At 45.8% G+C, this 107875-nt stretch overlaps 1 protein-coding gene across 1 annotated transcript; it reads left to right on the forward strand.

The window, feature by feature from the left end:
- Window positions 1-22477: 22477 nt before the first annotated feature.
- LOC136958537 (adhesion G protein-coupled receptor L2-like) lies at window positions 22478-87602 on the forward strand. The gene is made up of 21 exons (XM_067252518.1): window positions 22478-23016; window positions 35574-35807; window positions 48498-48711; window positions 52109-52218; window positions 54438-55238; window positions 63360-63665; window positions 64395-64495; window positions 64872-65057; window positions 68894-69077; window positions 71673-71795; window positions 71982-72187; window positions 72736-72909; window positions 74198-74407; window positions 74753-74973; window positions 75942-76008; window positions 78296-78387; window positions 79861-80029; window positions 80453-80581; window positions 81015-81111; window positions 82145-82273; window positions 85569-87602. The coding sequence occupies exons 2-21, from the start codon at window positions 35732-35734 to the stop codon at window positions 86438-86440; spliced, it is 4467 nt and encodes a 1488-aa protein (XP_067108619.1). The 5' UTR covers window positions 22478-23016; window positions 35574-35731; the 3' UTR covers window positions 86441-87602.
- The last annotated feature ends 20273 nt before the right edge of the window (window positions 87603-107875 follow it).

The following is a 107875-nucleotide window of genomic DNA, read 5'->3' on the forward strand; positions in this document are numbered from 1 at the left end:
ACAATTGCTACAAAGAAACGTGCTGGTTTTTGCATATTCATGAGACATTGATGGTAATCACGTTATCACAATCAAAACAAACATTGAGGCCATCATTATTGGTTTCTAAATTACATTGCACCAGGAAATGTAACCAAACAGCTTTACAGCAGATGGACTCCCTACAGCCTTTTGCACATTTAAAATGGAAGCCGATTGGTAATTTTTAACTAGGCAATGACACAATGATTTGTTTTCACAAAATGTAATGTGTCAGTTTGCAATTTATTTATTGTGGTGTGTGTTCCTATCTTCTGGGATAATACTGTTTAATGCACCTGTGCAGGGGACAAATATTTTATGTAATTATTATTAATATAATTTATATAATATATAATACAATTATTGCTGGTAAAAACTAAATGGAAGCAAGTTACATTTTGGAGTCAGAGTAAAAACGTTATATGTTTAATACAACTGAATGAAAACTGTTTCATACATATGATGCTTTATACATCTTTCTAGATATATTTGCAATTTAAATTGGCAAAGAGAATTGCACCTACAGTGTGCCGTTTCTAATCAAACTAATCAGTTTTCTTCTAGTGATTTTACCAATCAATACCATCACACATAAATGGGTTCATTTGGATTTCAGCAGTCTTTTTAAAAACAAGGACATGGATCTCCAGTAAATACTAATCAACTCACTCAAGCAAGCTGAAAGGACTGCATTTTGGCCTTAAAAAAAAAAATCCCGATAGAGTTAAATGTACTGGGAGTACTGCTCAATGAAGCCAGAGGTTAAGATGTTCTGGACATTTGCTCCTACTAATATCTCATTATCAAATCATGGAAATGATTGGCTTGGTGGATAAGCTTTTTGGCAAAGCACAGTGAAAATGCTATGACTGTATGCAACACGACCTTATTTGTGCATTCTTAAATGCAGTTAGTGATTTTGATCACGGTCAGACCTACGCTCTCCGGAAGCAGAGAAAGAAATGAATGAATAAATAATTAAAGACATCAAAAATCCATTATTTCTGTGTGGCTAGATTTTACTGAGGGTTTGTGGTGACTGTATCGTTCTAGCATATTGAAAGATTTCCTTCAACATGCCTTTAACAGCTCAAATCATGAGTCCATCAAATCCTGTCAATCAGCACATATAGGTCTTTCTGAGGACTGAGGAAATACTTATAAGCCAGACCACCCTCTCAACTACCTCTCTCAGCTGTGGAGCTGGAGCCCACACTTTAGGCACAAATACACAACACACTGAGAACATTTCCAACAGCTGGATACTGATCCAACTGGGTAGTTAAACATCTATTGAGACCATTTAGTCACTAATATGGATAGACAAACCTATCAGAGCTAGTCATTAGAAAAATGGTGGGTAATCAAACAATGCTGTAAAGTGTCACATCTAACAGCTAACATCTTTAACATTGTGAGACATGCATATTCTTCTTCATATCGATTTGTCCTAATAGAAAATGGGATTTACATACAATGGATTAACCTTATGTCAAACCTATTTGAATATGTGGACGACATTAAAACCCAATAGTCACGGTGACACAGCAATGCCGAAGATACAGGAGAATGTGTTTAGGTTTCCCTGGAATGCAGCGACTCCTCAGTAAGAGGGATTACTGGAGGAAGGAAGAGCGTTTAGTGCCATCCAGTGCATGATTCTTAAATAACGGATGCTGGGTCATTTTTCCAGGGAGACAGTGGGCCTGCAGCGTATCTAATTCTGCTATAATACCTCCAGAAATAGAGAATCTTCTCCTAGGCAGCATCCCAACATGCCTTTGTCTGGATCTCAGTAACAGAAATTGCTGAAAACTTTTGTTCGAAATCCCATTGGCTGTATTTTACAAACAATTGTGCCGAAGCGTTCAAATGGCTGTACTCTTTTACTGACGTCAAGAATAAAAAATTGTTCATCAAAATATTAGTTGTATTATATTTGAAGAGACAAAAAAGCTTTATGTGACATAATAACAATACAATTCTCTGCACTGTCGGAGGATTGAATCCTTGCCTCTGTTCAATTGACATTACAAATATTAATTTTCTTCTAGTAAAACAAAGAAACAAGCGAATCAATGATAACTTTCCAGGATTTCTCTGTTTTTATTCAATATTATGATATAGTTTTTTTTTTTTTTTGAAATTAGATTTAAATAAAAGATGTAACATGATTATTGATTACTTTAAAAGTTATGTAATGTGATCCGTTTCTATTCTTTTTTATCTAATGGTTGGAGTCACAAAACAGATAATTAAAAACAGATAGATCTGTCATAGCAAGCAACATACAGAATCTGTAAATTACTGAAAGATTTATTTCAACCATCAAACATAAAGCGCAAAATCCATCTTCTCAACATAAAATATAATGTAAGCGTTGGTGTATATCGACAGTAAGATGAGAAGATGTAATTTGTTTTCAATGTTATCATTGCAAACCTTTTCAGCTCAGTGCAACATCGAATGCCCAATGTGTTCATATAACTTGGTTCATACAGGGAAAGTGAGGTCATGTCTTTTAACAAGACAGTGACTTTGTCTAGAGGGAATTTTTAAATCTCTATGGGAAGGCTGTCTGGAAAAACATTCTCTCAGGTGTTATGTCAATCATGCCAAGGCTGCAACATCAACATTTCTTCTGTGCTTTTAACTTATTTTCCTCTGATTCTGAAAGGAGGACAATGTCAATCTCATTTTCCACCTTTGCCATCCTTGGGCGTTTTGCAAAATTTTTTTAGGAGCAGAATATTCTCTATTTTTCTCCAACGTGTAGCAAGACTTGATATTCGTTTTGATTTGTTTAGTTAGAGATGTTTGAAGGTCTAAAGTGCAACTACATCCTGTAACCATAGATACTATATATGAGGATGGCTCGGTGTGCTGGTTCAGTAAACACTGCAGTTCTCTCTTATCTGGACTACATTTACATTTAGTCATTTAGCAGACGCTCTTATCCAGAGCGACTTACAGTAAGTACAGGGACATTCCCCCGAGGCAAGTAGGGTGAAGTGCCTTGCCCAAGGACACAACGTCAGTTGGCATGACCGGGAATCGAACTGGCAACCTTCGGATTACTAGCCCGACTCCCTCACCGCTCAGCCAACTGACTCCACTAACATACAACACTAACATACAACACTAACATACAACACTGCACCATGTTCCTTTGATAACCAGTGGGAGACGACAACAAGGTGATTGTATTCTTACGGAGCAGAGACTATACCATAGCTCAATATGATCTTCAAGCAAATACTGAAGACAGTGGTAAAGGTTCCAATAAGCCCTTCACTGTGTTACAAAGGTTAGAGATTGAGCTCGGTAAGAAAAACTCAAGGTGCACAGTCTTTTTTTAATACTTTGCTGTCTTTGACATGATATCATTCATTGCTACACCTGCTATTTCTTTATTTCAAACTTCCCATCTCAAAGATAGAAAAAACAATCTTGCGTTTATTGCCAGCTAAAACACTCTGCAGGGCTAATCAAGCTGGCCTACTTTTCAAGCTCTCCTGACGGTTTCTTTTTCTGTCTAATCCGCTGAATTAGCATGAAGACCATATTCAACTGACACTTGGAGACATGCCTTAAATGTAGAAGATTTTTTGCAACATTCTGTAAATTTACCCTGAGTTTTACTTGTGATGATATGAAGACATTCAATCTGGGAAAGACATATTAGTACTACCACAATATTAACAGTTAAAGGAAGGATTCACATGTGGGGTTTTTTTGTAGTGAGGAGCAGACCAAAATGTATCAGTTGCCCTTTCTTCAGAATCTTGTTTTCTCTGTCTAGTATAGTCAAGCTTAACTTTGGCCAAACCTAAAGACTTCTGCCAACCATTTACATACCCAGTTAGGTAATAAGACACTTGGGTGCCAGTGCAGGGATGCCAAAAACAAAATAATTGTGAGTGAAATTCCTTTTGACACTCATCTTGTGCTTTGGGCACTCCAGAAGTATGGGGTATGTTCCTAAGGTGGCTTTCGTCCTTAAACGACTCGGTGCTGAATAATTTCCTCGCACCCTATGCCAGAGCAGTGTTCTATGACATGCTCATCATGACACCACACATTTGTCAGTTTTCACCGCCTGTCTCGTCTCTCCCATCACCCTGTGTTTGGATAAACATTCTGAGTTCCTGGGCACATGGAAATACAGCTGTCAATGTTGCAATTATGTTGTTGCTTACACAGCAGCAATGTACACAACGTGGCTCCAAACACATGTTTGTCATGCGAGGAGATAAACTGTTGCCACAGGGAGGCTGAACAGCAACACGATAGGACGAAGGAACAACAAAATACCCAATTGACTTTTATTAGTGTCAGGTCCTGTGTCAACACAAGGCTGTAGGCTATCTGTAAAACAGGCCATATGAGGAGATGGGCAGCAGTATTTGGATAATAGTTGCAAATGCTAGGTCATTGTTGAGGAGGTCATTAAATGAAGCGGTTGTTTTACCAAATAGTAGGATGGACCTGGATTCTTGGTTTTCTCTCAAATGGCTGTTGATGGGTCCATTATAAAATCGACTTTTTGGAAAGTCCGCCTGTAAAACGAGGAATTTTGACTTGGTACATTCAAGTTGCTCTCCACCATCATCTCCACGATCATTATCTTCACTGTCTATGCTTCACTTGAGACAGCGTGATGGAAATGAGCAAACATAACCTGTTTTTTGCTCTGAATAAAATGATCGGTTCTGAAGGTAGTGAGTCCAGCTCTGGATAATCCTTAGCATATGAACTCCAAATAACAAGAACATATCAGCCTGTGAAAAAAAAGTTGACTGTGAGAGAAAATAACGTAATAACAAATGCTGGGGGGGCCTCGGTCTGCACTGCAGTGTGCAGTCTGACAAGAAAATGTATAGCCTAATCAGATAATTGAGTCCAGTAATAGAGAATGAATTCTCTGCTTGTTGATGTCACTGCCAATGATAACAGTGTAATTTGGATTTAAAGGCATAAAAACATTTACTGGAGGGTCTACCGGACCAAACTTTTTTTTATCAGATATGAAGAATGTCTATCAAAAGTAACTGTTGGCATGTGGTCCAGAATCCCACCACAACCTACCACAAGAGATAACGAGAGCTATATTTTCAGTAAAGTGGCTACTCTCAGATAACGCCAGGTAATGGATATACAGTATTTGTTGATTTAATACATAATTTGACAACAAAGATCTGTGTCCTTGTGCAATTATTGCAAGTAAAACATCCTTTTAAGTCAAGTTTTTACCAAAAAAAAAAAAATCATTCCAATTAAAAAAATATGTCAGAAATGTTTGTTCTTGTATGAAAGTTTTAATCCTCATAGTACTATCAATAAATTGACCTGCATTTTGTTGTTACTTATAATAATTGAACTATAATAGCAGAACCAATTGTAAATGAATAGATGTCCAGGCATGTTGCAGCCAAAGATGGTAGATTTTTGAACAGAGATGTTGCATCTGTGTTCCAGTGAAGATCTCTGAGACAATGCCATGGGGAACGATGAATCCTCGACGATATGCTGTTTGAAGTGGTGGTTTGAAGTAAAGGGTTGTCAATACACACGCTACTCTCCATACTAATCTAGTATAGGTCTAGGTCTTCTGGAAGAATGCTAGTACGGTCTATAAAGCTAGTGCTTTGGAACTCTCCATCCGAACATTTCTCTAGCCAAAGGTGATGTTACTTCTTGCCCTTTAGAGAAGTAATCTGTCTCATGTTTGCCTGAAGGGCCCTTTAGGAAAGATCAGTCTTTGATAGTAGTCTTTGTAACACCAAATCGAGCCTGCTATAAACATTCGGCTAACACACTTCTCATCATCGTCATTACAACGAGAGAGAGAGACTTGGCCTTTGGGTTATATGTTGTTATCTTGTGGTTAAATGTTCTAAGTTGTTGCAGACGATACTATCAAAAGAGAAGAAATGCCAAGCCATGCAAGAAGTGAAATTATGTAGGTCGAGATGAGATGCTCACACACACACACACACACACACACACACACACACACACACACACACACACACACACACACACACACACACACACACACACACACACACACACAGAGACACACACACACAGACAAACAGACACACAGACACACAGACACACACACAGACACACTCAGACACACACACAGACACACAGTCACACATAGACACACACACAGACACACAGACACACATAGACACACACAGACACAGACACACACACAGACACACACTGCTCGGCGTGCCACTTCCTCCTCTCCTGCTGCTCTGTCCTAAACCCCTTCACCCTCCATGCCGGGAGTAGACACAGATCTCTTTTTCTCTTTGTCATGGTAATAACACTAAGCCAAACTGTCCCCCCATTTTGCCTGTCAACTTGCGTTTATTTTGCTTTTCTTTATTCTTTTCTCCTTGCAGCATGTACCGTCAGGTTTCTTGTGGTATGTATAAGTGTTCACCTCCCCTCCCCCCACACCCCTGGAACCAATTATATTATCCAAGCAATCCTTTCAATTCTGACAAAAAAGGAGCAAAGAAATCTATTCTTTCCCCCAGAAGTTTCACACCTTAACAAACCTTCTCGAAATAACTGCAATTTTTTTTTCTTTCGCTTATTCTTTCTCGCCGTTCCGTCTTCGGTTGTTTCCATGAAGGTCTTGACAGTTTTCGCTGCACATTCCTTGTTTGTGACACTTACCACTGGTGTATTCTGCCGCTGCAGCAGGATGCTTGCCTGAGAGACCATTGTTTCGTGTTGTAGCCAGTAGCCATCACTTCTCCAAAGGCCATCCACATCCTCCCAGCGCAGTCTAGCTGGAGGCTTATCCTCAGGCTGGTCTCGAGCTGCCAGGCAAGCTGCCATCAACAACTTTTATTTCAGCCATTTCACATTCACGGTTGTGAGTATTGTAAGTTGGTGGTAAAATAATAACCGCTTTTATGACATTTACCAAATTAAATGATTAATTTGCTCAAGTATGTTTTGGGAAAATGCATTCATTATTTGGGATTTCAAGAGCCCTGGCCCTGGATAGAAAATATGGACAATCCCAACAGGTAATCATTTTTTTAATTTATTTTATTTTTATAGCTATGTTTTGCATTTCACCTGCCTTGATAATAACATGGCAGCCATTTTATGTGAGAATACTCTTCTCTCAAGTTCACTGCTGAGAGGGAGCAATGAATCCGTTTTTTCAAACCTATCAACATCCAGCCACCTTTTCAAATTGCACAGTATATGATAGACAGCCTTACACATGAAACTCCTTTCATCTTCCCTCAAGCCAACTATCTCCATGAGGCGAGATATCATCTAAATAATCCACTTAAACATGCACCATTCATTTGCTTTGATATACGTAGATTCAATACCGCCGAGATTTGTTCTCATTACCTAATTCCTTTTTTATCCTGTGTTGAGATGCTCCATTCTAGGACATGGGTATATACTGACTCAGTTCCATATTATTCTCTCCTGATATTCTTATTGTCCCTGTCGAGTTCCATACATGGCCTGAGTGTGAGGTTAGGCGGAAGAATCCTGAGTGAGTGTGAACCTTATTGAAATTCAAGTGCTACATTCAAGGCTGTCCTGGGTTTCAGCTGAAAGCAGCCCTATGTAATTACTCCGACCACAGTTTAAAAAGCAATAGCCTTGTCAAATATCCCCAGGAACATGTACAATATTGGTTGACAAGGAGCAATTCTGACTCGCCTACAATTTTGACAGGCACGTCCCACTCTGAGCAAGGTGCCCTTTCCCATTGAAAACAATCATGATGCTCCTCCTATGGTAACGTTTTTGGAAAAATGTTATAATTAAAAACCATAGAAAATGTTTATTGTTGCATGAATTCAAATGTTTGTGTCAAGTGGAAAAATCCAAAGATATATTTTGCTGTCAGAAATGAATTAAAAAAATCTTTGTAAATTAAATTGTTAGGTTTTTCCCAAATACCTGACAAACTGATGCCAGAGATTGAAAGGAATAATGTGTTACTTTATCTCTTCCAATCAACAACTGCAGAAAAAAACATTTGATGGTGAATGTTAGAATACACACAGATTTGAGATGTAAATTGTTCTTGTTAAATATTAATACTACATGTTGTTGATATTTTCAGAAATTGTTTTGCAACAAAAACTTACTTGCACTAAAAAATGAATGTGAAGATTTTACTTCTATGCCTGTCTTTAAAAAAAGCTAAATGAGATTTACCCCAAAATACATAGGTACATTCGACTACCTCTTGTCACAAGCAGCTCATGGAAATTGAGATGAGTGAGGTGGGTTTGTTCCCTTGTAAGGTGTGGCACTGGGAGATGAAACACTGAACCTATACCACACATTAAAGGCACGTCTCATCATATCAAAATACAGGCTTCCTGACAAACGCAGGCTGCCACAAACCATAGAGCATTCACAGCTGCATGTGTTTAAGATGCTATTAATCCAAGAAATGGCTGCCGAAAGATGAAACGTCTGGCAATAAACTGCAGACAAAATTATGCAACATGAAATTAAAAAAGAGCCATCTGTCTTTGTTTCAATGATTTTTATTTTCTGTTACGGTATAATCTCTTGCATTAGATCTCATCATTCTTCTTTCCTCCCCCCCCCCCCCCCCCCTCCTAATTTGTCACAATTTATGACAAGCAGTAGATCATATTTTATCATCTAATGGTTCACTTGACGGTTCATTGTGATTCCTGAAGGATGTTATGCGAAGGTCTGTTTCAGAAAAGGATGTGGTAAACATACAAGATATTTAACATACTCGCTTTTGCAGCACAAGTCACATGTTCTGGTCAGCAAAGGACTGTATTAACCTTGCCAGACATGATTTATTATTAAATAATCTATTTTTAGATTCTGTCATTGCATTTATATATAAAAGTCAAGTCTAGAATTCTATTTAAAAAAAATCCCTTGTAACTGTACACACAATAATCATCAGAACAAGCAGCTTTAAATAATCTTGAATATTAGGTCTAAACGTGGTTTTTGTAGTCTGGCCTTGAATTCTTTTTTTTCTACTTTTCATCCATCCTCTGAACTTACCTCTGGGGGGCAGTAGAGACATCGCTACTTCCTTTCATCCCCTCCTGGCTGCTGGGAAGGGGGCAAGGTCAGAGGGGATTTAAGCTTGGCTTACCACCACATGTTTCTCTGCTAGCCCAGTCTTGCTTTAAGGCATAGATTATCCCCCCACACTGGCTACTGTTACAGCAAACCTTTGTGGCTGTGTGGCACAGCAGCCACTGCTAACATGCACAGATCCTATTGGCTGTCGGGACTATCTCTATCCTACCTTGACATGTTTATGTAACCGTTGTGTCTTCACTGCTCCTCCTCGAAGCACTTTATTAATAGGGGATTAAAAAAGAGCATCTTACTCTCAAGATTGCAACCAGGCATTTGGATGGCCACCTCTTTTAAGGCCTTATGAAAGATTAATGGAATGGCGGGTATGTTCATCGCTTTCTGTTAAAGTAACATCCTTTATGTGCCCTACATTTGGATCATGCTGTTTGAATTGAGCAATCGTATCACAACCATAACACACAGGCTGAGTTCCCAGTGGCCGGTGAGGTAGGAGCATGTAGCTTGACTCTGTTAATAATTTGGCAGTGGAAACACAGACAGGCAGATGGAGGCTAAGAGAGAAATGTTCCATTGAATGAAAAATGAAATCCACTTATGTTTCCTGAGAATAGAGAGAGAGAGAGATTTTTTTGGGGGAATGTCTGCTTTTTTGAAACCGAAGACTCCACAAAAAAGTTAGGCCGAATAGAAACTAATTAGGTTTGACTCCTATCCGTGTGAAAACGACACCACTTACAAATTCATTATTCCTGTTCCTTTGAAAGCAAGACTGAGGTAAAATTTGAACAAAGAACACAAACAAACCGAGTGATAGAAAATGTGTAAATGTCTGAATAAAATTTTTTATATGTATGAGGTGGTTAAATGATCCTAGATATTCCTTGTGTGGATCCTTTTGTTTGAAAAAAGCACAACTTTTCTGTGTTGTAAAGGCAGCATTAGCCATTCAGGTGAACTACTGATGTTAATGCTTTTGTTTCCTCTGTCAAGTGATTTCCTGTCTGAGGGCCAACATAACAAGGAAGCTGATATACAATTGAATATAAACCCGAGTACAAATATTGGCCCCACACTACAGTTAGTTACACAGACAGAAAAAAGGCACCCTTGGACCTAGTAACAATTCTGCCATTGTTCTATAAGTTGGGTTGATGGAGAGCGTAGTCTCTGGAGGCCCAAGGAGGAGCGGGCTCACAGACCCAGTCTAACTGTGTGTAAGTCATCCAGCAGTGGCCTCCGTCTGGCATTCTACCCAAAGCACATCCTGTGGGAGGGGGAGTTTTGGAGCGGGCCGAGCGACCACATCAAACAATGGCTTTTTGTTGTAAACAAAGCCAGGGCAGCTTGCCTGGGGCCTTCTCTCTCTCTCTTTCCTTGCGGCCTGGATCCAGACTGCCCACCGTAATTCTGGACTGTCAGACAAATGTACGTTGGTGCTCCATGAGTCTTTCCATAGTGTTTGTGTTCGTACACAAGGCTGTAAACTTGGCAGTAAAACAAACAAATAAAAGTATGCTTCGGAAACAGTCTGATGAAAAGTCTGCCCAGAGACAGAAAGCATGGGTACAACTCATTTACCTGGGCAGGTGGCACTTTTTTTTCTGTGCAAAATAATACAATGACCATATGTTTGCTTATTAATGAATTTTAAACACTGTAAGAACCAAACACGTAGCCTTGGGGCACATTGCCATCGACGGATGACAGACAGCTTATGGTTACACTATAATGCGAAACTATATTGACTTATGGCAATTAAAAAAGACATGAAACTTGGAGTCATCCAAACACGGAAATATCCGTTTAGAAAAGCTTTGTTCTCTTTCTCACGTATTTGCTCTACTTGTCTGTTCCCGAGTACACAGGTTGGACAGTGTTACAGGCCAGAAAAGAGGAGAAACATTGAGTTCTCTGAGTGTTTTCCAAGACATTCTGATCACTTCCCTTTAAAAGTACCTCACTGAGCTGTTACACCAATTACTTTTGCAAAGAATGTTGTATGACACAGGAAACCCTGAAGGGACTTGATTTCTGGTGGTTAGGGTTAGGGTGACCAGTATGAATAATCAGCAACCCTCACCATGAAATGACACGTACCAGCAAGGAACAGCATGTTCATCTTTGGGTAGCGAAGGTGTTGCACTGCATTGTCATTCGTCTTACTGAAAAACCCCTCCAGATATGGAACGCTTTAAAACACACGCTGCAACACACCGCAATCCCTCGGTTTCATCTCAGCGCCATTAGCATAGCCTCTCCTGTGGCAGAGCGGGAGTAGCAGGACTCAAAGGTGACAATGTGATATGTTTTCTCAGTGTGCGCACTGCTTAGCCTGTGATTAGCGCTGTCGTACCGCAGAGCTCAGCTGGTACAGAAGGGCCGATCGCACTTTAGGTATGATAATGAGAGACTTAAACACTCGTCTGTTTGGGATGCAGTAGCCAGGCAGCAGCTGGGATGTGTGCTCAGTCATTATCACTCTAATGGTTAGAATGGGAAAGGAAAGCAGGAGGAGCGCATTACTCAGTCTTAGGGGCCTCGGAGACTCACCCAGGTTATTAAGTGGCAGTGTTCTTCCATTATGGCACCTATGTATGTTTTACCCCCACATCCTACTCTGTAACCAACACACACTGCATTGGATTTGGAAAGCGGGTGATTTTTTTTTACTTTACTGATAATTGTTTAATTAAGGCAAGCTGGATCTCATTGTTCCTGCCAGGGCCCAAGGGCCCAGGACTGGAGAGGTTCTGGGAGACGCTGTAATGGAAGGGGGAAATGGAACGTCCTGGTTCACTGCCCCACTGATCCCTGGGGCTTCACTTCGTTTTGACTTTCTCTCATACCTAGTGTGTCAAGGGCATTCGCCATTTCCGAGCTTCTGAAATACAACATAGGTCAACCTTCCCAAACTCTGGAGGAGGAACTGTGGGTGCTGGCTTCCTCTCCTCTCCTGCTCTGTTGTGTTAAGAGCCAGACCCAGGGTGTTGACACTGGAGGCTGGGCAAACGTTATATTAGGCCATTTATTTATTTCCGAATTTGTCACAGGGAAAGGAAGAAAAAAATAATACTACTGACTGGCACGTACATCATTTACTGTAAACTCAGATGTTTGCTTGAATGAGCCACAAATGATCGTTGTCTGAATCCTGTCCAAGTAACAGAATACCAACCATTCTAGAAAAACACTGTTTGAGATGCCACATGCTGAGCGCCTGGAGGGACAAGATTCCATTGAATGAATTTGAATCTATTGGTGAGAAAATATTAGAAGCTTTACATAGAGAACAGGCTCTTGTGAAGTGTGGACAGAGGGAAGCAGATTGGAGGGCAGAGGCCAGGCGCTCTGGTGTTATGTGGGCCACTTCTGGAGGTCTTTGCAGGAAGGTTGGAGTCAGATATGCTTCAGTACATCCCAAGATGAGGACTATGCAAATTTGAGGAGTTAAAGTATCTTTATGTGTGCGAGTCCATTCAAGGCTTTTCCTATTGATTCAGTTACCATTGGGGCAGCCTTCTCTTTCACTGATAACTACAGAGGGCGTTATAACCATGGTGCAAGGGCATGACGGGAGTTGGCTTGTTAGCAAGCCTTATCTGTTCAACATCAGAGACAACATTTAGATCCAGAAGATTATTATGGTCAGGTTCTAAACCTTTTGTATTCAACAATCTGCTTTTTCTGCTGGAATTAACTCAGCGTGGAACACCTTTTAAGTTCTCTGAGCTCCCAAAGACAAACAGGAAACCTATTTCTTTTGATTGATCTACATTTACTCCAATTCCCTCGTAGTGTGACTCAGAGCACGTTTCTGTTTAAATGCTGCAGGCTGCCGCTGGGTTCATGGAAGCCTGCATGCTGGCGCTGCCCATACACCCCGAGTAAGTCCCCCTCCCTGGGAAACAGCAATCCTCTCCTGGCTGGTGGCTGTTTCCTTGAACTGCAAAAACATGTTAGTGAACCGAAGCGCCTCTGAGTCAGAGTTAAGAAGAAGGAAAAAAATCTATCATTTATTATTCAAATGAAATGAGGTCCGGCAGATGGTGGGAGAGGGGCCGTGCGCTTGCGGCAGAAAACCTCCTGCTCTCTACCTCTGTGATTTGCTCCGCCTGCGACGGGGAAAAAAAAAGTTCAAAGGGAATCAGCGATCGTGACGGATCCCATTAGCATATTCCCAATGAGGGAGTTTGGAGGCAGAAAGGGGGAATAGAAATATTCCATGCAGGAACTAATCAATGTATGCTGTGTACACACAATGCAGCTGCTGCACCAAGGGCTGTTCGTTTACGCTGCGCCGGAAGAAGGACAGACAGTAGACTCTTCTTTCATCTCCCCATCACTCTGGTTGCCATATACAGCTTGTTCATTCCTCGACTGGTTTCCAGAATCTTCACACTTTACACTGGACAGTAATTACGTTTCCGTGAATCTCCTATCAAAGAACACTATACATGTTGCAAATGAGGTCTCAGACGTGTGCAATGGCTGCATTCATTCCATGACAGAGCATAATGAAGTTAAGGCGCAGAAGAGTGCTTTCCAGAGAATTATAAAATACAGCCATGTGTTGGGTGAATCCGGCATAAAATCGGGGCAGGTCTTGTAAAAGAGCGGAGAGCTCTTAAGCTTCCCTCCAGACACACAAGACCTCAGCACCTGTCCAGGGTTCACTCATGTGTTGCGCTGTAGCCATGGGCACCCAGCAACAAGTAGCCATCCAATCTCTCATTACGTCTTTTTATTTTTTCATACCTCAGTTTCTAATGCTGTTTTAATTCCCTGTAGATGAGCCCTCCTGCTTTAAAGCTGTGGACTGTACCACCCCGTTCTCTGATGTGAAATATTGGACTGGGAAAATGCTCTCATCCCCTGGGCTAAGGCTGTATTTCAAAAACTGAAATCTGAGTGAGTTTTTCTGGAGCTCCCTGCGGTGCTGTTCTTTTGGACCACAACAGGCCACAGATCTGGCAGAAGTAGCCTGCTCTCAGCAGAACTACAGAGGAACACTTACCCATTTAAATAAAAGAGGAATCTGGTTAAAGATGGAATGCAATAAAATATAAAAAAAGTCAAATATGACTTTAAACAAAGGATTTCAGAACGTCAAAAGTCCAAAGACAGATACTATAAAAGAACAGACAGAACCAATTAAGCGATTTATTTATGGAATATAAAGAAATAGAGGCTGTCAGATGATGTTGGTTGCTTTTACACAATCACAAAATCTTGGAAACGTTTTGTTCAAAGCACATAAAAACAAATGAGTAAAGAACCAACAATTTATTGAGAGAACAAAGAACATACAGCCCAGAAGCATATTATTTAATAAGTAACAATATATTTTGCATCTTTAAACATATTGTCATTTCTACATTTGTAGGAATCAAAGCAACACAAATGAAAAATTCCCTTCCCTTTCAGACAATTACAGAGACAATCAGATATACAAATGTCTTTAACCAGGAACAATCTAATCAGATTTGGCAGTCGTCTGTATTTTTGTTCTGCACTGATGAAAAATGGCCCTCAATGCTATGGAACCAAAATCCAATTGCTGGGCAAACTCCCACTCACTTGGCAACAAGCTATTTACTTTTAATATTATTCAAGTGTGTTTAAAAAAAGTGAATGTATTGTATTTTAAAACAAAGACAGAGAGCTTCTACAGAGGATCAGGCCGAGAGGAGGTTTATGCATCTGGAAACCACTTTTGTAAATTTAGAGAATCCTATCTTGGAGAAAAGCAGATAAACGTTCAGTGCATTGGCAAGACCACAGGCCGCTACAGAACTCCAAACTCTGTCTCTGGATGTGACATTGAGTTGGTGCAGATATACATCAAGCTATTCCTGTGGAGTCAATATGTAGCTCTTTAAATCCAAAAGAAACACAGGCACTTTCCAGTGTTGTAAATTCCTGTCTCCTTCCCAGCATACTCAACAATGCGGCGTAAAAGAGGAAATGACGGGACCACCATGTGCTTCAGACATACCTTCACCACACCCACCCACCAATCATCCCACCCACACAACCATCCATCCACCCACTCACTCCTCTTGAATTAAGGGACTGGAATAGAAGTGCCAAACTGACACTAACAAGCCCAGTGGGCCTGTGAGTGCTCAGGGCCCACCCCGGGATGGTAGAGGACCACCCTGGGCTGCTTTGGAGACCTAGGTCCCTGGCCCAGTTTACGGCACCCACACCAGCTGATTGCAGACCTGCTGCTCAGGCCGTATCTGGCAGGGAGACAAACACAGGGTGTGATTCAAAGTCACCCGCTCACCTGCTCTGTGCAACGGTCTGGCAGCACACATGGTTGCAGGGCTGGACTTGTTCAGCCATCCTCGCCTGTGGTTGTCACGGTCATAGCAGGGTTTCAGGGAATTACACATTACTGCAACATAACAATAAAATGTATAATAATAATAATAACAACAATAATAATAAAAAAGACTACTACTGCTACTACAACTACTACTTCTAATTGTGTAACTATAATAATAACAACTAAACAGTAAAGAAATTGACAATGACCAAAAAAGTAAATAATAACATCAATCAACATTATGACTGATTGTTTCATATTCGATTATTATAATTATAATTAGTATTGTCCAATTGATTATCATTAGCTTCGATCAACTATCATCTATCATCCGATCAACATTGTCATTTTCATCATTATTGTGTTTCCAATTTGATGAGAACTAAGTCTGGATTATATTACATTGCTTTGAGCCATTGCCTTCAAAGACGTACAGTATAGGAAGCAGTCATTCCGACTGTATAAAGGCATTAAAATTGAGACCAGACCATCCCAGATATGGGCCATAATCCACAGCAGATTCTCCCTGTGCTTGAATAAGGCATTGTGGAATGGCTTACACAGACTCGCTGCCTGTACTGTTAACAAGCTTCTTCTGTGAGCAGAGGGGAGAGATGGAATTCATAAGCTTCAACAAGGTGGGGGTGACTCCCTCCCTCCTTCCCTCCTTCCCTCCCTCCCTCTCACTATAGAAGACACACTGGCATGCTGAGCTTCACTGGAGGGCTGGAGGAAAAGGCACCGGGGACCAAGCGGGCCCCCCACCCCTGGCTTTTTAACCAGCCCCTGCACGACCCAGTGTGCACGCAAGGCAAGCCAAAATAGATAATGAGGAATGTCAGCCTAGAAAAAGAACATCACCTCTACCAAGACCAAGCAGTTCCAGAGCACTGGCCTGCATTCCTCAGCAACCCTGAGTGATTTATTGCAACCAAAAAAGACAAGTCTTCCAAAAAGACATTTAGCCACACAGCTGGTTAACGACAACTGGTAGTGACTGCTGATGAGTAATGACGTCCCTTTGAATTAGTATCTTTGTTCTACCGTGTCGGAATGATGGATCGTTCGTTTGGATTTGTTTTCAAGATGCGCAGATGATCCGTTTCATAATTTCTTACAACAAAATTGTATATGCTATACTTCTGCTCTCTAGTGGGTTGGTTATGTGATCACATTTCCTGAACCACTGGCAGAACCAGGCTAGTCCACTCTTCAGTGTGCTTCAGTGTGCTTCAGTGTGCTCACCAACAGTACATTCAGGGTCCATACAAACCCAATTAAGAATCAATTTCAGCCAGTGTCAGACAGCCTGGCGCCTGTAGAGGGGTAAATGCTTTTGATATGAACATTTTACCGTTGTCTCACAGTCTTCCATTGTCTAACAGTCTGGCATGTGTAAAGTATCTGTCATGAGGCCTTGCACCTCAGCACTACCGCACCAACACCACGTCAAACTGCTTCCCTCCACACATGGTATGCATAAAGGGAAGATGGAAGTCCTGTTGTAGAAATATTGATATGCTAAGCAATATATACTGTTTATATATGCATAAATATATGTCCCACTGAAAGGCAGAAGTCATACAATAGTCCAGAACAATGACGTTTTGACAGTGCTCGTGAAAGAATTGGCATGTTTATTCAATAGTGTCTCTAACTTTCAGCTTGGCCCGGAGGAAGTTGTCATAGCATGCCCTTTGTTGTTTACAAGTCATATTTGTCTCTTTTTTCTTCTCAACCACTGGAGATGAAAAACTGACACCACTAAACACAGGATTGTAAACATTTCTTACATATGTAAGGCGATACCCGGACAAGCTATTGGTGAATCTTGGGACATGCTTTTGCTGGTACAAAGAGCAGAATTAAAATGCAGATACACTTGACACTCAAATATGCCATCTGGCATATTTGAAGTCATGCAAGGTTTCCCACATAGTGAACAGTGTTTAAACTACTTATCTGACCATTTTGCCTGTCACTTTGATGAGTCCAAACTAGAACGATGCAGCACACAGAAAACAGAGACCAACATCAGCAAAACAAGTCATCACTAAATCCCAGCTCTGCACTTTACACAGTACAAACTCCTGGTCTATCAACACTCATCTCTGACTGTGTGATAGCCTACTGAAATACTTTGTGTCCTTTTCATATCTTCCCTTCAAGTGCCTCTTTATTATTGTCATAATTTTTTATTTTACCTTATTTGGACATTTCTTCAATCGAGTAGTCAACAAAGCAACCCATTAACTTGTTAATTAACTAATTATAGTGATCCTATTTTTTGTCAGGCAATTTGTTGGTTTATTTTACCTCAACAGGTAAATCTAACACAGGTGAATATATATAGTACAGAGACATAGATAATGTTAGATGCTCAGAAATGGAGGAAGTACTTTGGCATTGAGTCACTGACTAAAATATTGATTGAGGCAGTATATTTCATTTACAGAAAAAAAGTATATGTGTTTATATAGATTTGTAACACCTTTAGAAAACCAGCAATGTGGTCTATTAAAAAGGTCCAATGTCTACCGGTGTTTGTTCGGCCAACAGGTAGGGTTATATTTGTTATTGATTCCTTGCATGAGATGACAAGTTGCTGCACTTCCAGTACATGGCTCACTAAGTAATGTCTCTTCTCCAACCTACCCTTCTTCACAAACTCTATTGAGCAGCTCTATTTGCACTCAAATTCTTGTGGTTCAGAAATGCTTCTCTTGTCCTTAGAAGCTGAGTGTAGCACAAAGGCAAGTGCACGGTTCCAGATGGAGTCTGGGAGTCGCAGGCGCTCAAGGCTGCACCCCAAAGAGAGGCTGCAGGGGAGGGAGCCAAACAGGCTTGAAGAAAAGGTACTCTAACTGATGGTTGACATTGAGGTTGAACATAGAGTTATTGAATAAACTAATAGTTTGGCTTTTATGGGCTTAGAAATAAGTCAAAGTGAAAAAGACTGAGAGGGAATGGACTCAATTGTATGCACTCTGACTGCCAGTTTCCTCCAATTCTAGAGGGACGGTACAGTTTTGCAATAATTATAAATAATTATCTGCACAATGTCTGCAAAATTCAGAGTGACGTTATAGTCTCTTTAAGTTGTATCTGTCCATTTGAACGGTGTTTGGTTTCATAGCATTCGTAAATGAAAGTACTTCATTACACCAATGCAATTAATCCAAATGTTTTACAAGACTTGTACATTTCAGTCTGCACTTTCAATACAAAATATGTTTTTGCTGTATTAAAAGCACTTCTTTGGTATGGACAACTCATTTGGGGTCATGGTTAAATGATCTCAAAGTAAGTTTAGTTTGTTTAATGATTTATTGTGTCTGTGTGCGTCATTGTTACACTGAATGGTATGTTATGTTTCGAAGCTCCAGGTGCTAAAATTAGAGACAATCCCAGAACACAGTTGAGTGACAACAGATTCCGATCTGTGGCACGCAAAAAGGACCTTGTTTCCTCGTTCCCAAGAGTTGAACATTACCCCTATTTAAATTGTGGTATTTGTAATGCACTTATAATGGTAAAATGATGTTATCTGAGAATGCCAGGTAGCTAAACATGCATATTTTTAACCCTTTTTGAAGCACATTTTGAGCAGTCAATATTTTGCAACCCCTCGTCTCCATAAGATAATGCACATCTCAATAGAGTGAGGCAAACTGGTGGGTCAGCTACTGTATAATGGAATTATTTGACACTGTAAATCTTTTTTTCTCTTCCACTTTGTACACTGGAGGAAGCTGCATCTGTTTCCATTTGGCAATTTCTACAGAGACTTGAGGGAGAAAAGGGACCGGCATCAACAACAGAACATTAACCTCCACTTTCCAACTTGCATAAATACACACACACACACACACACACACAGTACATTTTGAAACCTTTAAAAATGTGCTTGTTGTTACTATCAAAGGAAATGACAAACAACAAACATCTACATTTACATTTTTATTATTATTGAATAATGTAGATTATTCACATCCAGTGGAGTGAGGATAGCTTAATCTGGCGGTAAATCAAAGGCTTTAAAAATACAGTGAATTCTAAAAATGTTGAACTATTCATTGAGGTTCGAAGAAAAAGAAAAGTCTCCATGAGTCGAAGAGGTCGTGAGAGTGGACAAGTCTATATCCGTGTTGCTTGTCAGATTTCATCTGATGTGGAGGGCTGGATTCTTTTTCTATGCTTGATCTAACTTCTGTCAACTACGTCTGCAGTCGGCAGAGGACCCATGGGAAAAGAGATAGAGGACTACATGGCTCTCAGAGCATGGTGCAGCCATGCTTTTGAAATACCAAAAAAGGGTTAGGAGTAGATCTACTGCTACATCCTGAGGAGGGCAGTTGATTTAATTGAAGTCACATTTTAGAACAGATTTTAGATCACGTTTTCACCAATCTTTACTTAAAATTGGTTACATCAAAACTATATAAATATATATATACTGTATAAATATATATATATTAGGATTGCCTGAATTCTGTAGCATTTTTACTGGCAGATCAGGTGACATGTTTAAAATATGCCCTCAGGTGGAGTTCACCTTGAGCTCTGTTTGACTATGTATGGTGACGTGACAACATAAGTATAAACAGTCTCACACAAAGGACTGAAATAACAAATATGGACGATCCTATGGGCACATTAGGAATGAGTATGACTTCAACACAGCCAAAGCACATTGTGTTTGTCGGTACAAGCATTTATCCAGTGCCAGAGCAAATTTCCCCAGCTTGTTTTTTGACTTTTTTTTCATAATTTTGATGAATGTCTTTTCCCCTTTATCATTTCAGATTGCCTTTGAGTTTAGGGCGTTTGATCATAATGAGTCAAACCACCAAATAATGACTCAAGACATATTTACCACAACACTCTCCAGTACCCTCTTATTAACCGTGTTGAGGTTTGCTGAAATGCTCTGCAATCCACCATGAGGTTTCAGCCATAATGCGAACAACACATTTGGAGGGACAAACATTCATGGGAAGATAAAATCAAAGAAACGATGTAGGGGTGGAGGAGTGGGACTGAGACATGCTCACTTTTGGGGGGTCCTTATAATAGCGGCACAAATACCACAAACAAAAATGTCACATTGAACCCTCTAAAATGTCTCACATAGACTGATCTGTAAGATAGTATTTTTCACAAATGATACAGTTTATTGTTGGCTACTCTATGCTTATGGGGCATGTAGGCCCACTAAAAATGTTGCAGTTAATTTTAATTTATTTTATAATATTATTGCACTGAAATATTTTTACGCAGGGATTTCCTTCAAAATTATGTTTCTTTCATTTCCACACAAGTGACAATGCAGCCATTTTGGTGTACATATGATACGTATACATGATACAATATGATACTTAGTGATGGTTTGACATTGATACCTCTTCAGCACAGAGAAAAGAAAGGAAACTTAACAGTTGTGAGAATGACTGCAGAGGAAGAGGATGCTAATGTATGTGTGGGAGCTACTCTTTAGCTAAGTCTTCACCAAACCCAAATATGAATACAAAATCAGGAGACCCATATTGAATAGGGGCAGCACAACAAACTGCAGGGAAATGGCAGGAATAAGCATTTTCTAAAAGCTTCAGAAGTACTCTAAAAACACAGAAAGGGGCCTTTTGTGTTTCTTTGGTCATATATAGAGTCGACCACAAGCATGAATGAATAAAACATACAAATATTTCAGCCACTCACGGGTCACTTCAAATAAAGTAGAGCGCTTATACTTCCAGTAGTACTTTATACATAAACATTATTTCTCCAAATAAGAATGTCCTACCAGTGGATTACCATCATTACATCTGTTTTCTCTTAGCCCGCTATTCTTTATTATGTAAAATTATGCCTTGGAAAACATGAGAGCTATGCACTAATCCTCTCACTTTCCACCTGGTGAATTTGACCCAAATTCGCATTTCCCCTGTGCAGGCAGGGAACTGGTTTTTATTGGAGCCACGTGTAACCGAGCCCACTGACCTGCCTGTGTACTTTGGCTTCTGAGAAAAAGAGGGGGAATTCATCTTCAGGACAATAACAGTTTCAAACTTAACATTGTATTTTTTTTATTGCTGACCCCTGTTTAAAGGAATATGTATTCTGTGCAAATGTTCGGCAGGAAATAGGCTCTGCTGTTTTAAAATGTTGAGCGCAAAGCTTAGTTCTAAAAATAAAGGGAACTCTGGTCAGAACTGAATACTCTTATTAAAAGTTTAATATCACATTCAAAGGAAAACTGCATGGGGCCTTGCTTTCAGAACCTGAGAGAAAATTACCATAAACTTGTTGAGCATTATTCATCTGGGTAGATCTTTTTCACTTCGGTGCCTCCTTTGTTGAATAATAGTGACACAAAATACAGTTCACATACTATTTGGAGACAAAAAGGGCCATGGAAAAACAGTTACACTTCTTCTGAAATTTAAAACGACATGTTGTCATCAGTGGTCTTAATCTCAGGGTTATGAAGTGACTTTGGTGGCTGTGTTGACATGTAGCCACAGCTGGTGAAACTGAAGCAGGTAAATATTTCCTCTTGGTCCAGGGATAGCAGAAAGGATGGTGTTGGTTTTAGTTTCAAATTTGGTGCTGGATATAATTTTTTTTTCCAACATAGCTGGGACAATGTAATGTAACCATATGTTGATCCAATTGGACACCATGTGGAACAGTGAGGAAAACCAGTACATAATGCTAATGCATTCACATTCAAACCTACTTATAAACCCTAACAATGAAGTCTACTTGATCATTTTATTTACAGTAGTGACATCACCTGAATTGTTTTGTATCCAGTTCTTCAGTCGATGTCATAGCTTTAGGGTAATGAAACATTCCCTTGGAATGATCCGCGCCGGGTTTTGTGGTTGTCCCGTTCAAAACCAGCTGCTGCAGAGCGGGGAGCCGGCTCATCGTTTCTCCCAGTCTCGTTTGCCTCATGAATCCGTCTGACTCGAGCTGGCTCGCTCGGTGTACGAAGGAGCGAAGAAGCAATTGCTTTGCAGTGAAAGACCAACGCATTGAGCCCGGACTCTGAACTCTCATTTGGGCTGTTTCGGTACAGTTTTCGAGACTTCGTCAGATAAAATTGACATTGTGGACAATAATTGTCTATTTCAATTGAGGATGTAAAACGAGTGCTTCTCATTAGTGTCCTATAGTGTACTGAAAGATTGAAGTCGAGTAGCTTAAATTTCGCAGCGTTGCCTTCCTGGGAAAGAAGACGGTGGATGCATGCGTGGGCTATAGTGAAAAACTATTGCGATTGTAGTTTCAAATAGCCCATTGCCATGGAACATTTGGTCCGGTCCTTGGAGATACACGGACTTAAGGAGCGAGTGATAACTGCTTTAAGAAAATTCGTACTTTTCCACCGATAATTAGAGCATGCATCGGAACCACAGACGTCTTTGTGTAGCCCACTGCGCACTGCGAGTTTCGGGGGGCCTCAACTAGAGGGCTGACCGTTCTCTGTGCTCCATCGGTCGAGCAACACTCTACGTCCAAAACCATTTAGGACTATACATCCAAAGGTGGGTTAAAATGTTACCTCGTAAAGTGTCTACACTGCAATTGTCTTGATGCTGAAGTAATCTGAACAATGTTTGAATGAATGGCTTTACTTGGCACTAAGCTTTTACTACCTCAAATGTGGGATTCGTGTAGGATCTCAACATATTGCAATGGTTCTTTTCAACTGAGCAGCTCGAGCCGTGGATAATACAAAAATAAAGTTGCATGGAGCAACTATCCAGATGTGGCTCTCAGCTGGCACTTCAGGGTTGAATGCAACTCGTATCTGAATTCAGCTCATCAATTTGTCTATCTTAAATAGAAAAAATAGATAGTTTTCTGCCCCCCCTCCCAATAATAAAAAATAAATAATAATAAAATACAATATTCTTGGTTTGAATAGGTAATGGATTTTGTTGTTGTTGCATTTAGTGTCTCACACAAGTCGGCGCGCTCCAATTAGTTACATTATCAGAAATTAATGATAGAGCTGACGCTTAATAAAATACTTATTATATAAGGCTACACTGAAAAGCAACAGCCTATTATGCCAATTGTCTAAGAGGAATAGAGTGATAGTGACATTGAAATACAAAAATATCTCCCATTACACAAAATATTGTGGACCATAAACTCAACAACCCAAGTAGCTGCATGTCTTCCTTTTTCTCTCCATGCCTGGCTGTAAAATAAGATCATTTCACTGAACATGTATAATTCACAGACATCCAAGCCAGCCATGTGTGAACAAACACACACACACACACACACACGCACACGAGAGAGAGGTAGAGAGACGGGTGTGTGAGGGGGTCTATTTATGTTATTAATGAGCGCAGAGCTCACCCGTTATCTGGAGTTGGGGCGTCCTATGTACACCCAGTCACCTTACACTTTAGTATAAGATTTGTTCAGCTATTTAATTGTGGTTCTTTGAAAATGTTCACAACTGGAAATCTTAAAGTAGGTCAAATTAAAGTGAGTTTACTCCAGGAGATTAAGTTAGCGAGTGTCCTAAGATAATTGTTGCCCGAACATGATTCGTTAGTGTGTTTTTATTTATTAGAGTTGCTGAAGGAATTATCCAGAACAAATGTTCCGTTGTCCCCCCTGCCCAACCCCCCCCCCCCCCCCCTCTCTACCCGCCGCACTGGGTTGGTCCATTTGTCCGCATCTCAGATGGCTTGAATGCTCGCTAGTGTGATTTCTAGCGGGTTTTTTGTAACCGTCAATTTACATATCAAAGTGTTTGCATTTCAATAGAGAGAACTTGAGCTCCCAGCCCCCTTCCTCCAACTAGTCATGTCCTAAAAAGTAAAGGCTAGGTGCTGGGAGACTGGCTGAAGTGGCAGCAGCAGTCACCTACGTTTACTGGAAACGTTTTTTATTTTTTATGGCTTCTATTGTCCATGCTCATTTGCTTGTGTTGGATCGCACGTTTGAGTATAAAAAATAAAAATAATAACACAAAGTAGAACTGTTGCAGCCCACCATATTTAAGCCCTTGCTGCAGTAACCAAGGCCTACTGTAATAGAATTGTAAGGAGCGTTCACGTTGACAAGAAACGGAGATATTCTTTCCTACATTTTTATATTTCAGTATATCAAATTGTGTAGTTATGGAATGATATGAATGCGTTTGTAACCAAGGTGTTAGCTAATGCAATATGTTATTTTTTTTTTACTAATAATACATTTTCCATTTGGTGCTGTTATAAAGGTGGTCACAGTGTGCGTGAATCAGAGGACCCGAGTTTGGGCAAGAAAGGGAGGAAGATATACTGACTGATATACTGAAGATATAAGCAATAACACGGGTTACAAATTCTTGATTTTCTTGTTTTTCAATCTACTTAAAAAACAAGCCGATTCATAAGTAGTTTCTGTAATTCAGCAAGAACATGCTTGCATAGACGTTAAGGGCTCAGTGGGAAGTACTGGTTTTAAGAACCAATGGTCCTGCTTGTTTTTCTGTCATGGAGATAATGTTTGTTTTCAAAGCAATGCAGCTGTTACTTGGTTGTAAAAGAATACAGTGCTGAGTTTAGTCCCAATGTTTATTTTGATTTCTTTCCTCATTTAGTCCTGTGTTGAAGTGCAATGATAGAAGGAAAAACGGTCTTTCTCCCACACAAGACACACACCTTCACAAAGAATAAAAAGTGCTTTCAAAAACAATAATCCACCCTCAACTAGTCTAGAACAGTCTCCCAGACTTCATTTCTCTACACTGCATTGTTATTGCTTCATGTCCCTTTGAAGTAAGGATGCTGTTGTGCGGGGGCTTAGCCCAGGGACTCAGGAACCACATGTCCTGGATGCAGTGAGGACTAAGGCAGGTTAATGGCTGTAATCTTTTACATTGATTTTTCTATCTCTTTTTTGTTATATATTTCTGGCATTTTCATGCTTTACTTGACAGTTAAAGTATGAGCTTGACAGGAAAGGCTGGAGAGAGAGAGAGAGAGAGAGGAGAGAGAGAGAGATGCAGAGATTGGCCCGGGCCGGATTCAAACCTGGGTCACTGCGGTAAAGGCCTCAGCCCATGTGGTGCGCTCACTCAAGCGGTGAGCCTCCACTGTGACGAGTCTGGGTCGTGTGCAGGGAGGGGAGCCTGGCGGTAGGGCTGAGCCCAGAGGCAGAGAATGTAGATGCCAGGGAGACTTCCATGTCATATTGACGTGGCCACTGGCGTGGTCTGCTCCTGGGTAATATACTGAGCGGTGTGCCCCCTGCCCCACCCTGCCAGGTAATGAATAGAACCCACCGCCTCCTGTGCCGGACGCAAACAAAATCACTTCAGAGGGCCTCAGAGATGAGGTGGAGGGAGGGGGTAGGTACCTCACCTGCCATCTTCAATCACAGCAGGTTGGTTTGACAGCTGTCTTGTTGTGTTTCTCTGACACACTCACTGTCAAAAGTTAGGTACAAACAGATGGAGAGAGAGCGAGAGAGAGAGAGAGAGAGAGAGAGAGGAACAGGACAGAAGCAGCGAGGAGGACGAAGGGGTGGATTTGATTGGCCGAGTTGTAAATGGTGACATCCGTTGTGCTAGCTTCCCTCCGCCCCACTGAGATGAATCATCCTAGAATGGAGCCAATGAGGACAGTCGACCAGTCAGATGAATGTATGCTTTACTGGGCATCTGAAGGGGATAATGTTTCTCCCTACCTCCTCCTGTGCTTTAAATGACAGTTAACTTTCCCCCACTGCTTTCAAAATGGATGTTTAATGATCAACAGAGGCCTGGAGCGTAGAAACGGACTGGATAAGTTCTCACCAACGAGAGACCTTTACCCAGAATGGATTTTCCTCTATAAGAAAGCGACCCCCTCTCTGTTTTTCAAGCTCCCATCGTCGGAGGGGCTGGTTTTGAGTGATGGATAGTCTAAGGTCTTTTGGGTCTGTGTTAACCCTTTGGTGTGTGCAAAGCTCTCCCAGTTGGAGCCCAGTCGTCTGTGTGTGATGGATAGTCCCAGGTCCTTAGGCCCCATATATCAGGAGATTAGCACTGACCTGTGAGTTGTTGGAACCGCCTTCCAAGCTTCTTCACCACCCCTGGCATCCATTAGCATAAGACAGGACACTACTTTGTCTCTGGGGATACTAAGATAATGGGCTTTATTTGGTGGTCCGTCCAGCTTGGGTCACAGGAAGTGTGCAGTCTTGGGCTCCAGGCTTTGTGTTGGTATGTATCTGACAGGTCATCTGTCTTTTAGGCGTGAAACCATTTTTCTTCTCTCCTGAAAACGCATTGTGTCGATGATGACACAGATTGCGGTAATGTATGCCTTTGTGAAGACTATGTTCTCTCCGTCCTTTTTGCGGGGTCTTATATATATGTAAATGATTGCCTTATGCCTGGATATCTCATCACATCATTGTTTGCTGTTTGGATATTTGCATTAATGGGCAGGAAAAGAGACTGGTAATCACAGATAGCCGTGCACTGTCAGTCAAGCCTGAGGTCCTTCATTGTCTTTCCATTGAAAAACTGTCTAGGGTCTGTACAGTACTTGTGATAGGAAGATTGAATTCTGTAAAATGGTTTCAGAGGAATACTCAAGCAATAGCTTTTGGACAAAACATTTGGAACATCTAGAACAGTTAAATGGTCCCATAGGTAATAGATAGGATCAGGATGTTTTCTTGCTTTTTAAAAATAAAGAATGGCAGATCATGAAATAAATAATAAGTCATAAGTAAGTAATATTGTCTCATAACATTGCGTGTTCCTCCTGTAAGGATGGTTGGAGGAAAGTTGCTGTGTTCATATTGGGCATCTTCCGTCCAACTCTTAAATGTCACCTCCCACGATATTGCTGGCATTTGATGTTATTGTTGTTTTTTTCAGTCTTGGGAGGATTGTTGATGGGGATTTTTAAAGCTCTTTCTTGGGGAAGAGAACAATGCCTCAGAAACTCAGTCAGCTCTGTCGGCCTCTCCCTACCGTGTCTAATGACCGTTCGCTGCCTATTTTGTGTCCTGTGTGTGACTTGGGATGGGGCCATTATGTTTTTAAGGTGAGGAGATGTTGTCAAAGCCCTTGAATGGTCCTTGGGCTCTTATAGACAGCCCCTTGTCACTCAAGCAGTGAAGCTATGAGAATCACGCACCACAGAGAATCTATTACCTCGATGGAAAAGCCACACTTTTACACTGCGGTATTCATGCAGTGAGACATCTTACTCCTTTTCTTTGTCTGAATTGTACAGCTTGTTCAATTCACATGGAGACTCACTTTTATAAATAGGGCAAAACTCAAAACAGGTTCTGAAGTTCTGGTTTATCGTCTTATTATGTGAAAGCGAGACTTATTCTTATGCATTTTACAACCTCCGCCCCAAAAAAAGTTTATCCTGTGATCAGACGATACTTAATGGATTGCCTTTGGCCTGGCGGGGCCTAGCAAGAAGAGCTTACTGTCTCTGGTGGAGATCCTCTTCTATCTGCTTGTGGAAAACATTATATACTACCTGAAACAGAATTCTAGCCGAGCAGAGCGTTGCCGAATTGGGAGTCAGAGCAAGGCTTCTTCATTTCCTCTCCTTCAGGAGCCAGGATGATTTGTTCCATTTCAAAGGCCTCCTGAAGACTGGGAAGGCTACAGGCTCTGTGCTCAGAGAGAGAGGGAGCTTGTTGTTGATCAGCCAAGCAAATCAGATCTTGATATTTGGAGAGTGGAGTTGTGATTGCTGATTGCTCTCTGAGTTTTAATTAGGAGAGTCATAAGCAGCCTGTCAGCTCTCAGCAGAGCATGGTTAAGTATCAAACATGCTTAAAGGGAACAAATAATTGCTTTTGTTTGTGTTGTTAGGGCTATAGAAGCACTAACGTGTTGGCCCGATGTTGTATTAAATATCACGTTGAATGTGCTCACAAGTAGGTTTATGCTATGTTTGACTTATTGTTTCAAGGTAGTACATTACTTTACAGCTTAGGTCTCATGTGTCTGGGGAGGTACACCCATCTGGGCTATATCCATCACAAACGGAAAGAACCTGCAATAAAACTACTTGAAATGAATTCTTTGGAGTTCAGTGGAATCTGAACTTAATCATAAGCTGTTTTGCTTTCAGGTTGTAATATATAGATTAGAGAGCCCGGCGTATTTTTCACCATGCAGGTTCGTGTCCCAAGCTGCAGGACCTTTGTTAGGACGTTTTAATTACAGCAGAGCCGAGTGTAATTGATCCCAGCTTAGAAGGATTTTCACTGTCAATGAGAATGGGCCTAGGCACTAATACAGCCCGGTGTGTGTCTTCACCTCCTCACTCCAGCTCCACAGCACCTCCTCAGTGTGGGCGCAGAACAGACCAGACACGGCTCCTTGTCTTTCATTCTCCTCCGCGCCTCGCGAGGCATCTGTCCTTCATGTGTAATGTGTGTAATGGCTAAGTTGCAATCTGAGGACTAGCTGACACATCAGAGCGTGTTGGAAGTGTGACTTCTCCAGCTCCGCCACATCTGTTGCCAACCCTGTTGCCACCTGGAGTGTCTTCTTACTGAGCACTTTCTTCATGGTTCCGTGTTGTCACCCACCATTTTGAAAAATTCAGCAGGCTGTTAGATAATGCTTCCCGATGATGGTGAATTATTGATGGTCTTGTTCGTATGAGTGGGACAGGGCAGGCTTTTAACTCTCTGAGCAGCCGGGACTCTTATCCCGTAACTAAGGGACACAACACAAACACCCACAGGAATGATGTACTGGAGGAGGAAGAAAAAAAAATGGAGGCAGGGGGGCTGAAAATAAAATAAAGAGAAGGCGTCTTCTGCTCTTCTATTGGTCTGAGCCGCAGTATAAAGGAAACTTGGCAGCTATGCAGAGAAAAGCTTGAATCCTGTAGTTGTCCCTCCTCTCTCCCTCTTTTTATTTGAAGTATTAAGAAGTGGTATATGGCTGTTTGTGTGCTTTCTTTTATCTGGGGTGATATATGCAGGGCCGACAACTTTCCGGTTTGAGTATTTTGTGATTTCTTTCATTTTCTTTGTTTAGCATTTGACAGAGTTATCAAATGGGCTTCTTTTGAAAACTGCTTTAACATATCCATTATAAAAGGTACCAGTTTCAGTGTAGCTTGAGAGCTGGTTCTGAGGACTTAAGGTGAAAGCAAGAAGAAAATGATGAACACAGTGAGCACAGGAAAAACTAGTCTAACCGGGTTCCCCAAGGAAGCAGGCTAGTGTTTAATGCAAGGCTCGGCATGGGAAGCAATGGAACACACTGCCCTCCCCCATTCATCTAGTGGAGTACTTCCACTGTAAATTGGTGGCATTTGAATGGATCCTTTTACAGGTACTTACACTAAGTAAGTCCTTTGTTTGATTTACCATATGGTGTTTGTGTGGCTGTATAGCTGGAGGGACTAAGAGTGTGTGTGTGTGTGTTGTCACCTGTGTTTGTGCGTGTTGACTGAGTGTGTGTGTGTGTGTGATTGCTTGTGTTTACTTGAGTGGATGTGGGCAGAGGAGTCCATCCCTACTGCTCTGTGACCTCCCGCCATGTCTGTGAGTGCATGCATTACCACACCTCTCGGACATCCACTTCTGTCTCATTGTAAGAAACCAGGCCAGGTGTGTCTGCGAGCGCGTCCGTCACAGCATGCAAATACGCCTCACCTCGCTGGGTGTGGACCGCTCCTTCCACATCACCTGCCGCCAATCGTGCGGCTTCCGTCCTCGTACCAAGGTCCCCAATGTGTTTCTACATTCACAGAATGAACACAGGCCTTGGCTCTGCTTATTCCATTTGTCGTGAACTCGAGTGCGAGTGAGGTTGCCAAGCCAACCACAATCTCGCGAGTAAACGGTGATTGAGTGTTTGATTGAGGGTGGGTGTGGGACGGTGGGACGGGGGGGGGGGTTAAGGTGGGTGGGCGTGCGTGCGTGCGTGTGTGTGTTGGAGCAAACGAGCGAGCAAGGATAAAGGGCGGGGGGAGTGTGAGAATGGGTGTGTAGCAGGAGCGAGGTGTGTGGCGGTCTCTGAGATGTCATTGGGGGTGGGGGCGCGCGGGGGGGGGGGGGGCGGGGCGCGGGCGCGGGGGAGGACTGGTAGGAGGAGGTTCAGTGTGTTCTGCCTCCGACCCCCCCCAAGCCCTCTCTGCTGACCTACCTGTTAAACAAACCCAGTCAAGGTCAAATGATTCACTCACTCCCCCAGCCAAGGTCGCAGAGCCACTGAGCTATGAGGAAAAAGAGACATTTCAATACTGTCTCTGTACTTGCTATTGCGGAGAATACATTTCAGCTCATTAAAATCAAGTAACCTTTTACAAATTGCTCGAGCTGTGTAACCAAAGATGGGCATAGGGCTGTGTTTTTAGCGGGAGTTTCATGTGGGCTTTTCACATTCAGTTTTCATTAGCGTGTGTTATGTCAAGGCAGACTCCGAGGGCAGTAATCAGGCTCTATTCTTGTTATTCTGGGGGGGTGATTTTAAGTGATCGGTGATAATAGGGTCGGGGATGCTGAGATTGAGATTGACAGGAAGCTCTCGTGGCTTCTTTATCTCGTGGATTTAGTTTTGAACCTTCTCCAAACACACGTTGGCTTGTCTCCTCCGCATTGGTGGTGTGTGTGTGTGTGTGTGTGTGTGTGTATATATATATATATATATATCTGAAATAGCTGTATAGCTATATATATATATTATTTTTGCCACTGTATTTTGTTGCTAAAGGCCTTTGCAGGCTTTAGTATCCTGTCTCTTTAAGCCCCTTCCTCCCCGCCATAGTATATCTGTCCTCCTCTCTGCCACCTATCTGCCCCTTGCCACTCCATCTTCTTTATCTTCACCATCAGTTGGTGAAGAACCTTGAGAAAGACCAACTGTTGTCGGGCTCGGAGCGAGCTACGACGCCTGTTTGCTGCGCCGCCTCCCCCATCCCAAAATATCTCCTCCGCTCCGTGGCGTTCCCTCCTGACTGGCGCGGCGGACGCGGGGGCCGTCTCCGTCACCGGCGGCAGATGACAAGCGCCGTGCGCCCCTGACCGAGTCAAGGAAATGACATCACGTCCCCGAGAGAGGCAAGAGAGGGCACCCCTGCCAGGGACTGTCAGGACAGAACGCTTTCCCCGGGAGCACGAGGGTACACGGAGGACACGGAGCACCAGTCACGCCGCCCGTGTGGTTTCCCTGTCCTTGTGGCTCGGCTCCCCTCGTCCTCACAGACACCCACCGACCTCTGTCCTGGGTTTGAAATTCCCCTCTCACATATTTGCCTTTTTTGTGCTGAATGTAGGGCATGGGGGAGGGTGGGAGGGAGGGAGGGTGGGGTAGGGTAGGGCGGAGGGGCGCAGCTACACAAATTGGCTGGGGGAGCGAAGGACAGGGCATTGTGGGCTGTGAAGGTCCAGCTTTCACCGACCGAGCCACGTCTCTATTTCACTTGTAGGTTTTGAAGCTTACACTACACTCCTACTTCTAGTTTTGTTCCAGGTCTCACTTGATATGTATATATGCACTCTTTATTTCTCCCTTCCCCTGCAATGACAATTGAAAATAAATTAACATTCCAGGCTTTATTTTTTCCTTCTCTAAGCCTGTTGAGAATACTTTGGGGTGAACCCGGGAGGTCAAGCCACACTCACAAGCTGTCAATCCTCCTCTGTGACCCGACCGCCCCCTTCTTTCTACTCCCTTCCATTCTTCTCTCCTTGTCCTCTCCCTCTCCCATCCATTCAGTCATTCCCATCTTAGAAAGCCTTAACCCCCCCCCCCCCTCTCTCTCTCTCTCTCTCTCTCTCTCTCTCTCTCTCTCTCTCTCTCTCTCTACCTCTACCTCTACCTCTCTCTCTCTCTCTCTCTCTCTCTTTCTCTCTACCTCTACCTCTACCTCTCTCTCCCTCTGTCTCTCTCTACCTCTCTCTCTGTCTGTCTGTATTTCTCTACCTCTCTCTACCTCTCTCTCTCTGTACCTCTCTGTTTGTCTCTCTCTTTACCTCTCTCTTTCACTCTCTCTCTCTGTCTCTGTCTCTCTCCCTCTCTCTGTCCCTCTCTCTTTATCTCTCTCTCTCTCTCTCTCTCTCTCTCTCTCTATGTCTCTCTCTCTGTCTCTCTACCTTTCCCTCTCAGGCTATTCTTTCACTGGCCGCCTCGCTAGCTTGAGAGGCAGCTACAAGCTTTGTCAAAGAAGCATCACATTCACTCAGCCTGCTGTCTCCAACCGGCCTCGTATTTCATGCTAGGACGTGTGTGGGACTGTCTCTGCCTTCATTCATTTATTCTAATTACATTTTAATTGCTTGCCTTCCCTTTTAAAAGGCTCGCTGCTTATTTTCTTTTCTACCATGCCACTGATAACATGAAAAATTAGGTTGTCGTTTGTTCTTATCCCCCCAAACTGTAGGCCAATGATGAATTTGTCTCCTCGATTTCTCGCTGTCTATGGGTGGGAAGGTGAAAAGGAAAACAGATGTTGTGGATGTTTGTGTGTCATTTGTCATCCCGTTGACAGTTTTTTTCATGTCAAGGAAGACTGTTCATACAGAGCATGGGGTTCACATGCATACCTTTCTAATCCGATGGGACTGTTGAATGAAGTCACTCCCATGAATAGCTTTTGATGGCTCTCAAGACATCAGGTTTGTGAACGTTCATGCAGTTAGATTTAACGTGCACAATGACAGGAAGGCCACAACTCTGAAGGCCTACAGTATTTCATCTGTCTCTGCTGGTGGATGTTATGTGTATATTATTGGTTGAGCAACAAGTAACCTCGATTCCCACGCTTGAGGGAGTTCTACTGTAGATAATTTCCCCCCACAATCTCTGAGGGGTTAACTACGCCTCACTTACCTCTTTAAATCATTTTCTGCTTGAGAACACCGCTACCCCCCCCCCCCCCACCCCCGGCATCTCCCGTCATTTCCCCCCCGATGTAAAATTATGATACGTCTGTCAGCACTCGTGAAAAGCGTCTTAATGTTAATCGGCTAATCCTTTTATCTGAAGTCGGACCAAATCCAGTCCAGAAATCCCCACCAAACAAAACGGTGTTTAGGGGGGGGGGGGGGGATGAGTGCGGCCTGCTCCTCAGGCAGCTTAAGGGAAAATGGAAACGTGTTACTCAGCGGGGGCGACGTTGCGGGTGGGTCTGATCAGGAGAAAGGCCCCAGGGCAGGCGGGACCCCCAGGCCAGGCTGGCCCTCGCCCCCTGGTGTCTGGAGGGGATAAGCGTCTCCGCCCGCCCAGCATGCCAGGAGGGGGGGGGGGGGGGGGGTGGCGTGGGGCCTGACCCCCTTCCTCCTCAACCCACCACCATGCTCCGGTTTCCACCCGACAAACACCATTATGGTTCCCTGCCTGAGCCCCACCCCCACACCAGACTCATATTTGGGGATGATAAATGGTTGAGCGCTAAGGGAGGGCACCGTCACGTGTGCCTCTGGAGATTTGAAAGGGGAAAAACACTTGTGGTCTCCTGCCCAGCATGGCTGGTGACAGCCCTGCTCAGAGATGGGGGATTATTAGGAGCAGAAACAGCAGCGGCAGCAGCAGGCTTGTCAGGCGGCCGAGAGGCAGAGCTGCACTTTTCACTGCAGGCTTTTCTTATCTGATGTGGTGGTCAGCGATGGTTAGATAAGCAATTTTCGGGACAAATAGAATCACATGACACTCAATAAAATCACCTCAGGTCGACTGAGAAATGATGGCCCGGCTCGCCCAGCGAATGGCACAATTGTTTGGCGACAGTGACCTCAAACGCAGACAAATACCCTCGGTGCTATCAGGTTCACACGGGCCTGCAGTTAGCCTGTTATAAACTGTATTCCCAGCCAGGAATTGGGCAATGAACCCATAATGGTGATTTAGATTATAACTCTGTATGCTAATGTGGTAGTTCCCAATGTTTTGTGGTTCTTTTATGTAGGCAGAAATATCCTGGAGCATTAGAGAGGCCCAGAAAGTGTTCACAGCCCAGCACTGGGCTGTTCAAATTTAGCTTCATTATAAGATAATCACGGTGGCTGACAAGTGACTCTAGAGAGCAGAAGTGCGCATGGAAACCAAAGTTGTTCTATTCCTCGTACAATTAACTTCAAAGTGTGAGATCCAGTGTACGATGCAGATGAATGTGTGTTGGTCTGTGTGTACCGAGAACATACCGGATGTGGTACACGGGGGAATATGACCTTTAGGGAAAAGGAAGTGTGTGTGCGGCTGTGAATGTGTGTGTGTTTGTGTGTGCGTGTAGCCGTGTTTGTGCGTGCGTGCGTTTGTGTGAACAGTATTTGACACATTCTCCCATCCGGTATTTAACTTGTGTTCTGATGAGTGTTAGCTTCTGGTGTGTCATGTCTGGGTTTCTTAACCTTTGCCGAGGCAGACAAAGCCGTCTGGGCTGTTTGTGCCGACCCTCGAGATAAGGAAGGAGACAAAAGTAGCCCACAAAGACGCTGTAGCATTAACGGTGTCCTGTGCGAGCACGTTGCCTGAGCGACAGGCCTTTTCCTGTGGGGATGGGACACGGAGGCAAGTCTGGGGGGAGGTGGAAGAGGTTGGGGGAGGGGGGGGGGATAGGCGAGTACGAAGGTGGGGGAGATGGGGGTGGGGGCTGGTGTGTAAACACTCAGACTGCAACATGGAGAAGATGAGACAGGATGGGGAGACAAGTGCTTTGCACTGTTCTGCCTCGTACGCCTACAAGGCACCGGAGCAGCTTGCACTGCTAGTAATATTGGGTGTCCAGTCAGCCATGAACGGCCATGCTTTCACACACCAGCGAGAGCTAAAATGCAAAGAATTTGCGTGCGTTCGGACAAGATCAGTATGAGCGAGCACGCACGGCCGCTCCAGTGCTCGCTCTCTATTTGATTTATTTATTGATTTATTTATTTATTGAGGAGCACCCATCCAGCAGCATGGAAACATCAAGTCAAATGACGACATGTTGACTGAATGATATGTTCGATGTCTATGGTTATGTCTCTAGCTTATGAAATCTTTCTCTGAACGTTTCCCCAGCAGTAACGGCGATGGCCCGGCCCTATACAAAGATGATGATGGTGATTTTGAATGTCTCGCGCTGCTCATTTCTTCCCATCTTCACCATTTCTCTTCCTATTCTTGCAGATGAGAAGATGACTGGTGAGGCTTCTCCGAGGACCACGGATCGTTGACGTCTCCCAGCTCTCTCGCTCCGTGTTTTTTTTTCACCCCCCCGTCCGCAAAACGTCGAAACGCTGCCATCAGACAGCAGTCATCTGGAGCCCATTTCCCCTGAAAGCACAATGGCCTCAACACAGTGGAGGTGTTCCCTGTTCCACTGGCTGCTACTCACTCTCATTTACCTTCATTGTTCCGAAGGTAAGTTATCACACGAGGGTGTGTTTCCATGAATATATATGAAATATCTCTTCTTACTCAATGTACCAACACTTTTTCCAGAGACCAAAAAAACCCGACAAAAAACGAAAATGATCTTGACTCTTGTTGCACCTCGTTTATTCAGTTTAATATGTTTGAAATTATAGTCAATATAGGTTCTAGCCACCACATGAGATGCAATGGTACAGGTTCATGTGTTTTTTATTCTTTCGCTGTTTTTGTCTCGTATAGATAGCAATACACCATGTACCACTGGACAAAAATACATCCGTTAGAAAGAACTGACATTGGCATTACATGGCAATTCCCATCTCTAAATTGCCTTATTTACTTAAAGTGGACAATTGTCTCCTGTCCAAGTGTTTATTTCCCTCTGACATGCTGCCAGTGTATAGTCTAAATACGCACCTTGATTAGACAATCTGAGCAGACTGTGCACCTGGTTCCATCAAGCTGGCACTCTGCCAAAGCCATGAGTTTTTGGAGAGAATTACTGATGTTTTAGAATGTTGTGGAAAGAGATCCCCAAGGCTCTATTTCATTTCCCTCCATCACTTTTGATTAGTATGTTTGGTTGTAATTACAAGTTTTGTCTTAAAATACTTTTTCTGTTATATACCCATCAGAACCCCTGATGGTGGTATGTCTGCTTAATGACAATCATTACATTTCTGTTCCCTTTCTTTGTCATTGTACTCTGAAACAAAGTAGACTGAAATCACATACTGTGTGCCAAGCATTGATTACAGCAAAATGTCAAAGTGCATCATTCCGGAGGTTTCTTCTGAAATGTTTTCCTGTTTTTATTACAAACTGTCATCAGCATCCCTGTCTCCGAGCTGTATTTGAATCGAGCTGTGGGAAGTGATTCGTTAACAAAGAGAGATGGTGCTGGAACAAACTGTCAGACTCTGCGACAGAGATACACTTTCTTTGTACATTTGAACCATTGTACCACAGTGTGAAAGCGTTCAGAGATTGTGACTCAGAAGAGGAAAATCATCCCAGTGAGTGAAGCATGTGAAGAATAGGACTGTGGCTTGTTGAGCTCCGGAGCTCGCCTGGGCCGAGTGCTTCCCGTTCGTTTTCTCATCTCAGACGGGAGGCTCTGCGTTGGTATGCAGAAAGTCCAAGGTTTTGGGTTTCACTTGACGCGAGGGCTCTCTGCTGTATGAATGCATATTTGCCCATTCATCAATAAAGGAATGTGTGTGCGGGTTCCTCTGAAACCAGTGTGTGAGCCGTCCACATGTCACTCACCTTCACCCTGCCCGGCCCCTGAGGCCCAGCATTTTTGGGAAGTATGGAACATATCCCAGGATGCCTGGGAGAAACAGGCCTCGCTGTAATTAACTACCCTTCTTGCTGGCAGATAGTATCACAATGTGATCATTTACACCCGAAACATTCCTCATGCTCAGACACCATTAATGGCATACTTGAGCGGGAAAGATGTGTTTTTCTCTGCTGATTATTGACCTCTCGTGGTGTTTCCTGAAGCAGAAGGAAGGAAAGACGTGATCAAAAATGTTAAGGACATGATTCAAAATGGGGATCGATTGTGAAGCCAAGACGAATGTGTGGAAAATTACGATTTTTCCTTTAATCAAACCCATTCATAAATATCCGTGGCCTTAATTAGATACACCAACAAATTGCAGTCACAGTTATATTAGCATAACATGCTCTATTTCAATTCAAAGAGACAATCAGCCAAGATATGCGTTCCACGTAAGGTAGGTGGCACATATTTAAGATGACGTTTTAAACGGAATGAGGAATCCTCTTTTTCTGGGTGTACTGTGTTCACATAGGCTATCTTCTTTCATGGTTTCTTCTAGCCGTTATCTAAGTGCTCTATATTGACACTGCTTGAGAAGCTAACTAGATCATGGATGAGCTGGTTTGTTCCGAGGTGTTTTTCAGACCTCCTCTATTAGAGGTATGGAGATGGATGTTCACATGGTTCAGAGTGAAAAACCACAAAGGCTGGGCCAGGACACAGGCTGATACCTGCCAGGTTTTCACAATGGCAGTTATTGTGATCTTCAAAGAAGCGGAGCCCATATTTGGGTGGATTATGTTTTGCGGTTTGTTTGTGTTCGACACTGAGCTGGCTGTTGTGTGTGCGTGTGTGGTAATGCCGATTAATATGAAGCTTCACTGAAACATCCAAACATGAACGCGAGGTAGATGAAATAGATGGTGCCATTTGTCTGTACTATCTGTGTGATCTCTGTGTAGACATGGATTGGATAACTTAAGAAACCATGTTTGTTTTGTTCCTAACAAGTGTTTGCATTTCAGGAACTTTCCTTTAGGTGCGGTTTCAGTCCTCTCTAATTCTGTTTGCCAAGTGCATTACAGAGATGTAGTAGAGGTTTGACACACAAGTTTAAATATTTAAAGTATTCTACCAATTTGAACATTATTGCTCTACCACACAAATGAGAGAATATCAGGATAGTTGCCCGAGAAGTGAAACCCTGTCACCTAATGTTGTACTTAATTTATGAACACGTCTTGACAGACATGGGTAATAAGCCATACACCATTAGTCCTGAGCTGCTGGAGATGGAGAAGCCGTCCCTGTGCACCACACTGGTATTTCCAGTCTGAGTCCAACAAAGGGAATGGCCCTTGTACCTCAGCTCCAGTGTGGCCCCGGGGCCCCAGACATCCTGTCTGTCAACCAGGGCTACACTCGGTTTTTGTTTTTTTAAATTCCTATTTGAATGCTATGAGGCTGTGGCAGGGATATCATGAGTGATCAACAGAGCCGTGGAAGATTCACAGATGACTGGACAAACTGCGTGGCAAAGACAGGCACACACACACACACACACTCAAAAGATCAGATTTATCAGTCTCTTGTGGACTTTCTGCCAGAATGTGAAACCGTCCATGAAACAAGACTGGTTTTATCACCCGGACATTAATCTGGCCATGACGGACGTGTTGGTAGGTGGGGGTGGGGGTGGGGGAGTGTTGAAAGACACATCTCCTCCAGACTCTTCATTCTGTTGTCACGGCGCTCTGTTCCTTTCACTAATGACTCTTATGACACACACTGTCCCATATCATCTGTCACATGGTTTGTGGATTTGTGTTTTACTGTCCAAATCCGTTTCACCGAAAAAGAAAAGAAAGAAAAGTATTTTATTTGTTGTGGCTGTTTTACAAATTTGGCTTTAGGATGACTCAAACTACACTGAAAATAGAGCAGTGTGTTGAAACGACCACAGAATGAGACGAAAATGAAACCGTATTGCGTACAAAGTGTGGATCTGAATTTGGTTCAGGGAAAATAAGAACGAAATGCAATATCACCCTGGATGGGCTCACTCCAGATTTAGAGCCATACTGGTTTCCTGAGTGGGTCTTCGGTAAACCAAAAACAGCAAAAATGTTCTCGTACGCGAAGAGAATTTAGGAGAGCACGCCTTTGGGAGAGGCCTGCTTTATTGTGTATTTACATGTGATAGTAAAACTCCCTGCTATATGGCTTCGATGATGAACAGACCCTCAATCTAATAGGCTGAGAGCTACAGTTTCTGACAGTTTGATTTCATTTGCTAAGCATGCCTTAAATCTGGTGCCCTGGCAGCGACGCAACCCTGCTCAATTCACACCCCTCTAAGTCACAGGAGTATAAACACCAGACCAGATGCCTCCCTCACTTTTTCCACCCAAATGTATGTGCTCTGTACTGACTCTACTCCACGACAGCTCCGTGCAAATAACACAGCAGTCCAGCTTTAGTGTTCCCTGTAGTAACACCCCTTCAGAGTGTAAACTTTAGGATTTGCTTTTCACAAGTGACTTCTTCCCAGGACTTGCAGCTGTCAAGACAATGTAATGTATTTAATCCAGAGAGGAAACAGAAAGCTTTTAAAGTTAAACCCAATGATCAGACTATACCGGTCTGCAACATTGTATTTATTCAATTTATTCCAAAATGTTTGCCAAGATTGTTAATTATAGATGGACTGAAACAAAGACATGCAAATCAAAGAAGACAGGACCTTCCTATTTACCTTCGTGCTGCTTGATACGTTTTGTTCAAAGATTTCTTGTTGGTAGATTTATCATTAGTTAACAATAAGCAGAACAATAAACACATGTGATGCTAGACAACAAACAAGAACAAAGGCACATTATATACTGGGAAAACTAAAAGATAAGAGAAGCCATGATGAAAACAAGGCTAATAAATCATGTCTCAGCTGTTTATACCTGCATGCGAACACAGTTTTAAGACAGCTTCAGTTTCTCTGTCATGTCATATTAAATTTACATTTAGTCGACGCTCTTATCCAGAGCGACTTACAGTAAGTACAGGGACATTCCCCCGAGGCAAGTAGGGTGAAGTGCCTTGCCCAAGTACACAACAAAATGTTTGCATGGCCGGGAATCGAACCAGCAACCTTCAGATTAATAGCCCCCTTCCGTAACAGCTCAGCCATCTGACCCCTTTAAGTAACATCATGTTTGCATAGGAGTATACTTTTCAGACACTAAGAACAAAAGTCTGCATTCAGATATAAATGGGAAGTGGCCTACAATTACATTCTCGGTATGAAGATTGTCCAGACATCATCCCCACTTTGAGACACATTTGTCACTGGCATTTACTTCTCGTCACTTTTGCAGAAAAAAACCCCCAGCAACATTAATTCACTCTTGGCTCTGCGAGATGTGATTTACACAGCAGATGTTTGTTTTCTCAAAGACGTCTACAGATGACGGAGAGTGTTTGAAACAGATCGGAATTGCACAGAAAATGGCAAAAACGTAGCGGGAGAAAGAAAAAAGGTTCTGAGAAATCCCGTTGGTGCCTTTGCAGGCCAGCTTTGTGTCTTGTGCCCGTGTGGCCTGGTGTTTGTGTACGCCTCGGTCAGTCTGCCGGTTCTGTCTGGAGAGAATGAATGCAGCTCTGTCCCGTCCCTTCAGTGGTAATCCCTCCAGGCAGGCCTGGGCCACAGAGCATGACAACACTTTTTTTTCTGTCTTTTTTTGGGGGGGGGGGGTTCCAGGAATTAAATGTCACCCCAGGGTGGGTCACCTGCAAACAAAAGGCAGCTGGGTGATTTTCAGGTATAAACAGTCCGAGATAAGGGAGCCCTTTGCCGCTGTGCAGGAAATTGAATAAGTGAGAGGCAGAGAGGGGGAAAAGTCCGGCGAAACGGTGTGGCACAAAGAGCCGTTTTGTTTGCCGTGCGTTATCAGTATTGACCTCCTCTTGTAGCATATTCCTCGCTTGAGTGCGCGGGGCACAATGGCCTCATCGAAGAGGAGGGCAGGAAGGCGTCCGTCACCAAGGTCCCCCGCCTGTGGCTCTTATCAGGGGACCTGCTTGTTGTTGGTATTGACTGGGCCCCGTGTGTGTGTGTGTGTGTGGGGGGGGGGGCAAGGTCATCACGCTCAAGTCAATCAAACTGGTCAGTGTTCCAGAGATAGCAGGGCCTAATGCTGTGGAATGTGTCTGTTTATCACCGACTTCCTGGACCAGCCTCTAGCAGGGACACCTTATTGGATAGTTGTTAAGGCTATGGCCCTATAAGGACTCACATGCCAAGCCCTGCCAAACACAATTGATTAAATCATTATGAATACGTTTGTTGGTGCGGCGTGTTTGTGTAGCATTGTACGCTGGCACGTGTCTTTGCGTGTGAGTTTGCTGAGGTGTGTGTTTGTTAGCGTGTGTGTTTAGCGTGTGTGTGTGTGTGTACTGGCACAGCCCTGCAGTCTCCTGGGCTGCCTCCGTCCCCAGTCATCCTTGGCTGTCTCAGCCTCATTATTCTGAAGCCATGTAATCTCTGTTCTGGTGGCGGCTCGTCATGACAATCTTGTCTACGTGTCGCACTGAGGGAGCCTCTTGGGCTTGTCTCTGAACGGGGGGGGGGGGGGGGGGGGGGGTTGCTCTGCCTCAGCAAGCATGCACAGAGACACAGACATGTGACGAACCTGCCCCTCCACCTTCCCACCGGCCCAGCCACCCTCAGGGAAGCACCTGACTTTTGCAACGGGGGACCTTAGCCCTTTGCTAAGCCCAGCTGGGGTTTTAAGTGCAGGGGCAGGGGGAGGGTTGGCATTGGGAGGGTTAGCGATGGACCTTTCAGGGAGTTTAAGTAGCAGAATCATTCAGAGGGGATCAAGACACCAGAACTCCGCCCTGCCTGCTCGCTACGTGCGGGTGTTAGGGCTAGAGGGGAGATTCGTTCGCGTTTTTCTCGCTTCTCCTCCAGACTCTGTTGTTTCTGTGTGTTTCATCAACTGCTGGATTAAAGCCGAGGTAAACAGTATGAACCCTGTGAACAATATGCAGCTACTCCCCTGTATGGCGGTGAACTAATTCTGTCAACTTGTCTGTCTCCCCTGTGCATATAGGGTGTTTTATATGAACTCCCAATAAGAATTTTATTGCTGTTAAATGTTTAGACTCTGTGACAGATATTTGTATCGCTTTGAGGGGAGTGTTTTATTCGCATAACTTGTGGAATTGCCCAGCTTGTACAGCAGTGGGGATGGATGGTTAGATGGAAAAGACAAAAGGGAGAGGCAGATTAATTTGAAAAATCCTTGCCCTGTGTCATCCCTATCATGATGAGTCATATTAATGGACGACCCTCCACTGGCCTTCAAGGATTATATGCATTAGCAATGTAATGAAGCGCTCCTCTTCCTGAGACGGCTTGCTTAGATGTGTCTCCAGGAGGTCAGGGGTCACTCGGTCCATTGACAGAGAAGAGGAGCTTCAGTTTGAGCAGGCATGCTGAGATAACCCTATGCTCGCCCAGGGCCTGGGTCTTAGTGCTCACTCCCTTTAGGGAGTACTTGATGTGAGAAAGTCCACAGCTGGAATAGACCCTCTCGCCTCCTAGCAAGAGGAATTAAACAGAGCCACTGAACTTGGACAAAGGAACTCAGAGAGTGAACACCGGCGATGCGGGGCAAACAGATCGCGCTGCAAACACAACGACCCAAAAGAAACGGTCTCGACGTTAAAAGAGATTTCTCTTGAAGAGGAAATAGACAAGGGAGAGTGTGACGTTTTTGGACGGTTGAAGGGGGGGGGGCTCTCTCGTGTGAGCATGCCTGCCGCGCGTTTGACCCGGAGCCAGAGAGGGAGCAACGGATGAGGGACAGCACCCAAGCATCTGGCGTGACAGGCTCCAAGTCCGTCTGAATAGACCCACCTGAGCGCATAAAGAGCACTACACCTTGGGGAAGAGGGGGGGATGGGTGGGGGGAAGCTCCATAATACTTAGCCCAGGTGATATGACAAATCCTTCTCTTTAAAAAGATTCCCCCCCCCCCCTCTGGCAGACACGCTTCAACATGCAGTACATGGCATGCTCCCCCACCTGCCCACCCACTGCTCTGAGAGGGGAAAAAAAACATCACCCAGGAGATGAACTGGAGAAAGCATCACGGTCATGAATACAAATAGTGAATTTGGAACCTGAAGCATCAACGGTGTGCTCTTGCACCACGAGAGACAGAGAGAGGGAGGGAGAGAACGGGGGAGAAAAAGAGAGAGAGAGGAGAAAAAAAAGCAATTGCCCTGAACGTGTCTTTCACCACAAATGGACTGGATCATAGCTCCGGGTCTATTTTCGAACACTTCTATCGGAATTGTGAGTGTTTGATAGCAGTTGGCTGGGAAAGCAGAGTTTAGCCTTTGGTTTTGTGGTCTTGCCCGAGACTGTCTTTAGAAACCATTCCCAGCAAGGTAAGGGTTGAGGGAGGGCTGCGTGTCATATGTCCTTGTAGATTCTCACAATGACATTTTGGCGGTTGAGATGAAATTGTAGCCGTGGTGCTGTGGTCAAGCTTCTGCTCAGGCTATCGCATGTGTTTGACAAGCAGATGTTATTTTTGCAAGTCCCAAATCTCTCCCCTCATCTTCCACCTTATTCCCTCGAGTTGATAAGTGTCTCGCCTGAGATGGTTGGATGTATAACTTTGTTCAGCACGTCAGACAACAATCGCAGTGCAGGGATGTGTGCGTGTGGGGGGGGGGGAACCCGAAGGAAGACAGAAAAGATTATAATATGTAAAAAAAAGAGGTTGATTGCCTTACCATCATCAACTTTAAGAAACGTAATTCTAATTCCCTGGTAGCAAGGAGGAACAAAGAGACCGTAGGAAAAAGAGCCCTAACTTTGTTGAGGGTTTGTTCTCACATGTTAAGCATTCAGATGTGCTTTGCATTTTTTTCTTTTTCTCCTGTTTTTCTAATTCTCTTTGGAAATCTTGACTTCATCTTTGGAAAACATACTGTACGCCGGCTCTCAGGCCGGATATTGGATTATGGAGGCATCCACACAGTTGGAGGAATGCTTGACTCTGAGATCTTGTCTTTCTTCCAAAGATGTTGGCTACCAGTAATATTGAGAATAAAATGACAAAAAAGACAAACAAATCTTGAAGCGCTCCCGCTGTGTCCACTATGGGGCCACTCTGATCCGACTAAAGGCTACACCCTCCTTTATCCCGCTGAGAATGAGTCCCTGTCAAGCACAGAACAATGGGGCCCAGCCTCAGGGAACAGGGCCATTTGCATGCAGCTGTTTGCCGTTTCCAGGACCACAAAAGCCAATCAAAGGGGCCTTAATGGAGGATGACAAGCGTCAACCAACGCCTGCGCTCTCTGTCTGCCCCCAGCCCTCGCCACTCAGTCTCCCCTCCAAAAAAACAGCCCCGTTTTTCGACTCAGATCAAACATTCCACCACTTTTCTCCCCCCCCCCCCCCCCCCCCCCCCCTCCTTCCCTTCGTCTGAGGGCTTGGTGGAGGGAAGTTTGGGAGGGGCGGGGGAGGGCAAAGGTCACTAAGGATAGGCCTCCTGAGGACAAAGCAATCCTGGGAAAAGTACTGCAAGGATGGACCTAAATGTGACAGTATGTGTCTAGTCTTGTGCTCTTTACAGCTCTCTCCTAGATTGCCAAATGTCGATAGTTTTGTATCAGACCTCCCTTTATCGCTGTATTTCTTCTCCAGGGTTTGAAAGCCATAGATTGTGCCACTGCTGCACTGGCTGGGACTGAGTTTTTCACATTCACCCATCTGAGCCACAGTGCCAATTCCAATTTCAAGGGTGTTGATAGAAAACAAAATATGTATTATGGAGGAGGGATTGTTGCCAGTGAATTACAGCCTACAGACTGAAAAAGAGAAGTGACTCCCAGAATGCAACGGTATTGAGTGGCAATATTGGCCCCTGCCTTGCTCTCTTGAGCTCAGTAGCAGGCTTAACGCGCTGGTCAGGGGGAGGGATCTGAAAAGCTACTCTTCTCCCAGTCCTTCACTGACCAGAATGCCTGATAAGGCGCCGTGTCAACAAGGCCGGAGTAGGGGATCACAGCCAATTATTTCCCAGCTAAGGCAGTTGCCATGGTGATTTGATTGAGCATTCCATATAATTTATTATTTACTTTGCTTGGGTGCAGCCTTGGTGTGATGTTAATGTTAGCCTGGAGGAATGGGAAAGACTGAGGAACCGCAGTGTTTTACACTCAGTTTCTCTCTGGCAGCTTTCTTAAGCTGGTTTCTGAACTGAAGCTGGTGTCTGTCTGTATGCTGCTGCGAAGTTGAGCAGTCTAACCAAGCACGGAGCCCAAGATGAAAAGCTTGTCACACATTCTGAAGACATCGACACACACACACAACCCCCCCCCCCCCCCCCCCCCCCCCCCGTCTGAACTGTTTCAAAATGTTTTTTGAACTACGCTGACATGAAAAATCCTTGCAACATTGAAAGTACCTTCCCGTGGTTTGCAGGTCCAAACTTAAAAACAAAAAGAAAAAGTTGGAAAATGTAATACCAAAAGCCAGTACTACTTTGTATACCCCTGGTGTATAAAGCACCCTGTAGAGGCCTGGTTTTGGGCACTGTGTTGTGATGAGGCAGCCTTGACTGAAATGGCTGCTTCAGACCACTGTGGTCTTGGCATTTTGGTAAAAGCAGGAATTTTCTACTGACAAAGTAAATAAAATCCTGAAATCCTTCGACGTTTTTGTCATTATCTGTCCGATGAGTGTAAGCTAAGACACGGCTGAGGGAACCAGCAATTTGTCCAATATAGGCCTCCAGCACAAACTGAAGATACTCCCCTTAATTGATGTCCTTGTGCCCTATGACTAGGGAGATCCATACCGTGCAAGGAAAGAAGGAGATAGGCGAGCACCAGGCTTAATCAATCGCTAGGCCTCTGTTGGCAGCTGGGTGCAATCACACCGCCGCAGACTGATGGATGGCCAGAGAGCTCGGGGAGGGAGGTTACAGTGAGGGGGGTGGGGTGGGGAGGGGGAGGGGGGTACAGTCTTGAGGAGTGTTCTCCAGTCACTGTTTAAAAACCCCATGAAACGCATTCTTTCTGTCTGCTCTCTGTAGCCAGCGTGATAAACCTGTCACTCGCTGCATGAGCAACGGCCGAGCGGACCGTTCATTAGTCTTTGTGGTGAGGCAGGGCCCCGCTCCGTTTTTTTTAAATCATTCACTATTTTGGACAGGTTTTTCTGAAAGGCGTGGGTAATTATGGTCGTCATTTCTATTACTTATTGGACAAGATGTGAAGTGAAGCCCACTCCCTCCCCACACACACACAGCTGTGCCACACTGCTATCTCCATTAATCCACCCTAAACACCCGGGCTAAGCAGAATCTACAGGCCAGCAGATCCATCATGGTGTAATGCAGTGATGGAATGCTAGAGGTCTTGTCATTGTGCGTGTATATCTTGCTGTCCATCCGTCCATCTATATCTGTCCAAGTATGTATGAATCAATCAGCTTTTCAGTGGTCTCACATGTACAGTGGTGTTCTAAGACCAAGCTCCCTTCATTGATAACTCGTTTGTTAACGTATTATTATTCTAACCCTGTATTGTTGCCATCCCCATCTCTAAGGAATTAGCATCGACGTAAAAAAAAAAAAACGAACCCCCACTTGGGTGCGTTAGTCCACTGTATGTGACAGGCTGTGCTGCCGTTGAATATATTTATAATGAAGCGAGGCACAACAATCCAAAAAGAGCGAGCGTGAGAGGTTGGGGTCGCAAGGTAGGAATTTCAAGCAGGAATCACTTCAACTTTCAGAGGTTTAAACCAAACTAATTGCGTCAGGCCCCGGCTGTCAAAAGTGGGAGGGTAATTAGCGCGAGGGTGCAAAGCGAACCCGGGGTGGTTAGTGTTAGTACATGACAATGCGGCGCAGCCAATAGGAGCATGAACAAGGTAACAGGCTGAAAGCGGGGCTAATTAGTGGAGCGCAGAGCAGAAAACACAAATGGCAGCTGCCCCCTCTGGGACCCACTGTTGCCATGAACAATGGTGATTATTGACAGTTCATGCGGTGCTCTGCCTCGCACTTTTGCAACAGAGTGCATTTGCATTTTTGTACTTGGACTTAATCATTGTCTCTGAAGTCCTTTAGTACTCGTCATTAGTTTATGACAAGTACTGTATCTGAGAAAGGTTGTAATAGACAGTTACGCGTTCAGTATTTCTTACTTCTCTTTGTGGAGTTTTTCTCTTGTTCTTTTTCTCTCTAACCCCCCCCCCCACACACACACACACACATATACACACACATAATCTTTTACTGGTATTCTAAGCATTAATGGTTTGGCGTTTACTTTCTCTAGGAAAATAAATACATCTTTTGGGAATCATTTGTTGAAGAGGAACAAAACAAATTGTGAAACATTACATTTTTCCCAAGCCTAGCTCTTTGGTTGAGCTCACATCTGCTAAGTCCCATGTATAGATTTTTCCTCTTGTGTGGACACCAGACGGCCCCTCCTTCGATTGCCGACACTGTAAAATGGATTAAATTACACTCCATGCTGCTGAGATTCTGCTATTTTTCTGTCTTACTCCACTGATAGAAAAACAGTTCAAGTATCCCAAAAAAAACAAATCAGGAACCATGTACCTATTGTAAGGGAAGCATTTCTGAGTGAACCTACAGTATGCGTGTGTGTGTTGCTTAAGGGGGAGAGGTGGTGGGAGGGTTTGCTCCAGTGTCGTCTCAGTATTTTCTCAGCGCTTTTACACAGTTCCTTCTTGTATTCCCTGACTTAACATCTGAGGCCTCTGCCAACAAGTGAAGCGAATAAATTGAATTAATTTGCCTTTTTCCCTCTAGCCGTGTTTATGTGCTGCCACCTGTTTCGCCTGTTGTCACTATAGGCCCACTGCACGCTTATGAACCTCTAAAGATATATTTCTGGCCTTTTCTGCTTTATTGTGATAGTTGCAGTTACAGAGAGACAGGAAATGTAGGAGAGAGAGACAGGGAAAGACATGCAGGAAAAGGCCCGGGCCGGGTTTGAACCCGAGCCCCTGTGATGAGGCCTACGTGGTTCGCGCTCTGTCACCGGTGCGCCTATATTTATATTTAGTCATTTAGCAGACACTCGTATCCAAAGCGACTTACAGTAAGAACAGGGACATTCCCCCGAGGCAAGAAGTGCCTTGTCCAAGAACTCAACGTCATTTTGCACAGCCGGGAATCGAACCGGCAACCTTTAATAGCCCGATTCCCTAACCGCTCAGCCATCTGACTCACACTCCATCTGACTCTCACTGCGCCTCCATGCTTATGAATTTTTACGTCTATCATAAACACCCCCCCCCCCTTTCTTTCCACCTCCCTCTCCAGGGTTCAGCAGAGCTGCCTTGCCTTTCGGCCTGGTGAGAAGAGAGCTCTCCTGCGAGGGCTACGCCATCGACCTGCGCTGTCCGGGGAGTGATGTCATCATGATCGAAACAGCCAACTATGGACGAACAGACGACAAGATCTGCGACGCTGACCCCTTCCAGATGGAGAATGTCAACTGCTACCTCCCGGACGCCTACAAGATTATATCACAAAGGTAAAAAGGCAGGGCAAGGGTATCTCATATCCCAAACAAACCCATGGAAGAAGGGAGGTGTGGAGAGAGATTTTCTTTCTTTCCCTCAGATCCTGAACCTCTAAACTTCTAGCGTTTAATTAGATGTAGTTTGACTGGCATCTGCTTCAGCAAGATTGAGTTTAAGATATTGTCGAGGGGGTGGGGGCAGGAAACTAGTTTATGTGTTAAATTCAAACAGGTTGAACTTGGCAACCTTAGAACCTGGCAACCCTTCACCATACTTCTTTCGTCTGCCGCCCTAGTGCAGATGTTGAGGCCCAATCAGCTCAGAGCGGCTGAATCACATGACCCGGCGCCCTCTTTATATCCTGTTTGGAACGTTTGACTTTCTTTGTTCAAACACTTGTGCTGCATTGACACTGCAAGGCCCCAATTCCCCCGAGCACTGCCCCCTTATAACAGCATTTATATTAGTGCTGTTCTCCCAGGACGGTTCAGCCCAGTAGAGCACACGCATCGCCTCCCTTCTGCCGCTCGGCCGCCCCCAGAGGTGTAGATGTGTGTATTTAAAGGGCTCCGGATTAACTATTCATAAGTCACAAGCAGTCGTGCTCAGCCAACGAGACAGGGCCCTGCCCCGGCTCCCCCTCCTGCCGCCCCGCTCCCCCCTCCTTCCCCCCGCCCCCCCCCCCCCCCCCTTTCCTGCCGCCCCGTTCCCCCCTCCTTCCCCCCCGCTCCCCCCCCTCCTGCCGCCCCGCTCCCCCCCCTCCTGCCGCCCCGTTCCCCCCTCCTTCCCCCCCGCTCCCCCCCCCTCCTGCCGCCCCTCTCCCCCCTCCTTCCCCCCCCGCTCCCCCCCCCCCCTCCTGCCGCCCCGCTCCCCCCTCCTTCCCCCCCGCTCCCCCCCCCTCCTGCCGCCCCGCTCCCCCCTCCTTCACCCCCGCTCCCCCCTCCTGCCGTCCCGCTCCCCCCTCCTTCAACCCCGCTCCCCCCTCCTGCCGTCCCGCTCCACCCTCCTTCACCCCCGCTCCCCCCTCCTTCCCCCCCGCTCCCCCCTCCTTCCCCTCTGCACCCCCCCCCCCCATCCTGCCGCCCCGAGCACCGCTAAAGCAGGGCCCCGCTCCCCCATCTCTACCCCCCCCCTCCCTGGCCGCGTCTGCCCTCCGTCCCCAACCGACGGTTCCGCCGTCAAACCCGCTAATCAAGACGCCCGGTGTTAGCCCGTCACGCTGGGTTTGCGGCACAATCATAGAATTCTCAAACAGACAGACAGCACTAATCGCTCTCCGAGTCGTCGTCCCCCCTCCTCCCATTTGGCTGTGATCCGTCACACTCCGGTAGCTACGCGTTGACAGTCCCTCTCTCCCCGGTTTGCCCCAAACCCCCTGAACAGCACTTCAGACTAATCTGAAACAATGACTCGGAGAGTAGAGGTGCGAGTGAGCCCGGCTTCTCTGCGCCGCCAATGTCCCCAGCTAGTGTACACGATTCTAATTGGCTGGATCAGAGGAAATGGTTCCTGATAATAATTAGCATTGATATAACAACCCAGGCTGTTTCTGTAGTCCTACTACCACGGTGGGATGAATATCCAGTCGACGACACACTAAAACAATGAGTACAACTGCTCACACATTCACACTGTCACATCAACCTGGACACCCAATATGTGGAAATTGGACTTTCAGAGAAGTGTGGAGGATAGTTCATGCATACAAAAGCATTTGGAGGGAAGGCATCAAGGAAGCAAGTCCTGTAAATGAACTCAGAATCCTAATTTCTGGTGTCATTGGGGTGTCATTGGAGGAAAACAGGAAAGAGGAGGAGATTAATTGCCAGTGTTTTGTAAAAGGGAAGTTCTAGGGCTTTCTGCATCCTTCCCAGTGCTATCTTTTCCCTCAGAGTAGCGCAGGGTAATGGCCTCGGGCAGAGGATAATGAAATTGTTCTTAATTAATATTCTCTGGCGGAGGTTGCCTGAGTGTAGCTAGCAGAAGCAGCTACGGCGTAGCCTCCCAGACACCCCCAGTAATATGATCATGTGGCCCTGGTGATGGTGATGGTGATGGGTATGGGTATGGGGTTGGGGGGTGATGGTGATGGTGATGATGATGGTGATGATCTGTAGGCTGTTATTGTAAATTATGCCATGGAGAAACAGTTGAAAAGGAGATAGGGGATATATCATTACTGTTTATTAGGTAGAACTGATGGTTCAATATCTCAGCAGCAATTACAAAGTTCAAAGCAGACATTCAGTCACTAGTTATGGAATATTTGCTATTTGACACACTTGTACTGTAAATCACGCCGACGTGTCATGTTAGATGAACGGGTCGCAAGCTAGTTTAAGTAAAACTGGCTAACAGTTTGGTTTTCAAATGGACAGTGGTCCACCTGGGTTCCTCTCAGTGATCTGTCTGGCTTTTGTGACTTTGCATTTGACCTCCTCAAATATTTATCATCAACCTTCAAATTGTTAAGTCTTTTTTTTGGCGGGGGGGGGGGGGGGGGGGGGGGGGGGCTTTTGCCCCCTCCTGAATGTCTGTTTGGTTCTGCGTCGATCGGCAGCCCTCTCAATCCTCCTGTCTCAAGAGAGCTTGATTGAAGTGGGGACAATTTCACCCCGTGTTTGCACAAAAAACGCTCATCCCTTTTCCATTTTCTCCCACTCATCCGCTCGCAAAACATGCAGACACAAACAGAGACACACACTCATGCGAACACACTCCGTTTTAATGCAGTCGTCTCTCGCACAGTTTCAAAGGCAATAAGTAATATGCTAATGAGTCCAGTGGAATTTGATGTGTTATGTGGTTTTCCTTTCCAAAGAATCTCTTCTCCGGTTACCAATGAAAGGCAGCCATTTCTCTCAATGACATGCCCACACCCCCTGCGGGGCTTTTTGAAATGATTTCCCCTCTCACGAGAGAGTGGCAGAAGGGTGCTTGTGTAGATGTGGCTTGGAACCACCACCAAAACCTCCACTGACGAGATAACCTGCCACTGAATATGTCACCTCTGGATGTCTCTCATATCCTCTTGGTCTAATGAAAGAGTTTAGGTGTGCCGTTGATGAAACACATATTCTGACCTCCTCTCGACACATCCACCACTCACTCAAACCCCAGCTCTCCAAATGTGGTTCACCATCAGCATTTTCTCTCTCTCTCTCCTCCTCTGTCTTTCGCTGGTCTCTTTCACCCCCCTATTCTCCTTCCACTTGCCCAGGGAGGCAACTACAGCACATGTCATTAAGGCTCCCCCACAGCAGATAAGATTATCATCCCAGAGATGTTTTCAATATCCTCGATTTGTATTAGATGACGGCAGCCCCGTTCACTCTGTGTGGTCTGTAAGCACCCGGCTGAGGACATCCGGTCCCACCAGCTCTCAACTCTGTGGTCCGTCTTTTTCAGGTGTAACAACCGTACCCAGTGTGTGGTTGTCACAGGGTCTGACGTCTTTCCTGACCCCTGCCCGGGAACCTACAAGTACTTAGAGGTCCAGTATGAGTGTGTTCCCTATAGTAAGTATTCTGTCTACATGTTTGTCCTCATGTGCCTCAAATTGCACCGCACCTGTCTCTCTTTCGACATGTCATACACACTTTAATCTGACCTTTTAGCCGTTGACAATCGGGTTGAGTTAATCCCTTCTCTTTTTCGACTGACCTCTTCTTTCTGTTGTGATCCTCTCCCAGATTAATCTATTTTCTCTAGTTCCTTTAACGTCCAGGGTTGCGTTCTCTCTCCAACAGTCGAGCCAGGGCCTCCTACCGGGAGTGGAAGGCCATATTTGGGCTGATGCTACACTCTTCATTTTGTATTTGCCATTGTGTGTTTTGGCTCATTAAGGCAGTTGAGCCTGTAACATTAGCGGCAAGTTATGTTTTGTGTGTGGGCGAGGGTCTTTGGAATCAAGTTGAGATCTGTGTCTGTAACGTCGGTCTATACACCACCCCCAGTTGAAACGGCCAGAAATAACTAGTGCTCTGTTTTCCTGAGAATAAGATCTAATCTAAACAGATATATCAGTCAGCGCAAAAGCACACTGGATGAATCAAGGATTCCGATGGGACTTTTTAATAGCACTACTTGTTGTAGACATATTTGATTTTAACTCTGCCTTGTGTGTGGGATTTTAAAATGGGTTTCACGACACCAGAAGAGGAAATGCACAAACACATCATCATTCTCAAGGGCAACACATTGTGAAGTCCTCGATGTGATCCGTGTCCATTTTTAAATCGCAGGAGCAGAGGCTGTCTAACACTGTTTCTGTTTTTCTGTTTTACCTTTTGCTTTCCCCCCAACACAGGCCTGCTGTCTCCTCCTCATGTCCTCTAACATTCTCTACTCGTGTACCTGCATGGTAGTTGACTCCTGATAACCTTTCTCTCCCTTGTGCACTTTTTTTTTTTGCTTTCTTTTCCAATGCCTAAAATAGAAGTGGAACAAAAAGGTAAATGAGTGGTTTGGCCCTCACCACCGCCCTTCCCCCCCCCCCCCCCCCACACACCCTACCAAGCTCCTTGTCCTGTGGTGTTGAATCCAGCCCCCCCTATCCCCCCCCCAACCCCACCCCCTCTCCTCCAACTCCCCTTGTCTTCCTCCCTTTTGATTGCCTCTCTTTGTCAAATGCCAAAACCCATGGGGGGATTGATTGCAGCACTGGGAGGCCAATTTTAATTTCGAAACCAGATTTTTAAAAGGAGCCCATATGTCTCTTAAGAGATCTCAGTCCAGACGGGTAACGCACGGCATATCATAAGAGAGATCAGCAGCCGATGTCTACAGCGAGAGATAATCGCAACCTTAGCGAGAGAGAGAGTAGTCATCGGTGTCCTCGTCCTCGGGGCCCGTCGCGGTATGCTTGGCCTCTATCACACCCTCTCTGCATGTGATGTTCAGTAGCAGGGATGGCTGAGGGAGGCTAACCAGGTTGGAAATGGAAATTACAATAAAACGAAAGGTATTTTGGGGGATTATGATGGATGCAGTGATTTGGAACTTGTCCGTTGCCTCCCTCACTCATCACCGTGCGACAGAAGCAGACTCGAGGCCATCGGTGCTAGCCTTCATTCTGTCTCCACCCCTCTGCCTCCCCCCCACCCCCCATTTGACCTCCATCCAAACTCTCTGTCTGTCGTTTGGTCCCACCGCAAGATGTGACGTCTTCCCCTTGTCCTTTAGTGTCACGACCTGAGCCATGTGTGCGTGCATGTGCAGCGTGTCATTTACCCAGCTGTCAGTGCGGTACATGATTCCAGCAACAAGCTGCCATTAAGAGTGCCTCTCCCCCCTGCAATCCTACTTAGGGACCCTTCTAAGCACTAGCTTGTCCCCAACCTCTCCCGTCTCCCAGGTCTTGCATTTACAGGTACCCTTTCTCCTTTGATTTTCCTTACATTTGTTTTTGTCCCAAACAGTCAGCGTATGGCAGAATCTTAAGAAGTCAACCCTTTGTTGATTCCGACTCTTATCATACTACACCGCCATCTGGACATAACCATTTGTTTTCCTCTTTTTCCTCTTCACAAACAATAGCACAAAACGACAGTATAAAAACGACTCCCAAAAATAGACTCCGACACCGATGTCCCTGACTCGGACAACAATAGATTTGGACAGCAGCAAAAAAAATACAATTAAAAGAAAAGAAAATCAACTGTACTTTTTGCATTATACTTCTCAGGTGTTTTAACCTAAATTCTTGATTTGTTTCGTCCCCCCTCTCTGTCACTAGTTTTCATTTGTCCCGGGACTCTGAAGGAGGTCGGGGAGCCCACCTTTGTGTTTGAGGCGGAGCAGCAGGCAGGGGCATGGTGCAAAGACCCCCTCCAGTCGGGGGACAAGGTCTTCTTCATGCCCTGGACGCCCTACCGCACCGACACGCTCATCGAGTACGCCTCCTTGGAGGACTTCAAGAACAGCCGCCAGACCACCACCTACAAGCTCCCTCACCGCGTCGACGGCACGGGCTTCGTGGCCTACGACGGCGCCATCTTCTTCAACAAGGAGCGCACGCGCAACATCGTCAAGTTCGACCTGCGCACGCGCATCAAGAGTGGCGAGGCCATCGTCGCCAACGCCAACTACCACGACACGTCGCCGTACCGCTGGGGGGGCAAGACGGACATCGACCTGGCGGTGGACGAGCGGGGCCTGTGGGTGATCTACGCCACGGAGCAGAACAACGGGCGCATCGTGGTGAGCCAGCTCAACCCGTACACTCTGCGCTTCGAGGCCACCTGGGACACGGCGTACGACAAGCGCTCGGCCTCCAACGCCTTCATGGTGTGCGGGGTGCTGCAAGTGGTGCGCTCCACCTACGAGGAGAACGAGAGCGAGGCCAGCAAGAGCCACATCGACTACACCTACAACACCAAGCTGAGCCAGGGCGAGTACACCGACATCCTGTTCCCCAACCAGCACCAGTACATCGCCGCTGTGGATTACAACCCCAGGGACAACCAGCTCTACGTGTGGAATAACTTCTACATCCTGCGCTACGACCTGGAGTTCGGCCCTCCGGATCCAGACGAAGGTAAGGCTCTGAACACCCTCTCTCCTCGCTCTCTCCTCCCTCGTTCTCTCCGATTTGTCTTTGTCAAAATGAGGATCTCACACTGGAAGCTAGCAGTGTGAGAAGTCACGGGGACAACTGCCTTTTAATTCCGAATGCAATCCAGGTATGATATGGGGAAGAGAGCTTTGTTAGTCTTGGGGAAAGGGCTCATTTGCAAACAGAAATGTCAGATTCACCTTGGACCGAGGGCTGGCTTCTGCGAGGACCTTGATGGCACACAGCTCCTGGAAGCCCTGCCCCTTTATTACCATACGCCAAGTCCAGACACTCGCTCTACTTGAAGCTTGGACCCCATCAAATTCTCTAATCTCAGGCCTTATCCCAATCCATTATAAACACTGCCCTTGTGAACTTACTTTTAATGCTAAGGAATGAGATTCTGAAATATTGCTCGCAGTATGATAGAAGGTTATCCCGTTCCTCTGCCTTTGGATTCGGACATCTGTTGCCATGGCTACCCCATCAACTGTACAGAGGTCCCCACTTACAATAGCTTGGTGGACAATCTCCATAATATCGGGTGGGAGCTAAAACCCCAAATCAAAGTGCATGTGTGTGTGCACTAGGTAGCGTTATGGTGAATCATGGCGAACCACCGGATGAGGAGAATGTCTGCGCCGTGAAAAGAGAGATCAATTACTGCAGAGCGTCCTGTCAGGAGGCGAGGGGCTTCGGATTAATCTGTGAAGTGCTGAGGGGAGACAGACGTGTCGTCAGACAGGGCTCTTACATCACGGCCATAATGGCTGTAATTACCTGCCCGTATCCTCCTTATCCCTGAGAGCGAGGCTAAGTCCCCGCGCTGGGAGCTCCACGAGCCAGACTGGGGATGATGCAGGTTCAAGTCCCCGCGTTCCCTTCCCACCGCCACCGCCCCAGCAATCGTTTCCCTTAAATACAGCGTTCCAGTCAAAGATCTGGTTTTAGTCTGCACTTCTGAACGCTCCGGGCTAGGCTGTCGGAGAGAGAAGCGCGACCCCTGACCTGCGCCGAGGGCCAAACGTCTCCACGCGGGGCCATGTGCTCTTGAACTCTGACCGCTTGTCAACACGCCTGTTTGTTTCCCTGCTATTCCTCCGCTGATGTTTCTCCCCTGCAGAGAGAGGGGGGGGGGGGGGGGCAGGGTGCCGGGGGGCCTCGAAGGTTGACCCTGGCTTATCCCAACTTGTCAAAAGCCTCAATTAAGACCATGTACTGTACACACAAGATAGTGTCATTTTTAATGAGTTCTCCGTGAACTGACTGCGCTGTGCGTGTGAGCTGGCTGCTCTTGTGTTCATGCTCAGATGTATGTAAATGTAATTAACAACTGAATTATCATAATTACCCTCCTCTTCTTAAAACACACTTGTGGAGGGGGGTAGAAAGTGCGCATAGCTGTACGTTTTCAATGAGGGGCTTTCATGGGCACTCAGCTAACTGCTGTAATGCCTCGGTAAATGCAAAACGTAATAAGAAACTCCACTGGAGCTTGGGTACATGTAATCAGGAAGACAGCAAACAGGTTTCACCTATTATTTTTAGAAGCCGTCTCCAGCTGTGCCCCTGCTAAGCTAGTCTCTAGTGCGAGCACTGTGTTTCTGGGTGTACTTGCCACCACAAACCGTTAAGTTCACGAGAGCACTTTTTTCGTTCTTTTTTAAGGCACCTCTGTTAAAAGAGGGGCCGCTACAAAGAACAGTGGGCCCGTGCAAGCAGCTGTGTGCAAGGTTTTGTGAACGGTACGAGTAATTGCTTCATGTTTATTAGGTTTCCCAGATCTACACCTTAAACTGCTGGAGTGGATAGCCATTAGGATTTATTGCAGCTCAAAATATAGTGTAGAGTGAGACAACCTGTTCCACAGGGTAATCTAATGGCGTTGAAATAATGTCTCTCTCACTGAAACTGAGAATCACTTGAGGCAGGGAGAAAATTAATTGTGTCCATTAAGATTCATGTGCCCCCTAGTAAAGCGCCACAAAGAGTGAATCACTGCAATTTGTAGTTTCAGAGAACTCAGTCAGCACAGTGTCATAGAAACTTCCAAAAACGGTACTCTTCCAATTCCACAGAGACCACACGAGCCAAGACGATCGGGAGTCTATATTTAGAGGAAAGCATGTGGGAAGAGCCATACTCACCTTAGAATGTGAGCTTTATCAGTTCCAGGAAATGAAGGGGCTTTTTACAATTCAAGTCACTGTAGATTGCCTAGGATGAAATGATTCCAACACAAACACAAGTACCACGTTAGAAGTCCAAAGTCTTCGAATGCGTTAGGAGTACAAAGACACCCAATGATCAATGCTCAGATAGTCTCAACTCCTTAGAAGTGCCACTACTAAAGCAATGCGTGCCAATAAAAAGCACACCTAAGTGGCGGCCATTACTAAATTTGTAGGGACACTTACAAGGTATTGTCTGCAATGCTCAAAGAACTCGTCTGGTTTCGGTCCAGTGAATTCAAAAAACCAATCAGAAGAGCAAATAATTGCCAGGGGGATTTCAAAGTAATGAGGAGAAAGAGGAGGAAATTAATTTGCCTTCGAAGTAGCATTGATCTGAGGGCTACAGAAGGGGTGTGTAAAATGAATGGCTTTGCTGAGGGAAAGCCGTCAAGAAAAGTAGGATTTCGTCGAGATTTAGACAATAGAGAGCAAGAGTCATGCTGCTGCACAGCATTAGAAAAGGTTAGTTAGCCAGATGCTAATAGACATCTTCTGCCTCAGAAGGCTAACGCCATCAAGGCTGCGTTATGCACATTCAATTTTGCTGCTCAAAATCAGTTAGCCTTATCTGTATGTTTTCAAACCATTGAACAAATTCAGTGGAGTGAGCCATCACGACGCAGCCACGGCCTCGTTAGTGAATGCATCGCGTTGAAAGCCGCGCATCCATGGGGGCTCCGTGTGGCAGACAATAAAACAACGTCAATGTTTTCCAGGACTGCACAGGTTTCTTGCCCCTCATGGAGAGGGAGGTATTAGTGAAGCCGTGCAAGGTCAGGGGTCAAACTACCACAGGCTGGTCGGAACAGTTCTTTCAGTCCTGTCTGTTGCCCAGACTCCAACGCGATCGGTTGGATGTGTGGCTTTTGGGTCGAATGCAAGGTTTTAGCTCATGCGAGGGTTGCGTGAGGCCCCCCTCCTGTCTCTGGTGCTGCGTGGGTATATGGTATGGTATATACTGTATACGGTGTTGGTACCCAGTGTGGGGTGGGCTGCCGTCTTTAGTTTCAGGCCTCATAAATCAAGCAGAGAGATGGATACTGGTCCTGGCTGGCAGAGCTTTTTCTGTCCCCTGCTCTTTAAGGAACACTAGATACTCACAGTGTGACACAACACCACTCAGTCTGCCAAGGGCTTTAGGAAAGCCTATAGGAAGAAGAAGAAGAAGAACACTGGATGTAAGAAAACATTATCACCTGTCTCCTTGGACTATTATGATGGTGTGTTTTGTGCCGGCTTAGCCAGGCTATGTGACCAGATGGTTTACTTTGGCCTATTCCGGAACACATGACTGATGTTCACAGCACTGGGCCTTGAATACAGCAGCACGAGTCTGCATATAAACAAGTTCATGTAAAATTCATGGCTTGTGGGATCTGTAGTTTCTCTGTCATTAGCTACTGGCGCAGAGAACTTCAAGAAGGAAACAACCCCACAACAGTAGCCCAGACTGCCTTTTAACACTGGCTATTTCAGTTTCTCTCGAGTGTGTCCAGTTAGACTGGAGGTCTCTATTCTCACACCCACAGAGGACGTGAGCGGTGAGAAGTACATCTGCTAAAAGGGGTCATTCAAAAGTTTGTAATTATTTCTTTGGTTGGTCTTCACTCTTCACTGTGAGAATTTAATAGCACTCAGTATTTGACATTTTCATTTTGAAGACCATTTCTGCAAAACATTCTTTGCCGTTTGTACCCACTGGTAAAATTAGAAAGCTCCTAAATCACACAAGACCCTCCATTAGAACTTGTTTGGCTGCCAATCCTCCATAGATAACAAGGATGTTTCTTAGTTATCTAGCATGTGTGATGAGCTGTGAAGATGTCCTCCCTTTTTCTTTGTTCTTTAAGGAGAAGTCATCACAGACAAACAGAATTGCAAGGCATCTGATCATCTCCATATAGTGGATTTATAAAAATTTAATTTCCGGATGTTTCAGTACGGGAATCTGCATGCGTATAGATGATAACCCTTACAAAAAAGAAGTATATTAAAGTATACTATAAGTATACTAAAATATGGGTAGTACACTTTTAGTTCACTTTTGATGTACTTTTAAGTATGCTTTGAAAATAGTTCACTTTTGATATACTTTTAAGAAGTATGCTTAGAAACAGAAAATGGTATACATTTCTTCTGGAGTAGCATGTACGTTTTCTATTATTATATAGCAAAAACAGTCAAAATAATTTTAAAGTACATTACATTACATTAGGGAGTCATGTGGCTGAGCGGTTAGGGAGTCGGGCTAGTAATCCGAAGGTTGCCAGTTCGATTCCCGGTCATGCCAACTGACGTTGTGTCCTTGGGCAAGGCACTTCACCCTACTTGCCTCGGGGGGAATGTCCCTGTACTTACTTTAAGTCGCTCTGGATAAGAGCGTCTGCTAAATGACTAAATGTAAATGTAAATTACAGGTTACATTTTTTTGATCCATCTCATTCTAATTATTCATGTCTATGAACATCTATTATGCATTGCACATTGAATCTTTTTTGTTACTGAAGCTGTAACCTTAATTACTGCCAAAACATTCCCATAATTCCCAACAATCCCTATAATCTTATATTAATAATTATCAATTGGAGTATTAATGGAAAAAAAGAAAAAGCTACTTGAGAAAGAAGCAGACAGAAGGGTTGCATTATGCATTTGAAGGTTATACTGTCAAACTGACTGAAGAACGAAATAACGACGTGAAAAAATGAAGATAGCGTGGCTCATTGGCTTGTCAATTCCCATGATGCAAGGCGGTAAATAGTGTTAAAATTTGCTGATAAGTTTGCCGTTTGTTCGAAATACAAATGTAACTTCATGAATTTCGTTTTTTAAATGTGTCTGCTTAGAATGTAGTGTTTTGTTGCGTGGTCATTGTTGTGGTGGTTTACCATTGTAACCATGAGTTAAATTACTGTTACATTTCATAAGGAAAGCTGGATTCTTAAAATATCAACGCTTGCGCAGTGAATAGCTGCTTTCAGCTAAGAAACTGCAGTGTAACTTTGCAAGGGCCCCCGTTGTCGCTAAGTGATTTATAATCTGAGGCGTTTGAGGGGCTCCTAAACATTATAATATATTAGTAATTAATAGTAAAATTTAATTTATTAAGTTTATTTTTTGAAGTACTTACACTAATTGAAAGTGCACTTAAAAGTATTGCAAAGTATACTTTGAGGCTCTTTAGGAAGTATACTTGATGAACTGAAAGTGCACTACACAGGCTACTTTACAGTATTCAAAAGTAAACCTTGAAATACTCTATAAGTGTACTTGAAAGTGTAGTAAGTGACCTAAAAAGTGGGACAATTCAGTTTACTTAGTACAAAAATAGTATATACATAAGTACACTGCTAGTATACTTTAAGTAACATGATAATAGTATACTTTTTATACTAAGTATACTTACAAAACAAACTTGAAGTATACTTCTTTTTTGTAAGGGAATATATGCTCGATAAGTATAATTGATTTAACTTCAATTCTGTCAAGTAAACTTAGTTAGGCTTTCTGACAGCTAATGCCCCCGTTTGGTGCCCTCTTTGTTCCCTGATCACCTCACGCTACTTATAACTGCTGCCACTCAGCATATGCTGCACAGTATGTCCTTGCTGTCGGATTTCTCATGAAGAGTGACTTAACAGGCCCTTGAGTGAAATGACGGCTAATTGAGGTGCCCCCACTCTGGGCTGAGAGCTGTTAAAAGACGGCTAGCTTTTACCTCTGCTGGAATAGCTTGTTGTAATCAAAAGAAAATTGTGGAGGGCGGCCTGAGATGAGACATGAAGAGAATACACGATTGCATAGGTTGCTGTGAAGTGCCTTACTTCCTATTCATCTATTTGTATATTTATTTGTTTGTTGCGGTGGCATAGGTCTGCTCTCCTCTAATAGCCTGCAAGGCCAAACTTGACCAAGTCCTTTCAGACAAGATAATTATCCTCCAGAAGTTCCTCGAGTTATTTGACACAGGCCGGTGACTCAGCACCAAGTGTTTCTCTGTTTGGTATAATTGTATAGATGTTTTCTACTCTCGTATGGTCTTCATCGCTTGTCTGCTCAGAGACCAATTGATAGAGAGAAGGGGGAAGGCAAGAAAGAGGAGGACAAACACACACACACACTCACACACACACACTCACACACACACACTCACACACACACACACACACACACACACACACAAATAGACAAATCAAGAGGAAAGAGGAGGGAGACAGGGACACAGACGAGGAGAGACAGGGATCTTCCCACAATTTGACACGATAAGCTCTTCGCAACATCTGTCTGCAACAATAACCGGACATATGTCAGCCGTCAGATCTGCATCCACACAGCTTAGAGAGGTGTGAAGGACCGGGTGGGGGACAGGCACACAATAAGCAGGGTGAGCGGAGGGTAATTAAGCTCCGCTGGTGGAAGGTGGCAGTGAGGGGGAGAAGGTCATTGAGTGAAATGTCATAACACAACAGCACCGCGGGGTGATCCGGCCGCCTTTTATTTATAAATATATATATATTTAAAGCTAACTCCAGCAGGAGCGACACTCTCTCTCCCACTATCTCGTGAGTTGTGGCTAGTTAGCTGTAAAGCCTACTGCTTCTGCTGTCTTTCCTCTCCGAGCTTTTGAACCGGCCCCAAACAGAGAGCTTCTTTGTAATGAACCTCCATATTTGACTGGAACAGGAAAACAAGAAACAAAGGCTCCCCTGATCTCCTGATTGGCTCCAGATGCAAACTGTGGGCTTTGTCACCGTTCAGTCTCAGGAAATGGAGATACGCATGTGATGATGGGGTGTCAGATAGCGTGATATTGCATTTTTCCCAGAAGCACCGAGGACTCCTGAAGACAGCACAGCAGGGTTTTTCATGACGGCAGACCTCATTGTGGGAAGCTGTGGTTATCTCCACCGCCGATCATGCGGCCGTGGGTATAATATATGATCACTCAGGCAGGAGACAACCACAGATGCACTGATGGTTCCTTGCACGGCAGATGAATACATTTGACTATTTCCACTCTGGTTTACTAGTTCTCTCTGTCTTGTTTCAAAAATCTGCATCCACAGTAATGATCACCGATTTAGAAACACACCTGCACACAGGGGATTTTACGTGCACTGAGGAGGCAGTCACATACTCGCACGTAAACACACACACATATCCTCTTTAAGCTGTGCATTCAGTGCAGCATGAGGCGCATTATCGCTGATGTATGGTCTTCGCCTAGGGGATGTGGAAGGGGGGGGGGGGGGGGGGTTAGGTTGCAGTTAAATTTCCCAACGCCTGCTTTGTCAAATGGGGCCAAAAGAAAAAGGTAAGATGCAGGCAGGCTTTGTCTTCCTTGTTGACATTTAATCAGCCCCAGGAACTGCCCCTCTGCTGGAGAAATCACAGGCAGGCAAATGGATGCTTCCACCTCCTGTCTTTTTCTTATTTGCAGGTTAAGTCAGGTAAAAATGGCTGAGATAGTGTAGTGTTTGCAGGTTCTCCCCCTCCAACTTTGTGCTGTGCTTGGACAGAGGAGTTATAGGTCCAGTCCTGCCCTGGTCGTTTTATCCCCAGGACTTATGGCTGGGGGTAACTCAGCACTGGTGTGATCGCTCGGAGCGCTGGAACTGAAGCTGCCAAGCTACCATGAACGTCCCATAGCTGACTGATGGATGTGGAAAGTTCCAGGTAAAACATTTTCGATAAGTTCTAACAGCAGCCATTCTCTCTCTCTCTCTCTCTCTCTCTCTCTCTCTCTCTCTCTCTCTCTCTCTCTCTCTCTCTCTCTCTCTCTCTCTCTCTCTCTCTCTCTCTTTTATTTCTTCTCTCTCTCTCTCTCTCTCTCTCTCTCTCCCCACCCCCCCCCCCTCTCCCTCCGCAGCACCCACCACCAACGACTTCTTGTCGACGGCGTTCCCGCCCGACACCACCACGACGCACCTGGCCACCAGCACCCCCTCGAACAAGGGCCAGCAGAACACCACCACCTCCGCCTCCGCCGCAGACCCCCGTGACGGCAGGGAGCCCAACCGGGCCCAGGACTCCCACGTCACGGCCGAGCCCTCCGCCCCAGAGATGCCCCCCACCCCCAGGCGCTTCTGTGAGGGCACGGCGAGGAGGGGCATCTCCTGGCCACAGACCCACACCGCCTCCACGGTGGACAGACCCTGCCCCAAAGGAACCAGAGGTATGGGGCTCTATAGGCGTTCGACAGCATCACTGGCGTGGCTGGCTGGGGTGTTTCTGGAACAGTTTCTTCTTCTTTCTTCTCCTTTTTTCGTAATCAAGCATACCAATGACAGGTATGGGCTGCGTCCTGCAGTGAGATTATTTAATCATAACTCAACTGTCATGAAATAATCATCACCCATACCACTGACAACTGTCATGAAATAATCATTGTGAGATAATTATCATCCATAACTGTCACAACAAAGAATATATTAGGATGAAGAGAACAGGGAGAGAATGTTCTGGAGCCGTGTGAGAGAACGTCTCGACACAGCTTTGTTGACACAGCTTCATTGTTAGTTACCGATACACTGTTTACGTACCGTTTATGTAATCGCTAGCATATTCATACATGTAATGCACATGTGACAGTAGAAGCCTGGCAAACAAGGAGAGGAGAGTACAGCAGCTGCAAACACGTCGAGCAATTCACCAAGCAAGGTCCAAGCTCCCAAATCTTTGACAGTCTCTCAAACCTGGCAACCCTGCAGTGCGGCCAGGCGGCTTTCCTTTATGCGTCGTCGCCCCGTCCTTCCTCTGCACAAGGGGAGCCGGGTGGGGGGTGGAGGAGGGAGATGGAAAAGGGGAGGGGGGTGGTCTTCCTGCTTAGAGGGGCCTGCTGAATGGAGGAGCAGCAGGGGTGAGAGTGCCTCTCTAATGCCTGGATGTGTTTGTGCCCCTGCAGGCATCGCCTCCTACCTCTGCACGGTGACGGGGACCTGGAACCCGAGAGGGCCCGACCTCAGCAACTGCACCTCCCATTGGGTGACCCAAGTGGCACAAAAGGTGAGAAGGTGAAAGAAAGAGAGGGGGGAGGGGGCACAAAGTACAGCAACCTTGTGTGTGTGTGCCCTCCCCCCCACCCCTCGTACTTCTTTGTCTGTGCTGTAGCCGAGCGCATCTGCGTTCCGTATCGCTCCGCATTGTGAAGACCGCAACTGCGCGTTTGCCGATGCACATGAGTCATCCCTTTGTGGCTTTGTGTACCAGAAATACACGGCGAACGCCGCTGTTTACAGTTTTCCCACCCACGGCGAAGTCGTTCCCCCGTAAAACGGGCGGCGTCGATAACGATTTCAACTTAAAGCCTGTGTTCCAGACGCATTACAGGGTTCACCCCGTGCGCCGCGCATATCTCTTAACGGCACGCCCCTCCTCTCAGATCCGTAGCGGCGAGAACGCGGCCAACCTGGCCAACGAGCTGGCACGCCACACGCAGGGCCCGGTGTTTGCGGGGGACGTCAGCTCGTCGGTGCGCCTCATGGAGCAGCTGGTGGACATCCTGGACGCACAGCTGCAGGAGCTGAGGCCCAGCGAGAAGGACTCGGCCGGGCGCAGCTTCAACAAGGTAGGCTGCCATCCCTCCACAACCCCCCCCCCCCCCCCCCCCGGACCTCGTTAGAACTCCGCACCCCTGCACCACACCTCTGCCCCAACCATGACATGCACACAGGCCAGGCCGATCATTAGACAGTCGCACCCGGAAGCAGAGTTCCTCCAGGTGATGCAGTGGGGAGGCAGACAGACCCACAGCCCTGAGGGGGAAACTTTGACTGTTGGGAGGCAGAGCTCCCTGGTCATTACTGGCTTTCCACATGCAGCCGTTACCTGGTGGCTGAGCCTGAAAGAGCTCATGGTTAGAACCCCATCCCCCATGAACAGAATGACTCGCCAGTCCTGGCATGTGCTGTCAAGAGCTGAAACTTCCCTCCCCCCAGAACCTTGACATCTCCGCAGCAGCCCCCTGCGAGGGAGGGGGGAGGCCCCAGGACCTACGTCCTCACAGCCGCTTGTCAAATGACTGACACGTTGAAAAGTGTGTTTTGTTATTCCAACTTTGAGGCAAAATAAGTTGCAAATGCGCTCTAAAATCTTGGATGTTTTTTTTTTTAAAAGCTTTTCCCGCGTCTTTGGAGTGGTTTGGCACTGTCCTTTGTGTTTCGTCGAGTCGCTCCCTCGACTGAAGTTGTTTAGTTTACCTAGCCTGCTTACTCTGCTGTGGGGGGCGATGCAACATTTTCATTTGACTGAAAGACTAACAAAGGCCTTTAAAAGCCTGTGCTCGCAGACCATCACAACCATCATGCCACAAAGCACAAATGACCCGCAGTCCAACATTGTTTATTGACTCTGTGCTTTTTAAAGCATGGTTAATGCAAAGTGTAGGAATCTCATCACATTGCTTCCCACACACTGCCAGGCGTCTCGGAGCCCAACCCCCAACCTTGACGTTATGTAAGCTGGATACATATAACAAACGGCACCTCAGAAAGGCATTTGTAATCGCTGCATTGTTTCAAGGTCGTCGTTCACGGTCCTAAACAAAAGAAGGTTTTTGTTTCATTTTAGCAACGGAAGAATGGTAAGGGAGTAACTTTACTCGCCAAGACGTCTGCGATTTGAAAGACGCTTTTATTCCCAAACTCTTCTCTCCCCTCTAATAGAGTGTCTGTTGTTCTCCGTCCTCCCATGAAAAGCTTCAGAAGAGAGAGAAAACTTGCAGGGCTTACATGAAGGTAAAACCTGTGGATGTACAGAGCGATGCACTGTTGCTCCCTGTGTCTGCCAGGCAGCATGCAGCGCTGGTGTCAGCATGCAGCGCTGGTGTCAGCATGCAGCGCTGGTGTCAGCATGCAGCGCTGGTGTCAGCATGCAGCGCTGGTGTCAGCATGCAGCGCTGGTGTCAGCATGCAGCGCTGGTGTCAGCATGCAGCGTGTCTCTTTGTCTGGGACCCGCTTGTGTGTTTGCTGCAATCTCTGTCTTCCCTTTTCCCTGTCTGCCTGTCTGTCTGTCTGTCTGCCTGTCTGTCAATCTGTCGACGCATGGCTCTCCTGGCCACACTGGTTTTGTCGATATCCCTCCGCTTATCTGCCCATCCTTGTCCCTCCTGGGCCTATTTTCTCGGCTTTCATACCTCCACTTCTCCCCTTCCTTTTTCTCTCCCGTCATTCTCTTCTGTCTTCTTCCCTCCCTCCCTCCCTCTCTCCTGTCTGCTCTCTGTGCGTTGTATGAGTAATTGCCTTCCCACGGCCATGATTGCACCTCCCTGTCAGCTAGAAGTGTGATCAAAGTGGCAGTGTACTCATTTTTTTTCACTTGCTAACATTTTACAATTTCCATCCTCTCTTGTACCTTTTCACCATACCAACGTAATTTATTTCTCCCCTCTCTCTCTCTCTCTCTCTCTCTCTCTCTCTCTCTCTCTCTCTCTCTCTCTCTCTCTCTCTCTCTCTCTCAAGTGATGGGTCTCATTTCTGTCCCATTAATGTGTTTGTGTTAATATCTGATTTGTTGGTCCCTTTCATCCCTCCTTCCTCCCCTTGTCATTTTCCTTTCCTCCGCTTTTGTTTATGTCTCAGACGCGGCTCTGTTGAAACACGCATAGTTTGTGTGCCGGGGCCGACTAAAAATCGTGAGAGAGCACTCGAGCATTCCGCGGTGACCGCTGGTGGGTCTCGGAGAACTGAAGCTTGTTTTGACGGAGTACATTTTTACTGCGAGGAACGAGAACGCAAACTGCCTCCATTGATTTAGACCTTGTCCTCCCTTTCCCGCATCCACATTCGTCAACTGAGGGCGTTCCGCCGAGTCAGCCCACGCCCACGTATGTGTTTCCTGTCGGCCGGTGTCGGGGGGCTCGCCCGAGGGCCCTCTGTGATTTGTAGCTTGTTTTGACCTCCACCCGGGCAAGAATTAGAGAGGATTCAGTCACAACATGGGTTGCTTTCTACGTTTGGCAAATTAGAGACACGGATTCTCCCCCAGCAACCCCACACCCCCCTCTCGTCCTTCGAGGACAGCTCACCAGGAGGGCAGACCATTTAGTGTCTGTCTGGGAGGAATGGTTCCGGCCCTGTAATCACTGCTGCGCGCCTCTCTCTCACTCTCTCTTTTTATTTCTTCTCTCTCTCTCTCTCTCTCTCTCTCTATCTCTCACTCCTTCTCCCTCCTTCCATCTCTCCGTCTTCCTCTCTCTGTCTCTCAATCTCTCTCTCTCCTGCCGCCCCCCGTCCCGTCCCCCTTGTCAGAGTTAAGGTCAAGACCGGAGTGGTTCATTCTCACCTCTTTGTTAGGACGGTATTTCATACCTGGAGGCCCCTGCAGAGGATGTACTGTAGGACAGCTGTGGTTTATGGTGGTGGTGCGGTTAAGTGCTGTGGTTGTATGTCAGCCTGCATTCGATTGCAATTGGGATTAATCCCCGATCTGGTTAATCCAGGCAAAAGGGGTAATTGTGCCTGTGGTCAATTAGTGTGGTGGATAATAACAGCTGTGGCTAATTGTTACAGGAAGTGGGACAGGTTTTTGTGCTTAATTACCGGTGTGGTGAGAAGGGTCTCAGTGGTTAATGGCACCTGTGGTTAAATTGTCACTCTGGTTTATCGGGACACGGGTTGAAATGGATTTGGGCTAATTTAGCCATGCCTGGTCATGTTTGGTTTAGGGTTAAATGCTGCTGTGGGTATACTGGGCTAGGTAGGGAGCCGTGAACTCACCCTCACAGGGTCAAATGGACCTCTGTTTTATCAACATATGATACTTCTCTTGTTTGGAACTGGAATGTTTTGCTTACTTACTGCTTATCAGAAACCAGGAAATGAAAGGATTTGCCTTAGAAAACAAACGGCATGATCCGTGTCTTGACTGAGACTGCCACTCATGGACAAGTGGGTTGCTTGCAGTGATAAGAACTTTCCGGAAAGCCGTGCATTTTCTAGTCTGTTACGATTGAATCCTGTTATGGAATAAAGTCATTGTCGCTGAAGACAATTGTTTTCTGGGAAAAAAAGGAATTTAAGAACGTGCGAACTAAGATCTGCTCTATGGATGGCAGCTCTAGTCTTATGAAAAACCATTTGGTTTGTATTACTACTTCCCCTCCAGGCATAGATTTGTTATCCTGAGAAAGACAGCGTTCTAAAACGGGCAGTAAAAGGAAGCTTCCTCAAATTCCATGTAATCTGTAACCAGCATCTTTTAAATGCATTTTGAGTCATGTTCTCCTAAATGTCTCCTTCATTTAAATGGTATTTTGCTGTTTTCAGTTTTACTTGTTGCAGCCCCTTGCTTGCCATTCTCCCGTGCCCTCCATTGCTCCCTGAAGACGACAGCGTTTCAGAAGTTCTGATGAGCGGGAGGGGGAAAAAAGTGTGCTGACATTTGACTTGTTTCCACGGATACAGGCCATTGTAGATACGGTTGACAACCTCCTCAGGCCGGAAGCTCTGAAATCCTGGGAAGACATGAATTCCACGGAGCAAACGCACGCCGCCACCATGTTACTGGATACCCTGGAGGAGGGGGCGTTCGTCCTTGCCGACAACCTGATCGAGCCAGCTGTAGTCAAAGTGCCCGCCGAGAATATCGGTGAGTTCCTTTTCAATCCTACATAAAACAGAGAGACCAAAACGACTCGTCTGCCAGTCACAATCCACAATCGTAACGATGACTTCCCTTCCGGGATAATCTCCCGTGTCTTCGTGGTGAAATTGCTTTGACCTTGGTTGTTTAAATGGGATTTTTTCGTCCAGAGAAGTAAAAGTTAACATTTACAACCATCGCATAAGCATACTGGGAAACTAAAGCCCCCCAGGCATCGATACTAGGCTTAGTCATCTAGACACTGATAAAGAACCTGGACAGCTATTCCTCCAGGAGAGAGAAAAGTGCTATTAAAAAGACCAAATTTAGTTAAAGTCACAGTAGGAGGTTTTGATGTCTCGTCTGGCGCTAGCGAGCTAACATGTTCTCACAGGAAGTTTATTAGCAACGTGACCTCATTCATTTAAGTCAGCTTTGTGCGGTGAACTGTCATAAAAATAAAAAATTCACGTGGCTTTCTGTTGCCATGGTTATGGTTTCCAGCTCAGTTTTTTTTTTGTCTTCCTTGATTCCTAATCTATTTCTTGCATAGTTAAACATTCCAAGTGAGTCTCTCAACTACAAGATGAAGTTCCCGGTTCGCCCAGGGAAAACAAAGGAGCCAATTGAAAAGTATTACTCTATAGATGCTATTGTATGAGTCCTTAGACCATTTCCATTAAATGATAATACATCAATCTAAGTAGATAAGGAAGAAGGGGTAGTTATATAGGACTAATACACCGATTAATATGTTGCGTAATACGCTGTGTAGTAAGAAGTTAATGGCTTAATGCTGTTTCTTCCCATGCAGTTCCCTAGCTCTGGGTAAAGGTTATTGTAGCTCTGGGTAAAGGTTATTGTAGCTCTGGGTAGAGGTTATTGTAGCTCTGGGTAGAGGTTATTGTAGCTCTGGGTAGAGGTTATTGTAGCTCTGGGTAGAGGTTATTGTAGCTCTGGGTAGAGGTTATTGTAGCTCTGGGTAAAGGTTATTGTAGCTCTGGGTAAAGGTTATTGTAGCTCTTGGTAGAGGTTATTGTAGCTCTGGGTAAAGGTTATTGTAGCTCTGGGTAAAGGTTATTGTAGCTCTGGGTAGAGGTTATTGTAGCTCTGGGTAAAGGTTATTGTAGCTCTGGGTAGAGGTTATTGTAGCTCTGGGTAGAGGTTATTGTAGCTCTGGGTAGAGGTTATTGTAGCTCTGGGTAAAGGTTATTGAAGCTCTGGGTAGAGGTTATTGTACTATTGTGGCAACAGAGTGAAAGGATTGTGGACTGTGCCAGAGAGCAGCCTGGTGTAGAACCAGCCAGCTCAAGGCTCAGAAGAAGTCGCCTGACCCCAAGCTTTCCCCAAAGCCCAGAAGAAAGGCCAAAAGGATCCTCTCTCCCAATTAACATTCTCCCCACCACCACCACCACCGCCACCAAAAACACAGAAATGTCCGCCTGTCAAGGGGTAGGGGGAGTTAAGTTAAAGGTGGGGCGTGGGGGGGGGGGATTGGGGGGGTGGAGGGGGGGGGGTGGGTGGTTGGGTATGTTAGGAGGACAATTCCTCATCTCCATCTGTCAAAAGCCATCTATCTGAAGGAGGCAAGGCTGTTTCTGACGCGAGGGAGCGCGCTGATACGTGTGTCCTCCTGACCCCTCTGTAATTTCACACATCAAAGGGAGCACCACCCGGCAGCTGGCACGCTGCAGAAGAGAGAGGAGAGAGAGAGAGGAGAGAGAGACAGACAGAGAGAGAGAGAGAGAGAGAGAGAGGCTGCTGGAATTGGGTAGCTTTTCAGAGATTTGCTCGGCGAGCCCCAGAGTTATCTGAAGGTGGTGGTGGTGGAGGTTGGGGGGGGAGTAAAAGCCCAATGATATTTTTGATCTTATGAATATTTGACATTTATGCTGCACCAGGTTACGCGCTCGCCTGCTCTACCTCTCCCCTGTCCTCGCTCTCGCTCTGCCTCTCTATCTCTCCCCTGTCCTCTCTCTCTCTCTCGCTCTGCCTCTCTATCTCTCCCCTGTCCTCTCTCTCTCTCTCGCTCTGCCTCTCTATCTCTCCCCTGTCCTCGCTCTCGCTCTGCCTCTCTATCTCTCCCCTGTCCTCTCTCTCTCTCTCTCTCTCTCTCTCTCTCGCTCTGCCTCTCTATCTCTCCCCTGTCCTCTCTCTCTCTCGCTCAGCCTCTCTATCTCTCCCCTGTCCTCTCTCTCTCGCTCAGCCTCTCTATCTCTCCCCTGTCCTCTCTCTCTCGCTCAGCCTCTCTATCTCTCCCCTGTCCTCGCTTGCTCGCTCTGCCTCTCTATCTCCCGATGTTCTCTCTTTCTTCCTGCCCTGGCCTCTTCGCTCTCTCCGTCTCCTGTTCTAGTTCTCCCCGAGGAGCTGCACAGTCTAGAGCTCACTACCTTTTCTATAGTAAATAGCACTGGATGGGATATTGACAATAAGATTGGATTCTGTTGCTGGTCTGCTGGACTTGTGTTCTCCTGTTTCACCCCCCCCCCCCTCCTCCCCCCCCTCCGACCTCTATATTGGAGCTCTATTAAACACAACGTATTGCTTTTGTAACGTGACCTATGAGTAATGCCTTCCCTGTGCCCCTCCCCATCCCCCCAGTGCTGGACGTGTACGTGTTGAGCACGGACGGGCAGGTACAAGACTTCAGGTTCCCTCAGACCAGCAAGGGCGAGGCGTCCATCCAGCTCACCTCCAACACGGTCAAAGTCAACAGCAAGAACGGTAGGCAGCTCGACTTTCCCTCCCCCCTTTCACGACACGCCTAAGGACTGCCGTGTTCTTTTATTTATTCTTGTTTTGAGACGGTCTGTGCCTCTGTGTACAGGCCGTGCTCAGCTTGCTGGCGAAATGAGCGGGAAAACCGCAGAAAAACTTGTTCATCCTCGTTTTCCCTGTGTTTGCTTTCAGGGGTGGCCAAGCTGGTGTTTGTCCTTTACAAGCACCTGGGCCACTTCCTCAGCACGGAGAACGCCACGCTGAGGGGGCCGGGGGAGGCAGGCCGTCGCAACCTCTCCCTGACCGTCAACTCCCACATCCTGTCCGCCTCCATCACCAAGGAGTCCAGCCGTGTGTTTGTGTCCGACCCGGTGATCTTCACCCTGGAACACCTGGATGTAAGCTCCCCCCCGAGAACCAAAACAAAGCCCCGGAGCCCCACAACCTCCAGCCGGCTCAGGGCTCAACCAGGGAGAGAGAAATGGCAGGGTGGTCTTTAGCAGAGGGAGATAAATGTCAGTGTCATGAAACCCAGCCTTGAACACCGCTGTCGGAAGAGAGAGAGAGAGAGGGAGGGCGGAAGGGAGGTTGGCGAGAGAAGCAGAGAAAGAAGGGAGAATTTTTCTTTTTGTGGTATTTCAAATGTACGGTTTGAAAAGCATTGGTGTTTATCCTGGAATTTTGATGGATGTGTAATTACTTGAGTCAGGGCTCGGTTGCAGAGCGTACAGCAGTTGGGCTTGCACATACTACTTTAAGTGTTCTGCCCTTTGATTACCATGGCAACCTGTGCTACAACCTGCTGCTTAATTGACAGTGATGAAAAGGATGAGAATATCTAGGAATGAACATTACGTGGTAGTGTACCTATGATGCTTCCGTGTTTGAGTTTGGATTTGGCCATACAAGTTATTTATTTGTTGTTTCTTTGCTTGCGGCCCTGTAGAAAGAGCACTACTATAACCCCAACTGCTCTTTCTGGAACTACTCGGAGAGGAGCATGATGGGATACTGGTCCACCCTGGGCTGCAAGCTGCTGGACACCAACAAGAGCCACACCACCTGCTCCTGCAGTCACCTGACCAACTTCGCCATCCTGATGGCCCACAAAGGAAATGTGGTGAGTGGCCACAACCAACCAATCCCCCTGTTCCTCACACTCTCTCCTCCACGTTATCTACCCATGATGAGAACATGCTAGGTGCAAGATAACGTACACATGATTAGTTCAGAGCTGTGGGGTGGAGGAGTGGGGGGGGGTGAGGTGGGGGAGGGGTGGGGAGGGGGTGGTATTGAGAATAGCAGTGAGGTTTGATTTGAGGAATGTACATTTAGTCATTTTAGCAGACGCTCTTATCCAGAGCGACTTACAGTATGTATGGAGTCAGCTGCTTACTGCTCCCAGAGACACGGGCCCAGATTCAGGAATAAGATGGTCTGGAGCTAAGACTGTTATTGGAAATGAATTACATTTTATCTATGGCCCGTGACTAATAGCCCTCCGTGCACATGTGTGTCCCTGGGAATCATGGGATACGGCGTGCAATAAGCTTTCATTTGCATTTCCACTCGACGTGAAGTGGACTGGATCCATATGCTGGCAAATGCAATTACAATCCAATTACATGATAAATATTGTGTACTGCGAGCATCTAGCCAGTAATAAATGTGGAACATAAGTTCGCGGTTGAAATAATAGCATATCCCGACTCGTGAACTCTGTTCCTCGTCATCCGCTGCAACCCGAACCTTTACCACAAGTTTGAAGCCGAACCTCCGGGGCTAAGCCTTAACTCTCACCAACCCCTTCCAACCCACCTCAACTACAACTCCTGCCCTCAATAAAATTACAAAGCTAGGAAGAGATGACCTCACTTTTAATACCGCAGCTCTTGAATACGATTCTGTGTGGTGTTCTATTTCGGCGCGCTACCAGATTGAAATGTGTTCAGTGTCATAGCCTGTGACATGCGCTCTGATCTCCCGTTCGTAGAGAGAGCCCACGCCTGCCTCACACAGAACTGCTGCCGTGTGCGGCGCGTTGCTAATGACTTAACACGCCGCAACACGTGCCAGAGCACGCCAACATGCCGCCACGGCAACAACTGGCTGTGACATTGGGAATGTCTAGTTTGTGCGCTAGAGGTTGTGCTCGATGCCGCTGCCAGTCTTTATTAGGTATGGACATCTGGTCCCTGAGACAAACCTTGTCCCTTGCTGATGCGAGTCTAGCCTGTGTCACAGACATAGTCGCACCTGTCATAGTGTCGCAATTACAACTAAAAACGGTGGTATTTATACTTTTTGAATGGCTTTTTAACACCCAGAGGTGTGTTTAATTCCGTGCGCTCTAATAATCCCCCACCCCCCCCCTAAGCCTTCCTGCTGTGTGCCTGCGTGTCCTGCAGGAGGAGGGCAGCGTGCACGAGCTCCTGCTGACAGTGATGACCAGGATGGGCATCGCCGTGTCGCTGGTGTGCCTGGCCATCAGCCTCTTCACCTTCTGCTTCTTCCGGGGCCTGCAGAGCGACCGCAACACCATCCACAAGAACCTCTGCTTCAACCTTTTCATCGCAGAGCTGGTCTTCCTCGTGGGCATCAACATGACCGAGCCGCAGGTAAACACACACACTCCCACCCCCCCCCCCCCCCCCCCCCCCCCCGACCCGACGATAGACTAACCGATCAGGGTTGTAGGCCTGTTCTGTTTTTGAGGATTTCATCATTGTTCATCATCAAGGGAACAAACACGTCCTCATATTTTAATGGAATATCGAAATATAATTATATATATATCTATATAAGTGTGCTTGCCGGTTCTCCCCCCCCCCCCTCCCCCCCCCCCCAGGGGTAAATGTGTTCATCATTACGCCACTATAGGGTATAGCGGGGTCACAGTTTATCCTGCCATGTGTGCAGCTTCTAAATGTGTCCCCCTCCCCCATCCCCACCCTGCCCCTCAGCTGATGTGCTCCATCATCGCGGGGGTCCTCCACTTCTTCTTCCTGGCGGCCTTCTCCTGGATGTGTCTGGAGGGGGTGCAGCTGTACCTCATGCTGGTGGAGGTGTTTGAGAGCGAGTTCTCCCGCAGGAAGTACTACTACGCGTCCGGGTACCTCTTCCCGTCCCTGGTGGTGGTCATATCTGCAGCCATCGACTACCGCAGTTATGGGACTCAGAGGGCGTGAGTGAGCCGTCGCTTTGCGGTTTTCTTTCTCGATTTTCACACTGTGCGCATGTAGCAGGTTTTCCCGCCGTTGTGGCACTTGTATAAGGAACTGCATTCTCCCCCATACATGTATATGTATGGGGGAGAATGTGCTAGATATATGTGCTAATGAGAGCAACATCACACAGCCTGGTCTCTCCTCCGGCTGATAGCAAACGTACACCCTTGTCAGTGCTAAAAAAGAGGGCTGTGAGCAAAACCGCTACATTAATGAATGCTCTGGCTTGTTGCGCTGGTCTACTGGGCTGTTTTCCCTCCCTCTGTGTGAGGCGAAGTGGGGCTTTTTTCCCTTCTCTTTTTTCTTTTTTTTTCTTTTTTGTAATTCTCCAGTGGCCTTTATCCAAGAAGCAAAGCCAAATGATTTGTTACGTATATTCTCCACTACCTGGATGTATGTGGTGTAGATGACAGCACACTCACTTCTCCGGGGTCGAGGGGCACTGATCTCTTCATTTGAAGGGAAGTTCCCCTAAGATAATACACACATCTCTGATGAGAGCCATGTTATTTATTTTTTTTCCGGGAAGGTTCAGAACACAGTCAAGAGTGAGACCGGCTTCTCATTTGTAGACATTGGTAGACTCTGATGTCATGGATCCGGTACCACAACTGCTCAGTTCAGGTCCTTTATGGCTTGTAGCCAGCATGTTTTCAAGGTCAGGCTTTCATCACTGTAGCGGCGGGAGTGGGGGGGGAGGTTAGAGATGGGGGCGGGGGGATCATGGCTGCTGTAGTCTGTATCACACTGCCACCATCTCTCAAGCTCAGCTCTCAGCTGGGACTGATCGATGAACCGTAATGGCTTTATTGTAAGGGTGAGTGTAGGGAATGTGGGGCTTTCACAGAGAGCCAGAATGGGGGGGGGGGGGGGGGGGAGGGGGCTGTTGGTGTAACTGTTGGTGTAAGTGTGCTGTGGGTTGCAGGTGCTGGCTGAGGGTGGAGAACCACTTCATCTGGAGCTTCATTGGACCCGTCACCTTCGTTATTACGGTGAGGCTTGTTGCATCCAGCGTGCAAGGGGGTTTCACGGGGGTCTCTGTCTGTCTGTCTGTCTGGCGTTTTTTTATGAGATGAAAATCCCCCTTTCTCTCCTTTTTTAATATTTATTTATTGGTGCTATTTCCCCTGCGCAGTCACTTAGCTCTGCTTTTGCAAATCAATTAGCATGAATGGATAGTGGTCCATTACGTCCTGACATGAGGACATCAGGAGTCGCCCAACTATGAAATCCTCCTGAAATCAAAGCCGGGGCAGAACGGCAGCGGCCGGGCTGTTAGGTCTGGAGAGCGGGCACATCGACGATGCACTCCTCCTCTTCCTCCTGATTGCAGGAGGGGACGGAATTGTCAGCGGCGTGAAGGTCATTTGCTCAGCAAAGGGAAAGAAAAGGGTGGGTTGGTGGGGGGCGAAAGCTAGAGAGAGAGAATAGAGAGAGTTGGAACACAGAGGTAATGAGTGGGTGGCCAAGACGGCCATTACCAGCACGAACCCGAACCGTGCTCCGGATCATGACACATCCCTAGCCAATCCCAGAACACGGACGTCTCCATCTTCACCTTTTAATATTTCATGTGCTGGCTCACAAAGTTCATGCACAAGCGCGCGCGCACACACACACACACACACAGAGAAACCACGCCAGAGCTCACATGCTGGATATCTATTGATAGATCAAAAAGAGCACATGTGCACATGCTGTACATGTGTTGTACCGTACACAGGCTGTGGGGCGCGCCCTGCAGCGGGAGCTTGTTTTTTTTTGTGGTGTATTTTGGAGAAGGTGAGAGTCCCAGGGATGGTGGTGGAGGGGGGGGGGGGTGTCCCTTGGAGACTGGGCGTGGGGGACAGGACTCGTTTGCCTGGCTGTCTGGCTGTCTGGCTGGCTCATCAGATCTGTGTCATCACTCGCGGCCGTGTTAAAGGCATCTCCAGCAGCTCGACTCATGCACACGTAAAACGGCCCCGGTGGCCGGGAGACAAACACCACTCCGAGTCGTGATCTAAAAGCCCCTCTCTCTCTCTCTCTCTCTCTCTCTCTCTCTCTCTCTCTCTCTCTCTCTCTCTCTCTCTCTCTCAGTTCAGTTCAAAGGGCTTTATTCGAATGAAAACAATAATTGTTCATATTGCCAAAGCAACGGAAGAATTACAGAGATATTTATCAATTTAAAACATGGCCTTGTATATACTTATATGTTATACCCTCACATACAGAGAGACTCTCTCTTTCTGCACGCTCTCTCTCTCTCTCCTCTGTCCACTTTCTCTCTCTCCTTTGCCTTCTATCTCCATTAACTCTCTTTCCGTCTCTCTCTTTTTTTTCAAAACCAAGGTCTGTTTAGCTCCTGTGTTTAAACGTTTCCATTTTTTATGAGTTTAGAGGAGATGAGCAGCTTTTCTCAGCAGATTCAGGCCCAGATACTGTTTTGCGTGGCTTTGCGGTGTTGTCCTCCATTGCGGCTCCTGATATTTATTTTGGTTCGTATATGGATTGCTTTGGGTTTCTGAAGACACTTGCTTGAGGGCGGATTACAGAGGGAAGCCTTTAATAACTTAAGAATCAGGATATAGATTTTGTCCTCCTGAATATTCACCAAAGTGCTTTTTATAGGTTGGTGGTGAGCGAAATGGAAGCATGTCTTCTGCCTGTACTCCGGGTAGTAAGAGACCCTTCCATGCCACAAAAGCATCCAGAAGTCATAAAGTTAAATAGTTATGTATGGTTTAGATGCGGCTGTTTTTTCTGGCAACAGACAGTTGCTGAAATATGTCTGTCTAAATGCATCCCTCTCTCTGTCACTGGCTGTCATAACTGCTGTCCTAGGTAGACATACCTGTTTGGCTTGATTGTGGTTAGATACACATCAGCCTAAAATATGTGTTCTTTCTCTCCTTTCTTTCCCCCTCTTTTTGTCTGTCTCGTTCTCTCTCATCTAATGAGGAATAACACTCTGTACGAGGCTGCTTGGCCAAGGTCTGGGGTTGTGCATTACATGAGTTACAAGAGAGGAAGGGGCCTTGAAGGCCGTTTGTCAAAGACGATACAAAAACACGAACCCAGACCTCTCTTATTTCTTGTTATATGGTGCGCTTTATTATTTTCACCGAGGCCACAAAGTTTCATATCCATCTGGGTGAGTTATGCCAGGGTACATACTGGTAAGCACAGTAACACCCACTGTATGCTCAGCACTGTCTGACAAGCCCTGGATGTCAGGAAATGAACGCTTCACGTCCAAAGTGCGCTGCTTTAACCTTGACATGCCTCTTGTTTTGACAGCTCAATCTCATCTTTCTGATGGTGACGATGTACAAGATGGTGAAGCACTCCACTTCCATGAAACCAGACTCCTCCAGGCTGGGGGGGATCAGGTGAGGGCGGCGCGCCGATCACAGCGGGGGCTTCTGGGTCATACCACTGTGTGTGAGAAAGGGGGGGAGCTTCAAAATACAAAGAAATATAAAGTGCACTACCTTGCCTTGGCTTTGTTTATGTCATATTCAATCTGTATTTGACCTTTTACACTTCCTCTTATTTCTCTCAAAAGTGCCCCGGCACCAAGATATGCTTTTCAGATTTGATGTCTATCCTGCCTTTTTACTTGGTTTTATAAGGCCAGTGTTTGCACTCTGCTGAGGTTATATTGGCTCTTTTTATTTCTACCATAACTGCATCTTTGACCTCATGTATCAGTCGCTCCTGTGCTGGCATGGTTTACAGGCTCCCCCTGGACAGTTGGCCCAAACATATGGCTCATAGATTTAAGGGTGGAGAAACTGGAAATGGGCCCATTCCCTCCATTGTAAAAGCCAGTCAGGGAGGCGGATAAATAAAGACCAGTCCCATGCCATGTTTTTGTCCCAGTTACTTGATCAAATAGTCTCAAGACAAAACAACATGTTTTATTCCTTCTCAGACGTAACATGATGCATCTCCCATATGTGTTTCTTTCTTTAGCTGTAGCAGGGGAAGGAACAAAAAGTAATTTAATCGACCTTTGCGTTGTGCTATCTGGGCAGTTGAGTTGAGTTTAAAAAGAGCCTGCATTTGTAGATAGCGACTCTTTTCAAACGCAAAAATTCAAAGTGCGAAAAACTCATTAACTGTCATTAATTGGGGTCCACCTCCAATCGAACATGTATTTACTCCAATGTCAAAAGCGGGAAAACTTTCCACAAAGGCTGTGGAACCAATCGGTGGCGCTTGAAAGACAAAAGGCGTTTGCGCCCACGCACAAATACCATCAAATGAAAAGGACGCCCAGAAATGCCTAGCACAGTAGAGCTAATCGGTCGCATCTCTTCCTTTTTCACCCATCCTATTCATCTCACTGTCCATGGAATTTCTCTCACAATCGTGCCACAATGGTGCCTCGGCTGTCCCAGCGCTCTGCCTTTCTTCTCCGTCCTCTCTGTGTCTCCCAGGGAGACAGCTCACTTCTGTCCCATGTATCGATGGCTCGCTTCACCACCTGTCGTCATTGGAAGATCACCGCCGGTTATCTGATTTCCTCTAGGCGTTCCTGGAAACCTCTGGAAACCGGCTGTCTCTGCAATTGTTGAAGCCCGAGCTCCCGGGAGGAGATATTGTTTGACTCGGTGTCGTAAGCTCTGTGGACATTCCAAAAGCAGACATCAGCAGTTCGAACGTCCAGAGCTGTGCTGTGTGTAAATAACATGTCTAGTTGAAAAGGATTCAGCAGGCTTATCTTCCTGCACAGGAGAAACCTCGGGGAGGAAGCGCACACTTTTGAGATGAGGAAACGGGAGAACGGGAGGCTTCATGGAGGATGTCGTTTTAACGCCCACCGTGGCGCTCTGCTGTGTGTGTGTGTGTGTCGTCAGGTCCTGGGTGATGGGGGCCTTCGCCCTGCTCTGCCTGCTGGGGCTGACCTGGTCGTTCGGCCTGTTCTTCCTCAACGATTCCTCCGTGGTCATGGCCTACCTGTTCACCATCTTCAACACCCTCCAGGGCATGTTCATCTTCATCTTCCACTGCCTCCTCCAGAAGAAGGTACTGTGTGTGTGACCCAACCCTTTCTGTGTCGCATCTCCCACGAGAGGAGCATACACACACTGACACACACTGACACACACACATCTCGAACGGAAATATTTGCCTTTGAAGCACAGCTAAACTGACTTTTATTCTTTTTTATTTTGTGAACAGCATCTCTTGACATTTAAGTCATCTCGATTCCAGGAACACCAGCTGTTCATATTTGTCAAAAATGCCCCCTCTTTATGGTATTTTAGTGTCAACTTTGAATATGGGCCAGATTTATCTCTAGAGATATGCCATTTTGATCTGCTGTCAGCTGGGTGACATTTAATAAAGATTTAGATCCTGTGTGTGTGTGTGTGTGTGTGTGTGTGGAGGGGGGTTCACCTGTCATGTCTACATTGTTCTGACTCCCCCTTCCTGGCCGTCCCGCAGGTGCGTAAAGAGTACAGCAAGTGTTTCCGCCAGTCCCAGTGCTGCCGGCGCCTGCCCTCCGAGGGGCCCCACAGCGCCGCCAAGACGGCCACGTCCCGGTCCACCGCCCGCTACTCGTCCGCCACGCAGGTACAGGACAGGGTCTGTACCTCCCCCGCCCAGTACCCTCCGCTCAGGCCTGCTGGTCCTCTCTCTCCACCCAGAGGAGCTTGTTCCCCTGGCCCCACCACAGCCCTCATCACAGCAGATGGTTCTGAACAGTCACACGTGAACACGTGAGCCCCCGCCCCTCACAGTAGAGGGATGGTGCTGAGCGTGTGATCGTAGACGCAGAGAAATGACACACTGCCTGTACACACTCCAGTATTACTCGAGTTTTTAGTCACGTATACTAAATGTACGAAGTCATATATACTAACAGAAATACTTTATTTATATGACCGCGTTTACTCATTCAGCAGGTACAACGACGTGCATGTGATGCCCATTCCTGCACGTTCAGGACTGACTCCCACCAGGACGGGGCTTGGCGCTGACATGTCTGCTTTCCCTGTGTTCCCAGAGTCGCATCAGGAGGATGTGGAACGACACGGTGAGGAAGCAGTCCGAGTCGTCCTTCATCTCAGGAGACATCAATAGCACCTCCACTCTGAACCAGGGTGAGCTGACACCGCCAGCCACATATCCCATTCTATTTGTCCCAGCAGCAGGAGATGCACCAGGGATATATATATATATTTCTATTTGACAATGTACATTTTATTCATTTAGCTTGAATCCAAAGCGACAATATTTTTTGGGGTATATATACATATGTTAGTGTAACAGAACCATTATCTGAAGTTACACAGTTCAGAATAAATATGTACAAGTTGGTCAGTTTGGTGGACTTGTTTTGGCCAGCTACCAGCAAAAAAAAACCCACCTTAATTGTTCCCATCCCACCTTCAAAGTCCGTGACCAAGGCGTTGTTGTCAGAGGAGCACAGCTGCTACTTGTTGTGTCGTTAGGGGATGGTGACGTGTGCTGTTTAGTTTGGCGTGAGGTGTTGGCTGACGAGGAGATGGTTTTCAACTCTGGGCGACCCAGGCCCTCTGGATCTAGCTGCTTCCATGACTCACTGCTGAACGGCAGGCATCGTCGGGCAGCTGGCGAGGAGGGGGGTCACAGCTGGGAGAGTATCTCCTCAGAGTCTCTTCAACGTGTACCCCAACCGAACTGGAGCTGCTCGCTAAAGTCAAATGCCTTCCCAATAAATATTTATTAAAAATAATAATATGGACGATAATTAATCACACTAAAATGTTTTCAACTGAATTTTAAAGGAATGTTCATCTTTTGGCAGGATGTTTGTAATAAGAGTCTGACTTGGCTAAATGTCATCGCAAGTTTTGGGTTCATAACTTTTCCCAGAACATAAGTATTTTGTACAGCAAGTCTGTGATGATAATGATGAAACGGCAGAAGGGAGTTAGACTTCCGTGTCACTTTTGTGAGCCTGCTCAACGATGGGAGATGCAGACGTGTTTACACGGCTAACACAGTGGGTAATAACCACGCGGGGCTTCGACGTCTTCACTTACATCAATTATTCCTCTCTTCTCTCTCACCCCCTTCCTGTCTCCCTCATCTCCCCCCTGTGTCCTCACTCCTTCTTCTCCCACTCCCTCCGCTCTCTCGCTCTTCTCGCAGGAATGACTGGCAACTACCTCCTCACTAACCCTCTGCTGAGAGCCCACGACACTAACAACCCCTATAACAACCTGCTGGCGGAAACGGTGGTGTGCAACACCCCCTCGCCTCCGGCTTTTCACTCTCCAGGTGCTCCTCCACCTTTCACCTCTCTCCTTTTCTTGGTCTAGATGCGTTTGTTTTTGCCCGCTTTTGAAGTTAATTGAAACGGCGTACTTCGGGGTTGTCGCCCCTCGACCCCGACACAGCATGAAGTGTTGAAAGGCCTCGCTGTAGAGCCCCCCCCTCCCCTTCCCTCCCCTCTATCTTTACTCTGTCTCTATCTATGCAAGTGCTTTTTTTAAAACACAGCGAGAGATAAGGCTCGGAGCGCTCTGAGCTATCTGCCCAGACTACATAAGAGCATGTGGGGAAATCAAGTCCGAATTTCCCCTGATCTTCAGCACGCTTTCCTCGTATCTACATGTCTAAATGATATCTTTACAACATAATTTTTGTATAGTATTATTTTTGTTACCACACTTCCTTTCTCAAGCCAGATTGATGATTGGAATGCTGTCAGTGTTTTCCGTGACCTACTTTACCCTCTGTCATAGCGGGAGGAGGGGGGGGGGGGAGAGGAGAGGAGAGGAGGAGGAGGAGATAAGGCATGCTACGGCGCACACGCGCGCACACACAGTCGGAAGAAAAGGAAAGGGGAGGGAGAAAAAAAAAAAAACACACAGAAGCACATGACGCAATGCAGGCAGAATTCTACACCCCGAGATATGCAGAGGCATTTGATGATGAAAGGGGGACGGAAGGCGGTACGGGGCAGGGTAAATGCGAGAGGAAGGAAGGATTCATGATAACGTGCATGCCGCAGCAGCTCTCTTGATTCGGAGCGTCTTGGAGCTCACACTCGCATCACAATGAGAGCACTTCCAAGTCTGGCTCCTGCCTCTTTCCACGGCGCAAGGTTGGAGCCTATCACGGATTTCACAGAAATCAAAGACACGCCGCTAATCGCGTCGCGAGTCCAATCTCGGCATCAAACGGCCCGCATATTTAGAACTCCCCGTGTGCAATCAAACAACCTTTTTAAAGACATGAGATGTTTATCTTCACAGTCACAACAATGTTAGCATATTTTATCGGAGTGGCATAGATGGATGGAAAGTGGCAACAGCTAATGAACAGGTTATTGTACGTTTCATCATAATTGGCATCTAACCTGTAGAGACGCCGCTTAGTCAGTCCTCTCGTATGAGCAGAGTAACCATGTGGAAGGCCAGCCGATGCAGAATGGCAGAGGAGGTAGGGAAAACACTTCAAAGCATCTAGAGCCAAGAAAAAACATTTAGCACACAACCCAGGTCCAAGAGTTGCAATATGGTCCCAACAAAAATGGATGTTTATGAGGAAGTGGTTCAGGATTAGTCACTGGTTGTGGCTGTAACAGGAAGATCATACTGGGATGATCAACTACCATGTTTCAAGGCTGTAGTGAGAGAGCCTACCTAGTTCTGACTTGTTGGCTTCTTTCAAATGTCCCCTGCAGTCTTCATATTGGCCAAGAGGATAAGCATGGCTTCTATTATATATGTATTAATATGAAATAATACTCTGCAGATGTTCATTTGATGCAGTAAAAAATGGAAGAGAGAACATCTTGGATGAATCTCCTTTGGACCGTTTCCCAGAATGCAGCTGTCTCGGTGTCCTGTTAAATTCTGTTCACATCACTTCCCTCCTCCCTGTAGATAATACCTGTCTGCATTAAAATGATTGCTGATGCATAAACAAATGCAAATGTTCACCCGGTTAAAAAAAAAAAATATATATATATACTTCTCAACCCCAAAGAATCATTCCCCCTTTTTGCCCCCTCGTTTCCCCCCTACTCCTCCCCACCCCGTCCACACTCTTTTTATTAGAAACGTCTTTGATGTCTGTTTTTACTCTCCTTTTCTCTCTGCTAAAGAGACGCTCCTTATCTCCACGGCAATGACATTGTAGCGCTTCAATCCTTCCCCCCCCCCCCCCCCCCCCCCACCCCAATCTCACATTCGCGTCTATTCAGACTAATTTAGCTGAAATCTTAGACTTCCATCTCCCTTTCTCCTGTGCATGTAGGCGACTCGGAGACAGCCAGTGTTCTCTTTCAACCCCCGCTCAGCCTCTCATTCCGATTCCTTTCACATCAAACCACCTTGTAAAACCACAGCACACCCACCCGGACCCGCACCACTGTTTATTAGGGCCAATTATGGGGGCTTCACAAGAAGTTATCAATGTAATCTACTGTGTATGTCATTGTCTATCTATTAAGTAGGTACTTGTAGAAACATTTAAGCCCCCCCCCCACCAGTCCTGTTCTAAAGAGAGAGAGAGAGAGTAATGATATGACAATGTAACTGCCATTTAAACTGTGATCAGACTGTGATTGCTTGCCGCCGAGCCCCACCACCTGCCAAGTTCTGGATTCAGTCGTCCTCAGGATTCACCGTCCATTTCCCCGAGCCATTCCTTTCCAAAGCATTCCGATTCAGTCATGACAGAGGTTCATAAGGGCTCTGTGAAAGAGCACTCATAGGAGCCATTTTGAGACATTGTGGGGAGTTTACCCTCAAGGAGCCCAATCCGAGAGCGGACTGACTGAATCCAGACCTGGTTTTTGAAGCCCCCCCTCCCCTTTTGTCTTATTTCAGTAATTTCTCCTTTCTGCTGCAATTGAAAAAAGGCATCTGTTTTTACTTTTTTTTTTTTTTTTTTTTTTTTTTTTTTTTTGCACATCAGCAGTTCTTAGGCCAGATAGCCTGAGCAGACACACTTGATGTGAGTGGTGGCAAAGTGAGTCATTGCACCCTGCCTGTGTGTCGTGGTGTGTTGGGGGGCGTTGCTGTGCTTGTGGGTCCCCATGCTGAGAGGTGGCCTGGCATTTGTGTTGGACATAAGTCACTCTTTGTCTTGCATTTTCTTTTCTTTCTCTCCTTTCTTTCTTTCTTTCCGTCCTGAGAGTGGAATGTTTTTTATTTGTTGTCATTTCCAAGCCACCTCCCCGCACAGCTTCATTCTTTCCTTTTCTCATTTCTGTGGATGTCGTATTGTGAGCGGTTGTTACTTGGCCCGTTGCATTTCAGTGTGTCGCTGTATGTTTTAACATCTTTAATTTCGTCTACTTTCTTGTGGCCTAATATTGTTCAGCAACACCTCTAATACTTGTTGTGACTATAACAACTAACTATTACATCCTCACATGTTCTGTAAACTTAACTGCATTCAGATATCTACATCACAGATAAGCAAACAGATAACACCCAAAGCGGTGATAGAGCGGAGGTGTCCTGAGCAGTATGAACCCCCGGATGTCATAGACTTGTTTGTGGTTCAGAGCAGGTCGGGAGCTGCACGTCTAATCCACGCCTCTCGCCTGTCGTTGCAGGGCAGCACTCTCTGACCAACAGCAGGGACATCAGCGCCATGGACACCCTCCCCCTCAACGGCAACTTCAACAACAGCTACTCCCTGCGTGACGACGACTACGAGGACGTGGGCGTGCGCGCCCCCGGCGACCTGGGGGGCCTCAGCCTGGACGACGCCGCTTTCGAGAAGATGATCATCTCCGAGCTGGTTCAGAACCACCTGAGGCCCCGCGGGGCCCCCAAGGGCCACGACCTCCCCAGGGAGAAGGGGCGGGACAGGGCCCCTCCCCCCCAGACCAGGGCAAGGGGTGACCGAGGTGGGGGTGGGAGCGGCAGCGAGGACGACGCCATCGTAGTGGACCACGCCCAGACCTCGCCCCCCCAGAGGGGGGTCGGACTGGGGGGAGGCCACCCCACCCTGGAGCTGCTGCTGCACCCCCACCACAAGGAGGCGCTGGAGGCCCCCCTGCTGCCCCAGAGGACTCACTCCCTGCTCTACAGCGCCCAGAAGGCCCCCCGCAGGGCTGAGGGCTGCCACACCTCAGAGACCGTGACGACCGGGGAGGACATGGACCCCCATTCGCCGAACAACAACAGAGACTCCCTGTACACGAGCATGCCTAACCTGAGAGACTCGCCCTCCCCCCCGGCCTCGCCCTACCCCCCCGAGGAGGAGGAGGAGGAGGAACTCTCCCCCTCCACTAGGAGCGAGGGCGAGGACCTCTACCACAAGAGCATGCCTGAGCTGGGCGATGGGCCCCAGCCCCTGTCCTACTACCACATAAACCGGGGCACCAGCGATGGGTGCATCGTCCCACCTAGCGCTGAAGACTGCGTGCCCGAGGGAGAGGGCCCCCGGGACGGACAGATGCAGCTCATCACCAGCCTCTGAGCAGGGGGAACGCCATCCTTCTGTTTGCACCGGCCTGAACATATCTGGGCTTTTGGTTGATGTCAAAACGGTTTGCCAAGCCCTCCTCTGCACCCTCAATACACTTCCTGTCAGTACAGGATGTTTGTGGGTAGGAAGGGAGGAGATGGATGACTTTTTTTTCCTCACACAGACGTGATTAAAATACACGAAATGTCCTTGTGAAACCCGGCGTCTTTTCGAACTGGAACTGCTCTGCTGTTCATCTAGACGAGGAGACAATAGTGCACAGACCACTCCGAGTGTTAGAGAGAAACCTGGCGCCACTCCTGTCCAGCTTTCATTTGTATTATATTAAAGACAGCGAGAACAAAAGACATGGTCCGGGTTTAGAACTGTGGAATGTTCCTGATGTTCTGGAGGAGATTCCAGAACCAAAGTCCAATAACCAGGATGTGTTTGGTCCTGAACTCTCATCACCAGAGAACTGCTACCACTCTGTCAGGACTGGAGACATTTAGATACCACTAATTCAAGACTCAGGCCTTATATTTTCTCTATTGCACATTTAACTGTTGTCAAAGTAACAGCTGAAGAAAATATATTTTGCTGTACCACAGGTGTAAAAAGTGAACAAAAAAAGTTACGGCAACCATTCAGTGACTATGACCTTTTAATGTTGAGGCAATCATTTTTGAGAAAAAAAAATAAGGTTGTTCAAATGGTGGAAATGTGGTTTTCCTTTCACACTTGACTCATTGTAGTATGTTTGAACAAAAAAAAAAAAGTTACAAATCCCTTATGAAACCATGCTCACATCTGCTTGTGAAGTGCTTTGCTTTCATGAATGGTGAGTTTTGCCAGTAATATATTTGTCAACACCATGCCATGCACAGATTTGGAGTAAATTGGATCGTTGTGTAATTTATTTTACTTGAAGAAATTTGTCAGGATACTTTTTATGTCAATACGATATTCAAGTTTTATGAACGTATTTCAGAGTTTGACACAAATTAATTTATTATTTTTGAACTATTGAAAATTGAAAAAGAAAATGGTTGGACTGTGTGACTTGTTTCAGCACTGTTTAGTTTCATTTCATTTCTTTTGTAAGAGCCCATTGTCAGACAATATACAATTCAACTCTTGTTTGATATCAAATAAATGTGAGATTTTTCTTGTTTGCAAATGTCTTTTTTTCTTGATTTAAAATATTTTCATGCAAAAACAAAGAAAATACATTCATATCTATATTAGCATCAAGTGTTAGTCCACTGTCAGGCTTAGTTCAAGGTTGATAGCTTTGATTACAGGGACAGTTTAGCGTGTCAGTCAACCCTCCCAGACAGTAAGTGCTAGGGTGGATGAGACGGCTTATGGAGTCAGCTGATGTGCTGCACTATATAAATTGCACTGTGTTCCTCCCCTGTGGGTCCTGGTTCAGCTGACCACCCAGCTGTTTGGAGCAGACACTCGTCTAGTCGCTTCACTGTGAGCTGTGACACACACTCTATTAGCCGGCGCTGGATGCCAGTTCTCTGTCAGCCTCTGCATCTCAAGCCAAGGCAGAGCTTCAGGTCCAGAGTGTCTCTCCGCCTCACTGTTTTCAATGTCAGCCTCTCCGTTTACACAGAGCCATCCAGCAGGCCTGCAGGACAGTGAGTGGAGCCTGGAAATGATATGGAAACTTGGCTCCAGTTCAGTTGTAAATCAAATGAAATGCAAAGCTGATGACCAGCTCCTCTAACAGTTGGTCTGGAAAGAGCCCGTGTGGTCTATGGAGGCTTCTTCAGGGCTTCCTGTCAAACAGGACTGGTGCGTGGTCTGCTGCTCTGCCATGCAACACCTCCCAGGTCACTCAGAACACAGGGCCAGCTCAGAACACAGGGCCTGCTCAGAACACAGGGCCTGGGGGCATGCCAGCTCACTGACCATGTTCTGCCACAGGCTGATTTCCCAGTGTGTCCGTGTGTGAGTTCATCATAACTCAAACAAAATAATTATGATGGAAATCTCCAGCTTCCTTCAAGAAGCTTTAGGGCTGGTTTTGCATGATGCATATATATTGGTTCATTATCGCTCTGTAATCTGTCCGCTATATTAGCTTTCTCACCTTCAAGTACAGTGGATTGTGAAATTGAACAATATACAGTGCAGGTGACGGTGCCTGGTCTCAAGATGAGCAGGAGAGCTTCTGGAGGGTTCCATCCTGTACATCCAGTCACAGGTGAGGGAAACAATCCTGTCTGAGAGTCCGAGACATGCTGCAGTCATGTCCTTGCCTCCACCCCGGACCTGGCCTCTTCACCTTGAGAATCCCTGCTCAACCCTCATCCCTCCTCTGTCAGTCCCTCGGGTTCCCTTCCTGGTTCTGATCTCAATAGCACATCAACGATGGAGGGGTTGTGCTGTAAATGATCAGCTCTTAAGGTTTGTGAGAGAGCGCGAGTGAGAGATGAAAGTACTTAACTAATCAATCCATCTTTTATCTGTTCCCAGCCGAACGGGAGATCTCGTCTCGGTGGCAAACGAAGGTGCAATGGAAAGCGGAGGCTGAGGAGACATTAGCTGTGTTTTCATTGGAATCTGTTTGAAGTTTCAGCCTCTGGTGAATTGGACATTATTTCATGTCCATCTTCAAAAGACATCAAACAAGAAGCTGAATTCATACTCAGATCATAGACCCTGTTCTAAAATGTACGTGTTTTGAGGGCGTTTTTTTAACCATCCCCAACCTGGGATAAAATGTTTTTTGCCTTCACATTTTTTCCTATAATTCCTTTTTCTCCATAGTCTTACTGAATGGTCGTGGATAATAAAGAAAAGGCCCCATCCACATTAGGCGTTCTTACGGACCACTGTTTATGTTTCAGTATAGCAATCTTTTGCCAAAACGGGAACTATGCATAATTACGTTACTAGAGACACAAAGCAGGGGGACTATTATATTACCTCTGGGCCCCTGTGAATGCACAGCTTACATTCCTCCACATTTGACTCTGCAGCAGGAAGATAAAGAACATCTGACTGTGCCTCCCTGCGTCATTCCTATCCTGCCTCCACAGTTGGGCTGCTGCACCAGCGCGCCGTGCATTTAGAGAGGAGGGGAAAACAAGACTTCACTAGAGAGGAAGAATTTACAAAACAGCCCCCCCCTCCCCCCCCAAAAAAGAGTGAAATCTGATTCGCTTGAATTTCCATGGTTGTTGCCAGCTATACGATGCACATTGTGGCTCACTGTATTTGTAAGTCCTGTTTTTTAAAGGTTTTTACATCAAAACGCAGGATGGTTAAACCCCTTCCATTGGCTTGTGCAGTAACCTAGAAATCCTGTTGGGCTGCAAAAATGTGTTGTGTGTCTTTGTGTTATTTTACTCAGGCACTTTTCCGCCATGATTTATTCATTTGAGGGTGCTCGTGCTTTGCTATTTCAAGGGTGGTGAGACCAAAGCCAGACGAGGCAAAGAGGGAGAGAGAAAACCAGAGGAAAACAGGATCTTAGGCTATCCCTTACTGAAGCCTATTATGAGATTACGACCGTCACGGCTCAGGACATTCACACGAGGCCTCCCCAAGTTCACAGCTGAAGACGGACTGATATCATTTCATTTTCGTGTGCGTGTGCACGCGAGGGAGAGCCCGAGTGACTCAACGTGTCCACATCCATGTGTTAGTACTCCAGTCAAGCAATCTGTCCAAAATCATTCCACTCCAAGCGATACAATTGTGAAAGTGTCATCCCTCATATGAAACACCTCCACTGAGGAAGAAATTGGGCTGAGATGACCTGTCACCCTCATTAAACTGTAAACACTCCGCTGAGGAGTGTGTTTTTGTACCCTTTCCGGGCTGTGCAGGTGAGAATACAGTCGACTGAGAGAAGGACAGGTGACATTTTGTTGACCCAACAGTAATACATCGACATCGTCATTTTCAGAACCAGATCAAGACAGTTCTTTTTCTGTAAGCGATTGTCCCCCAAAATCTGCCACCTTGTGAAAAGGCCAGATTCAAATAATTTGTTTCCTGCTTTTTGGGTGATGTTCTCAGCCCAAAACATTTGACCAAGGCTGAGAATCCAAAACACAGGGGCAGACTTAGTGGGGATTGAGTGCATTGAGAAATGCACTTCAAAATGCTTAGAAGATGGTGTGCACATGACATCAAACATATGTGAACATTTTATCAGAAGACAGAATATGGTGATTTTGAATTTCACTTCAAAGTGTTGTTTGAAATGACATCTCAAAGATAGGGTTTCTTCCAAGCACATCACTAAGGACTAAAGGCTTGTTTGATATACAGTGGATGGATTTTTTTATTTATCCTCAAGACGTGCCAAATTAAAAATGATTTCTTTTAATAAATTAATTGTATCAAGCAGTATCATTTGTAAAATGGAAAAGGCACTGGTAAATGTTGGGAATAATTTCCGTGCAAACTCCAGTTACTCCAACATAACCCAACATTACAAGACACAAACCGTGCTTTCTGAATGCTACAGGAGTTCAACGGTTTCCTAAACTGACATTCTTAGGGAAATGAGTGGATCAGAGAAGGAATCTGACAATCAATTTAGGATTTGTAACCATTAAAGTTTATAAAAACAACCATGAGCCCTCGTGTTTTGGAGCTCAGTGCGTGTGCGTGTGTCCACGACTGTGTGCGAGTAAGTGTGTGTGTATGTGTGAGAGAGAGAGAGGGAGGGAGAGAGAGAGAGAGAGAGGGAGAGAGAGGGAGAGAGAGGGAGAGAGAGAGAGAGAGAGGGAGAGAGAGAGAGGGAGAGACAGAGAGAGAGAGAGAGAGAGAGAGAGGGAGAGAGAGAGAGAGAGAGAGAGAGAGAGAGAGAGAGAGAGAGAGAGAGAGAGAGAGAGAGAGAGAGAGAGAGAGAGAGAGAGAGAGAGAGAGGGAGAGAGAGGGAGGGAGAGAGAGAGAGAGAGAGGGAGAGAGGCTCAGCAACAGAATGGCTCCACTACCAAGCAGAACTATTGTTCACACATGTCCTCTCAGCAACAGGACCTTCTGATCTGAGATTGATCTCTGCAGCCGCCTGGAGGCCCACAAATTGAATACCCCAACAGAGGACAATCATACTTGATTGCACACGGGGGGACTGTTGGCCTTTGAAAATAAAACACAGCTCCAACGACTTTACGAAAGCATTATGTAAATGTGGGCAAGTGGAATTTGCAGATGATGCTGGATCGTTGAGGGTTCACAGACACTGGGCTCATGCCTTAAAATGTCTTATTGAGGCTAATTTACACACAGTAGGTAGACTGCTTGGCCAGGCTGTGGAGTATGCGGTATCAACTCAATGTGGAGATAATCATGAAACTAGGAAATCAATGCAGGTAAGGATTCTATAGCATTCAGAGCTTCTGTTTCTCTGTAGCTTCTCTATTAACTTGGGAATCACGATGATGGCAGGTGAGAGTGAAACACACACTTGCATGATTGCACAAACACACACGTAAAGAACAAACAAAAAACACAACCCGTCCACACAATAGCTGTTGTGGGAGTACCCCGAGTGTGTTTCTGACCTTGAGCGCTGCGTCAGTCACATGACTGGGAGCCAGGGAGAAACAGAGTGCTCTCCCAGTGAGGAACAGCAGGACATGATGCTGCCACGTTACCTGGCAACAGGTGGTGACAGAAAGAAATAACGGTAATGGGCCAGGGACTGAGAAGTTAGTGGTGAAAGTCATCAATACCTCGTGACAGGCAATCTGTCTGAGTGTTCCATTATGTGTGTTTTAAAAAACATAGCGAGTGATCGCTCTGAAAGATGTCATCATTGACAAAAGGCAATAGTGAAACAGTCAACAAAAGAGGAATGTTTGCATTATCCATCCATACATTAACGTCTCCCTGACTTTGCCCGGTCAGTCATGTTCACGTGGCAGCTACAACTGCAACCCATGGAGAGAAGGCACAGAGGCGACAGGCAGACAACTGTAGAGAGGGACGTGATGTCTTTTAAGAACAGACTTCACTGCAGCGCTCTCTGGGTTTTGTGGAAGGAGCCAGACAGTCGTACTCAAAAGCAGCCGCCGCTGCACTTCATCCTCTTAGCGTTCCGAACATTCATCACCTTCACTGCCTTCCACCTACCTTGCTCGCTGCGCTTTCATAAAGCTGCACTTGTCGCTTACCTTTGCTAGCTCTTGTTTTGTGACTGTGGCATAATGAAAAATAGAAAGCTTTTATGTACATTTGAACAGAATTAATACTTTAGCCGAGACAAATAATCACAGTTCAATGCTGTGAGTTCTACGCTTCTCTTCTGCGCCTCTTAGTTCCTTGAGTTGGGCCACTTTTATTATTTCCAATTTTCTATAAATTTTTTCATTTCTAATGGGGAAGGCCGGGTTTAAGGTTATCAAGTGATGGTATGAAATGTAAGAACATTTTTCTGAAAGCCTTCGTGATTAGTGAAAGCTGTTCTATTTACACACACACCAGAAATACGTCTTGCGTAGGTATGAACTTCCATAAGAAGGAAATGTTCCAGAAGCATATGTTCTTGCTGGACCTATTTTATATGATGCCATACAATTGGGTGTAAAAGTACTGGCCTTATATGCAGTGCTCCGCAGTGGTGGGATGACCTTCCCGTTCTGCTACGCACCTCTCTCTGTCCATGCGGTCCTTCCATCGTGGCCTGTTGTTGCATTATAGTTAAGTAGCAGGCTAATTGATATGCTATTATTGCACTGCAGGATAATATTTTGTTCACCATGCCTTAATTACACAGGTACTGTAACTGAAATGTAATTGTTGCACTGTAGTTAGATAATTGAGATGTTATTTTTGCACCATAGTATTATTTTTGTTCACTGTTGCCTGATGGCTGAAATGTGGTTAATTTACACTGTGGCTAGAAAGAACATACATTTGTGTTACTTTACTCAGACCACCAAAATACTATGCATTTCTGATCTTTGATCCTGTTTCTGTATGCAATATGTGTACATCGCTTTGGATAAAAACATCAGCAAAATTAACTCAATGTAAAATGTAGATATTTAAACTGCTTACTGAAGAAATGTCATCCGTTTCATTAACTAGGCTTACTTTGTGCAGCCCTACCTTGTTATAAAACACAAAATACACAATGGATATTTTGTATGGACATTTAGAAGATATTGCAATCTTTCCAAGGTTTTTTTAATGAAATAATTCACTTCTGCAAAATAAAATTAGGACTAACGTAACCATAATATCAACCATCTTTGTCTCTTTCGAAACCCTATCAAGGTCCATTCATTCTGGGGGGAAAAAACAGATGACAAAGTCCTGCAACGGAATTGTCCTTGAACCCACTTGATGTTCAAAGACCATCGCTTGTTTCCCCTGGTGGCTTTTAGGGTTTACCAGAGTTTAATGCACCATTTCAGAGGCACAGCTGGAAAAGTGAACAGGAACATGTTTAACAGCCTCACAAAAGCCCCTGAAGCCGAGGGCGGGCTGTGACTGCCCTCCTCCCGCTGAAAGCAGGAGGCAGCATCATCTCTGCTCAGAACCCCTCGGAAGATTCTGTCCATCTCCATTGCCAGAGCCTGCAGATGTCATCCATTCTCTGCTCGTTGTGCAGTATCCCACGACTTATTGACAGTAGGAAGAGAACCATCTGAACACCCAAGCCAGATAGTATTAGAGAGATTTAAATTAGGATGCCATAGAAGGTGTCTGAAAGTAGCCTAAGATGATGTGAAAAGAAATAGCTCCCTATTCTTGTTTTCAATTGGGGGTGAGGGACAATATCCAGCCCCCTCCGAAATTCAATTTCTCCTTCATCCTTTGGGCCTATATTTTCCATGGCAACAGCAAATCTTGGAGGAGCATTCATAAGTGGTCGGAGCAAATTCATACCATCATAAAGAGGATGGCCAGTTTGCTCCAGAGATTTGTCTGTGTGATATGTGTGTCTGAGGAGGCAGAGGATGTCCTAGTTGTCCTTGGGAAAAGCATATACTCAAAGACCCAATCCGAGACATAAACAGAAACAAGGGCACACAAGCACACCAACAGTCTTACAGGAGTGTGCAAGCACACACACAAACACAAACACACGCATAAACACACACATATGATTAACACACACTTAACACATAAACACTTAGGCTATGTAGGCCCTCTGAGTGCGTGTGTGAGTCATGAAAGCTGACAGCTTGGTAAGTGGCACAACCAGGAGCGCTAACGTCCAGATTAGATCCAGGTCCTGGGGCAGCAGGGTGTCCAATAAGTTTAGCCTTAATTGCTGCCCCTTGGGGGACGTTTGTTCTTGATTTAATGAGCAGGCAGTGGGAAACCTGAACTGTGGATGAAGCCTTGAAGACTGAGCTGCCTGGAGAATGACACACATACCTTAATTCTAGCTCTCAGTGATCGGGCTTGCTGTTGACTGTTTACAGTCAGCTCACTGACTTTGCCAAGTCTGAAGGATTCTCTTTACTAGCGAGTCTCTTCATGGTGTGATAAAGTCAATTTGATGGATTCAAGTTTGTCTTTCCCTCCTCTGCAAGTTAATCGTCCTGCGTGACTGTTTGTCATGCACCCTCCCGATGCACGCACGCACACACACACCCCTCCCCCCATACCCCCCCCCCCCACACACACACACACACATACACACACACACAGGGAAAACGCCCCGCTGACTACGAGGCCTTGTGACCGTCTTGTCCATCTTTTCAAAGGCCGTCCAGGCCGGCGAAAAAACCCCCGGCCATCAGCTCTCCTCTCCGAACCTGTCCATCACTGTCACTCTGGATCAGTGGTGCAGAACTCTGCCTGGCTCTCCCGCTGGTCCCTGCCGGACCGGACTTGTGCAGTCTAGCTCCTCATATCACTGTCAGGAGGCCCCTCTGACAGACTGCTGCTGCTGCCTCATTTTGTAGGCCTCGTGCCTGCGGATCCATGCCAGCGGTACGAGTCATCGTGGTGAGGTGGTGCCGAGGCAGGGTGGATACGGTGTTCACCAGAGATGGGTGTCATAATGCCCACGTTACTATGGGCCGGCTGTTGCGCAGGATACAGGCAGGACTGGTAAGCGATGACGGTGTCGTGACAGAATACACTGAGCATGCGTGTCCTATTGTTCCCAGGCCCAGAAGGAGGTGGGGTGGTGACTGGAACATTATCTACAGGCTCGTGGTGACTGGGGTAGGTATGGCAGAGTAATGCATACAGCAGTCCTACAGTGTAGGGTGCGAGCTTAGCAAAGGCCCTTCCTCACGCCACATGTGTGAATTCCATCGGTAGAGTTGGAGTTTCCAGAGAACTCTGGAGCTTTCAAACAAACCACAACAGGCGTCAATCCCAACTTCTCAACCTCCCACGGAGATGGGGACAGCCAGCGGAGAACCGAGAGCAGGGATTGGAATTTAATTACAGCCCTAAAGCCCTCTGAGTCCAATATGAGAGAGAGGATGAGGCATGGAGCTTGGGGGGCTGCCTTTGTTTGCATGGAGGCTACAAGGAGAAAAACCACTCAAACCGACCAAGGAGACACTCCAAACTGCAGAGAACCGCAATTCTGTTGTTTTGTCAGACGGACTACCTGGCTGACAGACTGACAGACTGATTCATTCACTCCAGCTTTCTTTCATTAAACGGTTCATTCTTATTCTGTGGGAGCTCAAAAGGCCCTCTGTGTTTCAACAACAAGCAGGCTGTGGCGAGGAGCAGCAGAGTGCTCTGGGAGATTCTGGAGCACGTCTGTTTCTCTCATGTAGAAGTGTCTTGTGGGAGGTCATTTAATGACTGCCTTAGATTGAGTGTGTCTCAAATGATAAGGAAAGTCAGAGAGATTCGATAAACGACCAGTAAATGTGTGTCGGGGGTAGACTAAGAGGCTAGGGCTAGGCTAGGCTAACTACTGGACAGATGTCATTTATATCTATTATTCTCTCTCGAAACACAGTACTGTACGACTTCAGATTTTTTCAACTAGAATCTTTTTCCACATTGCTGAACATAAACGCAATTCCCCCGTGCCTCCCTGAAGGAACATGGATGGGCTATTACATTGGGAACCTATGGCCCTATGATTGGATTCAAAGCTGTTCTGGCTGACACATCAAGGGAGTCTCCAAGACGCATATTGGCCCAACTGGCGGCAGAGCATGGAATCTGCAGAGTGAGTTAAAAGTCACGGGCCTGCTCTCAATCCATTGTGCATGGGCCAGGGTGGGGCACCAGGGATGAAAACCAGACCAGGTCTGAAGTGAGCCCGTCCGCTGTCAGAGAGCACGGTCTGTCGGACAGCTTTCTCTGCTGCAGCGCGCTTCAAATCCAAACGCAAGAACAACAGGAAGGGTTGCTGTGTCGAAAGCAGAGATATAGGCGTGATCGAAACATCCTCGGGGCAACGTTTTTACAGCTCAGCGGGACGGAGTGTTACTTTGGAGAGCAGCTTCTGAGGTCTTTGACTCCAGTTCAGGGACGTGCTCTTGAGGGGGTGGGGCACCCCTGCTCACACACACAATTCCAGATGTAGGTCATTGGCAAAGAATTCCTAAATCCTGATGTGCTGGCCAACAGGGAGGCTGCAAAACTTTCCCCATGTAAATAACGTCAGAGAATCAAACCACCTCCCCCCCTCACACACACACACTCCCCCCACCTCCCTCAGTCTCAACCCTTTATACAAATCTGGAGACGTTTAGGCCGAGACAACCATGAGAATATGAACCGCATGTCTTTCTCTGTTAGAGATTCTTATATCACCTTGACACCGTTAAAACAAAATATGGGAGTCTGTTTGGACCGGGACATGTCAGACGATGGGCGCGAAGGATGATGTCCACAGAATCAGGGGGTGGGGTGGCGTATCTGACCTGTGAGTCCTGATTGGCTTTGGCACTGAGCGTCATGCTAATAAAACTCTTGGTGCTCGCAAGGTTGTCCCAACGAAATTGCAAACAAACTTTGTTTGCAAAGCAAATCCTCGGACAATTAGGAGATTTGACAGTGTTCTGTGCTGAATCCTCCACCTCCAATCTTCACTGTCGCATTACTGGCCCTTGGCCAGCGATGAATGAATAGCGTTTCAAAGCTAGCAGTAGACTTGTGGGTTCCATGGTGAGGGCTTGCCTTGCATGAGCCACTGGCATCCACTCTAGAAAGGCACCAGGGGAATCCTACTATGGGTTTGGAAGCTTATAAGGGAAAATGTCAGTTCTAAATATGGTCAATTCCCTTTCAAGACGTCCTAAATGTAATGCCCAGTGCTGTGTGAGATGTCTGCGAAAACGCCTGCAAAGAATTAACCATGCTGACAAGGAGCAACGCACAAGCCAAGCCCACCTGTTTTCTATTCATTTGTGTAATCGCAACCCTGCAAGTTTCATCATTCCAATTTTTCAATACCATTCTTGAATCCATTTTTCTGACACATTTAATCTTTTCTACCAATGTGATGACTTTCTTCTCCAGGAGCTGTGAGATGTTATCCTACATATGTTTCTCTCTCTTTGACTTTTTACATCAACCTTCTCCTTTTCTTCTGAGCTGTGGCTTCAAAATGATCTAGTCAGAATGTAGCAATATGTAATGATGCTGGGGAAATGTGGAAGTGTTCAAAACCTGGAAAACGTTCCACATAAATGTTAATGTGGCGTAAGGGAGGCTACAGCTTCCAGGGCTACCTCTACCTTGCTTGAAACTCTCCTGCTACAGTAGCCAACACTCCATGTTCTCAAACCACAGTGGCATCCCAATGTAGCAGGCCACTGGTCTCTAATCTATTGTACTCTCTGGTTTCTCAGAGTCCACTTTACTCAATACAACAAGAGTAGAAAAAAGGGAGGGTGTTGTGTGGAGTCAGATGGCTGAGCGGTGAGGGAGTCGGGCTAATAATCTGAAGGTTGCCAGTTCGATTAGTGGCCGTGTCGATGTTGTGTCCTTGGGTACTTCACCCTACTTGCTGGGGGGGGGGGTCGCTCTGGGGGGGGGTGGGGGGGGGGGGGGGGTGTCCCTGTACTTACTGTAAGTCGCTCTGGATAAGAGCGTCTGCTAAATGTAAATGTGTGCATCCTTTAGAAGGCTATCACAGCCCCAGTCCTCCACACAACACGCAATTCTTCATACTTCAACAATTAACTGAGATGCTGTGGTTCACAGAAATTGACAAACATTTAGATCAGTAAGTGGCATAAAATTGTTGCTCTTTTAAATGTGGATTTGATCATTTTATCAGTTACAACATATACACTGACAACCGTCAACATCCTACTCAAATGTAATCAAGTAAACTTTTGCCGATCTGCAGTCCTTTTGACCTAATTAGAAAAAAGTGACTCATGCTGGTATGTTTGTATTACATTATGGCAACGCACCAAGTACACGGTTTTACTTTTTCGGGGCTAAATTCCCTGTGAGTTCACCTCTAAACAAAGCGTGAAGGGAGCCAGTATACACAGGTGACATGTATCAGCAGTGACACGTCCACCTGAATGGTTGTATTTATCCCAGCACTCATTGAGACTGACTGGCCCTGCAGGACTGCAGGACTGCAATGCCAGTCGCTAAGGTTAATTAACTATCTGGAAACTATTTCAGCCCTGCCAAGTTTATGTCACTTCAGGTATGTCTCCATTAAAAGTCTTCCGTTCTAAGTATAGGCATCTGGCACAGACTCAGAATGCTTTTCCGTTGTGCGTAATCATAATGACAGCACCAGGGATAATGTGGGGGCCTTAAAAACAGATTTCACTCACAGGTTCATTGGAAGCGGTGTTTTCAAAAAAGACTGCCAAGACAAACATTCTCAAACAAGGACACCCATGAACTGTGCCGTGCGCTCCTACAAGCAAGGACACAAGAACAGTGCTACTTGTTAGTCTGTGTGGTTGCTTGTCAGTAAAGGATGATTTTTCTATTTTTTTCATTACGTGTTTAATATTCTATTATCCTTTCTTGGTTACCAGTCTCCTGGTTTCAAGCACTGGTCCACAGCACAGATAAGGAGGATTTTATACAGAGGATTCATGTCTGGGCACGTCTTTGTTTTTTGTTTCATTAGCATAATCAAATATCGCTGTTTGATATACAACCGTCATATCTGCATCGTGTGTTTTGCATTGTAAATATACATGCCATGGGTTGATGTTATCACTTCTGTTCAGGCATTTCCAGCATAATTTACAGAAAGAGGCGTCAAAGCTTTAGTTCTCTATGTAAAACTAGGAACGACTTTCTGCATCTCCGTCTCTATAACAACGTGCATCGCTGTCATATTGTCCAATTTAACAAAAATGGTTTATGCTCAGAAATTGTGCATATGAACATGAACTGAATTATTGTTGAATAAATAATTCAAAGAAGGATGAAATGTTGATGTGTATCAAGTTGATATGATTATTTTCACTGTGTGTGCCATTTACAAGACTTAATATTGAGAGTAGTGTGATTTTTTTCTGACTTAATGTGAAACTGATTACGACTGTCACCCTTTCTTGTACAATTGTGCAATACATTTTCATGTCCTCACTTTCATATATTAATTTGAATGAAGTCTGCCGATGAACACAAATAAAAACTGAATGCAAATGAAAGAAAAGAACACCATTGTTAAATGTAAAAACTATCTTATTACTGAGGGCTTGCACACACATTATTTGTGGAATATGTTATGATCATCGACTAGAATTGTTCGATTGCAAATTAATTTTTCCAAATACATTTAGCCTCGAAGCAATTTCTGCATTCAAGCCCTCCAGAATACTACAAAAGGGGCCGTTTTGCAAGTCAATCTAAATGTGTTCAGCATTTACTGTAGGTGAGGTTCTGGAATGAAAGTAGATAGATGGAATTGATTATTTCCATCAAATCCTAATTCAAAACAGTTTTTAGCATTTTTCACAGTGAGTGAACACTGTGTGGTGTGTGAGGCATTTGTCATACCAACTGCAGAATCATAAATTGTATTTTATGGCTATGTGTCCATTAGCATGAAGTGTGGATTCTTATTCTGGGGGGGAAAGATTCCCATATCTGCATGATCCTAGTAACACAAGCCATCTGAGTGGAATACAGATCAGTGTCTCTCCCCACCGCTCAATGTCATCAAACAACACTGCAAGGCAACGCACTGCAACCTTGGCTGATTAAACCTACCTTCCTGGTCTGCTTTCAGAGAATCATGTATTGAGTGTGTTTGGTCCACAGAGAACAATAATATACATTGAACAATCTGGATGAATTGGAATCTGATTGTAGAGTGGATGGGCGGTAAAAAAAAATTGTATGCTTTTTTCTTCTGTCTGAATGTGTGTGTGTGTGTGTCTGTGTGCGTGTATTTTTGTGTTTGTAAACAAGAGAGACAGAGAGCGAGAGAGAGAGAGAGGGAGGGAGGGAGGGAGGGAGGGAGGGAGGGAGGGAGGGAGGGAGGGAGGGAGGGAGGGAGGGAGGGAGGGAGGGAGGGAGGGAAGGCAAGAGAGAGTATGTCAGTGTGTGTTGGAGAACCGCAGAACCATTCTTCTATTGTATAGATAAGAATTATATGAATTGATATGCATATGCTGTTGATGTATATATCTATAACTCAATATGACTTCATTGCACGATCACGGGCTCAGGGGGACTTATTATCATCACTCACTTTAATGAGCTAGCAACTGATAGGGCAACAGGAGCACTAAGGCTAATAACGTGTCAGAGAGGGTGCAAACAGCGCCACCAAATGGTTTGTCGGCACAGAAACGTTTGACAGAACGGCACAAGGAATCAAATAGCCGATGGTCTTCAAACAACATAATTCAGCATTTTTACGCTTAATCCAAAATAATAAGGGATCTGGTAGGCCCAGATGCAATGACCTCATTTTGGAGTCATCCATGTTCATCCAGTGTACAGATTCTACATCCAAGGGACTTGCACATTATGCTTTAATGTGCTACAGTATAATATTTCTTTTGCGGGCCACAAGTGGTTCTGTGGTTAAAGTTAATGGAGAGGAAGTATAGTTGAGTGCATGGGGGAATGTTAGTCCCGGCCTCTCTAACCTTAGGCAGTACTGACGAGAGCATTACTTATTCAAGACTAGATCCAACTTGGAGATACAATATCCTTGTAAAATGCATACATGTTTCATTTCACATGGAACCAATGAGTCTTTGAAACCTCATATGGCCATTTGGTGACAATGGAAATGGTAATTTCCGATACCTGTGCGGTTGTCATTAGGGCCCTCCAATCCCTCACTGCGTCACACCCTCTGAGGGAACAAAGGGAATAGAAATCAAGGGGATAACCGAGCAGTGCGTTCACATCCGTCTTTCATTCCATTTTTCTCTATCTGAACACTTTCTCTTAATTACAATGGTAACAGGCAAAGCTCTGGTCTAAAAGAGGACATTGGACACGGGAGGCTGACTTATACAACGCATTAGACTGAGATACCCACTAGCATTGTCAGCCGGGCTTCCTCCAGAAACCGAGTGAGGGGCCGAGAGAACTGGAGTGAAATCCACCGAGACCGAAATAATTAGCATGCATGACAGACATCTACCGTACCTTGATCCTACGTAAGACTTTGTTCAAAAGTTCTCTCCGTCCGGCAGCAGCTCTACATAGACAATTATTTGGCCTTTAAATCCAGACTAACAGACAGTTACGCAATTTGAAACTTTGAACATCCATAGGAGGTATGGCGCGTTTTGGCTTGACGGTCACATCTTGTTTAGCGAGACACGAGGCAGATGCTGCCAGATCCCTATGGCCAGACATGGAGAGCAGAAGCAGCAGCAGTCTTATGTGCCTGGGAGTCTACTCCCTCGCTCCACCGTCCTGGCGCCAAACACAAACTCTTCCCCTGCGCACAGATCTGGATGTACAAAGGAGCATGAGAGGACACGAAGAGTGGAGTCATGTCCCCGTCTAACTAGGGAGTCAGATGGCTGAGCGGTGAGGGAGTCGGGCTAGTAATCTGAAGGTTGCCAGTTCGATTCCCGGCCGTGCCAAATGACGTTGTGTCCTTGGGCAAGGCACTTCACCCCACTTGCCTCGGGGGAATGTCCCTGTACTTACTGTAAGTCGCTCTGGATAAGAGCGTCTGCTAAATGACTAAATGTAAATGTAAACTAGGGCCATGGAGGAACCGGGAGATGTGTGTTCACTGCAGGTCTCGGACGGTGCAAAAGGCAGCACAAATTGAGACTTGAGAAGGAGAGAGAGAAAGAGAAAATGGAGACAAAAAAAGAGAATGTAGAAACTGGGAGAAGGAGACAGACATATTGGCTTCTGTGCCGCTCTTTCAGTGAACATTATTTGGCCTCAGTGTTCCACTGGAAGAGAAGCATACGAACAAACAACCCTCTTACAAGTAATTAATGTTGACAGCTGTTAAAGTATAAACGGAATAGCCAGAGACATGACATCCTATCTGTCATTGGCAATTGCCTCTCCAACTGTCACACAAACAGCCCAAGTTTCGAGCCAAATGCTGGGGAAAAGCAACATTCAGTAGCCTGTTGGACAGTGTGGTTGTTTTCGAACAAGAAGAAGAAGACCTCTATTTATGTATAATCACACAGACTCAGTGGACCTCATCTATTGCTATGACTCATCCGACACTGACACAGCAAACCAAGCAAGAGCCCACCAAAGAGAGAAGTGGGGAGACTGAAAAAGAGAGCTTCAAACAGATTGATGAAATGAAACATCATCAAAGGGAGGGCTGCCCCCCCCCCCAGAGGGCCCAGCTCATCTCCTCTCTTCACACACACACACATCATAAGTGCTCCGAAAGCTGCCGTCTCTGGAAGTGACAAGCAGTACCAGGTCACAGGATTTGGTCTCAATCCTTATTTCTCGAATTCTCCTTAATTACCGAGTTTGTTTTACTCCGGCATAAATCCACGCAGGTGTAGAAAACATCTTGCTTGCAACATGTTGCTCCTTCCCTTCTCATGGGGACATGGTGGCCACACCTAGGGAGAGAGATCTCCTGCCACACCTAGGGAGAGAGATCTCCTGCCACACCTAGGGAGAGAGATCTCCTGCCACACCTAGGGAGAGAGAGCTCCTGCCACACCTAGGGAGAGAGAGCTCCTGCCACACCTAGGGAGAGAGAGCTCCTGCCACACCTAGGGAGAGAGAGCTCCTGCCACACCTAGGGAGAGAGATCTCCTGCCACACCTAGGGAGAGAGAGCTCCTGCCACACCTAGGGAGAGAGAGCTCCTGCCACACCTAGGGAGAGAGAGCTCCTGCCACACCTAGGGAGAGAGATCTCCTGCCACACCTAGGGAGAGAGAGCTCCTGCCACACCTAGGGAGAGAGAGCTCCTGCCACACCTAGGGAGAGAGAGCTCCAGCCCTGCTGGCTGATTTTGATCACAGGGATGTTATCAAAGGACATACTCCAGGGTGTAAAACATGAGGTCAGTGGGCGGTTTGCTCTAATCTGTCCCACCTCAAGCCCCATTTGATCTAATCTCACCTCAAAGGAGCCTTGAATTCTTTGTAAAAAAATAAAATAAAAGCACAATATCTAGATATATTTGTGTTCTAATTAACAGCTGAGACAAACATACGCGACGCATGCACAAACACAGACGTTCTTGCGCACATGTAGGCACACATACACATGTAGTTTCACATGAACAGGAGATGAGTCATTTGACAGCGAATTATATTTACATCCCACATTACAACCCATGTGGAGGAGGTTTGGGTAACACAAAACTCAGTGACGGCGCAGTCTGTGAGCTCGCTCGCCGTCTCAACCTCCTACGTGAGTCATTTGTCATAATATATCCTGTCATAAATGATTATGACCAGTGTCATGTCATGTCTATAATGGCATTACGTAGGCTTTATGACATGGCAGTTCAAGTTTTATATTAGCTACGGTCATTTGCTGTGTTGTTTGCGTTGGTTTGAAGGATTTATGCCTGGCTACTCAGTGTCCAGTTTTTGTGCGAGAGACCCAAGAAGGGCCCCCCAGAAATGGAAAAAGTTGGGGGCGATTGGAGCCAGTTGAGGAGAATGATGTAACACTGTAGATGGGATGGGGTAGGCAGACATTTAAAGGGGCTTACTGAGGCTGTAGCTTTCACTCTGGCTTTGATTGTCTTTGCTTTGATCTGCCATGTTGTGCAGTGTTATCCTCCCATAATCTGTGCTCTGTCTCCAAACTGCGGCAGCAGACTGAGAGAGACCCGAGAGTCTCCCTTCCTGCTCTGCCTCACTGTAATTGGCTGTGATAAATGTGGACTATGTGATAGTTCAGAGTGAAATATGATGGCATTCACTCTCACGTTCAAGTTTGTTTCTCTTCTCGGCGCACAATCAAAACAACATCTTCATAACCATATGTCAAAGTCACCGTAATTCATTTCATACACAATTAGACCAAATCGTATTTAAACTGGAATATAATAGGTCCATTTCCACGGTGGCATTTAACATTGAGGCTACAGGTAAAGACTGTCTGCAAGAATAAGATGGCAAATTGTTACCAAGTCTTATATCACATGAAAACCTTTATTTTTAGGACAGTGTTTAGATAAACTCGGCGTAGACTGTGTTCTGAGACCATCTCAAGCACAGGGACTTCTAGTAGAACTCCAGAAGGCAGCAGCACATTCAGTCACATGAGCTACTTGCAGAGCTGCGTGGACATTCGGGATTCTAGAACACATTTAAGTTGGTGGCAGACAGATCACAGCCATTTATGTCGCTGGGCTGCGTGTCTCTCTGTAAGTATAGGACTACACAGGATTGCTGCCAGCCACAGTCATAATAGAGGCCTGTTTGGTGTGCTGGGAGAAACTGAACAGACACAAACCATACCTTCTGGTTTTCAGATCAACATTCCCAGACACACTCAGACTGCAGGAGAGCCATTTGTGCCCGGAGAGCGCTCAGTCCGGAGGTGGCAGAGAGGAAGAGGGCACTAAACTGCAAATCCCTGGCTCAAATCTCTTACCCTCAACAGACAAGTCCTTTACAAAGGTGTGACTGTATGAGGCTCTGGTAAGCCTGTCATAAACGCAGAGGGAAGCAGAATTACTTCTCGTTTTCGAGAACAACTGATGACTCACTGTGCTCAGCATGGATTCAAAGAGAACAGATGACTTGTCTTATCGAGTTGAGCCTAGTCTATGTCGGTGTCTGTAAAGATGGCCCACATAGTTTAGAGATTCAACATGAGATGTTTGAAATTAGTCACAGCAACAACTGTACAGGATTATTCCAGCTTCCTGCGGGCTGGGGTGAAACCTCTGATCACTGGAGCGATAGGTCTGTTTGCAGAGGAACGTACACATGCACATACTGACATTCACACATACAGGGACACACTTGGAAGAGCCAGGCTTATATCACCTGCACATCACTACGCCATGATTCTGTACTTGGCAGAAATAGCAAGGAGCCCGGCACAACCAAGTTAGCTACTATATCGCACTGAAACCTCACTTCAGACATTGGCTGAGAACATATAGGAAAAGATCTTTGGCTCTGATTCCTTGATCTTAATTACATAAACAAATGCATGATTGGAGCCGCTTTGCCGTTGTATTTCAGGCCTTGTACCAGCTGGTGGAGACAGGCAGACACAGCTGTATACATGTGTCTTTGCACACTAAATCAAATGTCCCATTGTGCTCATCTGGAGTGAATTAGGGGAGAGGGGGAGGGGAGGGACTCTGGAGGCTTTGATACACAGAGTAGGAAATGGGTAATGTCCTGGAACCACATGCAACATCCTAATAGGAACTGGTGATTGATAATAAAGAGATTGCCAGATCATCTCTCACAGTCCCGCCTCCTTCTCTTTTCTTTCCAATTGACTCCCAACCTGGGACTAGTGCATTAACCCTGTTTTTGCTGTATTCTTGTTTAGCTACATTCTGCTGCCAACAGACAACAGGTCTGTTGCCACCTCTACAGATATTTCAGTCTCTGATTAGTGATGCTTTTTGAGGTTTCGTAAAAACAAACGGGATTATTGAAAGACCATAGTAAAAAATCAAATGGCTGTCTTCCAAACACAGCATACAAACATGGCCTCTGACTGGAAAAGGTGTGTCAAAATAAGATGACGAGATACTAAGGTACACAAACTTAGATGTTGGATAATGCATGAGCCTTCTTTATGAAATTATATTATAATGTGCCATGCAGGCAAAGTCTTCCAAATTCTATTATATTTGGAGGTCAAAGAAGGAATAGGAGAGGAATCATAGAATACTTGACAGGGTTACTGTACTTCAGTCAAAACGGCAACCGGGAAATATGCGTCCTTTTCATTCATTCACTCAAGGTCATCAATCATTCCCTTTGAAGAATGTCCGGCCACGCTTGCAAGGAAAATATTGAGAGCAGCTGGCCATTTTGGATGAACATTACAATATGTTTGTTAGTGAGAGGAATATGGATGTAAAGGCTAAATGATGGGATAAAAGAGCGAAAACAGACATCCTTCACATTTCATGCACGTCATCCCCTCAAAACCTCGCACACATTTTCTGAACAAGCAAGGCAACAAGCTTTCCATTTCTGTCATCATTAGGAAAGAAGAAAAGAAGTTGGAAAAATGTTACGGAGCCAATGTTGAACACCAGTCAGCCTCATCAACTTTTGTTGACAAAATGTGTAAGGAGGCAAACACATTTTTTTCCTGCCACAATTTCAGCCAAGGAGGTCGACCTACTCACAGGACACACAGTTGTCATTTCAGTCAGGATGGAGGATCATCTTATCCACCATGATAGACTGCTCAAAGCCCTCCTGTGTGTTCATGTCATGTTCTGCTAGAACCACCCTGTAGGTGTGGAAGCTGGACTCAACACACAAACACATGTGAGATGGACAAGCAGCAATCTATCTGAGATGAATAACTATCCCAATGATTCCTCCTCTTTGGTACAGTAGGCTATAGTGCTCAGTCTTATAGCACCACATGCTGGTGGCCTGAAATAAGAATCTGAATTTCCTAAACTAGAGCCAGAGAAGCAGTCCAGTTCATTGTCTGGTAGTTTCTGTAGTGTCTGGAGTTTCAAGGGTCAGTATAGAAATAAAACAGGTATTATGCTTTAGTCATTCACTCATAACCTCATTTCATGGACCGGGAGGAATATCGGGATCTTCTGCATAGAATGTACTGTGGTGAATCCAACCCAGACATCTCCTTGACTGACAGGCTGTGCTCACGTGATGCAGTGTGCGGCAGTCATGACCCAGTTAGGAGCGATGAGAGTCCCTCCACAGGTTGGGAATAAAGACTCCAGAGAAACCTGATTACAAGAGGCCAATCAAGTCATGACCCAGGAAACAGCACTCAGTGACTGTCACCAGGATTGAGGTTATTTCAGAATACTAAACCAAAAACTGAAATGAAACATATTGCTGTTACCAGGGTATGCATTCCGACAAGTTACAATATACATGTGGGTTAAGTTAAGTCCGTAGGTCAAAAGTGTACTAAAAAAGTTACAAAAA

The sequence above is a fragment of the Osmerus mordax genome, chromosome 16 (genome assembly GCF_038355195.1).
Source record: "Osmerus mordax isolate fOsmMor3 chromosome 16, fOsmMor3.pri, whole genome shotgun sequence".
NCBI lineage: Eukaryota > Metazoa > Chordata > Actinopteri > Osmeriformes > Osmeridae > Osmerus > Osmerus mordax.

Coding starts and splice junctions, on each gene's coding strand:
- LOC136958537 (XM_067252518.1), top strand. CDS start 35,732: ATGGCCTCAACACAGTGGAGGTGTTCCCTGTTCCACTGGCTGCTACTC. Junction 65,058..68,893: donor CCGGGCGCAGCTTCAACAAG/GTAGGCTGCCAT, acceptor CCACGGATACAG/GCCATTGTAGATACGGTTGA. Junction 82,274..85,568: donor TCCGGCTTTTCACTCTCCAG/GTGCTCCTCCAC, acceptor CTGTCGTTGCAG/GGCAGCACTCTCTGACCAAC.